General features: G+C 45.5%; 1 protein-coding gene across 3 annotated transcripts; it reads right to left on the bottom strand.

Moving 5' to 3' along the window:
* Positions 1-33,264: 33,264 nt before the first annotated feature.
* On the bottom strand, positions 33,265-140,990 carry LOC138299207 (butyrophilin subfamily 1 member A1-like). Of its 3 annotated transcripts, XM_069237326.1 has the most exons (9): positions 140,854-140,984; positions 116,347-116,425; positions 114,508-114,669; positions 113,530-113,805; positions 97,862-97,990; positions 57,103-57,123; positions 54,415-54,435; positions 54,280-54,306; positions 33,265-34,997 (listed from the first exon to the last, which is right to left on the bottom strand). In XM_069237326.1, the coding sequence occupies exons 3-9, from the start codon at positions 114,572-114,574 to the stop codon at positions 34,471-34,473; spliced, it is 1,068 nt and encodes a 355-aa protein (XP_069093427.1). In that variant the 5' UTR covers positions 114,575-114,669; positions 116,347-116,425; positions 140,854-140,984; the 3' UTR covers positions 33,265-34,470. The 3 variants fall into 3 exon arrangements, with proteins under 3 accessions (XP_069093427.1, XP_069093426.1, XP_069093429.1); XM_069237325.1 differs by lacking the exon at positions 116,347-116,425 and having other exon boundaries at positions 140,854-140,990; XM_069237328.1 differs by lacking the exons at positions 116,347-116,425; positions 140,854-140,984 and adding an exon at positions 137,796-137,868 and having other exon boundaries at positions 34,337-34,997.
* Positions 140,991-144,179: the final 3,189 nt, after the last annotated feature.

Here is a 144,179-nt window from a genome sequence, read left to right as displayed (position 1 = left end):
AGCGTACACATCGTATCTGTGATTAAATTAAAAAAAAACTGGAATTAAAAAAAATGTTTATTCACTGGTAATTAACAGTCTTGTGACTCACAGGAAGGAGTGTTGCAATACTGTGTGAGCTTCCTGTACCAGACAATTGTATGTTGTAGTTGACGTTCTTGCTATTGTGAAGCAGTCCTAAGCTGATACTGTGTGTATGTTCTCGTAGTCTGTGTATTCCTAGTATGGCCCTCGTCGCCAAGCAGCGTAGTGGGAGAGGGTAGGGGGACCTCGGTCTCTGCACAGCAAATGCGACGAGGCTGTTCACATAAACAGAGCTCTTTGTGACTGAAAACACAAGCGCTCATGTTAAGTGCTCTGAACAAACAAAAAAGTCCAGAGAACATCTGCTAAATGGGAGTTGGGGGTGGATAGTAGTAATTGGTCCATGTTGTCGGGGGAGGGGTAAACACAGCAAGAGGCATAGTGCATGCATGCTATGAAAAATGGTGAGAAAGAATATAGGAGCGACAAAGGAGCCTACAAAGTTGGAAGCCTATGGGTGGCCTGAAGCCCACAAAGTAAATACAACATGTCTCTTCTGCCTACAGCTGACACGTAAAATAAGGGAAGAGTGAGCAAGATGCAGAGAAAGGAAAGAAGAGAGGAGAGGAATGGAGTGGAGAAAAAGAGGGAAAGGTGGTAACGGAGTAGAGATAGCAAGAGCCACTGCAAAGAGAGGTAGGAAGAGAAGGAGGAGAATGGTAAATAGGGGGTGTTACAGGAAATGTAGAAAATGCACATGAAAATGTAACGCAACAGACACTGGCAGAAAGTGCTATGCAGATGTATGTAATAAAAGAAAATTGCAGGCTGTAATCGAATACTGACCGGAATAAGGTGAAGCACTTGAGGACACATTCAAATAAATAATCTGAAATGACTGTAGTTAAAAGCAGACTCATGTTTAGCAACCCTGTAAGGTATTTACAAATCTAGGCACACAGGCTCATTGGCACGTATTTTGTGTTTCCAAATAGATTGTGGCTTAATTAGAGAATGAGTGAGAGCAATCTAATCAGTTTAGACTACACAGATGTCTTAGGGTTACAATGATGAGGCCCAGATAGTATTTACTACAAATATGCATGTATTCTAATTTGAAGAATAGTCAGTTTGTTGAGCATTGTTAAAGCCACAAGTGAAAAATGTGTAGAAGTTTAGTTTAGAGTTAAAGGGTTACGGGGTCACAGATGGTCAAATGTTTTTTTCTGTTTCAGTCTATGACTGGCCAGTCAATTATTTACTGTTTTGTCATAAAGCATTGTGTGATTCTGTATATAAGGCTGTCTGTGCTACAGCAACTTGAGACCGTCTGCCTGTCTGCCTATGTGCGAAGGGTCAGTCTCCCTGTTACAGTAATAGACTGCCTTTCCATTGCCAAAGAGGAGTTTGTCTGTCTTTTCATTTCAAGTTTTGATATCCTGCAACAGTTGGTGAGCCAGAATAAGTAGGTCCTATTCTTGTTTTCACCTGACACCAGAGGACCACCTACCCCTGCCGCATAGATTATTGCTCATCTTTGACGGGATAAGCAGAAGCCGTTGTTTCTGAAGTACTGCCTGTGCACAGGGGCTGAGAAAGATTCTGGGGACTACTATATTTTAAGGTGAGGGCAAATGCACACTAATATTCCATGCTTTTTGTCTACTATCTGACTTATTTCCCTTGGCAATGATAAACATAAATAAGGTTATTTATGAAAGTGTCTCTTTTGACATGGTCTCTCACACTTTTTTGCCTAGCTTCTGGTGTAATGTCAACAGAAAGTGTACTGGGTCCCTGCTAAACAGGTCACCAGTGCCAGAACTCCCTCTGCCAATTTGGGAAAACAATTGTGCAATTATAGAAACCTTTAGATGCCATTGTAAGTCTCTAGTAAATAGTACACATGGGGCCATACAGGGAGTGCAGAATTATTAGGCAAAGGAGTATTTTGACCACATCATCCTCTTTATGCATGTTGTCTTACTCCAAGCTGTATAGGCTCGAAAGCCTACTACCAATTAACCATATTAGGTGATGTGCATCTCTGTAATGAGAAGGGGTGTGGTCTAATGACATCAACACCCTATATCAGGTGTGCATAATTATTAGGCAACTTCCTTTCCTTTGGCAAAATGGGTCAAAAGAAGGACTTGACAGGCTCAGAAAAGTCAAAAATAGTGAGATATCTTGCAGAGGGATGCAGCACTCTTAAAATTGCAAAGCTTCTGAAGCGTGATCATCGAACAATCAAGCGTTTCATTCAAAATAGTCAACAGGGTCGCAAGAAGCGTGTGGAAAAACCAAGGCGCAAAATAACTGCCCATGAACTGAGAAAAGTCAAGCGTGCAGCTGCCACGATGCCACTTGCCACCAGTTTGGCCATATTTCAGAGCTGCAACATCACTGGAGTGCCCAAAAGCACAAGGTGTGCAATACTCAGAGACATGGCCAAGGTAAGAAAGGCTGAAAGACGACCACCACTGAACAAGACACACAAGCTGAAACATCAAGACTGGGCCAAGAAATATCTCAAGACTGATTTTTCTAAGGTTTTATGGACTGATGAAATGAGAGTGAGTCTTGATGGGCCAGATGGATGGGCCCGTGGCTGGATTGGTAAAGGGCAGAGAGCTCCAGTCCGACTCAGACGCCAGCAAGGTGGAGGTGGAGTACTGGTTTGGGCTGGTATCATCAAAGATGAGCTTGTGGGGCCTTTTCGGGTTGAGGATGGAGTCAAGCTCAACTCCCAGTCCTACTGCCAGTTCCTGGAAGACACCTTCTTCAAGCAGTGGTACAGGAAGAAGTCTGCATCCTTCAAGAAAAACATGGTTTTCATGCAGGACAATGCTCCATCACACGCGTCCAAGTACTCCACAGCTTGGCTGGCAAGAAAGGGTATAAAAGAAGGAAATCTAATGACATGGCCTCCTTGTTCACCTGATCTGAACCCCATTGAGAACCTGTGGTCCATCATCAAATGTGAGATTTACAAGGAGGGAAAACAGTACACCTCTCTGAACAGTGTCTGGGAGGCTGTGGTTGCTGCTGCACGCAATGTTGATGGTGAACAGATCAAAACACTGACAGAATCCATGGATGGCAGGCTTTTGAGTGTCCTTGCAAAGAAAGGTGGCTATATTGGTCACTGATTTGTTTTTGTTTTGTTTTTGAATGTCAGAAATGTATATTTGTGAATGTTGAGATGTTATATTGGTTTCACTGGTAATAATAAATAATTGAAATGGGTATATATTTTTTTTTGTTAAGTTGCCTAATAATTATGCACAGTAATAGTCACCTGCACACACAGATATCCCCCTAACATAGCTAAAACTAAAAACAAACTAAAAACTACTTCCAAAAATATTCAGCTTTGATATTAATGAGTTTTTTGGGTTCATTGAGAACATGGTTGTTGTTCAATAATAAAATTAATCCTCAAAAATACAACTTGCCTAATAATTCTGCACTCCCTGTATGTACGAACACTTTTTCCCATAGACACAGAATGGGTAAAAACCTTTGCTACATCTGGCCCTTGGTACCTAGAGCACAAGGTAGTAAAGCACAGATTGTGCCACCCTCAGGGACCCTCTCACCTAAGTGCACCCAGTGCTTCCTTTGCAGACTGCGTGTCTTGATGCAGACCCAAAACTAAAACCTGCTATGGCACACAGCCTGTGTGCCCTGTCCAGTTGCACTGCATGTAATGTATGTAAGTCACTCCTCTGGCAGGCCTTCCAGCCCTAAAGGCAGGGTTCATTATATTACATGTGAGGGCATACCTGCATGAGCAGATATGTCCCTGCTATGTCTCTGTTGATTCTCAGACATAGTAAGTGAACAGTGAAGCCATTTGAAGTACATGTGCTGAACACTGGTCATTACGAGTGCCCCAGCTACATGATGGGTTCACTGAAGATAGAGATTTTTGGTATCAAACATCTCGTATTAATAAACCCTCACTGAATCCAGTGATGGATTTATTAATACATGCACTCGGAGGGCACCTTAGAGGTGCCTGCTATAAAACCTAGGAACTCCTAGCTTGGGCACTGACTGATCAAAACCAGTGCAGCCACAATAGACAAAGTTCCTGCCCCCTGAGGTGAAAGCCAGAGCTCTTGAAGGCTCAGAACAAATGTCTGTTCTGGGCAGAGATGTGACCTCCTCTGCCAGGCAGGATGCCCATTCCAGGGCGGGGAGCTTCAAAGGCCTTGCCACCTTTGAAATGTGACCGAAGCCATTCCAAATGGTGGAGGAGGTCAACCCCTAGTTCCAGACTGTGCTTTTGGTGGCAGAACTGGTGGGAAATTAAGTAAATTAGCAGGAGTGCTCACTTCTTGCCAGTATCACCCCTAAGGTGGATGACTTGAAGCAGACACTACTTTTAAAATTCCTTCATCTTCCCTGGAAGGAATTAGGTCAATAGGGTAAGGACTATGCCACTTCTCAAAAGGAAATGGTCATAGAAAGGGTGTAATCACCCTAAAGGTGAGAGGCCTATTTGCTACCAACTGGAATTTCCTGTAGCGCCTCTAAATTAGGTACTTAGGTGGCCCCCCTGAGTCTTTCAACCTAAGAAGAACCAGACTTGTCACGGGCAGAGAAGACTGAAGACACCTACTGACTTGGCTCCAGTCCTGCTGGCCTGTCTGCAGCCTTCAAAGAAACCTGCACTCAAACGACGGCCGTCCTGCAGCCCAGCAACCTCAAAAGCCTTGGGAGGGCTGCTTGTCTGCCTTCGAAAAAGACCAAGAACTCCTGTGGACAGTGGACCTGTCCAGAAGAAACCATCTTTAAAGAAAAAGGAAGCCTGCCTGAGGAACCGCTAAACCCAACGCTAGAAGTGACCACTGCACCCGACACCCCTGGCTGGAGTCCAAGTGGCCCATCTGTCTAGCGAAGGTCCCCTGGTGCTTCCGACCAGGAGTCCATCATGCACTGACCCCCTCCCCAGTGATGCCTGCGGCCTAAATCTGAGGGATCCCCCTGACTGCGACATGCCTGGTGAGCTGATTCCGACGTCTAAAGACATCCCTGCACCCAGAGCACCTAGGCCTTAGGGAGCTGAACCAACGGTGTCCCTACCCCCCCTGGCATCTTAATTTACCTGTGTACTGTGGGTTGACCTCTCCTGTCCAGTGTCTGCGGCCCGTTTCTTAAAGCCATCTCCTACATTGAAATACACTGGGCGCCCCGAACTTTGGCACTCTGCACTTGGCCACCCCTGCGCCGCTGAGTGTGTACATTTGGTGCTATCTTGTGCCCCCGTACTGGACTCAATGCCAGGAGATTGACCTCTGACCCGGCTTTCCTTACCTATCAGCAGCGCTGCAGCGGATACCCAGTCTCCATTGGAAAGCATTGGCCACCCGACACTGTGTTGGCACGGTGAACCTGCTGCTGAGGGTGTAACTTTGGTGCTGACATGTGCCCCCCCCCGACGTGCTCACTTTAACCCCAGGAGACCAACCTCTGTCACTGTTAGTACTTACTCTGTCATTGGGCACCAACCTCAACTTTAACCTCTGCTCCCAGCTGCTTCTGTGCTGCTGTGGGGGCACCTTGGGTATCAATCTGAACCTTGCCCGGTGCTAGCCTGAGTCCCTGAAGACTGTGACCGTAGGTCGTGTACTTACCTGTGAAACTGCATCTTTGTTCCCCTCCATAGGTTAACACTAAACCTAAATTGCAATGTTGATTTTTTTTTAAAGTATTTTTAATTTGAAAACTGCTTACCTTACAACAAAGTTCTTTGGTTCAAAGCATCTATAAAAGCAACTGTTATTTTTCTAAATTGATCTAGTATTTATTCTTTGTGTGTGTCTCATTTATTGCCTGTGTGAGTACAACAAATGCTTAACACGACTCCTCGATAAGCCTAGCTGCTTGCCCACACTATCACAAATAGAGCTCTAGATCTACCTATTTCGTCCTCTGAACATCTCTGGGGATACATTGGTCTCTCTGCACAGTATACTTCATTTTAGTACACTATATAGGGAGCCAGTGTCCTACAGATTATAAGACCTATAAGGATATTGCATGCAAGATTATGTATATGTGTGGCATAATATCAGGAAAGGCACTACATAACTGGTTCGCTTGGTTCGTAGCCACGAGCTAGAAGTGGTTATTGTGGGTAATTTGAAATTCAGAGGGAGCCAAATATGATTTTTGTTGACACAGAGGAACAGCTGAAAAGCTGATGTCGTTAAACTCCACATAAGACCTAAACATTCAAATTACTGTGGACATAATGTCTGGAAGTCATTCTGTGGTCTAAGAGACGCACGGTTTGAAAAGGTTAACTCCTCTAAGTGTGGAGAAAAGTGCCCAGGGGTGACCAGTTCCATTTACAGTTTAGAGCAGAATATTGTTAATTAATTCAGCGCCTCATAACGGGTTAACTTGTTATTCCTAATGACGAGTTAGACGTTGTGAATTTGGGTAATTCGAAATTGGGGGTTGCCAATGCATGTCTAATGATTTGACATAGGACAGCTGGAAGGCTGATGTTTTTAAAATGTGCCTCTAAGTACAACCTGGACACTTCAATTACTGCCCTGGATCTAATATGTAGAAATCATTCTATGGTCTAAGAGAAGCATAGTTTGAAAAGATGATCTCCTCTAGGCGCAGAGGGAACTGCTAGGGTTTGCCGGTTGTATGTCCCATTTGAATTTGGAAAAAAAAATGGTGATTCATTCTCGGGAAATAGATGATATGGTCATACTGATTTGCTGATGATGAGTGCATGTGTGTATGAATGAAGTGGCCACTGTATGATGTTAACGTGTAATGTTCTTTTAATGTGTATTGTATAAATTTACAAAGACAAAAATTGTTAAATTGTCCTGCTTTCAAAACATTTGTGTTAAAAGTTAAGTGGTGTAAATTTTGAAGGTCAAATTTAGACATACTGGGAATACGAGTAATTATGAAGGCTCCCTTAGCACATAATCAGAAGGTTTTTTTCCAGTAATAAGAGAAAATGACCATATTGCTCAGAATGGTTTAAAGCCGTCCAAAAACATAAGTATCCTTGGCCAAAGGAAGGGACATTCAATAATAAAATAAGTGAGTATATTGTTACATACCTTAGGAGTAAATATGAAGGAACCAAATGACAAAAAAGAGAAACTGTTTTAGCCTTGTGGCAAGTATTTTGTGAAAAATCTAAGGACCCCTTAAACAATAATAACCCATCTGTTTCCCCACCCCCATACGATTCTAAGAGTACCTCTCCCAAGGCACCCAGTATTTACCCAGTGGTGCAGCTACAAGAAGCAGCAGTAAGATTTAAGAACCCAGAAATTGAGACTCCTTCACAATCCCCAAAAGCTACCTCTAATGTTGCTCCACAAATGCCAAGCCAAAATATGTGAGCAGCAAGCAAAGATAAGTGAATCTCAGTTTTCAGAACAATTAGAAGCACAGTTCACCCTACGTTTAGACCCAGCCTTTATCAAGGTGGACAGAAGCGAAGAACAAAATCCAGGGGATAGTGATGACCAGTCACACGATTCATCAGCAACATCACATTTGTTGCAGAGGAGATTCCCAACAGGAGGGGCAGTTAGGGAACAAATGTCTACCTCTCAGTGAAGCAATGCAGATGACATTAGATACAGTGACTGTGGACAGAGTTGCTAGTATGGCACAACAGCCAAAAAGACAAAAAATGCAGGACTAAAAGTAGTCTATCACCTTGGCAGAAGGAGAAGGGGAACTTAATTGTTTCACCAGAGAGTGTTTAAGAGTGGTTATCGCAAAGTGAGAGTAGGGGAGATGCAAGAAAACTGAGGGACAAAGGATATTACGATAACTTTTCAGGACAAATTCAGGGATATTTTGGGAAGTAACAAATAGGGTAGAGACTATACATAAGTGTGCGGATAGTATGGGTGAACTGCTTGGATCCCCATAAGTTAAGCACTCTAACCATGATAATTGGTATTCAAGAAGAACCCCTTATTGATCTGGATCATACAAAGAGTGCAATGCGATTATCTGATTGTGTTAATATTAGAGGGAAAAGTTTTCCAGAGTCAGGAAAGCTCAAGCGACTGCAGTAATGTAAATAAAAAGTCTGATTAGTTTTCTTATAGGAGAAACAGACTTTGTTTTTCAAAAGGCTGGAGTGAGAAATGTTGCCCTCACTGAAACTAGATATGATGGGTGTCCATTTATTTAAGTTAGTAAGAACAGCAATTTGACATCAGTTGAGGAAGATATATCTTGATAGGCCATTTAAAGGATCTCAAAGCAGCCAAATGAGGATCCTGCTCATTTCCGTAATAGGATGAAAGAGAAATGGATCCAAGAAGTAGGCCAGGGTTGGAAAGTAACAGGGGGAAACGCTGTATTATCTTGTAACGTGGTGGAAAAAGGGTTACCCTCTGCTGTGCAGGATAGCCTAGACAATATAGTGGATACAATGGCAAATAATCAATTTTTTGTAAAAAGATAAAGGTGAAAGAAACAGGAAGTGACAAAGCAGCAGCCAAATTAGTACAGCAGAAGTTGGCTAAAAATGTCCCAGTAGCCACAGGTGTTCAGAGGTGCTGGTAAGGGAGAGGTGGTGTTGATGGTCATGAACGTTGTGCAGTGTTGCTCCTGGTGTTGGAAAGAGGGCGGTGGTAATAGTGGCAATGACAGTGACATAGTGATAAAGTTGGTGGGGGCAAGCCGAACACCTAATGGCTATCTTTGGGGATGATACAAAATTCCCTACAAGCCAATGGCTGAAGGGACAGATCCAGACTCTGCGCTGTCCTGTTGACTAAAATGTGAATTACACTGCTTAGATTAGAGACTGACCAAAGTATGAAGTACTGATAAGAATATGATGTATTCATTTTTGATATTACAAATAAGTTGGCTGGTGGTAATGGTCTGGAAGAGATAAACACTGAATGGTTGCTGTTGGGTTGATCCTGTTTTGCAACAACCTTAGCTATGCTGTCCACGCTTCCAGCCATGTTCTGCACACCTTTAATCACATATTGTCGACTGACCTATACCTGGACTGTCTTTAAACCAACTCTTGTTTTATTGAACCTTTTATATGGATGTGACTTTTGATCAGTGCTTGGTAGGACATTCCTAAATTTGAGTAAGTGGGAGGGTTATAATATCTCTATGCTTCAGGAAAAAGTGGAGACTGCTTCCAAGGATCACGTGTGCCCACCTGCCATTCATTCCTTACCACCTTTCTTCTCCTATTTTCCAATCTTCTTCCCAACTATCCCCAGCAGTGTGACCCAATTAAAAGGGTAACATCGCCACCTTTTCACCCAAGTCCCCACTCATCTATATAGATATGCTTACCAGAATGTGACCTTACAACCCAGATGTATTCAGCTAGCCCAGCTCTTCCATTCTTTAACGCGTTATGTCATCATAGATGATATGTGCATGCCTAATGTGTCATAGATTCAACGAATAACCCCTGGGGCATGAAGTTGTTGGATTTCCCCACCCACAACACCAGTCACAACTTTCATCTGTTCTTCTCTCCCTAGCTGAACCTGAGCATCCGAGACTACCACCATCCTTACTGGTCTTACAATACTTTGATCAACTTTGCATTCAAAGGGGATTTAGCCCTAAAGGTATAATTGCCAACTTCCTCTGCAAACTCTCATGGTCTGAAAAGTCAACAAATCAGTTAGCTGCCTGCCCTGTGCGTTAGCAGAGAAGGTTCTCCTTACAAACGGCTCTCATCTGACCTCTCAAAAATGATAAAAACAGCATATAACGTTGTCATTTGCAACCTAATGGAAAGTAGTTTCAACCAAATAGTTTACAATCTCTGGGATTTTTTTTGTGATTAAGCTAGGACATACAGAAGATGCTCAGAAAATGTACACTCCCTAAGATCATGTACAGTGCTGCACTGATGACTGTGGTTACAAGCAGGCCATTTTTTAAGCAAAGAAATCTAAATTCCAAGCACTGGCTGATCACTCTGATATATTTCTGGAAGAATGATTCTTGATTTTTTTCAAGAGCAAAGGTTAATTGTGAGTCTGTGCTAAACGTTCAGAAAGAGAGTCCCTTATTTGGACTAAATGAAAGTAAAATGCATAGGCTATCAGATGAACATACTCTTTCATAGGGGTTTGCGTCTATAGAAGCTCATGCATTTTAACTTTAGCACATTTTATTTTCTGTTAGTCAAAATCGAGGTATCACAGACTGATTTATTTTAAGTTCATGGGTATGCTATAAGAAAGGCAAGGTTGTGCATACTACAGCTGCTTAATCTCTGGCTCAGTTAAGACCCGACAAAATTGCTTGCTTTGTGTCAACTTACTTATTGATGCAGTCTGACTTACACATAGATATGGTCCTCTGCACCTTGATGCTAGGCAAGCTCCCAACAGTATCCATTAGCAAGCCAGTCGCAATGACGCTGATGACATTGTTAAGCTTAACCACTGATCTTTGCAATGTCAGTATCAATTGGACACTTCCCTCGGTTATGCAGCTCATCAAAGTATTTGATTCTTCATTTCTTCCAGTAATATGCCTGTCCTAGGACCTCAGATCATGAACTCATCATCCTGCTATTAAATTAAATCCTGGTATTGTAGTTTTGGCAAACAACCTGGTGATCTTCAGTCTCCTATTCTGGGGTAAGATGGGATTTAGCACCAGCCAAATATCATTCAGGCTTTCTCCTTCACTACAGCACTGATCCATCTTCCTAAAATTCTACGTAAAATTCCTCCTCAACCTCCATAAGATGTCTGCCTCATGGAAAAGACTTCGGCTGTGGCTTTGACGACTCCTGAGAAACCAAAAACTTTTTCGTAGCGGGCCCCTTTCTCTCGCATAATGCAAAACACAGATTGGTACTGTCTTCTCCCTATATATGTGCGTGTACTTAACACACGCCTTTGGTTGTCATATGTGTGCTGAGGATGTTAAGCTAGCTTTCAAGATCTATAAATTGTAAGATTTGGTATCAAGAATTACCTCCTGTATATCCAACAGCAAATGCATAGTAATTAGTTGTACCTAAATACCTCAAAGTCAGGGGTCCTGCTCCTAGTTAATGGAGCCAATCTTACTAACATTTGATTGGTTGATCTCTGATTTTCGCTGCTAACTCCCTTTTCCTACAGGCCAGCCTATCCTACTGAAAGTAGCCGAGAGGCAATGTGGGCAAAACTGCTGATATACAAATTAACTGTTCAATGGGTGACTGTGATTGTAAAGGGAGGGATCTTGAACCCCGGATGTTGCTTCTTAAGCTCATGCCTGCTCCAAAATAAATCTTACATTGAAGGGTATTAACTCCTTTGAGCTCCAACAAAACTCTGACTTGTATCTCTCCTTTCATAGTTTTCAAATAACTACTCTAACAAAAAGAATATGCAAGAACTTTCTGTGATACCAGATGCTTCTTAACCCTTTCGCTGCTAAGCCTTCCCCCAACCATTCCCCACCCCACCCCACCCCACACCACCCCACATGCTAAGCCTTTTTTTAATGTTTGGGGTAGTTCGTGCTTAGGCCTCCATAACTTTATGTACACATAAGGTATTGGCCCTACAGTCGCGACTTTTTCGGCCAACATCCTGGGGATTGTAAAGGTGCCCAGGGTTTGTGGATTACTCTGGAGGGGACTAACAAAATACACGAAATATAGCAAAAACATTAGCTTTTTTTTTTTTTTTTAAAGGGAAAATGTGATCCAGATATGTGTATGTTTTCCCTTAAAAATGGCATCCACAAATGGTTTGCTGTACTAAAGTCACCATCTTCCTAGCCTTCAAGACCATGCAGAGTTGAATCAAAAAACCTAATTGTGCAGCAGAGATTTGCCATTTTTCAAAGAGGTAGCCTATTTTCCCCTATTTCTATTTGTTGTGCTCTGAATCTACTTCCAGAAAAGTAGACAAAATTCTGAATTCAGCAATGGGTTATAGATTTCTCAAGATTTTCCCAAGAAAAAAACTGTTGGAGAAAAATAAATATTGAAAATGACTAGGAAAAAACAAGCATTTATGACATTTTCATCTGTAACTTTTTGTCACGATGACAGATTGACAAAAGCAATATACCATTATGTCCGCTAGACCCTTCTGGCTGCAGGGATATATAGGTTTTGTAGGCTCTCCAAGAACCCAAGCTACCTAGAGCAAACAACTGAGCTGTACCACACAAAGGCTTTTCATTGAGTACAGAGCATAGACCAATTCTTGAAGCGAAATAGGCAGATTGAAAAATGGGCATCAAGGAAACGTATGTATTTCTGAATTGAGTGCAAGAAATAGGGTTTAGGAGCAGTGTTTTTCCCTATATCTCAGAATTTGTGGGTACCCATACTAGTGTATGATTTGGAGAGTATTATTCAAAATGTTTGTAGGAGGCTGGCTCAGTTTATGGTGTCCACCTATGGTGTGGCACCCTATGCTAAGTCCAGGCAACCCTTAGTGATAGTGAATAGGTTACAAGCCTGCAGACACAGTTTGCATCGGCTCCCATGGGTGGCACAATACACGTGAGGGATTTTCCACTGCATTTTTATTGTGATTCTTAATTTTTTTTAAGTGTTCGGTTCGTTTTTCACTTTTTTCGGAAGTGAGGGTTTTTCTGTAGCCTCACTTCCGTTTGAACTTTTAGCAGGCTAGACGTCCGGAGTCTCTGTGTTGCTATGAGACCCGGTGCCATTTATGCCTGTGCTGAAGCAGCCGCACAGCGGGCCACTAAAAGCAAGCCAGACTGCGCCCGTCCACGCCCATACGGGGCCAGATGCCAGGAATTTTGTCCAACCCATTAAAGTGGGCACCCTATCCCTGTTGTTTTTAAGAACTTTTGAAGGCAGGGGCTGCGGCCATCGCATGTCCCCTGATTGTACATCTTGCGCCTCATCTCGGCTTTGTAGCTGGGAGTTACACCCCCTTTTAACCCTGCAGGAAGCTAGAGCTCAGCCGGATTGTCCTCACATTGCTGCGAAATCAACTAGGAATGTGAAGGGCGCTATTAGCGACTACTTCCACTTTGCTCTAATTTATGCCCGCTCTCTTCCTAAACATAAAATAGAAATTAGAGAGATGATCGAAACCTTTAACCTCGACTGTCTATTTCTAACAGAAACCTGGGGTAAACCCAAATCTGAGCCTGATTTCATAGAAGCCACGCCCTCAGGCTACTCTTATTTTAGGGCAGATAGATCCTCTAAAAGAGGAGGTGGATTGGCGATCATCTGTAGCTCCACACTCACATGTATGTGGAAGAATATTTTATCCACATCATGTGAAGTCATGAATTTTAAATTCCTCGCAAATAATGTAACACTTTTGGATGGTCTTTTGATCTATCGCCCCCCTGGCTCTTGTTCAAGTTTTGTTCAAACCTGGACTGAACTGATTGAGCCTCTGGTTATCTTCCCCCAAAGCAATTATATTGGGGGACTTTAACATTCATTTTGATAAAACGAATAATCCCATTGTTAAGGAATTCCTGGACCGTATGTCGACTTTCGATTGGACCCTCAATGTTACTACTGCCACTCACATAGCGGGACACCTATTGGATGGGGTTTTTCCCACACGAAAGCTCAATTGGAGCTTACCAATATCCCGCAGAGTTGGACAGACCACAACCTATTGATTTTTATTGTCACCCATGATCCCGTATCCCAACTCCCAGTGCCCAATAGTAAAACTGCCAGATCATGGAAACAGGTCAAGCCAACAGAACTGATTCCTATCTTGGAAGAAGAATGGAACAGGGCCAACGAGCGGCCCTTGTCCTTATTAGAGAGCTTCAACTCAGGGATTGTAAGTGCTATGAAGCCCCCCCAAACGGCTGACAAATCACAAAATCAATAAACCGAGGCAACCTTGGTTCACCAAGGAGCTCAAACTTCTCCAGAGAAGATGCCGCCAACAGGAGCTATATTGGAAGCTCAATCTCTCCCTTGCAGAAAAAGATAAAGTGAAGTTGGCACTTAAAACCTACAAAATTGCATGCGTGAAAGCTAAATCTGATTTCTATTCTACGAAAATTAAGGAAGATGCAAATGCACCCCGTGAGCTCTTTAAAGTAGTTAAGGCTCTGTCCTCCTCTCCCATTTTATCTGAATTGGAAAACTCTCAAGATTTCTGCAATCAGGTGGCCACTTATTTCCGCTACAAAATTTTAAATATCCACTCCAACTTTATCTCCTATCGAGATACTAATAATCAACCTGCCCTGTTTGACGATGACCAGATTACTTATTCTGATGCAGTAATTTACACCAGCAATTTGACTCTGCCCCACTTTTCAATTCCCACGCAAAATTATATTCAAAAGATAATTGTGGAAACTAAGTCAGGCTCTCCTTTAGACCCATGCCCCCCGACTATTTTGCAATTCGCTCCTGAATTTTTTCTCATGCAATAGCCCCCATCCTACAAAAAGTCCTATTGTCCGGAATATATCCTACTGCCTGGAAGGAGACTATGGTGATGCCATTGAAGAAGAAGGCTAATGGTGACCATTCAGACAACTTGTGCCTAATCGCCCTCCTTCCCTTTTTGGCTAAAATATGCGAAAAGCACCTGAATAAGGAGCTAATGGCTTTCTTAAGAACAAAGTGAGTATTAGATCCCTCACAACATGGCTTCCAAAAATCTCACAGCAATGAGTCTGCTCTGATCACATCCTCAGGCGTCATACGTAAGATGGTGGACAGTGGAAAAGGGGCCATTTTGATCTTACTTGATCTCTCAGCAGCCTTTGACACCATCTCACCCCAAATTTTACTAACTTGATTATTCCAGGCAGGCATTAGAGACCAAGCATTAGCTCTGCTGGAATCATTTCTGATGGATAGATGGACGACAGTCAGTTGTGGTGATTTTAAATCACCTGCCTACCTTCTTCCGTGCAGGGTTCCTCAGGGCTCTTCTTTGAGTCCTAGCTTGTTTAATGTTTATATGTCTCCCCTGGCCAACCTCACACAATCTTTTGGATTTCTGCCAACGTCCTATGCTGATGACACTCAGCTTATTATACCTGTGGACAAGAATTGGGAAGAGACAGCTGATCGCTGCAATAACTGCATGTTAGCCATTAATAATTGGATGGGCAACAACTGGTTGAAATTAAATGGGGCTAAAACCAAAATTATCTGTTTTGGATCTGGGATAGAGCGATGGAATGCACGCTGGTGGCCCCGCTGAGTGTGGAGCTCTCCCTACTCCCATTACCTCCAGCAGAAACTTAGGGGTCATCTTCGATGATCATTTATCTTTTAAAGTTCAAGTTAACCAGACTGTTGCAACATGCTTATGGATACCAAAAATGCTGAGGAAACTTTTCCCCTATCTGAAACAAGAGTTGAAAGTTACAGTCACTCTGGCTTTGATCACGTCCAGGCTTCATTACTGATAATGCCTTTTTATCTAATCTGGACAGTGTCTCGATGAAAAAACTCCAACTGATCCAGAATATGCCCGCAAAATCCATCCTAAATCTCCCACGCTCTGCCTCGGCCACTGGTAGCATTAAATATCTACATTGTCTCCCAGTGGCTCAACGGGTGACTTTCAAAATATTGTGCTTGACTCACTAAGCACTACATCGTACTGGCCCCCACCATTTGGTCACTAATCTCTGTTGGTACAGCCCCAGGAGAAATTTAAGATCCCGTGAAGCTTTTCGCATTCAGGCCCCAGGTACTCAGAAAGCTAAGTGGAGGGATAAAGCCTTCACTGCGGCCACTGCTAGACACTGGAATGCTCTCCCTATTAATATCAGAAAGGAATCTAATTACTTGAGCTTTTGAAAACTGATCAAAACTCATCTCTTCCCTCGTTAATTTATGTCTTTTTCACCCTGACTTCTTTTTCTATTTTTTCTCTCCTAGCATCGCGCCTCTGCTCCCCTTTCCTTCACATTTCGACTAGCGCTTCGATGCTCATTCTGAGCCGGAATGCGCTCTATAAATCGCACCTACATACAAACATGCTGCAGCCTAAGGGGGACACCTGGTGTACCAATGCCCTGAGTACCCAAGTACCATATACTAGGGACTTACATAGGGGCACCAGTACGCCAATTGTGGGTGTAAAAAGTTTACCAGCACAGTCCCTGGGGTCCTGGTTAGTAGGATCCTAATGAACTACACTGACATCAGCGACAAAGTGGGGGTAAATAAGCTAGAAAAATGGCACGTTCCTACATAATCCCTGCCCAAACGAAATCTAATGAGCCTAACCTTGCCCAGTTGAGTCTTCATTATCTAAGTGGAAATATCTGGAGAGTCCATCTGCATTGGCATGGTTACTCCCAGGTCTATGTATCATTGAAAAGTCCATCCCCTGTAGAGAAATGGACCACCTAAAAAATGTGGGGTTCTCACCTTTCATCTGTTTAAGCCAGGGAAAGGGCTTGTGGTCTGTCTGAACAATGAAGTGAGTACCAAAACAGGTATGGCCTAAACTTCATCAAGGCCCAGACCACAGCAAAGGCCTCCTCTCAATGGCTAACCAAAGATTTTCTCTAGAGGTCAGCCTCCTGCTGATAAAAGCCATAGGTTGATCCTGGCACTCTTCATTTAGTTGTGATAGCACTGATCCTATTCATACTTCAGAAACATCAGTCTGGACAATGAATTGTTTAGAAAGGTCTGGGCTTTTGAGAACTGGAGCTGAGTACATGGTCTTTTTCAGGGTATCAAATGCCTCTTCACAGCTAACTGTCCACTGTACTTTTTTAGGCATCTTCTTCGAAATGAGATCATTCAAGGGGGCTACAATGGAGCCATACCCTTTTACAAATCTCTTGTAGTACCCAGTCAGGTCCAGAAAAGCCCTGACCCGGGTCTGGGTAGTTGGAGCAACCCAATCCATGATGGTTTGGATTTTCCTCTGTAGGGGTTGAACGTGTCCTACCACTTTACTCTGCCCTATCTGGCATTTTGTAGCCTTGATAGTGAGGCCTACCTTTTTCAAGGCCTCTAGTACACTCCTGAGATGGACCAGGTGATCCTGCCAGGTGAAGCTAAAGACAGCAATATAATCTAGACATGCTGCACTAAAGTCTTCCACACCTGCCAGAACTTGATTCATCAACCTCTGGAATGTGACAGGTGCATTTTTCAGGCCAAAGGGCATCACTTGGAAGTTATATAGCCCACCAGAAGCGGAAACTGCTGTTTTAGGCTTGGCAGCATCAGTTATTCTGGTCTGCCAATAGCCTGCTGTCAGGTCAAATCTGCTGAGGTACCTGGCTGGCCGGATGGGCTCGAGCGAGTATTGGGCAATCTGGACAGAGCTCGCCCTCGAGGCATTGATACGGTGGCCTCCACGGTCCGGGCTTTGCACCATCTATGCATGTGGTGGCGGCTGGAGATGAGGTGATGTTTCAGGACTCGCGGCTGCGGAGCTTCCTACGGGACTTAGATTTGATAACCCTCGATGATTGGCTTGTTGATGACAGATTGATGTCCCCGGAGGAGATCCTGGGGGATAGACCGGCCACTGCTCTCCACCGGTTTTACGTGTTGCGGATATGCGCTATGCTGCGTGCTCGCTACCTCTGCTTGCCCGCGACCCTGACTTCTTGCCGCACGTTGGAAGTGTTGTGGAGTGTGCGGTCGCCTGAAAGGCTTATCACTAAGCTGTATAGCAATACACAGGGGCAGGGAGAGGGGGCGGGGCTGTCTGTAAGGATGAAATGGGCGGAAGATGTGGGTGAGAACATTGCAGAAGATGTTTGGAGGATGTGCTGTACGCATATGAAGGAGTTGTCACCAAACTATAGATTGCGCCTTATACATTTTAAGTTCTTGCACCATCTGTATTATACCCCTAGAAGTTTATGTGCTATGGGGCTGCGAGCGGATGATGTCTGTGTAAGATGCCGGGCCCCTGCTGCTGATTTTATGCACTTGGCGTGGACCTGTCTGGCAGTATGTGCCTATTGGGGGAGGGTCTTTCGTGTACTTTCTGAAATGATTGGGCTGGAGATTCCTCTGTCTCCCTTGATGGCGCTGCTGGGAGGGGTGAATGAAGTGCAGACTACAGTGCGGCGTCTGGTTGGCATGATGTTATTGTTAGCCAAGCGCAGGGTGGCAATCTGTTGGGGCCGGGCCCAATCTCCCCAGATTGGCTGCGAGATGCCGCGTTTTGCCAGGAACAATTAACAAATTACTGGGAGTGGACTCCGGTTGGCTCCAGGCCACGGGACATCTGGGCACCTCTTCGATCCTATCTTGAATCTGCGTCTGTCTGAAGAACCTGTTGAGGATGGGTATGTTGATGTGATGAGTGCTGTTCCCTCTACAATGGGATAAGGTTGTATAGAACGGTTGCTGAGAGTGATGCTTGTTCCTTCTGGCCTTCTCTCTCCCTTTATTTTTGAGGTTTCTGTTTCCCTTTTTTCCGCCAAATATGTTTGGTCCTGTCCTTGGACTCAATGACCTGTTAGGTCCTTCCGGCAGGGGCATACTACTATATGGACTTTCGGCAACGTTTCTGGGTTCCCTCTGCTTGATCTACAAGAGTTACTGAGACGTGGGACATGACAAACGTTTGGCGAGCCGAGGATAGATTAAAAGTAACTGACTGATTTATTATTGTAAGGGCCAAGGTGGCATTTCATATTTTTGTTGTATGTTGTTTACATAAAATTATAAATAAATATATTTAAAAAAAAGTTTGCATCTCTGTCGGATGCAACCTCCTTAGGAAAGCCCACCCTGGAAAATATTCCCAGGAGGGCTTTGGCCACTGAAGGAGCTGTAGGGGATCTAACACCAAAGAGTTTTGTCGCTCCTGTGTCACCTCCCAAGCCAGTGGCAAGACAGGTGGCACTACAAAGGACCCCTTAATTCCACTTCCAGTGGTCTGGGTACCCTTTAAGGGGGTATGGATTGACATTGTTGGTCCTCTTGACCCTCTACAGTATCTGGGAACAGATTTATTCTGGTGGTGGTGGACCATGCCTCTAGGTACTCAGAGGCCATGCCCCCTTAGATCCCCTACAGCTCCTGTGGCCACCTTGGCTGTCTGGCCTCCTAGTATGAGAAAATACATGCAGTACCCTGTAGTGAATGCTAGTTTGTTTTACCGGGGTAACAGGAGTTAGCTTAGCCATAGGCTTGTAAACTCATGCCCCTGTCACCCAGTGACTTTTAACCTACTTAGCTTGCTCTGTCTTAGTCCATTTAATTATTTATTTCTGTTAAGATGGCGGCCTTGTTCATAGTTAGTCCACTTGTTATGGGTTCTATTATCAGTGTCACTGCGCCAAGGCGTCAAGATCAAGCACGAAAGACAAACATACAGTAGGCATTCACACTTAGGGATTTTCCCTCTCTATACTTTCGAAGGATTGTTGATATTAATTGCCGTCCCAAGCATGCCTGTTATCTATTGTTATGAATAACACTTATGTCAGGGGACCTTGTAGATCTGTATAAATACAACACACTTTTAGACAGATAATCAGAGGGATTCCGACCAGAGGGCATCGCCACCATCGCTGATACCGATGCTGCAGTCATCTTGACGCTGACCCAGTCTTCGTGTCCCTGCGGAGTCTGAGATAGAGACCTCATTCCAAGGTAACAAGGGTTGGGGGCTCCTCTCATGGACACAGCTTTGGCAGATTAGGTTTAACGAACCCAGCTCTCCTTTTTTAGGTAGGAGGTTAGACCTACTCTCCTTAGGGTATTAGGGCGTATTCCATTTTCTACATATATATATATATATATTCCTTTCATATATTGCATAATGGTGGGGGTCTTTATAACAATGACTCTCCTCTTCACAATACTGTTGTTTGGTATATTCATTATCCTAATCATTGCAGTTCATGCAACTTATCGCAAATTGCAGTTATGTTGAATAAAACTATTTTAACTTTACTGCATCTGTGTTTTTGCCTTTGTTTGTATGAGGCATAATAAATCTGTGAGAAAAGGGTAATTTCCGTTTAACCACGACAACCCTGAGAGATCTTACTTTGAGTCCATGCGTAAGCGACTGCTACAAATCACCTTTTACTATTGTGTTTCTGGTGAGGTACTGCTAGTAAGCCGGTAAGGTTTGGACAACAGTTACAACTAGTTGTAGGAAGAGACTTTGGGGGTCATTCTGACCCTGGCGGTCTTCGACCGCCAGGGCCACGGATGACTGAAGCACCGCCAACAGGCTGGCGGTGCTTCATTGCCCATTCCGACCGCATACAGCCGCGGTCGGAAAACCGGGTTCAGCGGTTTCCTGCCGGATTAGCCCCGGCTGGGCGAATCCTGGGGATTCCGACCCCCTTCTCGCCAGCCTGTTTCTGGCGGTTTTCACCGCCAGAAACAGGATGGCAGGAACGGGTGTCCTGGGGCCCCTGAGGGCCCCTGCACTGCCCATGCCACTGGCATGGGCAGTGCAGGGGCCCCCTAACAGGGCCCCATGAAGCTTTTCACTGTCTGCTTAGCAGACAGTGAAAAGCGCGACGGGTGCAACTGCACCCGTCGCACAACTGCAACACCGCCGGCTCCATTCGGAGCCGGCTTCAGTGTTGCAGGGCTCTTTACCGCTGGGCTGGCGGGTGCTCTCTTGGCGGGCGCCCGCCGGCCCAGCGGGAAAGTCTGAATGGCCCCAGCGGTCTTTCGACCGTGGAGCGGCCATCTGGCGGTTCCAGCCAGGCGGGCTTGGAATGACCCCCTTAGTCACCTACATACGAAAGTACTGTCATCCTGAGACCAGCAGTCTTGCTCAGAGCAAGAGTCCAAACTACAACATGGCGCCCAACGTGAACTGCATGTATTTTCTCATACTAGGAGGCCAGACAGCCAAGGTGGCAAGGTCAGTGCCACCCTATGATACTAAGACAGCCTCAGTGGTCTCTCTGACTAGACCAGAGTCCACTGCACTCCCCAAGGTGAACCCAGCTACACCCTTGGTTGAAGTACTACCAGTGCTATTGGGTGGTAGTACTCTTGGTGCTTTTCTTAGGGCAAGTGCTGTCACCTGGCCCTATGCCCCTTTTCCCTACAAAGGAAGCACCAAGGTTTCTTTTTGGAGGAGGAGGAAGAGGATTTGAACCCACCCCCAGAAGAATTTTGTGGGCCTGATGGAGACGTTCTTCTTTTCAGTAGACTTTCCCCCATCATTCTCCTGGGTTTTAGAAGAACCCTTCTTTTTTTGGTCACCTTCACTGTGAGTTTTCTTACCCTAGTGTGAACCCACTTGTCTGCCTTCTTTCCCAATTCTTGGGGAGATGTCAGATTTGAGTCCACCAGGTACTAATGCAGCTTTTCAGACACACAGTTGTTAAGGATGTGTTCTCTCATAATAAGATTGTACAGCCTTTCATAGTCATGCACACTACTACTATGTAACCAGCCTTCCAGAGCCTTAACTGGACAGTCCACAAAATCTACCCAGTCTTGGGAAGACTGTCAAAGTTTCTCTGAACTTAATCCTATACTCCTCTGCTGTAATCGCAAACCCACCACTCAGAGCCTCTTTCAGGGCCTGATAGTCATCTGCATCTTACTTTCTCCTGGTCACAACTGTGGTTCTTCCTTGGTATGCAAAGGAGAGACACAGGATAGCTGCCCACTGCCTCTGAGGGAACCTCTGCACTTTGCAGGCCCTCTCTAAAGCAGTGATCCACTTATGGGTGTCATCCCCAGACTTGTAAGGACTATCCTGTTGACATTCCTGGAATCAAAGGTTTTTTCCCTGACCCTGGGCTTTCTTATGCTGCCACCATGGGGTTCTAATCCCAAATTCATTCTTTCTCTTTCCATCTCTAGGGCCTCTCTCTCTAGAGCCAGATGCTGCTGTTTCAACTTTAGTTTGGTGTGCTCAAGTCTCAGCACACTGAACCAGCTATCTCTGGATCCCTCATCTGAACTAGAATGGATGGTGCCAACAGCAGATGCTGAGGCAAGTGAAACTGAGGATGAGGCAGGTACACTCCTCCTGGGTACTCTTTTTTTTTTACCAAGCCTGGGGAGTAAAAGTGTTCCTGCTACTACGAGCCCCTCCCCTTGTGCTACCAACACAGTTCCCTGCAAGTTCAAGGGTTTCCCCAGAATCCTCTTTGTCTTCTCCAGTGAGGTCAGAGGAAGTCCCTGGTACCTCCTTTTCCAACACTGGGGGTTCAGCCTCTTCATCTAATTCCCTCTCCTTATCAGAATTCTGTAGGTCTTCCTGAATAAGTAGATTCAAGGAAATAGTTTTGTTAGGGTTACTACCTGTCTCAAGTTTCCTGGCTGTATACAGGGTCCTAAGTTCCTTGAACCTAAGACCTCCATACCTAGACTCCGGAGTCTAGTCAGCTCCCTCAACTGAAGACATGGTGTTAGGGTAGTGTATATGATGCACCTACCTACTCTAAGGGGCATATTTATACTCTGTTTGCACCGAATTTGCGTCAAAATGTTTGAGGCAAATTCGGCACAAACCTAACATCATATTTATACTTTGACGCCCGACCCTGCGAACGTCAAAATTCAGCAGTGTGCGTCATTTTCTGGATGCGTGAAACCGCCTTGCGTTAATGACATGCAAGGTAGGGGTTCCCGTCCAAAAAATGGGTTTAAGGCATGTGCGCCTTATTTATACTCCCGTGTCATTTTGACGCACAGGATGGGGCGAGCCTTAAAAAATTAGGCCAGCCTGATTTGCGTTGTTTTTTAACGTGTGGGTGAGGGCAGGCATTAAGGGACCTGCAGGCTCATTTCCATGGTCTCTGACCATGGAAGCAGTCCACAGGTGCCCTTCCCTGCCCCCAGGGACACCCCCTGCCACCCTCGCCCACCCCTGGAGGACACCCTTGGATGGGGGGGGGCCCATCCCAGGTAAGTAGAGGTAAGTATTTTTTTTTAAGTGGCATAGGAGGGCCTAACTTGGGCCCCCCTACATGCAACTGTGCCCAATGATCATGCCCAGGGGACACAAGTCCCCTGGGCATGGCCATTAGGCAGGGGGGCATGCCTCCTGTCTGTCCTAAGACAGGAGTCATTTCAATGGGGGTTGTGTGTCAAAAAATGGTGCAAGTCCGATTAGAGCCATGATTTTTGACTCTAACCTGACTTGCACCATTTTATGACGCACAACCCCCATTCTTCCCTACACCTGCGCTGCCTGGTTAGTCATTTTGTTTTACTCTAACCAGGCCGCAGCGCCGGCTAACATCAATCCATAAATAAGGCACCTGCCTGGTGTGTTGGAATGGCATTAGCCGGCGGTACATTGCGCCAAAAAGTATAAATATGGGCCAATATGTCTAAAGGTTTACAAAGCTTGGAGAAAGGGCTATAATAGACCCCTGACTACTCAGGAAGAAGTTTAGGATTTCCTGCAGTTACTAGTGTGGTATGTAACCAATAGTTAGTAGTGAGCTTTCTTATGGAAAGTCACTGCTGACCAAGTGATAAAGCAATGCAAGTGTTTTATCCCATTGCTGCACCACTAATGTAGGAGGCTGGCTCAGGTTATGGTGTACACCTATGGTGCAGCACCCTATACTGAGTCCAGGAAACCCTTAGTTATAGTGAAGAGGTGTCCAGATAGCAAAAGCTCTCAAGGGGTAGCTAGGGCAAGCAGCTGAAGTTTATCCAAGAGGAATGTAAAAATACAACAGAAGTCAGACAGTAACTAAAATAAATGATACTTTAATACAGCACTACTACTAGACTAGCATTGGTATTTCTCCCTTTGGAGATATCTACACACAATAACCATCAGGAATAGCATAAAAATCCAGAGGGCCAAAACATATACTAAAAAGTGGAAGGTGAAATAGTGTCACCCAACCAACGTAAGTGAGGTAGTTGGCTGGGGGCAGATAGAAACACCAGAGGAAAGTACAGTAAGTGTCCCCAGCAACCAGGCGCAAGGTAGTTAGCCACCCTGTTGTCCTATAGGCTAGCATAGAGAGCAGTGGTTTGAGTTTGTGGGATTCAGGACCCTTCCCAGTGGACCCCGAGAAAAACCAGCAAACAAGAGAAAGGTTGGAGAGTGCCCCCACCCCAGGATACCCAGAAGACAGATTACCTATGTAGCAAAGTACCCTCTCTTTCTTGGCATGGTTACCCCCATTTTTCTGACTGCTGTCGGTGTGTTTGAATGTGTTCACTTGGATCCTGCTAACCAGGACCCCATTGATTATGCTCTATCCCTTGTAACTTGGTAACTTTCATCCCACATTTGGCATACTGGTACCCCCATGTAAGTCCCTAGTATATGGTGCATAGGTACCCAGGGCATTGGGGTACCAGGGGATCCCTATGGGCTGCAGCATGTATTATGCCACCCATAGGGAGCCCATGCAAAGTCTTCTGCAGGCCTGCCATTGCATCCTGCATATCACTACCAGGTCACTGTAAGGGTGGGGTGCAAGTACCTGTGTGTGAGGACACCCCTGCACTAGCATAAGTGCCCCACGAATTCCAGCTCCATTTTCCTGGACTTCGTGAGTGCGGGGATGCAATTTTATGCGTGTACTGGACATAGGTCACTACCTATGTCCAGCTCCATAATGGTAACACCGAACCCAGGCATGTTTGGTATCAAACATGTCAGAATCATACCCCAATACTGTTGTAAGCATTGGAAGTATGATTCCATGCACTATGGGGCCTCTTTAGAGGAACCCCTGCATTGCTACCACCAGTTTTATAGGGTTTTCCAGTCAGCCCAAGCTGCTGCTACCCTTTAGACAGGTTTCTGCCCTCCTGCTTGATCTGATCAACACCCTCTCCCTTTAGAAATAAGTGTGACCGGCTTGGGAGAAGTAGCGTCCCCAAGACACTGGTATGCTTTTGAAGGGCACATTTGGTGCCCTTCATGCATAAATCAGTCCACATTGGTTCAGGGACCCCCAGTCCCTGCTCTGGTGCGAAACTGGACAATGGAAAGGGGAGTACCACTCCCGTGTCCATCACCAACCCAGGGGTGGTGCCCAGAGCACCTCCAGAGGGTCCCTGGGTTCTGCTATCTTGAATCCAAGGTTGGCAGGGACCTCTGGGAGCATCGGAGTGGCCAGGCCAGGCAGGTGACGTCAAAGCCCCCTCTACGAAGAGGACTCTTCTAGCAACATTGTTTCCATGGCTCCCTCCAGCTTCTGCAACATTTCCCAGGCTGTGCATCCTCTGAGGGCAGCAAGTCCTCAGTCTACAAGAGAAGGAGGAAGGAATCTCCCTTGGAGTGAAGGAGTCACTCCCCTGCATCTGCAGGCACTTCAATGACGACAGGCTACGTGGATCTCTCATCCTGAGCTGCGTGGATCCTGCATCATGGGTTGTGGTCAAAAGTAGTTCTCTTGGTCCTCTCTGCCAGCTGACCAACTTGGGTGGAGGTAAGCCCTTGCCTTCCCACACAGGGCAGTAGCCCCAAGCACCAAGTCTCTTGAAGCTGCCAAGCTTTTTTGCATCTCCTCCAAGGGATCTTCAGGCTCCGTATAGCTCCAGCCCCCAGCACTCCTTCCTGTGATGCACAGCCCTCTGCGTGGTTCTCCTGTCGCGTGGGATCCCTTTTTGTAGTGCTGGGTGGGCTCCTTCTGCAACTTCTGTGTCCCCATCCTGTGGGACTCCTGTGGGTGCTGCCTTTGCTCATGTGGGCTCTCTGTCACTGAGGGTGCCCCCTGACTCTCCCCTCCTGGGCCATGCTGCTCCCCAGTAGTTCCACTTTTCCACTATCCGCATACTTGCCTTTGCTAAGGCTTGTTGGTGGAATTCATGCACCGACACCCATCTGCAATCCTCATTGCAGCGTGGGACATCTTCTGCATCCCACAGGAACTCTTCTCTGGCTCCAGCGCTGCAGTGCTGGCCTGATCTTCATCATGGTCAACCAACTCCTGCAAGGGCAGCTAAGTGGGTAGTAGCTCCTACTCCTCCTGGACTCCACAGAGACTCTTGCACTTGGTCCCCTCTCTCCACAGGTCTTCCCCTCCAGGAATCGACTGCTGGTTTCTTGCAGTCCTGTCTGGGTGTCTTTTCTTTCGTTTTGGGTGCTTTGGGGAAATTCCAGTGATTTGCTCCTGCTTTCCTGGTCACTGCAGGGTACTGCGTTACTTACCTCTGTGGTTTTCTAGTACTCCCTTCTACATAGTACTTACGTAGGTGAGGGTCCTGTGTTCGCATCCATTTTTTAGTATATTGTTGGGGCTCCCCCTAGGGTCACTATTGATTATCTACATTTGCACTGTTTTCTAACCTTTTCTATACCCATTACTGTTTGCTAGTGTATACAATTAGTGTATTACTTACCTCCTACTGGAGGGTTGCCCTTCTAGTACTTTGTGGTATAGTGTGACCAAAAATAAAGTAACTTTATCTGTGTACAACTGAGTGTTTTTTTTCATGTGTGTAAGTGCTGTGTGACTATAGTGGTTTTGCATGAGCTTTGCATGTCTCCTAGATAGGCCTTGGCTGCTCATCCACAGCTACGTCTAGAGAGCCTGGCTTCTAGACGCGCCTACACTTCACTAAGAGGGGATACCTGGACCTGGTATAAGGTGTAAGTACCCATCCCAGATGTGGAGGACCTGCAAATGAAGGGGACAGAGTCCAGCACATTTGGAGGTGCCCAGGTGGTGCAGGTGGCATTGCCCACCCTCCTGAAGATGAAGTTCCTGCAAGTCTGTGGAAGTCCAACTGCGAGGTCCAGGAGCTGCAGAAGGTCCCAGGAGTCACCTACGAGCTGTCCCTCTATGGCAGCCAGATTGCAGGAGGGTCAGTGACCAGCCAGGTCTCCAACAAGCACTAGCAAATGCAAGCAGAAGCTGAAGAAGTGTTTGCAAAGGTCTGTGGACCAGCAAGGTCCAGGAGACTCTGCCCTTGAGGGGGAATCAGGGCTGGCCCTCAGCACACAGGAAGGCCATCAGAAGTCAATGGAGCACCCACAAGTGACCCACAGGCGATGGACAAAGAGTCGCAAGGACGGTAAAACAAAAGTCCCCGCCGAAGGAGCTGCAGGACTGGAGCTGATCTTTGGATTGTAGAGTGATGGAGGCAGGGACTTCTTGGTGCCTGAAGATCTCCTGGAGGAAGAGTCAAAATCCTTGTTAAGTGCAACAGTTGCGGTGCACAGGGATTCCAGTCCAGTGGCAGAAGCGGGGTCCCACAGTCTCCCTAGTTGGTTAGAAGAAAAGCAGGACCCAAAGGAGGCCACAAACTTGCCAACTATGAAGCAGAGTCTTCAGATGTCTGTGGGACATCAGACCTCACCAGCAGATCAACGTTGTCTTGAGGTGCCTGCGGATGCAGGGGAGTGACTCCTTCACTCCAAGGGAGATGCCTTCCTGCTGCAAACAGAGCATTTGTGACCCTGAAGGATGCGCAGCCTTGGATGTTGCAGAATTCTTGCAGGATCCGGAGAAACAATGTTGCAATGGGAGCCTTCCCACCAAAAGCAGACATGTTTTGATTCCAAAAGCAGACCAGCAGCTATTTCAGAGGCAAGGAGCAGACGATATCTTACACAGAGTTCCATGGAGGATTTTGCTCAACAAATATGAGGACCCACCTACTGCAGAGCCCTCAAATAACGCTAAAAGGGGATCAGTCACTCTCTGCAGTGACCAACCTATAAGAGGGGGACAAGGACGCCCTCTACCTGGCCTAACCAGTCAGATGCTCCCAGGGTCCTCTGTACATCTTATTTCCAAGATGGTAGGATAAAATGGGCACCTGCCAGAGTGCTGTGCACCTCCCTAGGGGAGAGGCTAGACAGGGGTGGTCACTCTCCTGTCCTTTGTGTAGTTTCGTGCCAGAGTGGGAACCGGGGGTTCCTGAACTGGTGCAAACCGGATTATGCAAGGAAGGCACCAAATGTGCTCTTCAAAGCAGTCTGGTGGCACTCAGAGGCCACCTCACCCCAACCCCTAGACACCTAATACACAGGGAGAGGTGGTCACACCAAGCCCTTGCAGAAAATCCTTTGTTCTGCTTCTCTTGCCTGAACCTGGCTCACCAGCAGGAGGGCAAAAAAGTGTTGGGGGTCAGCAGCAGCGTGGGTCAGCAGCTAGACCCCGCAAGACTGCAAAGGCAGAATTTGGGGATCCTCTAAGGAACCCCAAAAGCACATGGTATCATACAACTAACACTGAAAGCGGTGTAGCTGCATGATTCCAACATGTTTGATACCAAACATGCCTAGGTTCAGAGAAGCCATTATGTATTTGGACAACTTGTGTTTACCAATTTCTATTACATACCTTAAAATGGCTTCCCCGCACATACAAAGTCCAGGAATTGGCCTCGGGTACGTAGGGGGACCCAGCTCATGCAGGGGTATCCTCAAACTTAATACATGCACCATGCCCTTGGGTTTAAGGGCCTACCAGAGAGGTGACTTATAGAATCTAAGTGCAATGATCAGGTTTGATGGTGAAAGGGTGCATGCCCCATTTCACGCAGGCTGCAATGGCAGGCCTGCAGTCACAGTTTCTGTCTGCTCACGTGGGTGGCACAATACATGCTGCAGTCCATGGGGGGGGAGAGGGGGGGAGGATGGGGCCCTGGTGTACCAATGCCCTGGGTACCTAAGTAGGGATTTACATGGTGGCCCCAGTATACAATTGTGAGGGTAAAATGTTTACCAGAAACCACATTTAGAGGAGTGAGCACAGTCACTGGGGTCCTGGTTAGCAGTATCCCAGTAAACTACAGTCAAAACACACTGACAGGCAAAAAGTGGTGGAGTAACCCTACTAGAAAGATAGTACTTTCCTACAATGTAGTCTTTCCTATACACTGGCTTACATTTGAATGGCACAAATGCAGAAAACAAATGGTCCACTATTCTATGCTCCTTCAAGTCTCCCAATAAAAATGGTATCTCACTTGTGTGGGTAGGCCTAGTGCCCACAACAGGAAACAGCTCAAAACGCAACATGGATGCAGCAAATTGTCCACCCAAAATTGACCCTTTTTCAGATGTTGGTAGCTCTAGATTTTGGACCTTAGCTCAGCCGGCACCTAGAGAAACCTAGCCAACCAGTAGTTTTGAAAGCTAGACACTGAGGGGAATCCAGGATGGTGTGACTTGTGTGGATCCCATTAGGTTTTCTTACCCACAACGACCTGAAAACCTCAAACTTCTCCTGAAATCATGCATTTCCCTTACATTTATGTGATGGAAACTTATGGGATCTGCAGGAATCCACAAAATTCCTACCACTCGGCATTGCCCTACCTGCGCCAATAAAAATGCTGCCCCACTTGTATGACTGGGCCTAGTGCTGCAAAAGCAATGGATCGAACAAAGGACAATGAGAACGCTTTCACCGTCCGAGTCTTCTTAACTTAGAAAGTGGAACATTTTCTACCCTTCTACCTTGCTGTGGTAGACTCTCTCTGATCATCAACTGCATCATTTAGGAACCCTTGGCTCACTCTGACCACCCATTTTTCCACATCACCTAGCTTACAACTTAACTACTTCTATATAACATCAGTCAAAGGAGATAATGATCCCTCAAGTAGTGAGGTTTCAGCCTGCTGGAAGGGACCTTCTTTTATGCTGCTATTCTTTCTATCACATGGATTCAGTATGACAAGTAAATTTGGTAATCAGTTCACTGAAAGGACCATCATATCTCCTGTCTATGGACTCCACAGCAATGGAGCTCAAGTTAATTTTCAAAAGTTTTATTCAGGTCCCGCAGTCATCATTACTCTTAAGCTTTATTCAAACAAGCAGGAGGAGCTTATCTTATTTGCTGTACAATCCAGTGGTGCAGTTTAGGGACTGGTCCCTGAACAATGATATTATCTCCGTTTTATCTAATCCACAGGAGAAGAGAAATCTGAAAGCAGCCTTTCTTAGCAGATCCCATGATACTACACACATGAGGAAGATCAGTGCAAAATCATCTGCTGGCTGTTTTCAAGACCTTCAACAAAAAAATCTCTGCTGACTGTTAGAGACCTTGAACCATCCGGAATACACTTTTTGCCATAGAAAACAATACTTTGTGCTAGGAGTACTCATCCTTTGTGAGTGCCAAAATAGTATTGGGAGATACTCTTCTGAACTGCTTGAAGGAGTTTATTTAAGCCTCCTTCCCATGTTCATTGGACTCTTAACAAAAGATCCCTTGTGCAGGTGGTAATTCATCCCTTTCTTCCTTGGGAGAACTTTAGAGTGTGTTTCCTGAAAAACAGCTTGCTGGCATTTGGGTATACCAGACAAATAAGATTGGAAACGAATAGAGGTTTTATGTGTGACGTTAGATGAGACACGCCCACCTCGCTGACATCGCCCCCTGTGCATCTGTGATTGCTGAACCACCCCCCACCTGACGAGACCCGAAATTATTACAAGAGTACATATCGTTCCACGCCGGAGGACGCTGGAGGGTCTGCTCGCGCACCACGTGTACTGTACTCTCCCCCTCCTCCCTCCCTCCTCCTCTCCACCCGCGCGCACACTCATTCAGATTTCTCCCGACCTCAACTCCTCTCTTTTTTCTCTATATTTTTAGTTTTTCTCACTCTCTTTGTTTTCTGCCATATGTTATAAGCCATATAGTGACCGCTGAGTATATAATGTTTCCAAACTTCTTGCCTAAATAAACAAATGGTATTGGTATCGTTAACATGCAAATTTAACAGGGAACAATGTTGTAATATGGAAATAATTGAGAACTTTGGTAAACTCGCATATATAACTGTAACTTTCTTTTTTGTCACTGTCGATATAATACAATAAATACAGTTAAAAAAAAGAAATAATAATAATTACAACACTGTGGGTAAATGGCAGATAACCTCTGACTCTCTTTCAAATGCACATCGAAACAAAGCCATTTTAGGGGCAGATTTACAAACGAGTTGTGTCGCCCTTGCTCCACACAAGGGGGCACAAATGCAACACAACTACTAAGGAAGATTTATCAAGCCACGTATGGCCACCTTGTGTGGCCCTGCGTGGCTTGGTAAATCTAGAGTAATACAATGTAGATGATTCCGAAGAACAGAGGAATGGATTACTATACCAACAGATTTGGAGTAACCTATATATGTCCACAACTACATTTATACACCCACACTCAGTAACACACATCTATATAATCAACATCAAATTACTACACAGCCAACCTGTACCCACAAGCAACACTATGCACCAACACACCGACCATCTTCCAACCAAACACTTAACAGTGCATGTCTATACATTATCGTATACACTTACAACATAATTAAATATTTGTTCAAACACATCACATTGCAAGCTTACTCAATTAGGAGGTGGCAGACCCCATTGTGCCACACAGCCACAAATGTACACCACCCCACAGGGATGACATTTGGAATTCCCTCAGTTGATGTCACAAGTGATGTGAACTCACAAGCAGTGCATAATGAGGGTGCAAATTCTGATCATTTTACTAAACCATAACTGGCAAATTAGTGTTTTTTTATTGTTTTTTTATCATAAAAGCACATTAACGGTGGTTTCTTAAGTCGACTTCAAAGGTTTTTTAAAAATATACATTATGGTGTTATGGACGAAGATATTGCTAATTTCGCTTTGACATTTGTTTTTTTCAGTGACTTCTTTATCATAGTCAACTCAGAAATATTTTTGCACCTCAACTAATGTTAAAATCGGTTCACTGTTGTGCACCACTTTGGCTGTGACTAGTAGGGAATAAGTGTGATCCCCATAAACAACATTGGTAGATAACTTAACCGCTACATGACATGTGGAGATAGGAAGCAGGTGTTACTGCATATAATGGTTTATGGTAAGTCCCAGTTTCCTAAATGCACCCTGGAATGTGTATGCAGAACCTGTCTCAAACCTACTAACACAGCTAAACATCACTGTTTAACTGCTCACATAGTGGTAGACCGCAATGCCTCGCACCAATGTCAGCTGGCGGCATTCGGCTGTGCACAGGGGAGGGTGGGGTGCAGACCGTGGGTGCCTGCCAGTTCCTACAACGCTGCCTTTTGTCTAACAGTCACAGTGAACAGCTATTGATTGTCTGCATTGGGCAAGTGACAAACTCTTCAGTTGTACACTGCATGATAGGAAGCAAGGCTTGGACTGCCCCTCTGCAGCCTGGCCCCGCACCTCTGTGAAAGTTGCCCCTGGTGGTGGTGTACAAGTTGGCCACTACTAGACTTTCTATAGTCTGGTTCCTTGAGTGTGTGAATCTTGCACCTTGTGGTGCTGTACTGGCCGGGCATTATTAGTACCTCTGTGGCAACCTCAGCCACACAAGCCCGGTGGGATTTAGCAGATTTCTCTTCCTTTTTGTAATCCGCGTGAATAAACCTGGATTGCTGGAGCGTTTTACTAGGCCCTGCTAGTCAAGGCACTGAAACCATGGATCCTGTGACAAAATTAAATTTTTCCTTTTTTTTTTTTAATATCTTTTAACATAAGCTACAAACTGTGCTCATCCTGCCTCCGTCTGTGCCCTTTCATTTTTTCCCCTCAAAGGTACAGCAGCCTTAAATAATAATTTCTCAAAACCTACTGAACAATATTAAAAGCACGAATCCTTATTAAAGGTCTACCTTTGTGCTAAATTTGCTGTAGTTCGCTTCAGCCGCTTTTTATTGTATTGAAAATAACCATGAATGATCAAAAATGGGTGAACTTCTTTTTGGAAAGTTTCCGCCAGAAGTGTAGTACAAGATGGCTGAAAAAATTGAAACTGCAACATTTGAAATGATTGATGGAGGAAGAGATATTTGAGAGTCCCTCTTTCCTAATTTGATGTTTTAATGTGCTAATTATTTAAGAATTTACCATGGCAATGGTATAAATGGTTCACAAAAAATTATACTCTACGCATTACCAAGTTTTGGGACTATTTTAAATATTTTTAGCGGTTTATTTTTCAAATGCATCCCACACATTTCAGCTTCTTCGTACTTCCTTCAGGCTGTTTCCACTTAATGAGTGCAAAGGTCCACATAGCTTGGAAGAATGAAAAACTGACCACACGATGGTAAACACAATACTTTAGCATTTTCAGTAACATTCAGCATTTTATAATAAAAGGGAATAATCTCTAATCAAAGCCGCTGGAAATACGTGGTAATGAAGGACCAAATTAAGCAGTAGGGAAAGACAGATTGTGCAGCCCGAAAAAGCAAATTGTACGGTGAAAGGCAAATTATGCACCACAGTCTGTAATAAAAAGTCAAAATAAGGAGATAATATTAACACATAATGCAAGCTGTTTCCAATTTGTACATAACTACGAGGATTTCCTAAGAAATAAAAACTACATTAATTCAGCAGATCCATTTAAAACTTTATTAAACAAAAAAGAAGCCTTTTACCCTGCTTGAAAGCACAGAAACTCCATATTTTGACACTTTTCTCCATTTCTCCCTGAGTTACAAACTGTGTAAAACCTAGTGTTGCATTCGACAGAAAAATACACTTCTTGTAATAAGATCATGTATGAAGTGCATCAATGATATTTAAAAAAATATATATTTGCAAATCAGAGAACAGGTGGTAGATTAAGAGACAGGTCCTGTAAATGCTATCTAAACAAACATGTTGCGGCTGTACAATGCTGTTTTTCAGCTGGCTCGGCCGAAATAAGGTATCTTTCATACAAGAGAAGGTAATGGCATTTGCATTTGTATCGATTACACACACATTTACGTGCTTGGTATCACAGCTTCAACTCGCTACCCCCTGGCGACGATGCTGGAGGGATGGGAAGAACCTGTGTCTGGCCAGAATCACAAAGCGAAAGTAACTTGGACTTTGGTTCTCAAAAGTCTATGCTTTTTGTGTGAGCTGCCAAGATGGGTGTTGAATGTATTGAAAAGGGAAGTAGTCCACTATCAGTAAACATAAGCACGTGCTTTAAAACCTGCAAGAGTTGCAGGATTCGAGGTGTACTGCTGGAGAACCTATATCCATATATTTTCAGTGGACAACATTGCAGGCATAAGCGAAAATGCACTAGCTATCTTTTTTCCAAGGCAAAAATAAGTCTTCTGTGTAAAAAAAAAAAAAAACACACACAAAAAAAAAAAAAAACAGTTTACAACAAAAAGGATTCCCTCCTGTCATGGTCAGAAGCAAACAAAAACTGACCTTTTTCAGGATGGGCCGGGGTTGTAGTCAAGTTGCTGATGAACCACAAATGTGTGAGTCTTTGGATGTTCCTAAACGCATAGGCATTCCCAACCTATAACAGTCAACTGGCTTCCATGACCCTGAACTTCTACACATGAAAACCTTTGTGTAACTAAATCTATTTCAAAGGGCAAGATCAACTTTTCAGAATTAGAAAAATAGGTTTTGTACACGTAAATAAGTCTATTTCCATGAGTAATTCAGATCCTTAAACACAAATAGCTTCGATTCCCTGGAGCAGGTCGAACTATTTCAGCTTTAGCTTGGCCCCAGCATCAATTAGCACAATGCAAAGAAAAAATATATTTGATACAGATTCCAAGAAACATAAGGGCATGTGCCATCTTCATCAGTCCCATTCTGGCACTGTGCAGATTTCCAAAGCTCCTCCGTTTTCCCCTTCACTGTAGTCACCTGGATTTAGGAACGGCTTGATTGTCTTGGTGAACTTGCTAGAGAGACTACATAGCTTAGCTTTGCTATCAACACTGTAGAATGAGACTGTCTTTTCCGCATAATCAACAAAGACCCCCACCTTGGTCAGAGTCCCACCCACCGTCAACTGGGTATTTTTCTCCAAAGAGATGCTTTTATATTTATTATTATACAAAGACAATCCCAAGTGACTCGTAATAATGTCATTTTCATCTTCCTCAAGGACCCCTAAACTCCAACCCGTCTTGTCATTCAATTTTACTTCCCAGTAGTGTTTACCACTCGTGAACTCCTCACTTCCTAACACCACCATAGTTCGGTCAAAAACCTCTGGGTTGTTGGGTGTTTGCACTGTGTCACCAGGACGAGGCTGCACGCTCTTACGGTCATCCGACACAGCGAGGCGGGCAGAAGCAGTGTTGGGATCCAAAATGACATCATCTGGAGAAAGAGAGATCATTAAGAGTTCAGCCCAGAGATGCAGTGATGTCATTCATCATCAGTAAAGGAGAACACACTGTTAAAATAACTTATAATAGACATGAAGGCCTATCTGACCCTCCGCAGCAAGAGCAGCTACACATAGGACTAATCCTAGAGTGGTGCAGGCCGAACATATCGCATGGAAACTGGGCAAAGACACACAGAAGTCATTTTCAATAACTAAGATCGCGATCAATTACAAAGTAACAGTTACAAAACTTTGTGAAGAGGAATTTAATTTAGACTAGTTCAAGCAGCGAAGTAGAAACTGAACAAACAGGTTGATATGAACAGGTAAGTTTGTAATGTGCTCTTTACGGGAAGCCATCTTTCTCACCAACTACCTACAAATGGTCTCAAGAAAACACTTTGGAGCGCATTTGACTTAATGGAGTAGGTTTTTCAATGATATGTGCTGTATCTGATTTATTCAACAGCTTATTGCTTGCGCATTTTGACAGCAGGCACTGACTCGTGAGAGTTGAATAGTTCAACATGCACAAACTACTGCCACTGAGCAAGGGTTTCCCTAACAAAGAAGGGGCAAATTCTATCTTGCAGATACGATGAGGCTTTCCTCGTATGACTTTTATATATATATATATCATACAGTAACCTAGGCTTTTACAGCTTGCCCACATAATTTTGATTACACTATTATACCATTTGTAGTCTTCGATGGAGTAGAATACTTATCCAATAATCGTTTTGTACGTAAAATGTCCACTACAAACTTTGTCACTAAAACCATTATTTTCACTGCCTTATTAAACAAGCATTTACAATGCAACGGGTCTCGCGTTTGCTCATGTCAGAGCTGATTGCGCTGTAAACTCCTAACCCGACTTTTCACCTATCGGGCAAAAGTGCATTTATGCACATAACCCGAAAAAGTGAAATTAACTATGTAAAGCGCTCGACTTCTGCCAAGCGAGATCGCGCTCGTAAATTAGAGAAAAAGAAGTCCACGAGCCCGAAGGAAAACAGCGAGCCTCGCATGTTTTCTGTACTTGGTCGCTGCGCTCGAGGAGGGCTAGCCACCGGAAAAGGCATGACGTATGCGTGCCTTCGACTAATGAAAGCAAGCAGATTTTATTAGGCAAGCCCACAAACCAATAAAAAAAACACTGACGTGAAGTTGACAGGGCTCCGAGCCCTTTTCTAAATACTAAAGCGTCTCTCTGCGATACGCATGTGCGAGCGCATGCAACGCAGGCTCGACCCTAAAAAGGGAATGGCATTTGATATGTTGTATTTTTCAGTTTTGATGGATCCTAGTCTGAGGTGGGCTGTAGTGGGCAAGCACAGAGGAGAAGGGCAAAACGCAAGTGCCTAACTCTGGCCTATGTGCAACAGCATAAGTGCTTGGCCTGGAGATCTAAAGGTATGGGCATCAGATGTTTGGGTTTTCTCAAGAAGTTTAGTTGGTTGTTGCTGAATTCAATGACCTTCGTGGACAAGTTACTTACCTTCGGTAACGCCTTATCTGGTAGAGACAATATCTAGTTTGCAGACTCCTTACCGCATAATTTTCCCCAAGCGTCAGATGAGAGCCAGAGATTTTTCTCGAGCAGTACCCCTGCGTGCCATTAGGTGGCGTTGATTGGCTCTGCGTCCATTGGTGGTGGACATGACATTGCAGGTCCTATATAGGCACCACCCTAGCGTGCTTAAATCTTTTTCTTTTCAGAACTTTCCACGTCAGAAGCCCAGAGTCATGAAGAACACTGACCACCGATGCGTCAAAACTAAGGCCATGTAAGGGAAGTCCCTGTCCCTTGAAATCATTTTGCAGAGCAGGGAGGATGGGTGCATCTGTAAGGAATCTGCAACTAGATATTGTCTCTATCAGATAAGGCATTACCAAAGGTAAGTAACTTGTCCATCTGATTGAGACATCTAGTTGCATGTTCCTTACCTTAGAATAGGTACCTAAGCCAATACCATCCCCAGAGGTGTGTCTGTGAACCAAGATCAGACCAGAAAGTCCTGCAGGAATTAATAGGCAAAGCGCCAGTCCCTACAGACCTGACTGTCCAGGCAGCAGTGTTTGGTAAACGTGTGCAGGGATGCCCATGCTGCCGCCTGACAAATATCCAGGACTGAAACTCAGTCTGCTAACGTAGTGCTTGCAGCTTTAGCTCTGGTAGAATAAGCATGCAAGTCCTCAGCGGGTTGCTTCTTAACCTATGCGTAGCACATTTTAATGCAAAGTACAACCCATCTGGAGATGGTTCGCTTTTGCACTGCCCAATCTTTCTTTGCACCTATATAACCAACAAACAGTTGATCATCCACCCAGAACTCTTTGGTATGATCAAGGTAGAAGGCCAACAGTCTTTTTAGGTCCAAGCAGTGGGAGTGTCTTCTCTTCCTTAGAAGGATGTGGGGATTCGTAAAAAGAAAGTAGGCAAGGTGATGGATTGGCCAACATGGAAGGATGTAACCACTTTCGGAAGAAAGGAGGTCCGTGTGCGAAGCATCACTTTGTCAGGATAGATGGAAAGGTGGGGTGACTTAGAGGACAATGCCTGCAGCTCACTCAACCTGCGGGCAGATGTAATGGAAACAAGAAAGGCTGTTTTCAAAGTCAGAAGCCTTAAATGACAATTGTGGAGAAGCTCGAAAGGAACACACATCAGGAATGTCTGAACCAAAATACAAATCCCTTAGGAGCATAATGAATGGGGAAGGCCAATCATATGAGTAGGGCCTTTAAGGAATCTATTTACAATAGGAGATTTAAACAAAGAAGGCTGATCAAGCAGCCGTAAGAAAGCAGAGATTGCAGGCAAATAACCTTTGAGAGTTCCCAAAGTAGAGCCCTGCTGGGCCAACAAAAGTATATACAATAGAACCTCAGAAGGAAGTGGTTTAATGAGGTCAACAGACTTGTCTGTGCACCATGCCACAAATTTCTTCCAACAACAGGAGTATACCATTTTGGTGGAGGGATGCCTGGCTACCAAGAAAATGTTACAGGCTTCAGGCGGAAGGTCAAAAGCTGTCAAATGCCACGGCTCAATCTCCACGCAAGAAGGCGGAGACTGGACAGGTTCTGGTAGAGAACCCTCCCTTGCTGCTGCAACCAAAGAGCCTCCCTGACGGGCAGTCTGATCTGAGGATTAATGGCCTTGCTCCATAGCTCAGGATACCAGACTCTTCATGCCCAGTCCGGAGCCACAAGGATTACTTGGGCCCAGTCATTCTTGATAACTCTGGCCAGAAGTGGTATGGGCAGAAAGGCTTACAGAAGGCCTGTATGGGCAGAAAGGCGTACAGGAGGCTCCACTCGAGACGGAAAGCTTGGCCAAGTGAGTGTCAACTTGGAAACTCCAATGAGCAAAACTGCGGAGATTACGCTTTCTGTGTGGAGGCAAACAGATCTAACCAAGGCTTCCCACTGCTGAAAGAGACCTTGCGCCACCTCCGGATGGAGACGCTATACATGATCGACTAAGCACTGATGGCAGAGTTCGTCCGCTCTGGCTTTCAGAGAGCCCACCAGATGTTGAATCACCAGGGAAATGCCCTGATGTTCCAGCCATGTCCAGAGGCACAGAGCCTCTTGACAAAGAGTCCATGACCTGAACCCGCCCCGCTTGTTGCACTACCGCATGGTGGTGGTGTCTGTGAACACCTGCACTACTTTCCCTTTGAGAGAGGGAAGAAATGCTTTCAATGCCAGTCTGATCACCCGAAGCTCCAACAGGTTGATGTGGAGTCTGGACTCCACCAGAGACCAGATGTCTCCAATCTCTGCCTCTCCCAGATGGCCTCCCCATCCCAGGAGTGACACATCTGTCACTACTGTCAGATCTGGTTGGGGAAGGGCGAGGGATCTGCCTCTGACCCCAATTGCAGTTTGTTAGCCACCACTGCAAATCCCATGCATTCCCTCTGCGATCTGGATCAAGTCGGAGAGATTCCCCTAATGGTATACCCACAGGACCTTCAGGTCACACTGCAAAGCCCGCATATGCCATCTGGCATGTGTCACTAGCAGGATGCCAGGAGGCCCAGCAGCCTCAGTCATTCTCAGTGAAATCCAGGATAGAGGCCAAAACATTGTCTGGGAAAGTATCCAGACCACTGTCTTCGCCCAGGTCATCCCCCAGCCCGTATGATCTTGAAGCTGGTATTCTAAAGGGTCCAGCGACCCCTCCTATTCTTTACCGTACCCCAACCCAAAATAAGGGTCAGTATCCGACATAGCGGGCAAGGCCCCTGCCGAAGTGTCAGTCGCAATGAGAATGGGGGTCGATGCCACACGGGGGGCACGGCGTTGTCTACGTCGGAACTGGCATCGGGAAAGATCAGGGTGGTATGACTGACACCAATTCAAATCCAGGAAAGGATCCAGGTGTGCACCCTGAAGATGAGGCCAAAACCGCCAGGGCAGAAACTGAGGGCGGTGGGCCTTCCGACTTTGTGGAGCCTTAGGGTGCTCCAGCGAGTTAAGACTGCCCAAAAATGAGGTGCATGGCCTCATAACACTCTTGAGTTAGACGGGGGCTGCAATGGCTCCTTGAAACTCAGTCAGGCACGGAGCCGACCCAGACGAAGGCTCTGAGGATGGAGGCCTAGAGCAAACGAGGCTCCCTTTCCCTCGTCTCATTGGCTAATGGACAGGGTGAATTTCAAGAACATTTGTCGTTCTTTGACTTCTTGTGCCACAACTTACCCAAGCACCCCAAGGGCTTGGAGTGGAACAACGAAAGAAGGGGAGGGGAGGAGGGTGTCTAATCCAAAGACCGTCCTCTTGACCAAGATCGGGACCTACGCAGAGATAAAAGCAGGGCTGCAAGGAGCTTTATTAGGGATCACTTCCTCAAAGCCTTTTGATTCATGGCCTCACACTCAGAGCACAACTTTGGGTCATGCTTCAGACACCACAAGCACATGATGTGTGGATCCGTCATGGATATCGCCCAATGACTGGACCTGCAGGGCTTGAACCGGGTCTTAAAGCAGAGACATCCTCCTCGCACCAGGAGTGTGGACACTCAAAAACCTTCAACAAAAGTTCGAAGAAGACCAGTCAGAAAGTGACTGAGGGGTGGCTCTTCTTCGGATGAGTGCTGGCTGGTGCGGAAAGAAAAGAACTGACATCAGCATGCCTGGGTGGCGCCTATATAGGACCTTCGTTGTCATATCTGGCGTTATTCAGTGCCACTTAATGGCTCGCAGGGGTACTGCTCAAGAAAAATCTCGGCATCCAGGCTGACGCCTTGGGGAAATTGTAAGGTAAGGAATCTGCAACTAGATGCCTCTAGCAGATTATAGATTAAAGAGACAAGTGGTCCCCAAGGGGGAAGTGTAGCTCTTGATTTCCATGGCAATAGCTTGTTGGGGGACCCTTATAAAAATGAGAATTATTTAAACATATAACTCTGGTGGTCTTGAGACTGCCAGGGTCGCGGTGGTGGTTGGACCGCCACCAATGTGGCGATCCAACGACCACATTACGACAGTGGCAGTAGCACCACAGTTGGACCACCAGCACCGCCAGTTTTCCTCCACAGGAAGGACAGGTGGTGCTGGCGGTCCTAATCCGAAGATTACGTGTCCCTTCTCCACTGGCGGTTACTTGGCGGTAGCACTGCCATGTAACTGCTGGCGGAGACGGGATCCAGAGGGGCCCCTGCACTGCCCATGCACTTGGCATGGGCAGTGCAGGTCCCCCCCATCAGCCAGCCCTGTTGCAATGTTCAATGTCTTTGCAGACAGCAAACATTGGTGGGTCACCCTACGCACTACAGCACTGCCGCAGACTCTATCATGAGCTGGCGCCTATTTTGTAGGCTGTTTCCCGCTGGCCCAATGGGGACGGCTTTTTCCGTCTGGCGAAGTTGTAATTGACCCCTTATTGTAATTTATCATTATCTTTAACAATCAATTTTAAAAATACTTAGCAGTTAATATTGCAGAAGGTGCTCCTATGTGGTGACAGCACAGTGCAAAGTGACAAGGTGAGTAAAAGTGCACTGGTGCTATTTACAAAACATATACATGTGACTGAAAGGGATGGTATGATATTTTTTTTAGGGATACTCGCGCCTTGAGAATCCTGATCCACATTCAAAATTAAAAACCAGTCCACAGTAGAAATGTTGTTGTAGTTTCGACCCAAATATCAGGTTAATCAGAACAGGGTCATCATAGGGACAGCAAATTTCAAGGAAACACCAAAGGATATTACATTAATCTTCCTATCTCCTCATGAATATTTCAAGATTACGTAAGATTCCAGTCAATATTTCAAGCAAACAAAATCAAGGGAACCAGGATCACTATTATGCTGAGTTCCTGACATGCCAAATTCAAACTAAAGCTCCTGGGTTATTACCCCATTTTCTAATCTATCAGATTATACATCTGCATAGTGATAAATATAATTTGGCAAGGGGATGTGTGAGAATGAAAATGTCACTTACCCAGTGTACATCTGTTCGTGGCATCAGTCGCAGTAGATTCGCATGTTCTGCAATAGCTCGCCATCTGGTGTTGGGCCGGAGTGTTACAAGTTGTTTTTCTTCGAAGAAGTCTTTCGAGTCACGGGACCGAGTGACTCCTCCTTTTGTCTCCATTGCGCATGGGCGTCGACTCCATCTTCGATTGTTTTTCCCCGCAGAGGGTGAGGTAGGAGTTGAATTGTAGTAATAGTGCCCATGCAATGGAGTGACTAAGTATGCACCTATTTAAGGTTGAGATGATACATATATAAATAATTGAAGGTAACTTCCAAACTGCTACAGGCTCCCGGGGAGGCGGGTGGGCACATGCGAATCTACTGCGACTGATGCCACGAACAGATGTACACTGGGTAAGTGACATTTTCAGTTCGATGGCATCTGTCGCTGTAGATACGCATGTTCTGCATAGACTAATAAGCAGTTATTTCCCCAAAAGCGGTGGATCAGCCTGTAGGAGTGGAAGTAGTCTGAAATAATGTCCTTAATACGGCTTGACCTACTGTGGCTTGTTGTGCGGATAACACGTCTACACAGTAGTGCTTGGTGAATGTGTGAGGCGTAGACCATGTGGCTGCCTTACATATTTCTTGCATTGGGATGTTTCCTAGAAAGGCCATGGTAGCACCTTTCTTTCTGGTTGAGTGTGCCCTTGGTGTAATGGGCAGCTGTCGTTTAGCTTTAAGGTAGCAGATTTGGATGCATTTAACTATCCATCTGGCTATACCTTGTTTTGAAATTGGGTTTCCTGCATGAGGTTTTTGAAATGCAATAAAGAGTTGTTTAGTCTTTCTGATGTTTTTTGTTCTGTCAATGTAATACATCAATGCTCTTTTGACATCTAATGTATGTAGTGCCCTTTCAGCTACGGTATCTGGCTGTGGAAAGAACACTGGAAGTTCCACTGTTTGATTTAGATGGAACGGTGAAATAACCTTTGGCAAAAATTTAGGATTGGTCCTTAGGACGACTTTATTTTTGTGTAGTTGTATAAAAGGTTCCTGTATAGTAAACGCCTGAATCTCGCTTACTCTTCTCAGGGAAGTAATGGCGATGAGAAATGCCACCTTCCAGGTTAGGAACTGTATGTCGCAGGAGTGCATGGGTTCAAAAGGTGGACCCATAAGTCTAGTTAGGACAACATTTAGGTTCCATGAAGGAACAGGTAGTGTTCTTGGTGGTATAATTCTCCTAAGGCCCTCCATGAATGCTTTAATGACTGGTATTTTATATAGGGAAGTTGAATAGGTAGTCTGCAGGTATGCAGATATTGCTGCAAGGTGAATCTTAATGGAAGAGAAAGCTAGGTTAGATTTTTGTAAGTGAAGCAAGTAACCCACTACATGTTCTGGAGTTGTGTGTAATGGTTGTATTTGATTAATATGGCAGTAGCAAACAAACCTCTTCCATTTACTTGCATAGCAGTGCCTGGTGGATGGCCTTCTTGCTTGTTTTATGACTTCCATACATTCTTGGGTAAGTTGTAAGTGCCCGAATTCTAGGATTTCAGGAGCCAGATTGCTAGATTCAGCGATGCTGGATCTGGGTGTCTGATCTTTTGGTTGTGCTGTGTCAACAGATCTGGCCTGTTGGGCAATTTGATGCAGGGTACCACTGAGAGGTCTAGCAGCGTTGTGTACCAGGGTTGCCTTGCCCAAGTTGGTGCTATCAATATGAGTTTGAGTTTGCTTTGACTGAGTTTGTTTACCAGGAAAGGAAGGAGAGGGAGAGGAGGAAAAGCGTAAGCAAATATCCCTGACCAGTTCATCCATAGGGCATTGCCTTGGGATTGTTTGTGTGGGTATCTGGATGCGAAGTTTTGGCATTTTGCGTTCTCCCTTGTCGCAAACAAGTCTATCTGAGGTGTTCCCCAGAGTTTGAAATAAGTGTTCAGAATTTGGGGGTGAATTTCCCATTCGTGGACCTGTTGGTGATCTCGAGAGAGATTGTCTGCGAGTTGATTTTGTATCCCTGGTATAAACTGTGCAATTAGGCGAATTTGGTTGTGAATTGCCCAATGCCAAATTTTTTGTGCTAGCAGGCTTAACTGCGTGGAGTGCGTCCCCCCCTGCTTGTTTAGATAATACATTGTTGTCATGTTGTCTGTTTTGACGAGAATGTATTTGTGAACTATTATTGGTTGGAAAGCTTTTAGTGCTTGAAAAACTGCTAGAAGTTCTAGGTGATTGATATGCAGTTTTGTTTGATGTACGTTCCATTGTCCTTGTATGCTGTGTTGATCGAGGTGTGCTCCCCACCCTGTCATGGAAGCATCTGTTGTTATTACGTATCGTGGCACTGGGTCTTGGAAAGGCCGCCCCTTGTTTAAATTTATGTTGTTCCACCACAGAAGCGAGAGGTAAGTTTGGCGGTCTATTAACACCAGATCTAGAAGGTGACCCTGTGCTTGAGACCACTGTGATGCTAGGCATTGTTGTAAGGGCCTCATGTGCAGTCTTGCGTTTGGGACAATGGCTATGCATGATGACATCATGCCTAGGAGTTGTAATACCATCTTTGCCTGTATCTTTTGTGTTGGATACATGCGTTGTATGATGGTGTTGAAATTTTGAATTCTTTGTGGACTTGGAGTGGCTACTCCTTTTGACGTGTCTATTATGGCTCCCAGGTATTGTTGTACCTTGCGTGGCAGAATTTTGGATTTTGTGAAATTGACGGTGAACCCTAGTTTGAAGAGGGTTTGTATGATATGATTTGTGTGATTTGAGCACTCTATTAACGAATGGGCCTTGATTAGCCAGTCGTCTAGATATGGGAACACATGTATTTGCTGCCTTCTTATGTGTGCTGCGACTACCGCTAGACATTTGGTAAAGACTCTTGGTGCGGTTGTTAATCCGAAAGGCAGTACCTTGAATTGGTAATGTATTCCTTTGAATACAAACCTTAGGTATTTCCTGTGCGATGGGTGTATCGGTATATGGAAATAAGCATCCTTGAGGTCTAAAGTTGCCATGTAGTCGTGCAGTTTTAGTAATGGCAATACTTCTTGTAGTGTGACCATGTGGAAGTGGTCTGATTTGATGAAAGTGTTCACTACTCTGAGGTCTAGGATTGGTCTCAGTGTTTTGTCCTTCTTTGGTATCAGAAAGTACAGTGAGTAAACTCCTGTGTTTATTTGTGTGTTTGGCACTAATTCGATTGCATTCTTTTGCAATAGTGCCTGCACTTCTATCTCCAGGAGATTGGAATGGTGTGTTGTTAAATTTTGTGCTTTTGGTGGTATGTCTGGAGGGAATTGTAGAAATTCTATGCAATAACCATGTTGGATAATTGCTAGAACCCAAGTGTCTGTAGTGATTTCCTCCCATGCATTGTAATAATGACCTATTCTTCCCCCCACTGGTGTTGTGTGGAGGGGGTGAGTGACCTGTGAGTCACTGTTTAGTAGTAGGGGCTTTGGGGCTTTGAAATCTTCCTCTATTTCTAGGGAATTGCCCTCCTCTATATTGTCCCCGAAAACCTCCTCTATACTGTCCCTGGTAACTGGACGGTGTGGCTTGTGAGGCGCTGGCTTGTGTGCTTTGACCTCGAAACCCCCCTCGAAAGGGCGTTTTACGGAATGTGCTGTAATTCCCTCTGCTCTGCGGGGAGTAGAGTGCGCCCATGGCTTTGGCAGTGTCCGTATCTTTTTTGAGTTTCTCAATCGCTGTGTCCACTTCTGGACCGAACAGTTCTTTTTCATTAAAAGGCATATTGAGAACTGCTTGTTGAATCTCTGGTTTAAATCCAGACGTTCGGAGCCATGCATGCCTTCTGATAGTTACGGATGTATTAATTGTCCGTGCAGCTGTATCTGCAGCGTCCATGGAGGAGCGGATCTGGTTGTTGGAAATGGTCTGTCCCTCCTCAACCACTTGTTTTGCCCTATTTTGTAAGTCCTTGGGCAGATGATCAATGAGATGTTGCATCTCGTCCCAGTGGGCTCTGTCATAGCGCGCAAGTAGTGCCTGTGAGTTCGCGATGCGCCACTGGTTTGCAGCTTGTGCTGCGACTCTTTTACCAGCTGCATCGAACTTGCGGCTTTCTTTATCTGGGGGTGGTGCATCTCCAGATGTGTGAGAGTTGGCCCTTTTCCTAGCTGCTCCTACAACGACAGAGTCTGGTGGCATCTGTGTAGTGATGAAAGCCGGGTCTGTAGGAGGCGCCTTATACTTTTTTTCCACCCTTGGTGTGATTGCCCTACTTTTGACCGGCTCCTTAAAGATGTCTTTTGCGTGCCGGAGCATACCAGGGAGCATAGGCAGGCTTTGGTAGGAGCTGTGGGTGGAGGAGAGTGTGTTAAATAAGAAATCATCCTCGACCTGTTCTGAGTGGAGGCTTACGTTGTGAAATTGTGCTGCTCTAGCCACCACTTGAGAATACGCGGTGCTGTCTTCTGGTGGAGATGGCTTTGTAGGGTATGCCTCCGGACTGTTATCTGACACTGGGGCGTCGTATAGGTCCCATGCGTCCTGATCTTGGTCACCCTGGCTCATGGTGGTGTGAGCTGGGGAGTGTGATGGAGTTTGTGCTGGTGAGACGTTAATCACAGGCGGAGGAGAGGGTGGTGGGGTAACTCTTTTCACCACTTTTGGTTGTGGTGTTTGTTCCGTTTGGAACTCCAACCTTCTCTTTCTCCTAATGGGGGGAAGGGTGCTTATTTTTCCTGTCCCCTGCTGTATGAAGATACGCTTTTGCGTATGGTCCACATCAGTTGCTTGCAGCTCTTCCTCAAACCTATGCTTCTGCATTTGGGAGGTTAGCGAGTGCTCTTCTGTATAAGAGCCTGAAGCTGGGTCGCTTGCAGTTTGTTTCGGCATCGAAACCCTGTCTGCGTGTTTTTTCGGCTCCGAGGTGACTCTTTTCTTTTTCGGGGCCGAAACCTCTCGGCGTCGATCTGTTTCGGTGCCGCTGTCTCGGCGTCGAGCCGTGTCGGCACCGGCATCTCGGTGTCGAGGCTTGTCTCCAGCACTTTCTCGGTCCTGAGAAGGCTGCGTGCCGGTGTCTCGACCGGAGTCGGACGATCTCGGCACTGTGTGGGCCTTTTTCGGTGCCGACGGGCGGTCACCGAATTTATGGGTGGAGCCATGGCCTGGTGGCAGTGGCGTCCCCTGGGCCTTGTAAATGTTCTTCTGAGTGGATTTCGACGTCTTACTCACGGTTTGTGTATCGTCGAATCCTTCGGAGTCTGAGTCTTGGATCGAGAAGGTACCTTCTTCTTCCTGTTCCTCGAACTCCCGTTGGGCTGTCGGTGCGGACGCCATCTGAAGTCTTCTGGCTCGACGGTCTCGGAGTGTTTTTCGGGACCGGAACGCACGACAGGCCTCGCAGGTGTCTTCGCTGTGCTCAGGTGACAGGCACAGGTTGCAGACCAAGTGTTGGTCTGTGTAAGGGTACTTATTGTGGCATTTGGGGCAGAAACGGAACGGGGTCCGTTCCATCGGCGTTCTTCAGCACGCGGTCGGGCCGACTAGGCCCCGACGGAGGATCGAAAAACTACCCCTAAGGGCACCGGAGCTCTTCGATCTTCGATGCGGTGTGGAATCTAAGTACGCCGATCCCGAACGCAACAATACCGACGAAAATCTTCCGAAATTAGCTAATTTTCCGTTCCGAAACTCGGAGCGACAGGAACACGTCCGAACCCGATGGCGGAAAAAAAACAATCGAAGATGGAGTCGACGCCCATGCGCAATGGAGACAAAAGGAGGAGTCACTCGGTCCCGTGACTCGAAAGACTTCTTCGAAGAAAAACAACTTGTAACACTCCGGCCCAACACCAGATGGCGAGCTATTGCAGAACATGCGTATCTACAGCGACAGATGCCATCGAACATTGGGTTATGATTTGAGAAGGGTGGGATTCCCACCCATGTAATAAACACAATACTTTCAGGGTGAATCACAAAAGGCACTAAATAAACCTGTGCTTAACTGTCCAGTAGCTAAGCACGGGCAATGTGTAAATTATTTATGAAACACTCACAAGAAAATCCCATGCCAATTTAGAAAAATAAATAATTTAAGACCCAACTGACAAAAATCTCATCAGCAATACCGGAGATATTATTTTTTTAAGATTTCAGTGACAATAGCGCCAAAAGTACGAAGCACCAACGGTGAGAAAGTCGCATGTTCAGGCTGACCGCGATGGGCCTCTAGCCAGACACATGGATCATGTGAGTCCCAATAAACATGAGTAACATAAATCCTGGTTATGTAGTGATGCAGCGTTTTACGTTAAGAGATGCGCTGCAATGTCCTGGGGTGGAGCTGTGTCATGTAGTGGTGGTTCTAGGGACCTGAAAGGCTGTGATGCAAGATCCTGCATCATTGTCAATGATTTGGTCAACAAGGGTCTTGCAATGCAAAGTCCTGGGTCAAAGATGCGTTGCACACCAGCCTGTTCCGAAGACGTTGCAGGCCTGCAGTGCAGAGTCCTGTGTCATTTTCAGGGATCCTGTCAACAAGGTGCCTGCGATGCAGATGCCTGTGTCAATGATGCGCTGCGCAGTGGCGGTTCCGATGGGCTGCAATGCAGTGTCCTGCGTCACGTGCATCACACAGCTGTCCCAATGCTGAGGTTTGCAAGGCCATACCTTGTGCTGCGTCGATTCTGCTGGGACCACTAATGGGCTGGCAAAGCACCTTCAGGACTACTTACAAATGTCCAGGACTGAGGTGGCACCATATGGGAAGGAGGACTCACAGAATTCTGGTGCTGGGTAGAAAGGCATTGGAGCCTCATATTTGACTAACAGGTTTCAGTGGACCATTCTTGTGCTCCTGGGTTCAAGACACAGTTCCAGTCCTCACTTAGGCAGCAGGGCAGCACATCGGCAGTCCTTCCTGCAGCACAGCAGTCCTCCTTCTGAGTTATGTCACAGATCTAGTTATGTAATGAAAAGTGGTGTCTGAGGATCCAATTTTTATATATGGTGCCCACTTTGAAGGAAGTAGGAGAAGTTTCTAAAGATTTCCCTTTGAAGTCCTTGAAGTTTCCAGCTTCTCCTGGACTGGCCCCAAGCTAGCTGCATAAACAAGGCAGTGGTGAGATGTCATTTGTGTGAAGGAAGGGGCACATCCTATTCACTTGCAATTGGGGCTGTGCCAAGCACTGCCTCCCCCTCACCTGCCAGTTGATGGCACATCCAGGCACACCTAATCTATCTATTGCGTGGCTGTGTGGGAGCAATGAACAAAGTGCAACTATCAACTATACCCTGTCATGTGACCCAGGAACAGGCTGCAGACACCAAACAGGGCAGAAAATGCCATCTTTCTAAAATGGGCATTTTCAAAATGATAACTTAAAATCCAACTTTAACATTAAAGAGGAAATTCATTACAATTTCTAAGACACCAAAACATGATATTCCGATTTGCTCCCAATACAAAGTTATCACTTATTAAATGTTATCCTATGAGAGAAGTAGGCCACACAAAAGTGAAGGACAAATTTGAGTTTTTCACTACTAGGACATGTAAAACTTAAAAGTACATGTCCAACTTTTTAAATCCTCTACATACTCCCCAGATGCCAAACCTCCACAACCCTGCCTGGCCCGCCGGTGCGGTCGCACTGCCGCGGCCGGCGGTGAGCACCTCCAACCTGACGGCAGGCCTCAGCCTGCCATCCGGATTATGAGGCTGAAAACCGCCAGACTTTCCGTGTCAGTCACCCCGCCACGAAAATCCTGGCGGTCACGCATCCGGTGACAGGAATCTCCATTCCTGTCGCAGGCACACACATACACACGTTCCCACCCATGCACACACTCCCCCACCTGTCCACACACTCACAAGCATCCCCACCCCTTCACGCACGCATTCACACACACCCATGCAGCATACGCATACATGCCCCCAGACACCCCACTCACTCACATTCATCCACACAGACACCCCCATACACACATTCACTCTCACACATGCATGCATTCACCACCCCTATCCCCCCACTGCAGACATGCACCCACAGACACAGGCACCCTCCTTTGCCCCTCCCTTTTGGATGCCCGCTCACCTTTTCCATCGAGGAGGATGTTCGGGAGGGGATGGGTCCTGACGGTCCTGGCCAAGCGGGCGGAGTTCTGCTGCCATGGCAGTGCTGTTGATGCACCCACCTCTGCACTGCCGACCACCAGCACAAGTGCTGGTGACTTTCACCTACAAATATGGCAGATGGCTGCCAGCACTCGTAGTAAGACGGTCTGCAGACCGCCAGCACTGGCGGTCTAGTAGCAGGTTTGGCTTAGGCAGTCACAGAAATTGACCGCCAAAGTCAAAATCAAGGCCTAAATCTGCTAGTTTAATGAAACAAGGCAGATCTTGGGTCCGGATTGCTTGGCTCAGTTGAATGTATGGAGGAAAATCTAAGAAAATTGCTCTACTCCATCGTGTTTGATTGGCCTGCAAATGAGAGGAAGGATCGAGCTTTTCTCGGCCAAAGTCTAGGTTGATGCAGAGAAGGGCAGACTTGATTGTTTTTGTGTTTGTTACCATAAATGCTTAAGGTATGTGATACGTATTCTGAGAATGATGCAGAAACCATCTGCCCTTTGCTTCTCCAAAGACCAGTAGGCGGAAAGGAAATCTTTAGGAATACTACAAAAGAAGCAGAGACAGACTTCTACTCCCATCCTGGAAAGTTGTAAGGCAGCTAGAAAGAAAAAAACATCTTCTGTACTAAGATCAGACATTTCCTATCCCTTATCAACATGGCTAACAACCACCCTACCCAGCTTTTTCAATTAGTCCTAGCTATTAATAATCTTTCAGATTCAAAGATCATTTTGATCATTTTGCTAAATTAGAAGTATCCATTGAACAACTGCTGCCTAAAATGCCACGCTTTTCAGACTAGGCCGCAATATGGAAACTGCCTTGCTACAGGACTTTGAAATAATCTGTGTTTTTGGCAACCCTGTAGCCCTTGTTCTTCCTCGACTTATCTGGTGCATTTGATATAGTGAATTCCCTGACGCTCACTGAAACCATTAAGGAACGGATGGGCATAGATGGAATGGTCCTGCAGTGTGTCAACATTGCCTCTTGTCTCACAAATGCATAACTGAGGGTGTTCTTTAGGGCTCTGCCTGGTCACTACTCTTTTTCAACTTGTATACTGAACTCTACAGGAATCATACTAAAGAACTAAGGCCCATATTTATACTCCTTTTGCTCCGAATTTGCATCATTTGTTTGACAGAAATTCGGTGCTATCTTAACTCCATAGTTATATTTTGACGTTAGTCACGTCTAACCTCAAAATATAGGAGTTTGCACCATTTTTTGGATGAGTGAACATACCTTGTGTCAATGAGATGCAAGGTAGGCGTTCCCATCCAAAAAATGGTGCTAGCCTCATAGCCCCATATTTATCCCTCGGTGCACAAATGACGCACGGGTGGGAGGGGGGGCTAAATAATGGTGCTAAGCTTGCTTAGCACCATTATTTAAAGCCTGGTTCAGACACCCATGGCTAAACATCATGGAATGGGTCCACAGGTGCCCTCCCCAAACCCCAGGAACACCCCCACCCCACCAGAGGGACACCAGAGGATGGGGCCCCCCATCCCAGGTAGCCCAGGTAAGTATTTTTTAAATATTTTGCTTTTGTCATTCGGGGCCCCCTGCATGGCACAGGGTGCAATGTCTATGCCCAGGGGACACTTGTCCCCTGATCTGGCCATTGGGGTGGTCAGCATGACTCCTGTCTTTCCTAAGACAGGAGTCATGTTTTTGGTGGATATGCGCCAGAAAATGGCGCTAGTCTGGTTAGAGGCATTTATTTACATATTAGTCACAAAACTGTAAAACCATTAAACACTTATTGAAATTAATAAATTAAACTTAAAATATAATATAACAAAATACATAATTTAATATTTAATAAACAATTACAAATTGTTATTACAATTAAATTAATCATAATTTACTTTACTTCCCACTCTATTCCACTACAAACCCAACAGCCCACTACTAATTATAAATTCCTAATAAATTAAAAAATACACATTTAAAATTACAAACTGTATTAAAAATGATTAACAATCCCACCAACACTAACAGTTAAAATTAACATACAAGTATATATTACATTAATAAAAAAAAACACATTAATAAAACCTACAGTAAACAATAATACAATAGTTTTAAAAACCACCATATTAAAAAAAATAAAACAGTCTTACCTTAGTTATTCTGTTCCTCAATACTTTTGACACAATATTTATGTCCCACAATATTTTTCTTCCGAATTTGTGTCATTCATCACTCCTTATTCACTGATCTCTCTCATCTCACTCAACCTTTGGAACCAGTTTAAGACTGAATGACTGCCCAGGACTGTAAACTCAATCGATCAATTAGAAAAATCTCCTCATCACATCTCCCCAGTCTAAACTTTTAGTTCAATCTTGGATTTACTCAATTAAGGTCCTTGACTGTAAACATAATTTTTTACTGTGCTATATCCATGGTTATCATTCTCTACAGAAGACATTAATCAATACTATACAACTACCTGAACAAGGTTTGACGACTTGTCAAATTGCTGGTGCTGATAAGCATTGACTACTGCACCTCTCTCATGACTAGAAATCCCAACACATACATTATTTCCCCCCCAATCCTCTTTGAAAGCAGTAGATGGTGCAGCTCGCTTCTCTTTGGAGCCAAAAACATGCCTATGTTTCACCTATACTAGTAACTCAATTGGTTCCCTGTTGTAGCTAGAGCGGTTTGCAAAAAAGGACACATCACTCAAGGCAATACACACATCCACCCCACAATATCTAACATTAAAGGTGGCAGACTCAGATACTCATGCAGAGTTGATGAACTACTTCTCAAACCCCTGACATCAAAAAGGAACACACAATGACTCAATCTTTTGCGGTGAGTGCTAAAGGAATCTTCAGCTGCCTGCCCCTGGGTCTACACTAACTGTCCTCACTGTCTATATTCAAGATGGAAGTCGAAATTATTCTCTTTCAAAGATACTTTTATTCTACTCATTCTCATGTGATCACTTACATGATCAATCTTATTGTCAATACTCTACTTTGGCTTTTATTCCTTACTCCAACCTGCATTATCTATGCTGCCCAGTTATCTTTAACTTCTCATTATTTTCCACACCACAATGTCCTATCTTACTGTAACATTGTTCACCCTAACTTTCCTAGGACCACTGAGGCTTTCCTGTCGATCAATGGGGTGCGCCAGGCTTTCACCCTACTTCTGATCTTCCCTTTCTCTCAAACGTTACAATGCTAACTTACACCATTTTCAATTTTCAACATCTCAGTGCTTTTGAGAAATAATCTCACCCTTTCTTTCTGTGGTTGGTTCACTCTCTTACCCTCTGAATTGTTTGTATCATTATCTTTGGTTGGTGCATTTGTTTTCATGTAATATGGGGCCAGATGTAGCAAATTTGGAAATTGCGACTCGACATGGGGTCGCAGAGACCCACCTCATTAATATTAATGAGGTGGGTCGCAAATTGCGGCCCCATACCGACTATGGGCACTCGCAAACATGGAGGCCTGCTGTAGTCAGCAGACCTCCATGTTCGTGACTGCTTTTAAATAAAGCAGTTTTTTTTTTTTTTTTTAAGTGTAGCCCGTTTTCCTTAAAGGAAAACGAGCTGCACTTAAAAAAAAAAACAGAAACCTTTAGTTTCAGTATTTTTTCAGGGCAGGCAGTGGTCCCTTGGACCACTGCCTGCCCTGAAAAAATTGTTTTGGGTCCATTCACAAAGTGGAAGGGGTCCCATGGGACCCCTTCCAATTTGCGAGTGGGTTACCATCCACTTGAAGTGGATGGTAACTGCGACACCATTTGCGACCGCATATGCGGTCGCAAATGGTATTGCATGCCACTCCGAATCGCAAATAGGAAGGGAACACCCCTTCCTATTTGCGATTCTGAAATGCATATTGCGAGTCGGTCCCGACTCGCAATATGCATTTCTGCATGGCAAAGAGGCATTTGTGCCTCGTAAACTGCGATTTTCGCAGTTTGCGACGCACAAATCATTTGCTACATCTGTCCCTAAATCATTTGCTTATGAGTTCCTATGTACAGCTCCTGTGACTAGTACTCATGTGAAGCATTTGCGTAAGGTCTATACTTTATAAAATTAAATAAAATATAAAGACATGGTGTAGTTTAGAGTCAGATTTCTTCAGCAAAGGACCTCTCCTAGTCTGAGGAAAAGGCTCTTCAGATGAGACTGAAGGAAGTTACACTGATGGCGCTTACACTGGGAATCTACAACTGTTGCTCATTTATTCAGTGATTGCTGAAAATGGTAAAACCTATTTTTCTGTAGCAGTCCTACCATACTAAATACTTAACTGGCCCATAAACAGAAATTGTTTGTTTGTTCAGTACTGTGTATCCCACACTCATTACTGAGACACCTTGCAAGACAGGTAAATACTTTCAGTGGAGTCTGCATATGCTATGAACATCTAACATGCTGTTTTCCCTATCCTAAACCTACACTTGAAATCTTCTAATGTTAACTCTCATGCTAGAGTTGCTCAATCAGATGTCTGCCTTGGCTGGTAAAAATATACTTCTATTCATCAGTATATTTGAGATGACGTGACAAATACAGATAATAGGTAGGACTTATTAACTAATGTAGTGTGAGATGTCAACCAGCATATTGGAAAATTATTCAAAAGATTAGTAATTTAAGAAGCAATAATCGGATTTTGGAAATTAATAAACTTATACTCCAGTACCATCATAGGTGCGGCTCCGTCTCCACTCTGAAAACAAATATAGAAATGTCTGAGACATGCGAAACCATATAACTGAGCATCAAATTTAAACTAAAGTATGTCTCTTTAAATGTGACTTAACAGACAAAGACTTACCGAGTTCATCCTTAAGGTTCCCTAAAAACAGAAAATAAACAGTAAGAAATATTTAATACTCATTTTAACTGAGCTGGGGCTGGTATTGAGTATGCATGCTAGCCTTTTCATATTTTTATTGTTAAAAAATACATCTGCTATGTTTGCACTTGACCAGGTTTTAGAACCAGCCTTTAACGCTACAGCAAATAGCTCATATCCACATCAGTGAAAAGGTTAAAAAACAAAGTAGAGAAGCCTAATCTGATTATGTAAACGTAGTTTTAATTGATGGTTATCTATCGAAAGTCAACAAAATCCTGTCTTTAAAATAAACTAAAGAACATTTACACTGGAGATTACATTTAAGCCAAAGAGAAGGTAAATACCAATTTGTAAGAGTATGTTTTTTAGTTGCATTGTACTTCTATCTGTAGTCAACTTTAATGAACTTCAATGAACTTTTGTAATTAGTCTACAAGCAAAGGCAACACTAGTTTTAATGATTCAAATTGCATAACGTGTGGCATAGCTTAATGAATAGGCATTGGGAATAAAATAAGATAATGAGCCAGTAGTAACCATAAGGTATAAATAAATGCATGACTTGAAGACGATTGCTTTGATTTACTTTGAAGAACTTTCTTTTGCAATATTGCCATAAATGTGATTTTTAATGTCCATCTGTTTCTTAACATATTTTATGCTCTGTATGGATATTTTACTGTCAAGTGAAAACATAAATAATGCTGGTAACTGATAGTTTATAACCAAATTATAGACAAAGACGATGAATAAGTAGTCAAAATAATAGTTTTGGGGATTATAATTTTGAGTAATGAAAAAGTAAAGCCAATTATCTGTGTAAATGTACTTTTTCACTGTTAACAATTTAGACATTAAGGGGGTGATTTCGCCGGGGCCAGGGTCGGCGGGAGCACCGCCGACAGGCCGGCGGTGCCCCGCAGGGCATTCTGACCGCGGCGGTAAAGCCGCGGTCAGACCGGCAACACTGGCGGTCTCCTGCCAGTGTACCGCTGCCCTGTTGAATCCTCCAAGGCGGCGCAGCTAGCTGCGCCGCCGAGGGGATTCCGACCCCCCCTACCGCCATCCAGTTCCCGGCGGTCCGCCCGCCGGGAACCGGATGGCGGTAGGGGGGTCGCGGGGCCCCTGGGGGCCCCTGCAGTGCCCATGCCACTGGCATGGGCACTGCAGGGGCCCCCGTAAGAGGGCCCCTACAAGTATTTCACTGTCTGCTTGGCAGACAGTGAAATACGCGACGGGTGCAAATGCACCCGTCGCACCTTCCCACTCCGCCGGCTCGATTACGAGCCGGCATCCTCGTGGGAAGGTCGTTTTCCCCAGGGGAAAACTTGAAATACCCGCTGCGGTCTTTTGACCGCGGCGCGGTATTTTGGGGGCGGAATTCTGGCGGGCGGGCTCTGCCGCCCGCCAGAATCAGAATCACCCCCTAAGGCCCTTAGTACGGGTCTGGCAGTCCTAGGACTACCAGACTTGTGGTGGCTGTCAGACTGCCACCAATGCGCTGGTGCAGCCTCCACATTACGACCGTGGCGAAAGCACCATGGCCGGACCACTGGCACCGCCACATTTGCGCCAGCCTAGTGGTGCCGGCGGTCTTAATCCACAATGGCAGCACTGCTAGATGCTCTGACCTGGGGACATTGACCCCCATGTCTGTCAGCTTTTGCATGGCGGTTCCACTGCCATGCAAAGACTGGCAGAAACGGGGTGCCAGGGGCCCCTGCACTGCCCAGAGGCAGTACAGGGGCCTCCATGAACAGCCTCATTGTGCTTTTTACTGCCTGATTTACAGGGAGCGAAAAAAGCACGATGGGTGCCATTGCACCTGAAGCCCCGCAACATTGCCACTTTCAATGTTGTGGCTAGTTTCCCAGTGGGCAGAAATGCTGATTCAGCCCGCTGGCCCAGCGGGAAACTCATAATATGGCCAGTGGGCAGAATACAGGACTGACGGTCTTCTGGACGCTCGAGTTTGGTGGGTGGCAAACTTGCAATGAGGCCTAAAGTTATAGGTTGAGCTGTTTTAAAGTTTAGAGTTAGACTGCAAGTAGTAGTTAGGGGGCATGTTAGAGTCATCTTTATGGTTAGGAATGAGACTGGGGTGAGTGAGTTAGGATTAGGGGTGTGTTAAGGTGAGGGTGATAGTGATATCATTCATTTTCGTAGTTGTTACAGTGGCTTCTTTATACTTATAACAATATAATATAAAAAGTATTCTGAGCCATCATGTAAAACTCCTAACCACTTAATAAATGTGTTTTGCTTTGCCAAATTCTAATTGGTTTGATGTGTCAGATTTGTTCTCAGAGGCATCTCTGGTAATGTCGTATGTGGTTAAGTACCACAGTGAGTCTTGTAACAGTGATTTGCGTTGACACTCCTGGTTCTGCCCAAGACGTATCAAGAGCCGACTCAGAATATGGGCCTAAAACTATCATCTTATGGGCTCAGTTAAATGAATATCATCAACAGTAACAACTGTTATTTGATGCTTTACTGAGCTATATAGCAGTGAAAACAAGAAACTGAAACACATGACCAACAACAGTCTTTAATGTTTAGTTATGGTCGCTACTAAAGGGTGGTTTTACTCCGGATATACATGGCTGGCCAATGCAGCTCAGCTTCATAACATTCAGCTATTTCAAAAACAGTATAACTTACGTATTTTTTCTTTGAGCGCATCTGTAAAGAGAAAGGAAACATTTTATTGCCCAGTTGCCACACATTGGATTCTATTCTTTTTGAGTTATATTTGGTCCATAATTACTGAACATTTGGAAAAATGCTTAACATATAACTGTTCATTTTATAATTTAGCAGTTGATTGGATTTTAATGGAGTGGTGATCATTAAAGGGCGTTTTTTCTGGCAATTCTGCATTCTATAAAAACTAAAAATAAATAAAACACATAATTAGATTATCCATATATAATATATATGGAAAATGTCACCTACCCAGTGTACATCTGTTAGTGACATGTAGTGCTGCAGATTCACATGCTATGCATAGCTCTTCCGACACCTAATGTTGGGCTTGGAGGGTTACAAGTTGTTTTTCTTTGAAGAAGTATTTTCGGAGTCACGGGATCGAGTAACTCCTCCTCTCGGTTACAGTACGCATGGGCATCGACTCCATTGTTAGATCGTTTTCCCGCAAAGGGGGAAGGAAGGAGTGATAGAGTATAAGAATATAAAGAGATGTCCCTACAAGTGTAAATGTATCTACATATGTACATATGATAAACTTAAACGACTACAGGCTTCCGGGGAGGAGGGAAAGGTGCATGTGAATCTGCAGCAGTACATGCCACGAACAGATGTACACTGGGTAAGTGACATTTTCCGTTTGATGGCATGTGTAGCTGTAGGTACACATGCTATGCATAAACTACAAAGCAGTTAGTCCTCCCAAAAAATAGCAGTGGCTAGCCTGTGGGAGTTGAAGTTGTTTGAAATAGTGTTCTTAAAACAGCTTGGCCTACAGTGGCCTGTTACTGTGAGAAAACATCAACACAATAATGTTTAGTAAAGGTATGAGGAGTAGACCATGTGGCAGCTTTGCATATATCAGTCATTGGTATGTTTCCTAAAAATGCCACCATTGACGCACCTTTCTTTCTAGAATGTGCTCTAGGACTGATCAAAAGTTGTCTTTTTGACTTGATGTAGCATGTCTGTATGCATCTAACAATCCATCTTATAAGCCTTGTTTAAATATAGGATTGCCTTTATGTGGTTGTTGAAAAGTTTTGTTTTCCTAAAGTATTTAGGGGGTCATTACGACCTTGGCGGGCGGCTACCGGCGCCCGCCAGGCGGTAACCGCTGTGCGGGCGCATCACGTGGCCCCCATTATGACATTCCCGCTGGGCCGGCGGGCGCAAACCAAGTTTGCGCCAGCCGGCCCAGCGGGAATGAGGCCGCAACATAGGAGCTGGCTCCTAATGGAGCCGGCGGTGTTGCGGCTGTGCGACGGGTGCAGTTGCACCCGTCGCGCTTTTCACTGTCTGCTATGCAGACAGTGAAAAGCTGGCCGGGGCTCTGTTAGGGGGCCCCTGCACTGCCCATGCCAGTGGCATGGGCAGTGCAGGGGCCCCCAGGACACCCCTTACCGCCAGCCTCTTCCTGGCGGTGCAAACCGCCAGAAACAGGCTGGCGGTAGGGGGGGGGGTCATAATCCCCAGGGCAGCGCTGCCCTGGCGGATTATCACCGCTGGGGCTAAAACGGCGGGAAACCGCCGGTCCTGGCGGTGCGACCGCGGCGCTACCGCTGCGGTCGTAATAAGGGCCTCCGTACCGCCAGACTGTTGGCGGTACGGACGTCACATTAACCCTGGTGGTCTCTGACCGCCAGGGTCGTAATGACCACCTCAGTTCTATCTATATAGTACATAAAAGCTCTTTTGAGATCTAGAGTATGAAGTGCTCTTTTCGCAACTGAGTCTGGCTGTGGAAAGAAGACTGGCAAATCCACTGTTTGGTTGATACTACCTTTGATAGAAATTTTGGATTTGTCCTAAGTACGATTTTATGTTTGTGTACTTGGAAAAAAGGTTCCTCAATAGTGAAGGCTTGTATTTCACTAACTCTTCTTAATGAAGTAACAGCTACAAGGAAGACAACCTTCCATGTTAAAAACTGAATTTGACAAGAGTGCATGGGTTCAGAAGGTGGGCCCATGAGTCTGGTAAGTACGATATTTAGATTCCAAGAAGGAACAGGTGGTGTCCTAGGTGGAATAATGCGTTTTAATCCTTCCATGAAAGCTTTAATAACAGGGACTCTAAATAGAGAAGTATGTTGAATATTTTGTAAATATGCTGATATTGCAGTAAGGTTTATTTTGATGGATGAGAAAGCTAAATTTGATTTTTGTAAATGAAGTAGGAAGCATACAATATCTTGTATAGATGTAGTAAGTGGATCAGTATTTTTAGATTGACAGTAGTAAACAAATCTTTTCCATTTGTTAGCATAACATTGCCTGGTAGTAGGTGTACATGCCTGTTTAAGCACTTCCATACATTCTGATGAAAGTTTTAGGTAACCAAATTCTATGACTTCAGGAGCAAAATCAGTAAATTGAGAGCATTGGAGTTTGGGTGCCTGATTTGACCTTTGTTCTGTGACAACAAATCTAGTCTGTTTGGAAGTTTGGAATGAGGTACTACAGACAGGTCTAAGAGTGTTGTGTACCAGTGTTGGCGTGCCAATTTTGGGGCTATGAGTATCATGGTAAGAGATGTTTGATGTAGTTTGCTGACCAGAAAGGGAAGGAGTGGGAGAGGGGGAAAAGCGTAAGCAAATATCCCTGACCAGTTGATCCATAGAGCATTGCCCTTGGATAAAGGATGTGGGTGTCTGGATGCAAAGTTTTGGCATTTTGTGTTTTCGCTTGTTGCGAATAGGTCTATTTCTGGGGTTCCACACTTTTGAAAGTACTTTTGAAGTACTTGGGTGTGAATCTCCCATTCGTGAGTTTGTTGGTGATTTCTGCTTAGGAGATCCGCTAACTGATTGTGTATTCCTGGAATGTATTCTGCTAATAGATGAATGTGATCGAGACTTGTCCATTTCCATATTGTTTGGGCTAGTAGAGACAGTTGAGATGAATGTGTCCCGCCCTGTTTTTTGAGGTAATACATGGTCGTCATGTTCCCTGTTTTTATCAGAACATTCTTGTTTTTGAGAAGGGGCTGAACCGCTTTTAGGGCAAGAAACACTGCCAATAACTCTAGGTGGTTTATGTGAAGTTGTTTCTGTTTGGGATCCCATTTCCCTTGAATGGTATGGTTGTTGAGATGAGCTAACCAACCTATCATTGATGCGTCTGTTGTTATCATGGTCTGAGATACAGGGTCTTGAAGTAAGATTAAATTGCTGAGATTCCACCATTGAAGGGACGTGTGCGTATGGTGGTCCATCAATACTAGATCTTGAAGTTGACTGTGTGCCTGAGACCATTGTTGTGAGAAGCATTGTTGTAAAGGCCTCATGTTTAGTCTTGCATGTGGAACTATGGCTATGTAAGGTGCCACCATCCCTAGAATGTTCATGATAAATCTTACAGTGTATTGTTGTTTTGGTTGGATATGTGGGATGAGATTTTGGAAAGCTTGTATTCTTTGTGTATTTGGATAAGCTAGGGCTTTTTGAGTATTTAGAATAGCACCTAGGTAAGGTTGTACGTATGCTGGTTGAAGGTGTGACTTCTGATAATTTAGAGTGAACCCTAGTGTATGCAGTGTTTCTATTACATATTGAGTGTGTTGTTGGCGTTGTATAAAACTGCTTGATTTTATTAGCCAATCTACATATGGAAATACGTGAATGTGTTGTCTTCTTAAGTAGGCTGCTACTGCTGCTAGACATTTTGTGAACACTCTTGGAGCAGTTGTTATGACGAATGGCAAAACTTTGAACTGGTAATGTTTTCCTGCTATGACGAACCTGAGGTATTTTCTGTGAGCTGGATGGATGGGTGCATGGAAATACACATATTTGAGGTCTAAAGCAGTCATGTAATCTTGTTTTTGTAGTAGTGGAATGACATCCTGCAAAGTTACCATGTGAAAATGTTATGACAGGATGTATAGATTGAGAAGTCTGAGGTCTAGGATAGGCCTTAGAGTGCCATCTTCTTTGGGAATGAGGAAGTATAGTGAGTATACACCTGTTCCTTGTTGAGAATGTGGGACCAATTCTATTGCTTGTTTTAGTAGTAGAGATTGTACTTCCTGTTGTAACAGAACATTGTGTTCTGGGGACAATATGTGGTAACGTAGTGGAATGTTTGGAGGGGTGGAGATTAACTCTAGGCAATAGCCATTGAGGATAATTGATAACACCCAATTGTCTGTGGTGATGTTTTGCCAATGAGAGTGGAAGTGTTGTAGTCTCCCTCCCACAGGAGATGTGTGTGGTAGAGAGGTGGGAAAGAACTCACTGTTTGGATGGTGTAGTGGCTTGCTTTGATGCTTGGAATTTGCCTCTGTTTCTGATATATTGTTCTCTATAAGACCCTCTAAAGCCCCCTCTTTGATATTGTGTCTGTTGTCCCTGCTTTGACTGGGAAATAGAAGATTCAGAGGATTGTGGCTTAAATCCTCCTCTGAACTGGGGCCTGCGAAAGGAGCCTCTATATGGTGTGGTATATAATGCTTCCATTGCTTTTGCATTATCTGAGTCCTTTCTCAGTTTCTCTGTGGTGGTATCCACCTCAGGCCCAAATAAATGTTTTTTTTATCAAAAGGCATGTTAAGTACTGCCTGTTGAATTTCTGGTTTAAAACCAGAAGGGCGTAACCATGCATGCTTTTGTATTGTAATGGCTGTATTTACACTCCTAGTGGCTGTATCAGCAGCATCAAGGTCAGACCTTATCGGATTATTACTTATAGCCTGTCCTTCCTCTACAACCTGCTGTGCTCTTTTTTGATGATCTTTTGGGAGGTGCTATATGAATTCTTGCATCTCATCCCAGTGGGCTCTATCATATCTGGCAAGGAGTGCTTGCGAATTTGCAATTCGCCATTGATTAGCCGCTTGCGTGGGTACTCTCTTGCCAGCAGCATCAAATTTACTACTCTCCTTATCAGGTGGAGGAGCATCTCCTGATGATTGGCTGTTAGCTTTTTTCCTAGCCGCATTCACCACTACCGAGTCTGGAGGAATTTGATGTGTGATGTAGTCTGGATCTGTAGGAGCAGGTTTATATTTTGTTGTCAATTCTAGGAGTAATTACTCTAGCTTTGACGGGCTCACTAAAATGTGGTCAGCATGTTTGACTATTCCCGGCAACATTGGGAGAAACTGGTACCTAGAATGAGTGGAAGACAGAGTGTTGAATAAAAAATCTTCTAGGGGTTCAGAGTGCATAATCACCCCATGGTATGCAGCTGCCCTAGAAACTACCCGAGTGTAGGCAGTAGTGTCCTCTGGTGGAGAAGGCTTGGAGGGGTATAGATCAGGATCATTGTCTGGAATGGGATCAGGGTCATAGAGATCCCAAGGATCCACTGTATCTCCATGCGAGTATAGTGAGTGTGTTGGAGAAGGCAATGGTGGTGGACTATTGTGAGGAGGTGAAAAAGAAAGCTGTGGAGAGTGAGGAGGAGAAGTAGGGAGAGGTGCTGGCTTCTTTTGTTTTTGAACCTTTGCTTGAGCAGAGTCTAATTCCTCTTGAAAGGCCAGCTTGGTTTTAATCTTTAACGGAGGTGTAGTCAAAATTCTGCCAGTCTCTTTATGTATATGGATTCTAGATTGTCTTTCATCCATAATGTCCAATATTGGCTGAATCTCAGTGCCCTCATGATCAGGATTGTAAGATTCTTCCATCGACTTTGAGATTTGTTTAAGTTTAATTGAAAGTTGTTGTTACCTCTGTGTGTGAGGCTTTTTTCGGTTCCAAAGTCTGAATTTTTTTTTGGTCCCGAAAATGAAGTCAGCTGTTTCGGCTCTGAAGCAGGATGTTGAATCTTCGACTCCGAGGAGTGAGGATGCTTACTGGAGTCCGAGGTGGAACTTCTGACCGATTTGCTCAACTCCGAAGTAGACAGAGCAGTGGCCTTTTTCGTCGCCGAACCCGAGGGTCAGTCACTTACAGTCTTTTCTCGGGCCGACCCATGGCCTTCCGGCAGTGGTGTACCCAAGGCCTTTTGTAGTTTTTCATGTATGGGAGTAGAGGCAGATGTACTCACATGCTGGCCAGCTGTGATGGGTCTATCTTCTTCTGATTCCTGCTCGGAATCAGTATCTCGAATGGAGACTGCTGCCTGCGCCTGCTCTTCTTCCGTGACATCGAGATGCTCTGTGCTTTTAGACGCCAATCTTCGGGCTCTACGATCTCTTAAAGTCTTCTTCGGACGAAACGATAGACAGGCCTCGCAATCTTCTTCTCAATGGTCAGCAGAAAGGCACAAATTACAAACCAGATGTTGGTCTGTATATGGGTACTTCGTGTGGCACCGAGGGCAGATTCGAAATGGAGTCCGATCCATCAGGCTTCCACGCGGTAGGCCCGAATAGTCCCGAGTCGGGTGCACGCGCCCCAAAGGGTGAAATTTAGAAATTTAGATTCCAAGGGTACTACTACTGGTACGATGCTAGATGGAAACGCGATCGAATAAAATACCGATGATTAAATAGTTTTTTTAAGGTTTTCCGATTCGAAATCTCGGAGCGAGAGGAAACACGCCCGAACCCGACAGCGGACCGAACCCGACAGCGGAAAGAAAACAATCTAACAATGGAGTCGATGCCCATGTGCACTGTAACCGAGAGGAGGAATCACTAGATCCTGTGACTCCGAAAAGACTTCTTCAAAGAAAAACAACTTGTAACACTCCAAGCCCAACACTAGATGTCGGAAGAGCTATGCACAGCATGTGTATCTGAGGCTACACATGCCATCGAACAAATAGAAATATATGGAAAATGTCACTTACCCAGTGTACATCTGTTCGTGGCATGAGACGCTGCAGATTCACATGCTGTGCATTATCCTGCCATCTAGTGTTGGGCTCGGAATGTTACAAGTTGTTTTTCTTCGAAGAAGTCTTTTCGAGTCACGAGCCCGAGGGACTCCTCCCTTTCGGCTCCATTGCGCATGGGCGTCGGCTCCATCTTAGATTGTTTTCCCCGCAGAGGGTGAGGTAGGAGGTGTGTATATAGTAAAGGTGCCCATGCAATGGAGTGAGTATGTATGTACATAATGTGTATAAAAATAGTATATATTTACAAATTTACAAGTTTGATCAACTTATAACGGCTACAGGCTCCCGGGGAGGTGGGAGGGCGCATGTGAATCTGCAGCGTCTCATGCCACGAACAGATGTACACTGGGTAAGTGACATTTTCCTTTCGATGACATGTGTAGCTGCAGATACACATGCTGTGCATAGACTAGTAAGCAGTTATCTCCCCAAAAGCGGTGGCTTAGCCTGTAGGAGTTGAAGTTGTCTGAAATAAAGTTTGTAATACTGCATGTCCGACTGTGGCTTGTTGTGTTGTTAACACATCTACACAGTAATGTTTTGTGAATGTATGAGGCGTAGACCATGTGGCTGCCTTACATATTTCAGTCATTGGTATGTTTCTGAGAAAGGCCATTGTGGCGCCTTTCTTCCTAGTGGAGTGCACCTTTGGTGTAATAGGCAGTTCTCTTTTTGCTTTTATATAGCAGGTCTGAATACATTTAACTATCCATCTGGCAATGCCTTGTTTGGATACTGGATTCCCTGTATGAGGTTTTTGGAATGCAACGAACAATTGTTTTGTTTTGCGAATTTGTGTCGTTCTATCTATGTAGTACATTAGTGCCCTTTTAATGTCTAATGTATGTAATGCTCTCTCAGCTACCGAATCTGGTTCTAGAAAGAATACTGGGAGTTCCACTGTTTGATTTAAGTGGAACGATGATATGACTTTAGGTAAGAATTTAGGATTTGTTCGTAGAACTACTTTATGCTTATGTATCTGAATAAAGGGTTCTTGTATAGTAAATGCTTGTTTTTCGCTTATTCTTCTGAGAGATGTGATAGCTATCAGAAAAGCTACTTTCCATGTTAAGTACTGTATGTCACATGAGTGCATGGGTTCAAAGGGTGGACCCATAAGTCGTGTTAAGACAATGTTGAGATTCCACGAAGGAACTGGTGGTGTTCGTGGTGGGATAATTCTTTTCAGACCTTCCATGAATGCCTTTATGACTGGGACCCTGAATAATGAAGTTGAGTGCGTAATTTGCAGATAAGCTGAAATTGCGGTGAGATGTATTTTAATAGATGAAAAAGCTAACTTTGACTTTTGTAAGTGCAGTAGGTAGCTGACGACGTCTTTAGCAGATGCGTGTAATGGTTGAATTTGATTACTATGGCAGTAATAAACAAATCTTTTCCACTTATTTGCATAGCAATGTCTTGTGGTTGGTTTCCTAGCTTGTTTTATGACCTCCATACATTCCTGTGTAAGGTCTAGGTGCCCGAATTCTAAGACTTCAGGAGCCAAATTGCTAGATTCAGCGATGCTGGATTTGGGTGTCTGATCTGTTGTTTGTGTTGAGTTAACAGATCTGGTCTGTTTGGTAGCTTGATATGGGGCACTACTGAGAGGTCTAGTAGTGTTGTGTACCAAGGTTGTCTTGCCCAAGTTGGTGCTATTAGTATGAGTTTGAGTTTGTTTTGACTCAATTTGTTTACTAGATATGGAAGTAGTGGGAGAGGGGGAAAAGCGTATGCAAATATCCCTGACCAACTCATCCATAACTCATTGCCCTGAGAGTGAGCCTGTGGGTACCTGGATGTGAAGTTTTGGCATTTTGCGTTTACTTTTGTTGCAAATAGGTCTATTTGCGGTGTTCCCCACCTTTGGAAGTAAGTTTTTAGTATTTGGGGATGAATTTCCCATTCGTGGATCTGTTGGTGATCCTGAGAGAGATTGTCTGCTAACTGGTTTTGAATTCCAGGTATGAACTGCGCTATTAGGTGAATGTGGTTGTGCATCGCCCAATGCCATATTTTCCGTGCCAGGAGACACAACTGTGTTGAGTGTGTTCCTCCCTGTTTGTTCAGATAATACATCGTTGTCATGTTGTCAGTTTTGACAAGAATGTGTTTGTGGTTTATTATCTTTCAGCGCTAGAAATACTGCTAGTAGTTCTAAGTGATTTATGTGAAACTGTCTCTGCTGAGTGTCCCATTGTCCTTGGATGCGGTGTTGGTTGAGGTGTGCGCCCCACCCTATCATGGAGGCATCCGTTGTTATTACGTATTGAGGCACTGGGTCTTGAAAAGGCCGCCCTTTGTTTAAATTTATAGTGTTCCACCATTGAAGCGAGGTGTATGTTTGGCGGTCTATCAACACTAGATCTTGAAGTTTACCCTGTGCCTGTGACCATTGTGATGCTAGGCACTGTTGTAAGGGCCGCATGTGCAATCTTGCGTTTGGGACAATGGCTATGCATGAGGACATCATGCCTAGTAGTTTCATTAGTAATTTTACCTGTATCTTTTGTTTTGGGTGCATGGCTTGTATTACGTTTTGAAATGCCTGTACCCTTTGTGGACTTGGAGTGGCAATCCCTTTTGGTGTGTTGATTGTTGCTCCTATGTATTGTTGTATTTGACACGGTTGTAGGTGTGACTTGTTGTAGTTGAGTGAGAAACCTAGTTTGTGAAGGGTTTCTATGACATACTTTGTGTGTTGTGAACACCGTTGTTGCGTATTGGTTTTGATTAACCAATCGTCTAGGTACGGGAACACATGTATTTGCTGTCTTCTGATATGAACAGCCACTACTGCCAGGCATTTTGTAAAAACTCTTGGCGCTGTTGTTATCCCGAATGGCAACACTTTGAACTGGTAATGTACTCCTTGGAATACTAACCTTAAGTACTTTCTGTGGGAAGGATGTATAGGTATATAAAAATATGCATCCTTTAGGTCTAGTGTTGTCATGTAGTCTTGTTGTTTGAACAGTGGTATCACGTCTTGCAGTGTCACCATGTGAAAGTGATCTGATTTGATGTAGATGTTTAGTGTTCTGAGATCTAATATAGGTCTTTGAGTTTTGTCTTTTTTGGGTATGAGAAAGTACAGTGAGTAAACTCCTGTTCTTCTTTGATGAATTGGTACTATCTCTATAGAATCTTTTTGCAACAACGCTTGGACCTCCAGTTGTAATAGTTCCATGTGTTGTTTGGACATGTTGTGTGTTTTCGGTGGGACATTTGGAGGGAATTGTAGAAATTCTATGCAATTACCTTGCTGGATAATGGCTAGGACCCACGAGTCTGTTGTTATTTCTTCCCAGTGTTTGTAGAACTTGGTTAGTCTCCCCCCCACTGGTGTTATGTGTTGGGGATTTGTGACGTTGAAGTCACTGTTTATTTTGTGGAGTTTTGTGACTCTGGAACTTCCCTCTGCTCTTTGGGAACTGTCCCCCTCTATATTGTCCCCAAAAACTTCCCTGTTGATATTGTGATATTGACTCTGATAAGTGGGCCTTGTTTGTGAGGTTGAGGGTTCTGTGCTCTGTCCCAGAAACCCCCCTCTAAACTGTGTTTTCCGAAAAGTGCCTCTGCTCTGTGGGGAGTAGAGTGCGCCCATGGCTTTGGCCGTATCTGTGTCTTTTTTTAGTTTTTTGGATAGCAGTGTCCACCTCCGGCCCAAACAATTGCTGTCCGTTAAATGGCATATTCAGCACGGCTTGTTGTATTTCCGGCTTGAATCCTGATGTACGCAGCCATGCGTGTCTCCGTATGGTCACTGCTGTATTTACAGTCCTAGCAGCTGTGTCCGCTGCATCCATTGCTGACCGTATCTGATTGTTTGAGATACTCTGTCCTTCCTCCACCACTTGTTGTGCTCTCTTTTGGAACTCTTTGGGCAGGTGTTCTATGAAATGTTGCATTTCGTCCCAATGAGCCCTATCATATCTAGCCAGCAAGGCCTGTGAGTTGGCAATGCGCCATTGGTTGGCTGCTTGTGCCGCAACCCTTTTCCCCGCAGCGTCGAATTTGCGACTCTCCTTGTCTGGAGGTGGTGCGTCTCCTGAAGTGTGTGAGTTCGCTCTCTTGCGAGCTGCCCCTACTACCACTGAGTCTGGTGTTAATTGCTGCGTGATGTACACAGGGTCTGTTGGTGGCGGTTTGTACTTCTTCTTCACCCTTGGAGTAATGGCCATGCCCTTCACAGGCTCCTGAAACACTTGTTTGGAGTGTTTCAGCATTCCAGGTAGCATAGGGAGACTCTGGTACTGGCTATGTGTGGACGATAGTGTGTTAAATAAAAAGTCGTCCTCGATAGGTTCTGCATGCAGAGTGACATTATAAAACGCCGCTGCTCTTTACACCACCTGTGTGTAGGCTGTACTGTCCTCAGGTGGTGACGGTCTAGCTGGATAACAGTCTGGGCTGTTATCTGATACCGGCGCATCATAAAGATCCCATGCGTCGGGATCATCTTGACTCATTCCAGTATGAGTTGGGGACTGCATCATTGGTGGAGTGGTTACTGGTGATGGTTGTGGTGAGCGTTGTGGAGATGGTGGCGGGGTTACTTGTTTTGCCACCTTTGCCTGTGGCTGCTTGTCTTTCTCTTGGAAGGCAAGTTTTCTTTTCATTCGAATTGGTGGAAGAGTACTGATCTTCCCTGTGTCTTTTTGAATGTGGAGCCTTCTTTGAGTGTAATCTGGCTCTATTGTCTCTAGTTCTTGTCCGAATCTGTGTCCTTGCATTTGTGAGGACAGGCCCTGTTCCTCTGTGTAGGAACTTGATTTCGGTTTGGAAACTTTTTCGGCTCCGACGACACTTTTTTGAGCTTCGGCGTACTGATCTCTCGATGCCGACTCGTTTCGGTGCCGCCCTCTCGGTGCCGAGATTGCTCTGACCCGGTGTCTCGGGTCGAGTCTGCTCTGTGCCGGTATCTCGACCGGAGTTGGATGACTTCGACACATGCGTGCCCTTTTTCGGTGCCGATGGTCGGTCACCTATTTTTCGGGTTAAGCCATGGCCTGCCGGCGGTGGCGTCCCCTGGGCTTTAGTGGTTTTTCCGTGAGTTTTGTGTATGAACGTCTTACTCACGGTTTCTGGCGTCTGTTCGGGATCAACCTCATCCGAGTCCGAATCCTCGATGGAGAAGGTTTCTTCTTCCACCTCCAAGTGTCTTTGTCCTGTCGGCGCCGACGCCATTTGTAGTCTTCTTGCTCTTCGGTCTCTTAACGTCTTCCTCGACCGAAACGCTCGACAGGCTTCACAGGTATCCTCTTTGTGTTCTGGAGACAAACACAAATTACAGACCAGATGCTGATCTGTAGAAGGATACTTGTTGTGACATTCGGGGCAGAATCGGAATGGGGTCCGTTCCATTAGCCTTGAAGACGCACGTGGTCAGGCCGACCAGGCCCAGCCGGGGAATCGAAAACCCCAAAGGGCCACCGGAGCTCTTCAAAATTCGGTGTCGATCTGTTCTAACTAACCCGATACCGAACGCAAACAATACCGTCAAATTTTCTGAGATTTTAACTAACTTTCCGAACCGAAACCCGGAGCGAAAAGGAACACGTCCGAATCCGATGGCGGAAAGAAAACAATCTAAGATGGAGTCAACGCCCATGCGCAATGGAGCCGAAAGGGGAGGAGTCCCTCGATCTCGTGACTCGAAAAATACTTCTTCGAAGAAAAACAACTTGTAACACTCCAAGCCCAACACTACATGGCGGGATGTGCACAGCATGTGTATCTGCAGCTACACATGCCATTGAATATATATTTATATACACATAAACACACACACACACACACACAACAATGTATACCACAATGTATACCTCACGTAACTGCTTTGGTTCTCTTATCTACGGTGGTGTTTCTCACCTTTGTTGGTTGCAAACATGGGTGACTTTTCTTGTGAGCACTTTGTTTATCCTGCATGTTTTTTTACCAACTACAAAGTTCCCAACCACCCTGTTTTTCTATAGATCTGGAGCATTATCCTTTAGTCTCTCCTTTCCTTTGGAACCAACATCTTTTCTGGTTTATGGAAGCAGTATGGATTCTATTCCTTCTGCCCCTGGCTTTTATCATTTCTACTCTCTTTCTTTACTACTCTCCTTCATAGTCTTCAACAAACTGTCCTTTCACGTTCAACAAGAGTATCTCAATTTCTTTACTCGTTCTGTTCTCTGATGCACCACTATAAACCAAATCAGATTTCTATTCTTGCAGCCTTGAAAAAGTCCCTTGGACGAAACACGTGTTGGCTTAATTCTGGATAATTCAGATTCAGGATCAATGTTGGAATGTTTTATTGACACAAGGAATTAAAGTCTAAACATTTGTGAAAACAACCTGTTTTGAACTCCGGACTTTCTTTTCACTATAGGAATATACTACTCGGACTGCTTTCAGGAGTGCCCTGGTATTTTGTTCTAATAAATTACCTTTCTAGCACAGTTCAAAGGAAGTTCCTTTGTTCTTGTTTTTTGATCTAGTGCATAAAATACCCTTGGTGGTTGGGTATCATTACCAGGTTCAGCACCAATGAGAAGCCTAGGACACTTTGGACTTACTAATCAGCCATTATTTCTTGTACAGATGTGCGAATATTAGGCAATAACCACTGCTGTTCCTTTTACACACAAACAATATCTAAGTGACATTAAAAGCTATAAAGCTTATAGGACAATCCTGTTTCCCAATACAAAAGCACCAGAAATGTAATACATTTCTATAACTACTTTAGGGCTGATTCCTAGTAATCTAAATTGACTGCATGTCAACTTCTTCATCCTTTTTCTCCTACTTTCCCAAACTTCTGACAGGAATGTTGTTGAAATATGCAGCCTCAAGGAAATGATTGTTGGTTGGGAAGGCTAAACCTGTTCCTGACGTTGAATTCAATAAGCATCAATTGATATACTCTCAGAGATAAGGCCCTTTGTGACAGGTAAGTGTGCACATTGTGCAATCTAGTGCCCCCCGCCCCCACAAATATTCTTTTGAAGGGGCCATCCAGTGATTGACATCACAATGTGTCCCAAAACCCAAGCAGAAATCTTCAAACAGAGGAACATTCGGGAATGCTTTGGGTTGGTCATTGTTAGTAATGCAGAGCGGGGTAAAAAGATAATAGATTTTCTATGGATCACACCTTTAAATACTCCATGTTTTCTGAAGCACTTTTCTGAAGCACTTAATTGCATATAATCCTACTACGCTTCCCTCAGCCCTCATAGGAGTCTGGCGCCCGCTAACACTGCACCCAAAACTCTCAGTGTGTTTGTCAGGGCCATTTATTGACCCAACATCCTATGAAAAGACAGAAGGCAAAGTACAGAAGTACTTTCCAATGGTTGTAAATTAACAGATGCTGGTTAACCATCAGAAATCAATAAATACACAAAGAAATGTAACTTTTGTATACATTTGATGGCGACCACAATTCACTTCTGTTCATACCAATAGGCATTGTCAAAATGAAATGAACTGTACAATCTGCACTTTAGAACTATTGTTTAGTTTTTATATGTAAAACTATATTATCCATAAATGTCTATGTACAATGTCTTAAACAGCAATTGTTCCCAAGTATTTCACCCTAGGTCACAAGTTATAGTTACTTGAAATAACAGCTGAACTTCTATGGTTTTGTACGTTTAAACTGTGAACCTAGCTATAACGTCCCTGTAACCTTCGTTTTTTAAGTGAATGTCTGTTTTTTTAATTCTATTTCCTTACTATAACTTCCCTGTAACCTTTGATTTTTTTTTTTCCAGTGAATAATCAAACCCCCGCAAGCGCAGTTTTCTAATCAATAATTGTATTGCATATGTTGCCGTGATAATATCAACAATGCTATAGAAGGTGTCATCAATGATGTGAAGTAATTAACTGTGCATAGCGAAGATGTGAGTTATAGTTACCTTAGGGCGCGAGTTAAAACTACTTGAGTTAACCAGAACTATAACTGCTGAATTTCTATGGTTTTGTTTAAGTAAATTCAGAACCTAACTATAACATTCCTGTAACCCTTGGTTTTTTCAAGGAATTTGTATGTTTTAAAAAAAAATATAAACAGAGCAGCGCACAGCCTATGACCAGGCCTGGCGGCCCTCCCTTCTGCATTCACCCAAACCCATACTGTGCATGGCCTTCAGGCGTATTCACCCCGAGGTTTGATGCAGAACAAAAACAAAATGCCAGTTTTTTGCCCACAAGGGGTCCCTAACGAACCATTCTATGGGGGTTATTACAACTTTGGAGGAGGTGTTAATCCGTCCCAAAAGTGACGGATATACCACCAGCCGTATAACGAGTTCCATAGGATATAATGGACTCGTAATACACCTGGTGGTATATCTGTCACTTTACCGTCACTTTTGGGATGGATTAACACCTCCTCCAAAGTTGTAATAACCCCCTATGTGTCCTATGGGGTCAGGATATCCTTACCCCTTATGTGTTGTTGTACTCTTCTTTTCCCAACCCCAGCCAATGCAACAATCAAAATGGTGGCTGCAATTTTTCTGTCAGGTTGCAGCCAGCCAATCAGTGCCTTGCTTTTCCCCTCAGATCTGTGTCTGCATCTGGATCTGCGTCCCTCTACATCTATATTTTTTTTAATTCTAATAACTCAGAAACTACTGAACAAATTCACAAAAAGCATGCTTTCTGGACCGAGAGCTAGCTTTCTGCCACATTTGGGCCCATATTTATACTTTTTTAGTGCCACATTTGCGCCTCTTTTTGACGCAAAAGCGGTGCAAACTTACAAAATACAATTGTATTTTGTAAGCTTGCGCCGCTTTTGCGTAAAAAAATTACGCAAATGCGGCGTAAAAAAGTATAAATATGGGCCTTGCTGTAATTCCGTCCAGCGGTTCGGGTTGTAGTTCTGTTCAAAATGGCTATGGAAATTTGTGTTTTAGAACCCCCCCCACTTGATGAATCATCCCGAAACTTTAAACACAGCAGCTGAAGCGTCTGAAGTATACGTTTTGAACATTTCATGAAGATTCGTCAAGCGGTGCCACTAGGTAAAATAAATGTATGGAAAATGTCACTTACCCAGTGTACATCTGTTCGTGGCATGAGACGCTGCAGATTCACATGCTGTGCATATCCCGCCATCTAGTGTTGGGCTCGGAGTGTTACAAGTTGTTTTTCTTCTAAAAGTCTTTTCGAGTCACGAGATCGAGGGACTCCTCCCATTTCGGCTCCATTGCGCATGGGCGTCGACTCCATCTTAGATTGTTTTCCCCGCTGAGGGTGAGGTAGGAGTTGTGTATATAGTAATAGTGCCCGTGCAATGGAGTAAGTATGTATGTACATAATGTGACTAAAAGTATTATATTTACAAATGTACAAGTTTAATTTTAATCAACTTATAACGGCTACAGGCTCCCGGGGAGGTGGGAGGGTGCATGTGAATCTGCAGCGTCTCATGCCACGAACAGATGTACACTGGGTAAGTGACATTTTCCGTTCGATGGCATGTGTAGCTGCAGATACACATGCTGTGCATAGACTAGTAAGCAGTTATCTTCCCAAAAGCGGTGGTTTAGCCTGTAGGAGTTGAAGTTGTTTGAAATAATGTTCTTAGTACTGCTTGTCCTACTGTGGCTTGTTGTGTTGTTAACACATCTACGCAGTAATATTTAGTGAATGTATGAGGCGTAGACCATGTGGCTGCCTTACAGATTTCTGTCATTGGTATATTTCCTAGAAAGGCCATTGTGGTGTCTTTCTTTCTAGTGGAGTGTGCCTTCGGTGTAATAGGCAGTTCTCTCTTAGCTTTAACATAACAGATTTGAATACATTTAACTATCCATCTGGCAATGACTTGTTTGGATATTGGATTTCTTGTATGAGGTTTTTGGTAAGCTACAAACAATTGTTTTGTCTTGCGAAACTGTTTGGTTCTATCAATGTAGTACGTTAGAGCTCTTTTTATGTCTAATGTATGTAATGCTCTTTCAGCTAGAGTCTGGTTGTGGAAAAAACACTGGGAGTTCCACAGTTTGGTTTAAGTGGAACGGTGATATAACTTTTGGCAAAAATTTGGGATTTGTGCGTAGAACCACTTTATGTTTGTGTATTTGTATAAAGGGTTCTTGTATGGTAAAGGCTTGTATTTCACTCACTCTTCTGAGGGATGCGATAGCTATTAGAAAGGCTACTTTCCAAGTTAAGTATTGCATTTCACAAGAGTGCATGGGTTCGAATGGTAGACCCATGAGTCGCGTTAATACAATATTGAGGTTCCACGAAGGAACTGGTGGTGTTCTTGGTGGAATGATCCTTTTTAGACCCTCCATAAATGCTTTTATGACTGGGATTCTAAATAGTGAAGATGAATGTGTAATTTGCAGATATGCTGAAATTGCTGTGAGATGTATTTTAATGGACCAGAAGGCTAAGTTAGATTTTTGTAAGTGTAGTAAGTAGATTACAATGTCTTTTGCGGACGCGTGTAATGGTTGAATTTGATTATTTTGACAGTAATAAACAAATCGTTTCCATTTATTTGCGTAGCAATGTCTTGTAGTAGGTTTTCTAGCCTGTTTGATGACCTCCATACATTCTTGTGTAAGGTCTAGGTGTCCGAATTCTAAGACTTCAGGAGCTAGATCGCTAGATTGAGCGATGCTGGATTCGGGTGTCTGATCTGCTGTTTGTGTTGGGTTAACAGATCTGGTCTGTTTGGTAGTTTGATATGAAGCACTACTGACAGGTCTAGTAATGTTGTGTACCAAGGTTGTCGTGCCCAAGTTGGTGCTATTAGTATTAGTTTGAGTTTGTTTTGACTCAGTTTGTTTACAAGATACGGAAGGAGTGGGAGAGGGGGAAAAGCGTAAGCAAATATCCCTGACCAACTCATCCATAACACATTGCCTTTGGAGTGAGGCTGTGGGTACCTGGATGCGAAGTTTTGGCATGTTGTTGTTGCGAATAGGTCTATTTGCGGTGTTCCCCACTTTTGGAAGTAGGTTTGCAGTATCTGTGGATGAATCTCCCATTCGTGGATCTGTTGGTGATCTCGACTGAGATTGTCGGCCAATTGGTTTTGAATTCCTGGGATGTCTTGCGGTAGTAGGCGAATGTGATTGTGAATCGCCCAATGCCAAATCTTCTGTGCTAAGAGACACAGTTGTGATGACTGTGTGCCTCCCTGTTTGTTTAAGTAATACATTGTTGTCATGTTGTCCGTTTTGACAAGAATGTGTTTGTGGTTTATTCGCGGTTGAAATGCTTTTAACGCAATAAACACTGCTAGTAGTTCTAGCTGATTTATGTGAAGTTGTTTCTGCTGAATGTCCCATTGCCCCTGGATGCTGTGTTGGTTGAGATGTGCTCCCCACCCTACCATGGAAGCATCTGTTGTGATTACGTATTGAGGCATTGGGTCTTGGAAAGGCCGCCCTTGGTTGAAATTTACAGGATTCCACCATTGAAGCGAGGTGTGTGTTTGGCGGTCTCTCAACACTAGATCTTGAAGTTGACCCTGTGCTTGTGTCCATTGTGTTGCTAGGCACTGCTGTAAGGGCCGCATGTGTAATCTTGCGTTTGGGACAATGGCTATGAATGAGGACATCATGCCTAGTAGTTTCATTACTAGTTTTACCTGATACTTTTGGTTTGGGTGCATGCTTTGTATTACGTTTTGGAATGAAAATGTCACTTACCCAGTGTACATCTGTTCGTGGCATCAGTCGCAGTAGATTCGCATGTTTTGCAATAGCTCGCCATCTGGTGTTGGGCCGGAGTGTTACAAGTTGTTTTTCTTCGAAGAAGTCTTTCGAGTCACGGGACCGAGTGACTCCTCCTTTTGTCTCCATTGCGCATGGGCGTCGACTCCATCTTCGATTGTTTTTCCCCGCAGAGGGTGAGGTAGGAGTTGAATTGTAGTAATAGTGCCCATGCAATGGAGTGACTAAGTATGCACCTATTTAAGGTTGAGATGATACATATATAATTAGTTGAAGGTAACTTCCAAACTGCTACAGGCTCCCGGGGAGGCGGGTGGGCACATGCGAATCTACTGCGACTGATGCCACGAACAGATGTACACTGGGTAAGTGACATTTTCAGTTCGATGGCATCTGTCGCTGTAGATACGCATGTTTTGCATAGACTAGTAAGCAGTTATCTCCCCAAAAGCGGTGGATTAGCCTGTAGGAGTGGAAGTAGTCTGAAATAATGTTCTTAATACGGCTTGACCTACTGTGGCTTGTTGTGCGGATAACACGTCTACACAGTAGTGCTTGGTGAATGTGTGAGGCGTAGACCATGTGGCTGCATTACATATTTCTTGCATTGGGATGTTTCCTAGAAAGGCCATGGTAGCACCTTTCTTTCTGGTTGAGTGTGCCCTTGGTGTAATGGGCAGCTGTCGTTTAGCTTTAAGGTAGCAGATTTGGATGCATTTAACTATCCATCTGGCTATACCTTGTTTTGATATTGGGTTTCCTGCATGAGGTTTTTGAAATGCAATAAATAGTTGTTTAGTCTTTCTGATGTTTTTTGTTCTGTCAATGTAATACATTAATGCTCTTTTGACATCTAATGTATGTAGTGCCCTTTCAGCTACGGTATCTGGTTGTGGAAAGAACACTGGAAGTTCCACTGTTTGATTTAGATGGAACGGTGAAATAACCTTTGGCAAAAATTTAGGATTGGTCCTTAGGACGACCTTATTCTTGTGTAGTTGTATAAAAGGTTCCTGTATTGTAAACGCCTGAATCTCGCTTACTCTTCTTAGGGAAGTAATGGCGATGAGAAATGCCACCTTCCAGGTTAGGAACTGTATTTCGCAAGAGTGCATGGGTTCAAAAGGTGGACCCATAAGTCTAGTTAGGACAACATTTAGGTTCCATGAAGGAACAGGTGGTGTTCTTGGTGGTATAATTCTCCTAAGGCCCTCCATGAATGCTTTAATGACTGGTATCTTATATAGGGAAGTTGAATAGGTAGTCTGCAGGTATGCAGATATTGCTGCAAGGTGTATTTTAATGGAAGAGAAAGCCAGGTTAGATTTTTGTAAGTGAAGCAAGTAACCCACTACATGTTCTGGAGTTGTGTGTAATGGTTGTATTTGATTAATATGGCAGTAGCAAACAAACCTCTTCCATTTACTTGCATAGCAGTGCCTGGTGGATGGCCTTCTGGCTTGTTTTATGACTTCCATACATTCTTGGGTAAGTTGTAAGTGCCCGAATTCTAGGATTTCAGGAGCCAGATTGCTAGATTCAGCGATGCTGGATCTGGGTGTCTCATCTTTTGGTTGTGCTGTGTCAACAGATCTGGCCTGTTGGGCAATTTGATGCAGGGTACTACTGATAGGTCTAGCAGCGTTGTGTACCAGGGTTGCCTTGCCCAAGTTGGTGCTATTAATATGAGTTTGAGTTTGTTTTGACTGAGTTTGTTTACCAGGTAAGGAAGGAGAGGGAGAGGAGGAAAAGCGTAAGCAAATATCCCTGACCAGTTCATCCATAGGGCATTGCCTTGGGACTGTTTGTGTGGGTATCTGGATGCGAAGTTTTGGCATTTTGCGTTCTCCTTTGTCGCAAACAAGTCTATCTGAGGTGTTCCCCAGAGTTTGAAATAAGTGTTCAGAATTTGGGGGTGAATTTCCCATTCGTGGACCTGTTGGTGATCTCGAGAGAGATTGTCTGCGAGTTGATTTTGGATCCCTGGTATAAATTGTGCTATTAGGCGAATTTGGTTGTGAATTGCCCAACGCCAAATCTTTTGTGCTAGCAGGCTTAACTGCGTGGAGTGCGTCCCCCCTTGCTTGTTTAGATAATACATTGTTGTCATGTTGTCTGTTTTGACGAGAATGTATTTGCGAACTATTATTGGTTGGAAAGCTTTTAGTGCTTGAAAAACTGCTAGAAGTTCTAGGTGATTTATATGCAGTTTTGTTTGATGTACGTTCCATTGTCCTTGTATGCTGTGCTGATCGAGGTGTGCTCCCCACCCTGTCATGGAAGCATCTGTTGTTATTACGTATTGTGGCACTGGGTCTTGGAAAGGCCGCCCTTTGTTTAAATTTATGTTGTTCCACCACAGAAGCGAGAGGTAAGTTTGGTGGTCTATTAACACCAGATCTAGAAGGTGACCCTGTGCTTGTGACCATTGTGATGCTAGGCACTGTTGTAAGGGCCTCATGTGCAGTCTTGCGTTTGGGACAATTGCTATGCATGAAGACATCATGCCTAGGAGTTGTAGTACCATCTTTGATTGTATCCTTTGTGTTGGATACATGCATTGTATGATGGTGTTGAAATTTTGAATTCTTTGTGGACTTGGAGTGGCTACTCCTTTTGATGTGTCTATTATGGCTCCCAGGTATTGTTGTTCCTTGCGCGGCAGAATTTTGGATTTTGTGAAATTGACGGTGAACCCTAGTTTGAAGAGGGTTTGTATGATATGATTTGTGTGATTTGAGCACTCTATTAACGAATGGGCCTTGATTAGCCAGTCGTCTAGATATGGGAACACATGTATTTGCTGCCTTCTTATGTGTGCAGCGACTACCGCTAGACATTTGGTAAAGACTCTTGGTGCGGTTGTTAATCCGAAAGGCAGTACCTTGAATTGGTAATGTATTCCCTTGAATACAAACCTTAGGTATTTCCTGTGCGATGGGTGTATTGGTATATGGAAATAAGCATCCTTGAGGTCTAAAGTTGCCATGTAGTCGTGTAGTTTTAGCAATGGCAATACTTCTTGTAGTGTGACCATGTGAAAGTGGTCTGATTTGATGAAAGTGTTCACTACTCTGAGGTCTAGGATTGGTCTCAGCGTTTTGTCCTTCTTTGGTATCAGAAAGTACAGTGAGTAAACTCCTGTGTTTATTTGTGTGTTTGGCACTAATTCGATTGCATTCTTTTGCAATAGTGCCTGCACTTCTATCTCCAGGAGATTGGAATGGTGTGTTGTCAAATTTTGTGCTTTTGGTGGTATGTTTGGAGGGAATTGTAGAAATTCTATGCAATAACCATGTTGGATAATTGCTAGAACCCAAGTGTCTGTAGTGATTTCCTCCCATGCTTTGTAATAATGACTTATTCTTCCCCCCACTGGTGTTGTGTGGAGGGGGTGAGTGACATGTGAGTCACTGTTTAGTAGTAGGGGTTTTGGGGCTCTGAAATCTTCCTCTATTCCTAGGGAATTGCCCTCCTCTATATTGTCCCCGAAAACCTCCTCTATACTGTCCCTGGTAACTGGACGGTGTTGCTTGTGAGGTGCTGGCTTGTGTGCTCTGACCCCGAAACCCCCCTCGAAAGGGTGTTTTACGGAATGTGCTGTAATTCCCTCTGCTCTGCGGGGAGTAGAGTGCGCCCATGGCTTTGGCAGTGTCCGTATCTTTTTTGAGTTTCTCAATCGCTGTGTCCACTTCTGGACCGAACAGTTCTTTTTCGTTAAAAGGCATATTGAGAACTGCTTGTTGAATCTCTGGTTTAAATCCAGACGTTCGGAGCCATGCATGCCTTCTGATAGTTACAGATGTATTAATTGTCCGTGCAGCTGTATCTGCAGCGTCCATGGAGGAGCGGATCTGGTTGTTGGAAATGGTCTGTCCCTCCTCAACCACTTGTTTTGCCCTATTTTTTAAGTCCTTGGGCAGATGTTCAATGAGATGTTGCATCTCGTCCCAGTGGGCTCTGTCATAGCGCGCAAGTAGTGCCTGGGAGTTCGCGATGCGCCACTGGTTTGCAGCTTGTACTGCGACTCTCTTACCAGCTGCATCGAACTTGCGGCTTTCTTTATCTGGGGGTGGTGCATCTCCAGATGTGTGGGAGTTGGCCCTTTTCCTAGCTGCTCCTACAACGACAGAGTCTGGTGGCAGCTGTGTAGTGATGAAAACCGGGTCTGTAGGAGGCGCCTTATACTTTTTTTCCACCCTTGGTGTGATTGCCCTACTTTTGACCGGCTCCTTAAAGATTTCTTTTGCGTGCCGGAGCATACCAGGGAGCATAGGCAGGCTTTGGTATGAGCTGTGGGTGGAGGAGAGTGTGTTGAATAAAAAATCATCCTCGACCTGTTCTGAGTGGAGGCTTACGTTGTGAAATTGTGCTGCTCTAGCCACCACTTGAGAATACGCGGTGCTGTCCTCTGGTGGAGATGGCTTCGTAGGGTATGCCTCCGGACTGTTATCTGACACTGGGGCGTCGTATAGGTCCCATGCGTCTTGATCTTGGTCACCCTGGCTTATGGTGGTGTGAGCTGGGGAGTGTGATGGAGTTTGTGCTGGTGAGACGTTTATCACGGGCGGAGGAGAGGGTGGTGGGGTAACTCTTTTCACCACTTTTGGTTGTGGTGTCTGTTCAGTTTGGAACTCCAACCTTCTCTTTCTTCTAATGGGGGGAAGGGTGCTTATTTTTCCTGTCCCCTGCTGTATGAAAATACGCTTTTGCGTATGGTCTACATCAGTTGATTGTAGCTCTTCCTCAAACCTATGCTTTTGCATTTGGGAGGTTAGCGAGTGCTCTTCTGTATAAGAGCCTGAAGCTGGGTCGCTTGCAGTTTGTTTCGGCACCGAAACCCTGTCTGCGTGTTTTTTCGGCTCCAAGGTGACTTTTTTCTTTTTCGGGGCCGAAACCTCTCGGCGTCGATCTTCTTCGGTGCCGCTGTCTCGGCGTCGAGCCGTGTCCACACCGGCATCTCGGTGTCGAGGCTCGTCTCCAGCACTTTCTCGGTCCCGAGAAGGCTGCGTGCCGGTGTCTCGACCGGAGTCGGACGATCTCGGCACTGTTTGGGCCTTTTTCGGTGCCGACGGTCGGTCACCGAATTTATGGGTGGAGCCATGGCCTGATGGCAGTGGCGTCCCCTGGGCCTTGTAAATCTTCCTCTGTGTGGTTTTCGACGTCTTACTCACGGTTTGTGTATCGTCGAATCCTTCGGAGTCCGATTCTTGGATCGAGAAGGTACCTTCCTCTTCTTGTTCCTCGAACTCTCGGTGGGTTGTCGGCGCGGACGCCATCTGAAGTCTTCTGGCTCGACGGTCTCGGAGTGTTTTTCGGGACCGGAACGCACGACAGGCCTCGCAGGTGTCTTCACTGTGCTCAGGTGACAGGCACAGGTTACAGACCAAGTGTTGGTCTGTATAGGGGTATTTATTGTGGCATTTGGGGCAGAAACGGAACGGGGTCCGTTCCATCGGCGTTCTTCAGCACGCGGTCGGGCCGACCAGGCCCCGACGGGGGATCGAAAAACTACCCCGAAGGGCACCGGAGCTCTTTGATCTTCGATGCGGTGTTGAATCTAACTACGCCGATCCCGAACGCAACAATACCGACGAAAATCTTCCGAAATTAGCTATCTTTCCGTTCCGAAACTCGGAGCGACAGGAACACGTCCGAACCCGATGGCGGAAAAAAAACAATCGAAGATGGAGTCGACGCCCATGCGCAATGGAGACAAAAGGAGGAGTCACTCGGTCCCGTGACTCGAAAGACTTCTTCGAAGAAAAACAACTTGTAACACTCCGGCCCAACACCAGATGGCGAGCTATTGCAAAACATGCGTATCTACAGCGACAGATGCCATCGAACTGCTTGTACCCTTTGTGGACTTGGAGTGGCAATCCCTTTTTTGTGTTGATTGTTGCTCCTAAGTATTGTTGTATTTGACACGGCTGTAAGTGTGATTTTTGGTAGTTTAGTGAGAACCCTAGTTTGTAAAGGGCTTCTATGACGTTTTTTGTGTGTTGAAGGCACTGTTTCTGGGTGTTGGTTTTGATTAACCAATCGTCTAGATACGGGAATACGTGTATGTGCTGTCTTCTGATATGTGCTGCTACTACTGCAAGGCATTTTGTAAATACCCTTGGTGCTGTTGTTATTCCGAATGGTAACACTTTGAACTGGTAATGTACTCCTTGGATTACAAACCTTAAGTATTTCCTGTGTGAAGGATGTATGGGTATATGGAAGTACGCATCTTTGAGATCTAATGTCGTCATGTAGTCTTGTTGTTTGAGCAAGGGGATTACGTCTTGAAGTGTCACCATGTGAAAGTGATCTGATTTGATGTAAAGATTTAGGGGGTCATTACAACATTGGCGGTATAAGGCGCTTACCACCGTGCAGAAGACCGCCAATACACCGCGCCGGCAGACCGCCACAGCTATTATGACACACATTACAGAATCCGCCGAAATTCAGACACCCACACCAAAGGTCAGCGATAAACTGGCGGAACCAAATCCTCCACCTCCACGCAAACAGAAACACGCCCATGCCATTACGACCCACGAATCCACGCGGCGGTCTTTCAACCGCGGTATTCCATTGGCGGTACACACTGCTGCGCTCAAAATACACACACATCTCCAAAACACCGCCTCATTGGACAATTCAAAATACACACACCTGATACACATACACACACCACTCCCACACACCCAACACTATATAAAACACACACCCACATCACCCACAAACCCCTACGACCAGAAATTCAGAAAGAAGGCTCCGAAGCCGGATGTTTCGGGATCAAAACCTTTTCCACCGTCTTTTTCGGCTCCGAAGCCACTTTTTTGTGTTTCGGTGTTCCAATCTCTCGGTGCCGAGTCATCTCGGTGCCGGTATCTCGATGTCGAGATTGTTCTGACCTGGTGTCTCGGGCCGAGTCTTTTCTGTGCCGGTATCTGGACCGGAGTCGGATGACTTCAACACAAGTGTGCCCTTTTTCGGTGCCGATGGACGGTCACCGATTTTTTAGGTTAAGCCATGGCCTGCCGGCGGTGGCGTCCCCTGGGCTCTGATGATTTTAAAGTGAGTTTTGGCCGGGGCTGTTTTACTCACGGTTTTCGGCGTCTGTTCTGTTTCGGCCTCGTACGAGTCCGAGTCAGCAATGGAGAAGGTTTCTTCTTCCTCGATGTCGTGGTGTCCTGACGGCGCCAACGCCATTTGAAGTCTTCTCGCTCTCCGGTCCCTCAGTGTTTTCCTCGATCAAAACGCTCGACAGGCCTCACAGGTATCCTCTTTGTGTTCGGGAGACAAACACAAATTACAGACCAAATGTTGATCTGTGTAAGGATACTTGTTGTGGCATTCGGGGCAGAAGCGGAATGGGGTCCGTTCCATTAGTCTTGTAGACGCAAGTGGTTGGGCCGACCAGGTCCCGCCGGGGAATCGAAACCCGAAGGGCCACCAGAGCTCTTCAAAATTCGGTGTCGATCTGTGATAACTAACCCGATACCGAACGCAAACAATACAGTCGTTTTTTTTCGGATATCTAACTAACTTTCCGAACCGAAACACGGAGCACAGAGGAACACGTCCGAACCCGATGGCGGAAAGAAAACAATCTAAGACGGAGTCGACGCCCATGCGCAATGGAGCCGAAATGGGAGGAGTCCCTCGATCTCGTGACTCGAAAAGACTTCTTCGAAGAAAAACAACTTGTAACACTCCGAGCCCAACACTAGATGGCGGGATATGCACAGCATGTGTATCTGCAGCTACACATGCCATCGAACATATAAATATATCTCACTTCTTTAAAGTTTTTCTTCATCGCAGATAGCCGCACCAGGACACTGCAGGGTCAATCTGACGACTTATTTAGTAAACAGTGCGCCAACCACATCAGGACGCCAATGAGTTTTGGCTGATTGTCTTCTACTGGACAGTCCTCAACTTCATGATCCCCATGTTATAAACACATAGTCCCGCTTCTCTTTTGCCACCTCTCGCACTGCAACCTCTATGTTGCCATACCTGCTCTAACCCTCCTTAATGGGCGCCATCTTGGAGGAGTACAGATATTATTAGATTACATTTTCATCAACATAAATCCGTCAGCATTATCCACATGCCATTGCATGATTATTTAAGACGTTAGAATTTCCTGCTTAATGCAGGCACATCTTTCACCAATATTACAAGAAAATTAGTCTTTTCTGTGGCAATACCAAAATGTTCTGTTATCCCAAAATGTCAAGTTCCTCAACTTTCTATATCACTGCCATCATCTAAGCTTGCTACACATCAATTGATAAAGGGATTTGTGCAATATAACTTACGTTAAACAAAATTGTAATTAAAACACATAATTCATCTCCATTGCACTGAAAGATGAGCACCTCAACAATACTGTCTCTCATACCCCCATCATCATTTAACCTAGTAAGATGCCATGTTGGGAGCAAAAGTGGTCATAAATACATCCTATGTGGATGCAGTCAACCTGTATTAAATTCTTTTAGATATCATAGATCACTGAACACCACGTTGCTACACTATTCCATCAGCGCACCAATTTTCATCTCGGGGTATCTAAAGTGCAAACCATATTTCACAAAATAATAATTGATATTTCTTTAATACAGTACATATAAGCAAAGCAAGCAAATCATGCCACAGAACATCAGTCCTCTTCAGCTTAAAAAAATATCTCTGAGGTCTCTTAGTGACCTGTTGCTACTGATAAAGACTGCCCTGTGCTCTAGATACTATCTATGAAACCGATGGTACAAGACCATCAAATCTTGGATATGGCATCCCTAGCAAGATTAAAGGGAGAGGCTAATAGACGAAAAGGGATAGATCAAAATATGAAAACCTTTAAAGATAAACATAGCAACTAATAAGAGTTACTCATCAGACCATAAATCACATCACCTAGTGCAAAATATGCCCTCTTACTAAAAATGCTCAAATAACTCAGCAACATTCTATTGATTGTAAGATATCAAAATGTAATGCAACAGCGTCTCATTGCAGCACAATCCCATACTTCAGAGACTCCACTGTTATATCTAAAGTGCTCAAGTGACTTAATAGCACACAGTCCTATAGCAATGATTTATCTAAATATGATCATGCATCTTTGAATCAAGATTATGTCCCCATGTTCTCTCAGTTCCCAATGGAAGTATTAACCTGGACTCAGGTCTTCTTAATTCCAGTACATGGTGCTCCCTCCTTGGATCCACTTTTATGTGTCTGATGACATAAAAAGTCAAGCTCTTGCAGTCACCACCATGAACTTCCAAAAAATGTTTAGCCATCAGATAGGTTCTATCCCGACTCTTGATGGCTCTAAAGAGTTGCAAAAAGCGGACCTTGAACTTGTGAATCGTACTTCCAACATATCTTTTATGGCATCCACATTAAAGATCATACACCACAAAGTCAGTTTCACAGATGATTCTTTTTGATATTGGACAAGATCTCCACTCAAATGTTTCATCCGACTGTCTATCGGAACCATAGGCGCATGCTCTGCAATAGCCACAACACAAAAATCCCAGACTCTTTTTAGACAAACATGTTGATTTGCCATTCTCCGCAAATGTACTCCTGGTAAGAATTTTTCCCAGTGATCACGCTCTACGGTAAGTGATCTGGGGGGTGCGAACCAATTCTGGTATTAATGAGTTTGTCCTGTTGTAGAAAATGCCAACTGCAGGTTAGAATAATTCTAACTGCTTTAAGCTCGACTGTATTCCAGAAAGAATCTGATAGGAGATAATTCAATAGGTTTCTGTTCTTTGGTGCTATTTCACCATGTAACAGATCCTCTCTCGTTTTGGTTCTAGCCCTCATATGTGCATCATGGGGAACTTTCTGGGGGTATCCTCTCTCGAGAACCTTGCTCATCATCAGAGACTTCCTTTTCAAATGCCATTTCATTTGAGCAAATCCTGAGAGCAAATTACTATAAGGGATGCTCAATTTCAGAGTTCTAGGATGTCCACTATTGCCATTACAGAGAGTTATAAGCTGTGGGTTTATGGAAAATGTGAGTTTCCCATTTTCCATCTTTTTCTTCTAATAGGACATCTAGAAACTCAATCCTGGTTTTGCTCCACGTCGCTTTAAGTTGAATTTTCAAGTTGTTTTCAACTGCTTTATGTATTCTCGTAATTGAGACTCTTTATCCATCCCATTTAAGGAACACATCATCAATAAAGCACACCCATAGCACCACTTTTTCCATAAACTGATTGAACCTATCAGACCACACCAGCTCCTTTGTCTAACAGTCCATACAGAGGTTGGCGTAGGCCAGCCAAATGAAGCCCCCACAGCAGTTCCTTCCTTTTGAAGGTAGTATTTGTTGTTAAACAAAAAGATGTTAAGCGTGAAGCAGAATTGTAACAGACATGAGCATCTCGGTGCGCTGTATAAATTCAATACACAGGAGTCTCAAAAAATATTTACAGGCCTGTGTGCCAAATGCATGCTTGTTGGATGTATATAAAGAGGTAACGTCCATGGTGACCATGATGCAGCTACTCAACAAGGGAATATTATTTATTTTACATAAAGTCTGTAGTGCCTTATAAATAGGAGGGGTGTTTGGTGACATAAGGACACAAAAATAGATCTAAAAATCTTGATGTGTTTTCCTTGAGGGAGTCTATCATGCTAACAATGGGTCTTCCAGGGTGATATAGTTTGTCCTTATGAAACTTTGGTAAGAAATAAATACATGGAATTCTAGGATGGTCCATTTTAAATATGCAGATTCTTCAAACTCCAAAAACACTTGGTCAAGCCATTCTTTCAGCATGTCATAATATCTCTCTTGATGGACATTGATCGGATTCGCTCTTAACTTCTCACAATGGCCTCGATTTTGCAGATGTTTATGGGCTTCTTTGATGTACTGTGTAGTATCCATAATGACAATGTTTCCGCCCTTATCAGAGATATTAATAATGCTAGACCAATTGTCTTTGAGAGCATTAATTTCTAACCAGTCCCTGACAGTGAAGTTACCCTTCACCTAGATTCTAGATGTAGTATGTGATTTATTAATATCCCGCACCACTAATTCATGCAAGATGTTGACCAGATTTCCACTGGGCAACTGAGGATTAAATCTACGGTAAGGTTTGAAATGACGAGCACTGGATATATCAGTGGAGAAACCCACAGACTTAAGTTACCTAATAGTCATATCTTCCTTCTCCATTTGGGATGACCTAATTTGTATTTCAAATGCACCTAACACACTGACGGCCAATAGTTCAGGCATATCCCCAATAGAGAATCCAGAGTGTCTGATGTCACTCGCTCTGTGCATCTCCCTGTGGTGTGGAGCTTGGATGGGATACTATTTACAAAGCTAAAGTTTACTCACAAATTTGTATATTTCAATACAAATCTTAACAAAATCCCGATAGGTGGTGGGACAAAAACGGAAACCAAAATTGAGAATTCTTTCTTGATTACTCGTCAGTGTCACTTTTCAGATGTTCTTTCTTCCAGTGCAGACTGTAGACACGTCGCCCTCAGTGGATGCACAGCCAGTGGAAATGTTGCAATTGCTGGCAGGAGCCCTGGAAACAATGTTGCAGAAGAGTTCTTGTAGGTAGATTGTTGGGTCCTGGAGGGTCCAGTCGCAGTTGTGGAGGCCAGAAGTCGAAGTGAAGGTTGCAGAGGAATCCTGCTGGGATCTTGCAAGCCGATTCTGAGGACCCACCCAAGAGAGAGACCCTAAATAGTCCTGAAAGAGGGATTGGTCACCTAGCCAGGTAAACGCCTATTAGGGGCTCTGACGTCATCGGCCTGGCCGGGCCACTCAGATGCTCCCAGAGTTCCCTGCCAAACTTGGAAACAAGATGGCAGAACCCAAGGACCTTCAGGAGGAGCTCTGAGCACCACCCCTGGGGCAGTGATGGACAGGGGAGTAGTCACTCCCCTTTCCATTGTCCAGCTTCGTGCCAGATCAGGGGGTCCCTGAACCGGTGTGGACTGGTATATGCACAGAGGGCACCAGATGTGCCCTTCAAAGCATACCAGTGGCTTGGGGAGGCTACCCCTCCCAAGCCAGTCACACCTATTTCCAAAGGGAGAGGGTGTTACCTCCCTCTCCCAAAGGAAATCCTATGTTCAGCCTTCCTGGGCTTGATCAGATCAAGCAGCAGGAGGGCAGAAACCTCTCTGAGGGGTGGCAGCAGCTTGGGCTGCTCGGAAAACCCTGTAAGACTGGTGGTAGCAACGCTGGTGGTCCTCTAAGGAGCCCCCAGTGTGCATGGAATCATATTTCCAATACTTGCAACACTGTTGGGGTATGATTCCAACATGTTTGATACCAAACATGCCCAGGTTTGGAGTTACCATTATGTAGCTGGACATAGGTAGTGACCTATGTTGAGTACACGCGTAAAATGGTGTCCCTGCACTCAAAAAGTCCAGGAAAATGGATCTGGAGTTTGCAGGGGCACCTCTGCTAGTGCAGGGGTGCCCTCACACACAGGTACCAGCATACTCCCCTCTGGGCTGAGAGGGCCAACCATAGGGGTGACTTATAGTGACTTGGTGCAGTGACCTGTATGAAAACGGGTGCATATAATGGCAGGCCTACAGACCCCTTTGCCTGGGCTCCCTATGGGTAGCAGAAATAATAACTTTTGCAGTCCATATGGATCCCCTGGTACCCCAATGCCCTGGGTACCATATAATAAGGACTTACACAGGGGGACCAGTATGCCAAATATGGGAATAAAATGTTACAGTTACCAAAATTTACAGGAGAGACCATAGCCACTGGGGTCCAGTTTAGCAGGATCCCAGTGGACACAGTCAAACACACTGACAACAGGCAGAAAATGGGGGTAACCATGCGAAAAAAGAGGGCACTTTCCTACAAGTTGGCTGAACCTCAGTGCTGTTGGAGAGTTGCTGGGACCCTCAGAAGGTGAGTTATCGACCCAGGAAGGATTGGCCTGCGACTGTAAAAACAGATGACTCGTAGTCCAGTGGCAACTGGACTTTGGCCAGACCGAAGAGGACTTCAAACCTACAACCAGGACCCCCTCACCCACCATCTTTGTGGACTGCGGAATCCCTGCAAGAAGACCGCCCTTGACTGCGTCACATCCACAGCATCTTCAGCATCCTTCATCCCATGCATCAGGGCCACTGCACAGGAATTCCTTGCACTGTGGATTCCTGGAACTGCTGGAGGACTGCTTCTTCTGTGAAGATAACTGCTCTTGAGGACCTTGCTGGTAACCCCGACTAGCTCCCTGATGTAGTTTGTTGTCCAAAGTACTTCTAACCAACTGCATTGACACCTAACTTTTCTTTGAAAAGTTGTTTTTTTGTGGCCAGTTCATTGACTTTACCAAGGCTTGTTCGTTGTTAAGTGAAATTGCTTTGATTGACATTGCTTGTAAAATCAATTTCTCTGGAACCCTCCGGTGGATCTTTTTCTTTCTAATGTCTAAATTCTTGTAAAAATACAGCCTATGTTTATAAATTAGTGTCAGATGTCTTGAGTGTGGTGTGCAGGAGTCTTATTTCCACATCCCTGTCCTGCAGGCTTACAGATAGTAACTGCTGTTCACACTGGGTCAGGAGCATTTCGAGTTTGCAGTGCTCCATTTTGGCCGCACCGATGCCCCTCTGGTGTTCACAAATTTGTTGTCAGTGGTCTGAGCACATCTTTGGAGGTTGGTGTTCCAGTCTTATCCTACCACTAGCTGTTGAAGGTGGGCTCACCCTAGCGAGTCCACCTCCAGATGACAGCAAATATGCTAACATTGTTAGGGTTCACTACCAATGTGAAGGAGTCTTATCTGACTTCTTCCTAAATTCTCCCATTCATCAGAGCCACCCTGGATGTGGTGTAGTTTCATGTCTTCCCACCGGAGCTGATAGTCTAGAACATTCAAGCCATGAACTTGATGCTTGAGGCTGTGGCTTGTATCTCAGTGACGATGACTCAAAGGCAGCTGAGACTCTTGACCTCCTACATTTTACTGACTGAGCATTCCAGATGCCACAATGGCACATGCAGACTCTGCAGTGGGATCTGAAGTTGGAGTAGGCAAAGCACCAAGGGAACCTTTCAGATTCCATCCAGGTTTCGGAGGGGACTGCAAAAGATCTGCAGTACTGGCTGCTCAGCTCTGATTGGGCAGCAGTAAATGGAGCTGGGACTCCTGTAGCCTTCCCACCAATGCCTCTCCTGGCTTGAGTTCTGAAAAAGATCAGGAATGGAGAGGCCCAAGCCATTCTAGCAGCCCCGGGCTGGCCCAGGAGAGTGTGGTACCCAGAAGGCTTGGATATGAGCATCTGTCATCCTATCAAGTAGCTGCTTCAGGAGGATCTACTGTTTCAGTAGCTGGGCAGGATCTTGCACCTGGGCCTGCGTAACATGCACTTCCATGTGTGGATATTGAACTGCAGCAGTTGATTCCATTTGATCTCTGCTCAAAGGTTGTTGACCTTATTTTGGAAGCTAGATGCCCTGCCACCAAGTCAGTGTGTGCCAGGTGCTGCAACAAACTTGTGGCTTGGTGCGGCACCCACTCGATAGACCCATTAAAGGCCAAAGTGTCTGAATTATTGTTGTTTGTTTTGTCTTTGGCCCCAGCAAGGACATACAGTTGGCACTTTTAAAGGTTTCTGGTTGGCTTTCATGTAAGCTATATCAGCCATGTTTTTCAAATCACCTGTGGTCGCGTGACTTTTTAAAGGTTTGCAACACATGTTGCTGCCAAAGCCCTTCGTGATGGAACAGTGGTACTTTAATTTGGTCCTTACCTTCCTAATGTGTACCCTTTTGAGCCAATACACATTTGTCCACTGCGACGTTTGATTCTAAAGACGACCTTCTTGACCATGGTAGCTTGCCATGTGAGTGTACTTGAGTCTCTCTCACTACAGCTGCCTTACATGTCATTTTTTCCAGACAAATTGATGTTGAGGGCTCAAGTTGCATTCCTGCTGAAAGTAGTGACATTTTTTCATACTAAACAGGCTAGCAACCTTTCTGCATTCTTTGCCACGCCTCATCTCTCGAAAGAGGAGGAGAGACTATTGGGGTCATTACGACCACAGCAGATGGCGTTAATATGGAGGCAGGTGATTCTGGCTATCGTAACCTTCCGTGGCGGCTGACACCAGTGATATATCCAACAACAGATGGCGAAAACTGTTTCACTGAGGCCCATGACAGGATGAAGCGTGTCATCGAGAGGACCTTTGGACTGCTAAAGGCCAGATTTCGGTGTCTACACGTCTCAGGAGGTGCCGTGCTCTACAGACCACTGAAGGTGTGCCAGATCGCTGTTGCCTGCTACATGCTACACAATCTGGCTGAGACGCCACATACCATTACTGGATATTGAGGAGGTGGCAGCTGGACCTGTGGTTTATGATGGTGACATAGACATTGATGGTGAGGTAGATGATGAAGATGCAGCTGACTCTAGGGCAGAGCTGATCAACAATATTTCCAATGATCTACAGGTATGTGACAAGTATCTTGTATGTGAACTATACTCCTGTCTGCCTTATGACATAGCTCATCCTGGCGTGTGTCATCAGTGAAGGTGTTAAGTGCAGCTCTCCCTGTGTGTGTGTTTGTGACAATGACATATTACCCATCAGGGATGGTATCACTGTTCATATGTCAGTGCTATGTATAGTGTGCTGTTGGCTGCCATCACATCTGCATGGATATGGCCATAATGTATGGTCCCAGTAATACAGTGTAAACTGCTAAGGGACTGGCAACCAGGTTGTGTCAGCAGTATTGTAACTGGTCTTCACTGTACACAATGGACAGATATGGAAGGTAACTAATATTGACAGTGGAACTCTGCTTTAGTTGGGTACCGTGAAGTGTGAGGGATGGACCACTGGGAATGGGTGTTTTAACAATGTTCATCTGCTACGGTGAATTGTGTTCACGTACCACTTGGGTATTCGCACTAGGGAGGACGACAATGTACTGCATATGTGTTGGCTGCACATGCCTCCCCTTTCTGTCCACCTTACATACTTTTGCTGGTCAAAGGTTTAAGTAAGCTGACATATTGTACAGCAGTAAATTCATACAAGTTACAATAAATACAGGAAAGCAGTAGCTGTGCTCAATAGTGTTTATTGTTATTTACAAGTGCAATGGGTGATGAGTGGAGTCATGGTGGTTGAAACCATCAGAGCAGTTGGCCCAGCTGTTGGTAGTACAGGTCCAGTATCCAAGGACCATTGGAATATGGAGAGATGACAGTGGACAGTTAACAGGGTGTGTCAGTGGCACACAAGGGAGAATGTTCAGGAGAGTCGCACTTCCTGGCAGTGGTCTTGGCATCAGCTCCTGCAGGGTGTCTATATGGATGACCTCGTTTCTGTGGGGTGTTGGGGGGGGGGGGGGGGGAGTTCTTCAGCTACAGAGGGAGGGTTGCTAGTGGCCTGTGGGTCTTCTGGCAGGGCATCCATTCTACTTGCTGAGGCAGATGGTATGTGGATAGTGGAAGGGGCCTGCTGGTGGGAGGAGGACGCACACTGGATGGATGAGAGTTCCTTTAGCAATGGTGGCCATGACTCGAATTGAGAACGGAGCACACTTTGAATAGTTAAATTAAGTTAGACTTCTAGTTGTATCCATGGAATCTTCAATTCTACTGGAAAGTTCCATAAATAGACATAGTAAAGTCAAACAATATATAGCATAGGTGTATGATGGTTCCAAGACTGTACTATTACAATTACACTTTTAATACAAGGAATACCAATATATCATACATATATACAAAAAGAAAATTGTAGAAATAAAACATATATGTCAAGAAAATATCAAATTAAAAACATAAATACCACACATTTAACACAAATCCTCTAATCCTGTCAAAAGCAAATATTCTTCAGAAACTACAGCGTCAATGCACCATGCTCCAGTTAGTCCATAGAACAAGTATGCAATGTTCAATTCGTTGACTTGTAGCAGTGAAAGTTCTTATCATCCAATATAGAAGATTGGTTTGCAGATTTCCGATCAGATTCAGCCGACACGTGTTTCGTCCTGTAAGGGACTTTATCAAGGCTTGTCTTCCTGTACTTTCTATGAGCTTTTCAGGCTATGGTTAGCCAATTGAATACAAAGTCACTGCAAAACTGTGCTTTTTTGACACCAATAGAAACGTTCACAGATCCGATCTATGACTCTCAAGGGTTTTCCAAAAATCCAAACACTATTTAATTGTGCGAAGTCTCTGCAAAAGCATTCTTCACCTCTTTTACGAGCTCTTCTGCCACAGTAGGCAATAGACTTTCCATTTTGTAAAATCTTTGCAGCCTCGATTAACCCAGTGTGAAGAGCGCTTGCTAGTCCTCGGTTTCTTTCCTATACGAGGTGGCAGATATGCGGTTTGAGGACAGTGCAGAAATCACGTCAGGTGTCCTGGGTATAAGCAACACTAGCAACTCACGGACTGTTCAGACCTATATGTCTCCTGTTTCCAAGGACCATGGGAATATGGAGAGATGACAGTGGACAGTTAACAGGGTGTGTCAGTGGCACACAAGGGAGAATGTTCAGGAGAGTCTCACTTCCTGGCAGTGGTCTTGGCATCAGCTCCTGCAGGGTGTCTATATGGACGACCTTGTTTCTGGAGAGGTTGGGGGGGGAGGGTGAGTTCTTCAGCTACAGAGGGAGGGTTGCTAGTGGCCTGTGGGTCTTCTGGCAGGGCCTCCATTCTACTTGCTGAGGCAGATGGTATGTGGATAGTGGAAGGGGCCTGCTGGTGGGAGGAGGACGCACGCTGGATGGATGAGAGTTCCTTTAGCAATGGTGGTCATAGTGGCACTGAGAGCTTGCCCCTGCTGCATGGCCTCCTGCATGGCCTTCCCTCTGCAGCTTCTGGTTCTCCTGCAAGTTGTGGAGTATATGGCCCATCTTGTCCTGGGATTCCTGGTATGCTCCCAGGACTTGGGAAATGGCCTCCTGGCCAGACCTTTCCCTTGTGTGTCACATAACTTGGCCCACAGGTGCCCTCCCACTGGCCCTAGCCCCCTGTGCCTCTGCCTCTGCCCTTGGCACAGTGCGGCCACTTCCAGCTACACCAGGTCCATCATTGTCTTCGGTGTGAGGGATAGACTCAGGTCCCTGTACTGTGGATCACACTGCTGTTTGAACAGTCCTTGGGACACAGGTTTGGGGCCGAGGGGTTGCCTGTGTTGTTGTTACCACAGGGGTGGGGGTACAGATGTGGGCAGGGTGAGGCTGGTGGAATGACCAGATGTACCACATGGGCCAGGTAAGTCGTCAATGTCCAGACATCCAAACCTGTAGTCCTCACTGGGGCCTTGATCCTGGGAGGGCTATCTGTTTCTGGCATCCTCTACATGGTGGCAGTGGCAGGGGCACCTGTGGATGGAGAGGGGCAGAGTTAAATTGTGGAGGTGTACTTGTATCATTGTATGATGCATGCAGTGGCTTGACTTGCTCCCCGTGATGACAATGACAGATGCGGTACTGCAAACATTGTTAGTGGGTGATAGATTGTGGAATTGATACCATGGTCCATGGAGGGTTGTGGATTGTGGATAGCATAGCTGACATTGTCATGTAGTGTTACGCGTCGAAGCATCCAGTTATTGTAGCTGTTGTGATGGTTTTAGGTGCAGGTGTTCCACTGTGAAGTGGGACTGGCAGCTTCTCATGTGTAGGTAGTCATGCATTGTGGGAGTTGTAGTGTTTGCCATTGTGAATGCTATCCGTGAAATCGGGGTGGAGTGTGTGGGGATGGTAGAAGTGGGGTGGTGTGGCATGCAGGGGAGGGGCACTGGGTGATTGGGTGGGGTGTGGAAGTGTGAGGGGGGTTGCATTAGGGAGTGATAGGGTGGTGGGGACACATGCTGGCAGAAGAGTGTTAGTGACTTACCAGACTCCAGTCATTCAATGATTCCATTCAGGCCCTCTAGATGCACTATGTCCAAGACCTTCTCCTCCCACGATGGGAACTCTGGGGGAGGAGGTGGGGGCTCACTGCCAGTCTTGTAGATGGCAATGTTGTGTCGTGATGCCATGGAACGCGCCTTCCCACTTAGGTCGTTCCACCTCTTCCTGATATCCTCCCCTGTGCATGGATGGTTGCCCACTGAACTGATCCTGTTGACGATCTTCCTCTATAACTCAATTTTCCTGGCAATGGAAGTACGCTGGACCTGTGCTCTGAACAGTTGTGGCTCTACCCTGACAATTTCATGGACCATGACCCTCAACTCTTCTGTGAATCATGGGTTATTTGAGGGGACATGTTGGTAGTGAAGTGGCTGGGGGGGGGGGGGGGGTTGTTGTGCGCAAGGGTGATGTGTTTGATGCTTGATGCGGTGTGTGGGGTGTTTTGATTGGTGTGGTGGTGGGTTGTGGTGTTTGTTTGCAGTTTTGCTGTGTGTGACGTGTGTGTGCAAATGCGGTATATGTGACATCTATTGGTAATGGCAGTATCTCCAGGTCTGTGTAAATCGTTCCTTTTGCAAAGGATTATGGGATGTGTGTGGAGGTTTTTTTTTTGCAGTTGTGTGTGTGTCTGATATCTTTATGTGTCTCAGGTGTTCATACTGTCAAATGTGGCTTTGGGTTCTTCTGGAGATTAATTTTTGAGCGTGTCGGGTCACACCACCAATGGTTTATCGCCGTGGAAGGACCCATGTACTGATTTGTGGGTCATTATTTGGAGGGCGGTATGTTGTCGGCGTGGCGGTGCTGATGGTGGGACCGCCTCTCTCCAGTCCTGGGCCGGCGTGGCGATGTCTGATTTTTGATTGGTTTTGCACAGACTTCTGTCTGTGACTTGTAATACGACGGTCGTGAGACCGCCAACACAGGCAGTCTTTTGGAGGCTGCCACCACGGTGGTGTTCTGAACAGACCACCAAAGTTAATGGTAATGAGGGCCTCTGTCACTTCTGTTTTTTCAGGTGCCCAGCAACATTCCCAAATACAAGTCTGAGAATCCACGAAGCAGGTAGCAACTCCAGCACCTTCACAGGAGATTTGAGATGCTCTACAAATCCCTTGACTGATTGAATACAAAGGAGAAATACAACAGAATCTGGAAAAGTACTCAGCTGTGACCTTGGAAACCCAAACTCTCTGGTGAGCTTGTGACAGAGGTCTACAATTCAGTTGTGAGCAGATACTCACACAATACTGTTTTTGCTCTGCATTATGGGACGTGTGCTCCTGGACCGCAAATAAGTGTCAAGGGGTGTGACACTGCCCCCACCTGTGATGTCTAAGCATTAGACTCTAATGTTAGAATCTGCACGGGGCAAGAGGCAAGGGTGTGACCCTTCCCTCACCCCCTCAGGACAGTACCAATGCTACCTTTCACAATTAATTTGATTTACACAATGCCTTAATGCTACTCAGTTCACAGGGGGCCCTGCTTAACAACTGCTTATGTGGACAATGAGCATAAACTAAGCGAAGACACACAATGTGATGACGTGCATTATGGCACTTCTGGCAAAGACCTCAGGGCCAGCTCCCCCGTTTGTAAAACCATACATTGTGATTCACATGTTATTTCGTACATAGAACTTAACCTAAAAATATGGTTTGTTTAGACACTCTCAATTTGATCATACCTGGCATGCAGAAGTTATATGACCTGGCCAGGATCACACATAGAGGAAGTGGGGAAGCCCGAATAATTCTGCATCGTCCTCTGTAGACAACTCTTTTACCTTCAAAGATACTTGCCTCTTTCTGTTTGTGGCTGTGTGGCATCAGACTGTGCTCCACACACACTTCTACCAGACTGCGGCAACTGCGCCACACTGACAAGCTCTAGTGGTGGTGTGTGTTCAACATCTTACCTATCATCCTAACATTTTGTCTGTACCGAATACCACATTCAACGTGGCCAGGCTTTTAGTAGGTGACATTGTTCTGCACTTGTGTTTACCATATTGAAGGGTACACCATGTCAGAATGGGATCTGGTAGCCTCTTCCAGCGCCTCGAGACAGGTGAACTCTCTGGAAAGTGCTGTGCAATGGCATGTGCTTTGATCTTCCTATGCAGTGTGCACCTCCACCTAATATGAGTGCAATAATCAATAACTCTGGTAAGTTGTTGTCCTTGTAGTGCATCCACAACGCTTATCTGCACAGTCCATCGACCGATTCAAACCACAGAGACTATGCCGAGCCGGACAGGTAGGAAGTGCCAGACATGCAGTCAGCAGGGAGAGCTCTTGTGTTGCATCCACAACGCTTGTCTGCACATTCCGAACAAGATCATCAGCAACGAGACAGACATCAGAGACTGGGATGGACATGCAGAATGTACCACACGTGCAGTTAGAGGGGGGGCATGCTATTTAAACAGGGCCAGGGTTGGGGCAGGCCCCCTCCATGATTGAACATAAGGGAGGATGAAGGGGAAAACAAACCACAATGTAAGAAGGAGGGGTAATGAAAACACAAGAGCAGGAGGAGGGTGGAGAGGACAGGTGGACTAAGAAAACCACGGAGAGTGGGGGGGGATACAAACGGCGGAGTGGGAAAGCAACACAAGGGAGACAACAGCAATAGTGGAAGGATGGAGGGGTGAGAAAGAGGGACTGCAGAGACATGTACTCTATAAGGTTGAATGTCCAAATTAAAAAAAAAAAAAAAAAAAAAAAGTACCATCCAGTGGAAGGTCACTGGCCCCAGCAAACTGAACTTGGTCTATGTTCCACTGCAGAGATACACGGCAAAGCCCCAGCAGGAATCTGAGGCAAGGAGGAGGCTCTGACCAATCAGAAGCATGGAAACAAGAGTAACTTCAGAGCCAACCAATGGTAAGTAAAAGGTAAGCAATAGACGGGCTCTATGCCAGTTTGAAGAGTTTCTTTTTTTTTTTACCAGAGATTTTGCAACAACAACAAAAAAACAAAAAAAAACAACCTAAGCTAAATAATTTTCAGCAGCAAATGCATATATTGCACTAGTAGGTTAGTGCAAATTTAGTGCTACATCGCCTGCCACTTGTGCAAATCTTAACAATCCCACTCCAGCATTACAAGTTGACAAGCAGACATGTTGTGCTTAAAAAAAAAAATGTTCACCTAGTTTTGTTGCTCCATCCCTCTACACATCAGCAGCACAGTTCATTTATGAAAATGAATTCATTACCTGGTTGCCGGATCATGCCTATTTGATCAACCTACCTATGGACGCTTTCTGCTGTTTGAAGAGAAAGACAGCCAGCATTGTCAAGCAGATCAACATGAGTGCAAAGGCTAACCCGATGAGAGGACAGGAAATGCTGCAGCGTGAGACTCTATGGAAAAAGGTTTCTGAAAAAAAAAAAAAAACAACAAAAAAAAACACTATGAGAACATTGGCTGAAATTGATATTAGTTAGACAAAATGAACAACTAATGTCTAGCAGACACAATTATCTATGTTAAAAGCCTAATGTAAGCAGACTTCTATTTCACTGAATCTACTGTTCCTTAATAGCCATATTAGTAATATATAGGCTAAATTACCACCTGCTGCATATTTAAAGGATACTGGAAGTTACTGAGGATTTCCATGATCATATAGAGGAACAAGTCTGAAGGCAGAGTTATTTTGCAAGGTCACAGAACTCAAAGGTTACTAGCACTATCCTTTTAACATATGGCATAGGGCATTTTATTCCTTATAACACGTGGCCATACTATCACATTTCCCACAAATCACCTAAATCCTTGGTGTCTTGCTCTTTCATGTGAAAGGGATAGTATGTTTGCAGATATGAAGAATAAAAAGACTGTAGACTAGAGTTATATCTTGGTGGTAAGAATACTCTGTCACATCGGAAATGGAGTATCTTATTAGGAAGATAATGGTGCGCCTGCCCACGTTATATGCAGACGGATAACCGGTTTGACCATGTTGACGGAGCAGTACGTCAAACTTTTAAAAGCATTGACAGGAACTGCTGTGAAAGCGCTCTCTTGGGTGAAATCAAATATACCTAAAGGCATTTAGGGTTTTGTTGTAAAAATATATAATCAGTTTTACGGTAAGTTTGATTTTAAAAAAATTATTTTGCTAAGAATCTTCAGAAACCTGGAGTGACTCCATCTTTCCTGTAATGAACTACAGTGTGAAAAACATATAAATAGTGACAGAAATGCATCTTTTATGCTGTTCATTTCAGAAAGGCATATCTGAAGGATGAAAAGCCAGTTCTTCCTTTCCATTACTTATGCTGTGACCTGCCTTTCACCTTGAACTTGGCTGCAGGCTCTGACAGCAGACATTATGAAGTCAGAACACAAATGTAATAACTTATCACAGTTGAGCAGCTATGTAATTTTCTTGTTACAAATGACCAGAAAGGTCATGACACAACTCTAATAAGTAAATGTATGATAGGTTTTTATAAAGGGATTGCAGATTTCCAATATTAATATAGGGAACAATGAACAAATTACTCACAGAGACAAATAGCACAGATTATCACAGTTAAATCTGAACAAATCTTAATAGGAGTAAATACAGCATACCTAACTCAGATTTTCTAATGTAAACAGCCAGCAAAATTGGAAGTAAAAAATAAACTGTTCAGCATTTTATATAGGGTGCAAAAAAGGCGTATTGTGAGTAGTGCTTTTGGAGAACATATTAAGACAAGGGCATTTCAACAAGTTCAAAAACCATAAACCCTGTTGAGGAAAGGCTAAAAGAAAGTGCATAGTGCTTAATCGGAAATGTGTAAGGTTAGATCTATACTATGGGTTGTGTATTAAAAGCAAATACGGTTCTGCTATTGGGGTAGTAATATCAACATAACACTACTATCTCAACGAACCAGGTGGGAGGTGGACCTTAAGATCCTTATAGATGACAAAAGCTGGACGACCTTTCCAGATTGGGTGCCCAAAATCTCTAGAAACGCCAGATTTAAACTAATACATTTTTACAAATTGCACAGGGCATACATCACGCCTGGACATGCCAATACATGTTTCAGCTTGACTGACACGAAATGCCAAAGATGTGGACTGATAGAGGCTGACTTTTTCCATATGATATGGGCCTGCCTGACATACTGGACGGGAGTCAAAGACACACTAGCAAGGGTAGTGGATAAGGCTATTTCGTATGACCCTGCCTATTGAGCAACTTCCCACACACTGGTAAGATGAAAAACAACGAGCAAGTTCCAAGACCTAGGGTTCCTCCTGGCCCAGAGAGAAATATCTAGAAATTGGAAATCGGTGGGTTGACCTAAACTGACTCCTTGGAGGAGGGAGCTGGAGAGATGAGCTGGCTATGAGGGGGGAGTGTTACTTTGAGAAGCCCGCCAAGGTCGACGCCCCTTCGACATGGCCAGGGTATGGGAAGAACTGGTGGAGTACCTGAAACATCCTGATACCCCATTGTCAGGAGCTCGTCCAGCAACACCAGATGATCAAAAACACAAGAAACTGGCCACTAAAATAGCACTAAGAAACAGGTACCCCGCTTACACTTGTGATATATTTTCGCACAGAAAAGGGAACAAGCCATGATTCCTTAGACGATACTAAAAGAGCCACTCACATCACCCTGAGAGTGCAATGGGGGGGGAGGTAGAGGAAGGAGTTGGTTGGATGCCATTGTTGCGCTAATGAGAACTATATTATACTATCTATTTGGGTTCTGGAGTTGGACTCTCGATAACAATGCTGGTTGTAATATACAAAAAACAATAAAAACTGTTTAAAAAAATGTTACTGGGGTAGTAATCAAGGGGGTGTACATACCAATTTTCTGCATTGGATTCTGGATTGAGCCTCTATCAAGCTCTCATTTGTACAATGATTAAAAAAATATTTTCTAATTCGCAGTTTAGAGCTAGAATCAACTGATTCATGGTTGAGAAAGAGTTAGGTATACCCAGATTCAAGAAAACCTTTTCTACATCAATAAGCCAAGAGATCTTAGACATTTAATTCAGGGCTATATAGTATTTAAGAATCACTACAGAAAAACCTGCCTCTGACGTGTACCAGAACATAACTCATAGCATCAGAGGGGCAATTCCTATGGTATCCATCAAATGATTCACCCCTACCTCAGTGTGACAGATATTCACTACAGTGCCCTGAGGGAAGGACAAGAGCCTACATAAGACGCAATTTTCTACCCATTGTGGGACTTCCGAGTTAGGATCCTTCAGACTCCCACCCAGTCCCACAAGTATGCACTTGCTCTTATATAACTGCCACATCTTTCATACGTTTGTGGCCTAAATTTGATGCAAAAAGAGGGAATTGCTTCAACCGCTCTAGAGAAATGCTACAATCTTAATTTAGCAAGTGGCACAGTGTAGATCGGAATTGAAGGCATTACCCAAAAAGTTAAAGGATTTTACTCTGGTCACAGGAATGGCCACAGGCCCCCCAATGAATTGTGATTTAGTATTTTTTGAACCACAGATTACAATGAATGACTTGGTAAGATTGACTTTTAGGTTCAAACCAGTCATAAATACAGTAAATACATCACAATGTGGAGGCCATTTGAAGTTCTCGCAATGAACACTGCATCATCTGCATATAGGGGTGTTGGTATGAACGTCATGTACGAGGTAGCTTTCCAAACCATTTATATGAAACAAAAACAAAAAGAAGCTAAAATGCATCCCTATCGTGTGCCCGATTGGAGCTAATTGAGGGAGTATCCTCCCCATATGACCCATAAAGTATCTTTACGGAGGTATTCTGATGCAAGCATCTTAGAAAGTGACCAGTGCCGCTTCCACTCCCAGATTTCCCATCTTTGACCATAGCTTACAGTGGGCAATATCAATGCTTTTGGTAGGGTGGACAGATATGTCATTTGTGGCACTGGACAACCCTTGATTCCCATGAGTTAACAAAGCTGGAAGGGTGTAAGCAATCTTGGAAGAATATACAGCTTGCAGACATTCAGTACGCTACATGGCGTCAAGGGGAACATAGATGTTTCTAGATTCAAGATTATACCCAGAGTGAGTGCTGTTCCCCCCCAGAGGAACATACAACAGGGGATGAAATTACTGGCTCCAGAGTGGCCTATAAAATTAACCGAGAGTGTCAGCCTGTATTCTTCCAGAAAATGTAGTCAGGTAGTTCAGATGCTGTTTTAACCAATGTCATCCTTCTACATACTCATTGATTGATTAGATTCATAGCCAGCCCAGGCAACCCTTCTCACTGTAATCATTTCCCTGATCAAGTCATTGTACCACCCAGTGATTTTCCCTAGCCAATGTACTGCTTTGTGTTTTAAATCCATCTTATCGGGGGCTAAATAGGAACTGCCTCTAGTACTATAACGCAGGGAGTGCACTCAGGGAACCCTAGCAAATGAACACCTCCACTAACGTGGGTTAATCTCTCACTTCTATTGCGTGAATGACATGGAGGGGTGGCATCATTCTGGGGAGGGCTTGCTGTGTTTAGGGGCTGTTTTTGAGAGTTAGAAGCAACACAGAAGTTGCTTATAGGGGCTATTTAGGAGTTAAAACACCTATGGCACCACTCAGAGTTTCTGCCCCTCAGTAATCTGTCTGACTGCTAGCTCCTCTAGCAGCTAGGCCGACTATCATATTTGGTACAGGAGGGGGTTTTGGGGGGAGGGGCAGCCAATCACTGGGAGGTCTCTCCCCCCCCCACCCCCGTGGTCTGGGAAAAGGGAGCAGTCCACAACTGTCATGGGATATGTTGGGCTACATTTGGGCTACTTGTAGCCCTGGGTATATAAGCGGGCATTTTTTAGGTAGCGCCACCATTTTGTTGGTGACACGGTGGCTGGGGGGTTAGTGCAGGTCCTTTGGTATTTAGTTAGGCCTCTGTGTCGAGCATTGCATGGTGTGGTGGTTTCACCTGGTGTCTAGCGGCGGTGCTCCGTGCACGTCGGCGTAGGAGAAGATTGGCCAGGTGATGCTTCTGATGACCGAAGCAGGCAGGCTTGACTTTTTTGAAAGAATGCACCATGGTAAGTGGCAGACCTTCACGTCAGAGGTGGGGGCGGCAGCTGTATTTGCTTGCTCACCCCCTCGGAAGAGCCCAGAGGGTTGTGGGTGGGACCACTCCAGAGTCAGGAAAAAAGCCACAGCAGGCTACGGGGAAGCCAATAGCTGCCATCACCACCACGAGGGGCGGCGGTGGCGCCAAAGGTCCATCACCTGCACGCCGAAAGAGCAGGGCCATACAAGGCCTCGCATCCTGCGGGCCTCGGCGCACAACGACAGGAGGTGGATGCGTTGCTGCAGGAGAGGGGCGTAGGTGGGTTGAACAGGGCAGAGAAGGGGTGGGGGGGGGGGGGGGGGGGAGGCAGAGCACCCAGTAACTTGTGCTCGGCTGCCAGGAAGGGCCGGGGGAGCCTGCTCAGGAAAATAAATGGGGTCACCAGGAGGGGAGGTGGGAGGACGTGGGGTGGCGAGGGGGGACAGAATCTATCAAGGGCAAAGGGGAGAAGGCAGCTGGGTGGGGGGGCAAGGGGATGGGGCATGTTCAGAAGAGGTGCACCAGGGAGGTACGGGGCCACCCCCCCCCATAGTCGTGGGGAGGCCCAGGCAGGCACAGGCCCACAAGAGTGGCTAGCTGCACAGTGAGTTGGGGGAATCAGGAGTGGAGAGGATCAAAAAAAGGGGGTGGGGGGAGGGGGAGATGCAGGAGAGTCCCTGGAACCAGCATGGGCGCAGTTGCTCCTTGAGTGGAGCAACAAGGGTGAGGAAGGAGAGGCGGACATAGGTGGCAGGTATGAGGCAGCCATGAGCGAGCCGCGCATGGTCGGTAATCCCTCCTAAGAGGGTATATGGCAAGCGGAGCCAGGTGGCAGGGTCTTACGCAGGAGTAGAGGCAATGAGGGGAGAGTGCAGAGTTTGGGGGGGAGCGGCCAGGGGGGTGGCAGAGTTTTCATCGACCTGGAAGATGATTTTGCAGGGCAGGACGTCGTTTGGGAAGTAGGGTCAGAAGGGAGGTCCCCCAGCACTTCGGACCTGTGTTATCGTTTGAAGTAGGATTTTACCCAGGAGGTGGTGGACCCGGGAGACCTTGTGACGGCTCGAGGCTCCATGAGGAAGTCAAGGCGGGGCCCCGGGAAGCTAGCCAGATGTAGTCAGACTGGATGATCCACACGCAAGGGGAGAACCTCATGGAAGTCTCTACACTGCCGTGAGATGATCAGGACAATGCACCCGACAGCACCACAGCTTTGGAGAGGTGATGTCTGGTGGGAAGAACGGCAAAGAGGGCATGTTACGGCCCCTCAGCAGCGACCGCATGAGTTCCTACATGTTCACAGAAAAGGTATTAGAGGCATGCAGGTCACTGGCAGGGACCTCCTTTTGGTACGGGGAGGAAGAGCAGTGAATGTTGGATTACGATGAGGAGAGTATGCAGCAGGGAGAGAGTAGGGAGGAAGAAGAGGAACAAAGGAAGGTAACACATTGGTGGCAGAAAGAGCAGGGGTAAAGGAAGGGGGGAAATCTCACCAGACTGTTCATAAGTCATTTCAGGTGGTGGAGAGGCCTGGCGGATTACAGGATGCACCGCAGAAGACAGGGACGGCGAAGCAGAAGGCCCCGGAACGGCCACCGACCTTAGCTGCAGGTGAGTGTGCTTTATGGTGGTGCAATATGATCTTGGTGGCGGTGGAGGCCAAGGAACATGTGAGCAGCGGGGGAGGCACGCCTAAGGAAAAGGATATACGTAAAAGATACTGGTGTGAGTAGGGAAGGGGGGTACACCCGGGATACAGACTTGCTGTAAGGACAATGTGTAAAGAGGAAAGACAGCAGGTGGGGCTAACGAAGCAAGAAGGGATAGCCAGGGAGAGGGAGTGTCAGACAAGAAACAGGGGGGGGATAATGGGCCACATGAGTCCACAGTGGATGCAAAGGCAGAGCTGCTACAGAGCAAAAAGTTGAAGCAGAATGAGCTGCTGTATGTGGAAATGGCCAAGCCCTTGGGGGAGCATTCAATGCTAGCCACCAAAGAAAATATATGGAAGGGGGAGTACGTTGAAATGATGAAGCTCCTGCATAGAGAGTTAAGGTCTAAAGTGGGCTCAAAGGAAAAGGAATACGAGTTGGTGAAGAGGCCAAAAGTGCCAGTCACAATCGAGAATTTTACGGCATCATTCCTCATATTTGCGAGCGTGTATTGCCCAAAGTACCCAGAGAGGTCTGTGGCACTTTTCAAGTATATGGACATTATACAGAAGGCGCAGATTAATTATGGCAAGTATGCATGGGTACAATACGGAGAGGAATTTAGGGCGCGCAAGGCACTGGACCCGGATATGCAGTGGGGGAAATGGACTCTGACCTGTGGCAGCACACCATGGGGCCCACCAAATTTGGTTAAACGATCTTTACGTCCAGCGGGCTTCCCACGGAGGGGTGGGGTCAGCAGGCAAAGGACAGTTGGTTGGGCACGGCGCAAGACCCAGCCAGATTGGAACATGCTGGGACTTCAGCAAGGGGCCCTGCAGCAGGGAATACTGTAAGTTTAAGCACAAGTGTTCCAAATGTAGGGGTAGACATGGACTGGTTAATTGTTACAGGAGCACAACGCGGGGTGGGGCGGGGCAGGGACCTAAGGTCAGATGAGGCCAAGTTGAGGGGGTGAGGGGTGCAGCAAAACAACTGGCAGCCAAGTTTTAGGGGGGGCAGGTGTACACACAGCACTGGTGGGAAAGGCTCCTACAGCTTTTGGCTGGCCCAGTACAAGCGCAGGGAAGATGCAAAGCTGCTTCTGGAGGGGTTAACTGTGGGTTTCACACTGGGATACAAAGGGCCAAGGCAGCAACTATGGCAGACAATCTGAAATCGGTAGGGGCGCACAAGCAAGTGATACAGGACAAACTGGTGAAAGAAGTGAGGGAAGGTTGCATGGCAAGCCCTTTTACGGATTCGCCGGTGCAGAACATGATAGTCTCACCCACTGGTGTGGTGGCGAAAAAGGAAGAGGGTCAATTTTGCCTCATACAGTACCTCTCTTGGCCGGAAGAAAATGTTATTAATAAACTTTATTCCTGAGGAGCGGGTAAGTGTGACTTACGCCTCAGTGGATGTGGCGATGGCACTAGTAGAAGTAGTTGGACAGGGGGCACTGATGATGAAAAGTGACATAAAGTCCGTTTTTTGTTTGCAGCCGGTACACCCTGAACATTTTGAGCTCTTAGGTTTGCAATTCAAGGGCCACTGGTACGTGGATAAAGCACTTCCAATGGACTGCTCCATATCGTGCACTCTCTTCAAATGCTTTAGCACATTCTTGCGATGGGTTTTTCACCAAACAGGCAGGGCACAACTCTGTAACTCACTTTCTTGATGATTTCTTCCTGGTGGGCGCACAGCAATCGGGGCAATGTTGTACAGATTCCAGGTCATCATGGGGGAATTGGGTGTCCCTCTGGCCCCCGAGAAGACGGTGGGGCCGAGCACAGTGCTGACATTTTTTTGGTGTGGAGATTAATTCTCAGATGACAATGGTGCATTCACCACAGGATAAGAAGGAGCGAATGGTGGGGTTGCTGCAGATCATTTTGGGGAGACAGAAGGTTACTGTCTAAGAAATGCAGGTGCTATTAGGCCACCTTAACGTTGCTTGTCGGGTGGTGCTTGCAGGTCGCACTTTCTGTAGTCCACCTGGGCCTGTCGCTGTAAGGGAGGATGCTGCCGCACGATCATAGTCGCTTATCGGTAGGTGCAAAAGAAGATGTGCGCATGTGGTGGATCTTCTTCAAGGAGTTCAATGGTATACCATTGCAGGCTTGGCAGGACCTGGACTGGGACGCTCAGATATTCTCTGGCGGGGCAGGCAGAAACGGTTTTGGCATCTATTGGCAGGGCAAGTGGTGTGCGGAGAAATGTTCCCCCGAGAGGAAGCAAGATAGTAGGAGTATCACCTTTCTGGAGCTGTTTCCCATAGTGGTTGCGATGTAGGTCTGGGGTGACCAGTTGGCACATAAAAAAGTGGTTGACAACTTGGCAGCAGTATCGGTACTCAACAACCAGTCAGTCAGGGACCCCCAAGTGCTACAGTTTTTGTGTTTGACTGCATGAAACATGACATAGTGTTCAGAACAAGATATATTCCGGGTGTAGAGAATGACATCGCAGATGCCTTGTCTTGTTCGCAGTGGAAGAGGTTCCATGGACTGGCCACGGACGTGGAACCTTACAGGACTCCGATGCCACTGCAGCTATGGAGAGTAGGAGACAGAAGTTCCTGCAGTTGGTGGTGAACTCGATGGCAGTGTCCACGCGGGAGATGTAAGCACAGGCGTCGCAGGAATTTTTACAGCAGGGAGCACAGAAGCGTCAAGAAGAATGGGAAAGGGTAGAAGACATTGTACAATTTATCCTGGGTCTCATAGAGAGAGGACAGTCAAGGGCGACGATTGCAGGCAAGCTGGCAGAAATTGCCTTCCTGGGCAAGATGCTGTGGTGGTATGCCCAGTCAGCAGCGGAACTGGGTAGAAGGATGCTGGAGGGGAGCACTAGGCTAGGAAGGAGGGCGGGCCAGGACAGGCAAGAAGGCAGATAACGGTAGACCTGTTGAGACAGATTATCAGCTCCCTCCCGGCGATATGCAGTGGCAGGGATGAAGCCAACCTCTTTAGCACGCTAATGTGTTGGATGTTCTTTGGGGCCTTTAGAATATCAGAGCTCCTGGGTAGAAGGCAAAGGGGGAGAACTAGAGTGGGTGGCGACACATATGAGCGGGGATGGCGTAGAGATTTGGATCCATGGTTCCAAGACGGATCAAAGGAGGAGAGGAAAGTGGGTGCATTTGAAGGTGTACTCATCCCTGGCACTCCGCCCACTCCGATGGGCCTGGGCTTTACGCGCACAGGGTGCAGATCTATCGGGCAAGGTTTTCAAGCACATGGACGGGAGGCCGGCCACCGCATTTCAGTTATTGTCCATCCTTTGCAAGAGTCTGAGGAGGGTTGATGTAGACCCAGCATTGTTTGGGACACACTCATTTAGAATAGGTATGGCCATGGAAGCAGGCAGGCAGGGTTGGGGCAGGGAGGACATCATGCGCGTAGGTAGGTGGAAGTTAGGCTGTTGCCAGTGTTATGTGCGTGAGGGGCAGTAGATTGTACAGGGGGTAGTTGCTGAGTTATTATTTGTGTTTTCCATGTTTGGTGTAGGGACCAGAATCCAACAGCCTGTCAATTTGGTTGGTGGGACATTCCTTTGTGAAATGGGCACAAAGACAAGCTTGGAGAAGCAGCCAGGGGCAGAATCTGGGTTTGGATTTAAAATTGTTTAGGGTGCACTGGGAGGAAAGAGGGGGAATGCGTTGAAGAGATTTGTTGCCTTGCCTAAATAGGATGCATGGGTAGGGGTTACTGCTCAGACACATTGTTATTGCAACTGGGAGAGAACGACTTGGTAGGTGAAAAAGGGCTGCAGGTGATCAATACAATGAAAAAGGAATTGTATAGGAAAGTGCCCTCTTTCTTGGCATGGTTGCCCCTATTTTCTGCCTGTTTGTGTGTGTGTGTGTGTGTGAGACTGTGTTCACTGGGATCCTGCTAACCAGGACCCCAGTGACCATTCTCCCTCCTCTAAATTGTACATTTCCATTCCACATTTGGCATACTAGTACCCCATGTAAGTTCCTAGTATATGATACATAGGTACCCAGGGCATTGGGGCACCAGAGAATCCCTATTAGTTGCAGCATGTATCATGCAATGTGTTCTGAAGGCCTGCCATTGCAGCCTGCATGAAAGTGTGCATGCACCCTTTCACTACCAGGTCACTGTAAGTCATTCCTATGGCAGGCCCTCCTTGCCCAGAAGGCAGGGTGCAAGTCCCCGTGTGTGAGGGCACCCCTGCACTAGCAGAGGTGTCCCCACGAACTCCAGATCCATTTTCCTTGACTTCGTGAGTACGGGTATTCCATTTTAGGCATGTACTGGACATAGGTCACTACCTATGTCCAGCTACATAATGGTAACTCCAAACCTAGGCATGTTTGGTATCAAACATGTAGGAATCATACTGCAATACTTTTACAAGTATTCGTTGTATGATTCCATGCACTCTGGAGGCTCCTTAGAGGACCCCCAACACTGCTACAACCAGTCTTCCAGGGTTTTCCAGGTAGCCCCAGCTGCTGCCACCCCTCAGACAGGTTTCTGCCCTCCTGCTGCTTGATCTGCTCAAGCACAAGAAGGCAGAACAAAGGATTTCCTTTGGGAGAGGGGTGTTACACCCTCTCCCTTTGGAAGTAGGTATGACTGGCTTGGGAGGGGTAGCCTCTCCAAGCCACTGGTTTTTCTTTGAAGGGCACATTTGGTGCCCTCCGTGCATAAACCAGTCCATAGCAGTTCAGAGACCCCTAGTTCATGCTCTGGTGCGAAACCGGAAAATGGAAAGGGGAATAACTACTCCCCTGTCCATCATCACCCCAGGAGTGGTGCCCAGAGCTCCTCCAGAAGGACCCTGGGTTCTGCCATCTTGATTCTAAGATGGGCAGGGAACTCTGGGAGCATCTGAGTGACCTGGCCAGGCAGGTGACGTCCGATCCCCCTCCTGATAGGTGCTTACCTGGTTAGGTGATCAGTCCCTCTTTCAGGGCTATTTAGGGTCTTCCTCTGGGGTGGGTCCTCAGATTCAGCTTGCAAGATTCCAGCAGGACTCCTCTGCAACCTCTACTTCGACTTCTGGCCACCGGAACCACGACTGGACCCTTCAGGAACCTCCAAGCTGCAGATCGACGAGGAAGACTCTTCTGCAACATTGTTTCCAGAGTTCCTGCCAGCTTTGCAACAGTTCCCTTGCAGTGCATCATCAGAAGACTGCAACTCTTCAGCCTGCACAAGGAGAAGGAGGAATCTCCCTTGGAGTTAAGGAGTCACTCCCTGCAACCGCAGGCACCTACAACAAGCGACGACCGGCTGAGTGGATCCTGGATCACGGGTGATGGTCTGGAGTAGTCCACTTGGTCCTCCCTGCCAAGCCTTTGCCTTCTAATGCAGGACAGTAACCCCCCCCGTGCACCGCATCTCTTGCCGCTGCCACGGCTTGTTTGCGTCTCCTCCAAGGGATCTTAAGACGTTGTGCAGCTCCAGTCCCCAGCACTCCTGCAAATCCCAGCCTCCAGCGTGGTTCTCCTGTGGCGTGGGATCCTCTGCTGTTGTGCTGCGTGGGCTCCTTCGTGCACCATTTGTGTCAGCATCCTGTGGAACTCCTGTGGGTGCTGCCTCTGCTCCTGTGGACTCTCTGCGACGCTGAGGGTTCCCTGTGACTCCCCCTCCTGGGCTGAGTCCTCCTGGGCCATTCTGGTCCCTGGCAGCACCTCTTTTCCTCCAACCGCGAAGTTGCCTTTGCCAAGGCTTGTTCGTGGAATTCCTGCACCAACACCCATCTGCAATCTTCCTTCCAGCTGCATCCAACAGGAACTCTTCTCCGGCTTCTGGGCTGCAGTGCTGACCTGTTCTGTACGGTTGACCAACTCCTGCATCTTCAGTGTGCTGGGTAGGGGCTCCTACACCCATTGGACTCTGTTGTGCCTTCTGGTCTTGGTCGCCTCTCTTCACAGGTCTCCTTTCTTCAGGAATCCACTGCTGGTTTTCTTGCAGCCTTCTCTGGGTGTCTTCTTTTTCTTCTTTTCTTCCTTTTGGGCGGTTAAGTCGAAAATCCATTGTTTTACTCCTGCATTCCTGGTCGCTGGGGCGGGGGGGGGGGAGGTGCTGTGTTACTTTCCCCTGTGGTTTTCTAATACCCCGAGCTCCCCTCTACACAGTTTACTTACCTAGGCAGGGATACCTTGTTCGCATTCAATTTTTTCTAACCTTTTCTATGCCTATTTATGATTGCTAATGTTTAGTGTATTACTTGCCTACTAAGGGTGGGTTACCTGTTTAGTATTTTGTGGTGATTTGTGCCAAAAATAAAGCATCTTTATTTTTGTGCAACTGACTGTTTTCTTTCATGTGTGTAAGCGCTGTGTGACTACAGTGGTATTACATGAGCTTTGAATGTCTCCTAGATAAGCCTTGGCTGCTCATCCATAGCTACCTCTAGAGAGCCTGGCTTCTACACACTGCCTACTCTTCACTAAGAGGGGATTCCTGGACTTCGTATAAGGTGTAAGTACCATAGGTACCCACCACACACAAGGCCAGCTTCCTACAACCTGCAGGAAATTCAGAGACAGTGGGTTGGCTGCCATATTATTTGGACAGCATTTGTTCCATGGAGAGTCTGGTGGGGTGCACAGCAGCCGGGGGCTATTAAGAGGACAAGGAGGAACATTTATAAAGAAATTGAGGTTTTTTATGTGAGCAGAGGTATCTCAGTTCAGGTATCTCAGTTCTGGAACATGTGGATCTGCCCTTTGAGAAGACTGAGTTTTTTTAGGGGAGATGGGGTACACTTGTCATTCAAGGGTATGGAGCGCTGTATGGAGCTCTATCTTCTACAGATGAGGGAACAGTTGAAGCAGCTACAGGACATCACCTGAGGGAAGAGGGCCAAAAAAAAATCACAGGCCTTTTTCTGGGTGACGGGGGCATGGCAAGTTGCCATGGTGTACAGAAATGTACGGTTGTTCAAGCTGGCAGTCCAGGTTTATAGGGAGTGGGTAGACAACAGCATGCATGGATGAGCCAGGAAGTTAAATGTTGGTCAAGAAGTTATATTAGTTACAGTCGCAGGGTTATGAGGAAAGAGAGAGCAGTTTAAGGATAGGGGGCAGTTTAAATTGTTAAGGAAATACCGGATTACAAGGTCAGGGATGAAGGCAGGGGGAGGAGGCCTTTTGCCTTACAAAACTAAGGCCAAGGCTTTTGATGTAAGTGCACCTGTTTTCCATAACCTTTTTCACACACATATGCCTATGTCTGTGGTTGGTAATGTTCCCTTCATCCCCAAGTCTCTGTTGGCGCAGATTAAATGGGTGAATTATTGGAGGGACGCTGCACCACACTGATTCTTTCCTCAACTAGGTCAGTTTCAGTGTGGATTGTTCCCATAACAGTTGTCAAGTAGTTCGTAATTAAGAAGGTAGAAGTTGCTGCAAAAACTTTGTCTTGTTTAGCCAGATTTGCTTTTCTTTTGCTCAAACTGGAAATACGAAAATATAAAAAAGTACTGGCCTACCTTGACAAAATTCTGGCACATATCCTAAAAGCCAAACAACCCAGATCAGGTCCCATGGGCAAGAGGGGCAGCCCAGCTTTTTGCAGGCTCTGACGGGCACAGACGGGCTCGCTCTTCACCTGGATGAGTCCCACGCTGCAAGCACCCCGACATGCTCTTAAGCACAGCGTGATGGTAACCTGCCCCTCCAGGCACAGGAGAAACTGGAAGATGTAGTCCAGGGCCCAAACAGAAGATAAGTGCATCTTGCAGGCTCCCTGGAATGCTCTTAAGCACTTCATGATAGTCTCCGCCCCTTCAAGCACAGGGGAAGCTGGAAGGTGTAGTCCAGGGCACAAACAGATGATTAGTTTCCCACGTTGCGGGCTCCCTGAAGTGCTCTTACGCACATCATGATGGCCCCCGGCCCTTCAGGCGCAGGGGAAGCTGGAAGCTGCAGTCCAGGGCACAAACAGAAGATTAGTGCGCCCCCAGTCTCACAGCTTCCACTATTCAAGATACTCTGTTCCCCTCACTGAAACTCACTATGCTACAACTACAAATATTTTGCATTTCCCACTTTCTAAGACAAAAACCAGTCTCTCACTAACACTTAGATTAATGCTTGACTTTTCTTCCTACTTTGAACATCAAGCACCACCGTGGCATTTAATATAGTTTTCACTGCTGCCTGTCTCTCTTCCCCACCTATCCACATCATAAATTCACCAGGTGTACTCACCATGCTTCGACTATTATAGTTTTTGAACCTTGTGACTGCTGTAACATCTCCAGGATTGGACAGGCTTGGCTTACACCTTTCCTATCCTAACTCAGCTTCTACCATGATCCTATTATTGACATTTTTACCAGTATCCATCGCCGGTTAGAGTACCGACTAACTCCTCATCACTGCTGTCACGTCTGCCTAATTATCCATGACATCTCTAGCTCTATAACATCTCCCCATTTACCAGTTTCTTAACTCCTACCTAAGAGCTCTACTACTGATGTCTTTAGCACTCCATTTACCTGAGGTGTCACCACTAGCTAATTCAATGAGGCTTGTTTTATCAACATCAAGAAGATGAGCAGCAGAGTTAGACCTGCTGGACCCAGAGCCCGTTCCTTGGAAGTTACACACAGATTCTGCAGCTGGCATATTACGTCAGAGGGCAATTTCAGCAACTCCAGAAGAAATGAAATGTAGGTGATCTGTACAAACACTTGTGACAGCAGCGTAAAATTCCACAATGTGATATTATGATGTGCAATAAGCATAGAAACACTAACAAATCATGTTACAGCCTTGTGTGGTTAATCATCTCTTCAGAAATGTCTCAAAGTGGTGGTTCAGTATCAACATGCTAGGAAAGGTATATTTTTGTAGTGTTAGTAAAGATAATTTGGACCCGATTAACAAAGCTTTGTTGTGTCTTACTCCTGTCGCAGATGAAAGTTACTTCTGAATGACTAAGCTTAATTCAAAAAGCATTTTCTATGAGAAGTTGTGTTGTAGCCTCACTACTTTCAAACAGTTGGATCTGCAATTCAAAGAAAACATTTGTGATTCAGAAAACTTCTTGCATACTCATGTCTTACTCTTAGAAGTTCATAAGGCAGAACTACTCACAGAGGATTTTGTGAACTATGCACAATTTACACTGAAGACAGGAATAATACACAAGTACTCATAGGAAAAGCTTTGGGAGTTAGGACCTCCTTGTTCATGGCCTCTCCACTGTAGCCTACACTTACCTGCTATGTATAGCGTGGCCTCCCTGTCCTGGCTTCCATTGTGGGCTCGAAGCAGGCAGGATACTTTCTTGTTTGAGCTCACAATGAAGGAGGTTTCCACTTTCAACAGTCCATCTTCATCTGGGTTGATGTTCTCTGAGGCTGCTGATAGGTTCTTCCCACCATCGTCTTGCCACAGCAGTTCTGGTGCCAGATCCCATCTTTCTGATGTGCAAGTAATCTTTATGCCACTGTCCTGATATCCCTCTATGTGTATATGGGGGTCAGACCCGATATCTGGGAAAGACAAGGCAATCACATGAAACCAAGATACATTTCTGCCAAAGTTGTGTTGCTCGTAACAGAGATTACTTTAAGGATGACATCTTCCCACTTGTCTTTCTCATGTTGTAATAGAATGAACTGCTTCACAGGCCTGATGCCTCGTGCTTAGTTAAAACCTGATTAAAGAGTATTTTCACTCTGATGTGATTTCTAATATACATATAGGGGTGGATGCCTGCTGAGGTTAGTCTGGACTCATACAAAAAGAGAAAACACTCTACGATTTCATGTAGCATTCCAAAAGGAAAAGAAGGTCCAGGTGCAAACACAATGTAAAGCCACCCACTGGCCATCTCCAGCGTGTAAATGTAAGAGGATGGAGGCGAGTGCACCCAAGAACTGGGTGGAGAGCAGCCTTCTCTTGATGGGACAGTACTTTTAGGGCATTCCTCTGCTGTCATTTCCAAAGCTGTCAGTTCTTGCTTACCTGACTCAACCAATTAAGAATTCCCTGGAATCCCACCTGAATACACATACCACACGGTACACACTTTCACAAACTTATAACTTGGAACTCTAACTTAGTTGCATGTTTAATCGTATATAATGTAACTATTTGGTATACACTCTCTCAAGAGAGAAATATTCCTGGTCAAAACGTTACATCAAGACAATTGACAATACATTTGAAGCGGAATTAGACTGCAGCCTTACCTGAGCGAGAGGTTGAGATGCAGAGGAGAAGGATAACGAGGCACAGAGACCAGGGCCACACAGCCATTCTATCAAAAGAAGGTCCAGAGAGGATTCCACCCCTCTGTCGTTCCACGCGCTCAGCGAGGTTCTCTATGGACTCCAACAAATCCAAGCCTCACCCTAAATACAAGAAGAGGGGACTCATGTCAGGGACCTGATGCACATCTGTACAGACCAGAATCACACTTGTGGGTTTTCCTATTTGTCACCACAGGGTGTTAAAAGCAGATGTGCTCTGGGGGCAACACCTTCAGCTGCAGAGCCAAGAGATCTCGGACTGGCCTTGGCTTCCTTTTTGACCAAATTGGGCGATCAGGGGCAAATCACTTTACATTCTTGTGCCCCATTTCCATAATCTTGCACAATTTGTAGTACTTACTAACGTTGAACTGTGATACACTGGGTTTCCTTGTTTATTCTCCCCGAAGTGTGTTTTGCCGCCTCACTCCGTGTCCTCAGCAGATCATGCTCTTTCATTTGACAACCTCATGTGTTCTGGGAGTTTTAGTCTTACTGGGTTTCCACTGAAGCATTTGGACTAATTCGTCTAATAACAATAATTTGTACCAGAAAAGGCCATGATTGGGAACCTCGTGCTTTTTCGATATACAGCAAGGTGGCAATCCTGCCCCTGTGAAATCTGTATACCAGAAGAGATAGATTTTCACAACACCAGACCCAGGAGTGGATTAATGATCTTATTCACAGGACATTGCTCAGGCACAATCGTCTGCTTTCCTCTTAGCTGGTCAAAGATGCTTTAATGCCCCCAAGCAGCTTCTCACGTTTGGAAGGTCTTAGCTGAGTTTTAAGCTTTTCTCCGTCGTGTTTAATAGACAATATTTATTCAAATCATGAACAACAATTTCCATTCTTCGATTATGATTAAACACCGTAAAGCTGCATTCTGGGTTTTGTAGTTTTGGGCTAATATACCTGATAACTATTTGTGAAATGAAATCCCAGAACTGGACTCGAGTCTCTCATGACATGGAGTTTTTCAGAAACCTGTCTTTCCTTCAGCAAAAGTGCAGCCCCCCCCCCTACCACAAACATACACCTGGGACACATCCCAGGTCAGCTTCACAGAGAGCGAACTGCAGTCTTGGGATGATACCAAATTAACAGAAAAATTGCGGTATGCCATACAGAAGTTATAAAAATGGAAAGTATTATTAGAAAGCATTACAACAGCCCAGGTTATTAATGACACTGGCACCATCTACCCAGTATTAACAAATACAACAGTGACCATGCCCCTGACAGAGATACAGTATCATCAGGGAAAGATGACTCCACAATACCATCTTATGTCCATGTACCTTCGACTAGATCTGACTTAATGCTGTTCACTAAAGACCTTCCAAAATTGAGAGAGGAACCACACAGGTGGTAGACAGAACTAAATAGAATAGTTGCCATGGGAGGGTTACTATGGAGAGATCTGGACACTTTGTTCAACATAGTTGTCCCAAAAGACTTGTGAGAGGATTGCAAGAAAGTGGTGACCTGGACAACATACAAGCCACCGAGGAGTAAGGGAAGAGTACCTGAAGAAGAGGTAGAGAAGGCATGAAGCAGGGTGATGGAACATATAAAGTGAAAGGTACCAGGAGATAAGGTAGATAAGGTTGAAAATAATACATACAAAGCAGGGTTGAAACGAAAGTGTGGATAGTCATTGCAAGTCTACCAGCAGAGCAGTGGGATGAAAAACCCATTGGGTGAGGCAATGCCAACGTTTGTTACCACATTTGTATATGGGCTACTACAACCCATCCAGACACATCTACAGACCTCTTTTGTCTGTTGGCAGCAGGAGCCCATAGACATATTAGTGGCCGCAGCCAGATAATGCGCAGACTACCAAACGCACCTGCAGAAGACAGAAGAAAAGACAAAAAGGGAGAAAGTTAAGTTGATGATGGTGCAGGAGAAGTTCTACAGCGGTAGTCAGGGCAGAAGTAGAGGACGGGGAAGGGGACAATATGAGAGAGCATCCTCTGAACCACCTCCAAGCACAACATGTTTCCACTGTAACCAGCAAGGACACTGGAAGGCCGATTGCCCCCTCCTAAATAAGGGACCTAGTGGCAAAAGTCAACAGAGACAACAACAAAGCACACCGCCTCCCCCTTACACTGATAATGTATTTGATGCTGCTGCTGCTAATACTACACAGACCTGTCAGGATAGACCACAGGCCCCCCTGCCTACGCGGTGGCGGACCCTGGACTCATGAGGAGAATGGTTTCCCCCCACCCCCGGAAAAATACTTTTATGGGTGCATCACAAAGAAAGAGTGTCTGATGACCCCAGTAATATCAGTGGACCGGGACTGCCCATATGTGGACAGGACTGTGTTGAGCAAGACTGTCCCCTTTCTGGTAGATACAGGGGTGACAAGGTCAATGCTTAAGGCATCTGACATACTGGATGCACCACTATCAGGAACTTAAACAACAGCAGTGGGCATGACAGGACAACTGATTGACAAATATTCAACACAGCCCCTAAAGTTATTATTTATTTAGAGAGTTTTCTATAGCGCTGGCAAGACCCGAGGGTATCAGAGCGCTTTACCACAGTACATGTTATCAAACACATCCAAATTCAAATTCAAATTAATCTTTATTCGGATTTTACTCCATAAAAGATAAACAATCTCTTTAAAAATGATAATAGTATACAAAAAAATACTTCAAAAAAGAAAAAAAAAACACATTACTAATAAATAAATTAATAAAACCTTTGCTACCACAAATTGGGCAATTATTCATTCTCATAACAGAGGTTTTCTAAATACGACAGCTTTTTTCTTTGTTCTATGGCATATAGGGTACATTTTATCACTGCATCACATTTCTCATTAGTATCCAATTTACATAAATAATTAAAAGCTTCTCTACAATAAAATAATTTGTTAACGAATAAAGGTTTTAAAAAATGTTTCCTAATGTCAAGATAAAATTTACAAGATATAATAAAGTGCATTGTAGATTGTGCAAATCGTCCCACACAGGGGCACTTCGGTAGGCTTTTGCTCCAAATCCTCACCCTTGGGAAAGCTACTAAAAAGTGCAACATTCTAAAGTGCATTCGAGTCAAATAAAATCTATCCTGAGTGTTTGCAACTGTCAGTAAATAATTTGGCATTACCTTGTTAATTTCAGTCATATAAAGTGCTTCTGCTGATTTCCTACATTCTCTATTATCTCTATCACTATCCCTCCATGTCATTAGTTGGTTTTTCAATTCTTTCTTGCTAAATTGGAGGATAATACCTGGAGTGTCCAAATTTGGAGCTAGATTTATGTCTTTCAACAAATCTTTTAAATGCACGAACCATGGAATTCTATCCCGATATTCTAATGTAAGGCAATCTTTAATAATCTTTTGGGTAAATTGCGTCCCTTCTTTAGACCAGATGCCATGCCAAGCCAACAGCGCATTGGTATATATTAGATCTTGCACATAAGGGCAGCCCAGTTCCTTATGTACCATAAATGTGGAGGTGGTATTTGGCACTACAAGTAGTCTGCAAAAAAAAATTGTTCTCTAGCACTTGTAATGAATGGATCTCGGGCATTAAACCCCAAAGGGCAGATCGAAACTAATGCTCCTAGTTGATTTACTTTTGTAAATTTGCAACATTTCCCTAAGGGGTTTAGTACCAATTTTTTTTGAAAATCTAAAAACAGCCTCAGTTGTCCTAATGTACTTCATCTTGGTAATTTCTAGATGTTGTTTCCAATGACCCATATTAGAAAACTGTATACCCAGATATGTAAATCTATTCACCTCTTCACATTTATGGCCCTTAATAAAATAAGTTTTCTTCCTGGCCTTTCCCTGTCCACAAGTCATTACAACAGTTTTGCTCATATTCAACAACATATCTCTTTCCTCCATAAATTCCACAAAGCCCTCGATTAGCCGCTGCAACCCATTTGCAGTTCGTGACAGCAGTACTGCATCATCTGCATATAAAAGGACTGGGATAGGACATTTTCCTATTTTAGGGGTATCAATTTCTATATTTTTTAGGTGGGCATCTACTTCATTTACATAAAAGGGAAAATAGAAGGGGTGGCAAAACACAACCTTGATGTATTCCTCTCCCTATCCTAAAACCTGGGGTACACTCACCGTTTCTTCCATATCTCACCCGCGCTGTCAAGTGGTTACATAATTGCGCCAAGAAGCTAATTATATCTAAGGGCGCACCCATATCTGTTAAGACTTTCCACAGCTTTGCATGATTCACCAAATCAAAAGCGCTGCTAAGATCTGCAAAACAAAGGAACACATGACCCTTCCTTGCTATTGTATATTTGCTTATTATTAAGTTAAGGTTTATACATTGTTCCAGAGTACCAACCCCAGGTCTAAATCCCAATTGAGCCTCTGTGAGTATATGATTGTTGGTTGCCCATAACTCTAGTCTTTCTAGGAGTACTCTTCCCAGCAATTTAACAGAGGTATCTAAAAGGGAAATAGGTTGATAGCATTTGGGGTCACCTCTATCTCCCTTTTTACAAATAGGAACAATTATACTTTCAGTCCATGATGTTAAAATATATCCCTTTGTCACACTCAAAAAAACGTGGGTCAAAATAGGGCACCATAGATCGACGTGTGTCAAATAGGCATCTACTGCCACCCCGTCGGGGCCCGGTGCCTTCCCTTTCAAGCATCTTCCCATAGAAGATTTCACTTCCCCTAAACTAACTGGTTTCAAGAAGGGTGGCTTGATCTCAATTATCCCAGTATTCGATAAATGAATCGTCAGATTATCTGGGTTAAAAACTGAGCCAAAATTAGAAAGCCATTCCAATGATGGAACGTGTACAGTTATTTTGAGTACATCACTATTTTTTAGGAATGGTTGGTTAATTGTATTCCAAAATAGAGTACTATCTCTTAGTGTCGTTGCTTGCTCAAGATTAACCCATGCCCTGACTCTCAGTTGTACCTTCATGGTCTTTAGTACATGTTTGTAGCTAGAGCGTTTAATAATTACTTCTTCCCTATTTCTTGGTCGAGCCTGCAGGGCTTGTTTTAATTCCTGGCTTGCTAGTGAACAATTATGATCAAACCACCCCACTTTTTCTCTCTTTTTATTCCCAGATGTTCTCACTAGACTTCCTGCGATGGCGTTTCTAAGCTGGTTAAAAGATCCTAAAATCTCGTATGGACTTTGATTATATTCTGTACATGTGAAAATGTCTTGACTGTGTTGTGTCACAACTTTTATCACCACATCTATTTCATTTACCCCAGTCCATTTAATTACAATTCCATTTTCCCTTCTTATTCCTATATTCGTTGCTAATCGTTCACCTATGTTAAAGGGTTTAGCTAATCTCATAGTAAGTAACAAGGGGTGATGATTACTATAGATAGTTGGCTCAATCTTCAGGGATTCAACCATGTCTATATTACTCTTAGAAATTAATATATGGTCGATTAATGAAAAATGTCCTCTTCCTATAAACGTTGGAAGCTTCGTTCCTTTAAGCCCATCCTGTTCCGTCAATTCTAAATCATATCTAGATATTATTTCATTCAGTACAGTTCCATAATTATGATGCAAAAAGTGGGTTTGGGCGCTTCCCCCATCGTCTGTAAATCCACATGCCTTTCCTATAGAATTCTGGCATGTCCCGATATTAAAATCTCCAGCCCATATTATTATAAAACTAGAAGTTATATAATTTATAAAGATCTGTAGATCATCCTGGAGGGTCGATGCCACTCCTCTATTGGTGTCATCAAATTTAGTATTATAATAGTTATTAATACAATTCCTAAATTTCCATTTATCTGAAAATATAGAAACTGATAGTAAGGGGAATCAAGGGAGGATTTCACCAATATATACGGTACCAATGTTGAAATTAGTATTGCTAATCCTCCCTTTGCCCTACCACTAGCTGAGGCAGAAGCTGGTGTGGAGAATATGGCATATCCTTCAATAAAAAAGGATCCCGTATGCCACGTCTCTTGTAGGCAGATTATATGTGATGAACTTATTATGGTCTGCCATTCCTTCTCAATCATTTTTGTTTTTACTCCAGCTATATTCCACGACATGAGTATAATTGAGTCTCCTGCTAGGGACCTCCCATCTGACTCAACATCACCATTACAGCTTAAAGATTTTAATTTGGGCACTACAGTAATAGATTGTATTTTGTCAGGTAGCAAGATCCCTTTTCTACTCATGTCCTCCTGCTGTCCGTCCAAATTCTCCATGTTAGTCAAGGGGGCGAATCGATTGGAACACTCTAGTTTATTATGCCTATCTAAATTACTGGGTATATTCCTTGTAGCCTCTATGTCTTTTGTACCTGAGATATTCATCATTCTATAGAAATATCCTAGAGGAACAGCCATAATCTCCCTTCTCAAATTTTTACAAGTTCGATGTCTTATATCCAAGTCCACTAGTAGTTGACCCACAAAACGAGGATTACGGAAATTGACCACAATGCAATCTCCCTCTTCTTCCTCCAAATATCCCACTCAATCAACTCTCCTTGCATATAAAATTTAGCAAAATAGTATATCTGGTGTACATATATTCTCTGACATCCAGTGTACTACTTTGTTACGTAAATCTGGCCAGGTCTCAACGATGTTTGGTCCCAATTTGGGAACATTTTTAAGAATGATTGTGTATGGAGTAGCATCTGGCGGTAGTTGTAATACCTCTTTCACAGATCTATTTCTAATGGAGGACTGGCATCTATGATTTCTATCCGATTGCTCCATTTGATTAGTCATAGGTACTTTAGACTGGGGAATTTCTTCCTGTATGGGGTACCAGCATTCCATACTTCTTTTATTAGGATCTGCTTTCCCTGTCATTGCACTGTTCCTTATATCTACAGCCGCTTGACTCTCATTTGATATAGTATCACTACCAAGGGACAACATTTTCACTTTAGTTACTGAATTAACACTTACTTCTATCTTAGTTATGCATTCTTTTATCTCCTTGAATTCTAACAATACTTTTGACTCTATATGGTCTCACTTGCCATGCAATTTCTTGAGAAGAGTTTCCATACGTTTTTGTAAGGGACCATCGTTACCTGATGGTAGTACTACTGAATGACCCCCATGCATTTCATTAATTATTTTGCTGCCCTTAGGGGACTGTGGAGGTGGTAACATAACCTTATATTTGGTGATCTGACTACTTCTTTTTTTCTTGGATGGTGGAGGAATTTGGTCATCTGTACTGTTCGATGGATCGATTTCTTCTATTGTCTCTGTATGTAGTGAAGGACCTAAGGAAAATCTAGGATCCACCCCGGTAAATTTTTCCTTTGGGGATTTTAATTCAGTAATTAAACCTACAGCCTCAGTACTCACTTCAGTGATAGCCTCATGTAAGACATTTTTTGTTGCCACTAAACGTACTTCAACATTAATAATTTCTTCATTACTTTTCCCCATTGCATCTGTCAGATAATTGGTAATCATATTAGTGCTTCTCAGGGTTTTTGTGTTGATACCCTTCCCCATTTGATTTTGCTTTCTTTTCCCCATTATAAATATGGGGTTACTATATTAGATACTCTTTGCTAGTCACGGCAAAGTTTATGCAAATTTCTAAACCAGATATCAACAGGGTATCAATCAAATCAAAAAACATTTATAAAGTGTGCTACACAACCAGTGAGGGTCTCAAGGTGCTAGGGGAAGGGGGTTACTGCTGCTCGAAGAGCCAGGTTTTGAGCTGCCTCCGGAATGCAGGGTGGTCCTGGGTGGTCCTGAGGTTGGCGGGGAGGGAGTTCCATGTTTTGGCTGCCAGGTAGGAGAAGGATTTCCCACCTGCCGTGGTGCGGCGGATGCGAGGGACAGCGGCGAGTGCGAGGTTGGCGGAGCGAAGTTGACGGGTGGGCGTGTAGAAACTGAGGCGACGGTTGAGGTATTTGGGTCCCTTGTTGTGGAGGGCTTTGTGTGCGTGGGTGAGGAGTCGGAAGGTGATCCTTTTGTTGACGGGAAGCCAGTGCAGGTGTCTCAGGTGGGCAGAGATGTGGCTGTTGCGGGGTATGTCGAGGATGAGGCGAGCGGAGGCGTTTTGTATTCGCTGAAGCCGTTTCTGGAGGTTAGCGGTGGTTCCTGCGTATAGGGTGTTTCCGTAGTCCAGGCGGCTTGTGACGAGGGCGTAGGTCACAGTTTTTCTGGTGTCGGCAGGGATCCAGCGGAAGATCTTTCCGAGCATGCGGAGATTGAGGAAGCAGGAAGATGATACGGCGTTGACTTGTTTGGTCATGGTGAGAAGTGGGTCCAGGATGAATCCGAGGTTGCGTGCGTGGTCTGACGGGGTTGGTGCGGTGCCCAGCCTCCTCCGGGCTCTGACGGGCCCGCTCTTGGCCTGGTTTTCACCCGGGCGCCACCCGCGCGCGTCCCGCGAGGCGGGAGCGCTACAATGTTTTTAAAGAGGGCTCCTGCCCTGTGAGTGGCCCAGCAGCAGTGGCGATGATAGCGCGTCCCGCGAGGCGGGAGCGCTACAATGTTTTTAAAGAGGGCTCCTGCCCTGTGAGTAGCCCAGCAGCAGCGGCAATGATTAGCGCGTCCCGCGAGGCGGGAGCGCTACAATGTTTTTAAAGAGGGCTCCTGCCCTGTGAGTGGCCCAGCAGCAGCGCGAGGATTAGCACGTCCATTATATACAGGTATAGTTTCACATAAGCATGCAAGTTGGAGTGAAGGCAGGAGTGGGGTGGAGGGGGATGGGACTTAGGGTGATGGGTGACTCTCTAGCTGAGATGTTGGTTGAGGAGGAGTTCCCTCTACTGGTTCTTGAAGATCTGGAGGGAGGGGTTTGACCTTATGTGTACTGGGATGGAGTTCCAGATTTTAGGGGCGTTGCTTGTAAAGGAGCATGACCGGGTTTTTTCTTTATGGGCTTTGGGTGGGATGAGGAGAAAGGTGTTTGAGCTTCTTAGTATTCTTGTCTGTCCTGCCTTAATGAGTTTAGCAGCGAGGTATGCTGGTTTCCCAATGTGCAGGGCTTTGTGAGTTAGACAGGCAGTTCTAAAGTTGCAGCGAGCTGCGATTGGGAGCCATTTTACTCCTTTCAGGGCAGGGGAAATGTGGTCATATTTTTTAATTCCTGTAACCATTCTGGCCGCTGCATGGAGAGTGGATCTCATGGGTGCAAGCTGGACTTTAGCCGTGCCGGTGAGGATGGCGTTCCCGTAATCTAATCTGGAAAGCACCAGTGCTTGCGTGGCATTTTTTAGGTCATCTGGCGGTAGGAATGGCTTGATTTTGTTCAGCAGTTTCAGGCTGTAGAAAGCATTCTTCGCGTTATTCTTCATATGGTCCTGCATAGTCAAATTGGTGTCTGGAGTGATTCCTAGGGACTTGACAAGAGTTTGCTGGGGTAAGATTGCATTTGAGAGCGTCTATGGATTTAGCCATTCTTTCATCTGGGGAAGCTGCTTTGTCTTTCGATATGAGAAGAATTTCAGTCTTATCTTGGTTGAGTTTTAGGTGGTTGTAGGATAGCCAAAGTTGTACTTCTTTGAGAGGGCATTTAATCGGTGTACATCCTCTATTGAGGATATTTCCATATGAAGTTGGGTGTCATCTGCGTACAGATGGAAGGGCATGTTGGCTCGGTTAAGAATGGCATTAAGGGTATCCATGTAGATGTTGAAGATGGACAAGAGGACAGAGCCTTGCGGAACACCTCTGGTGATCGTAGTTGTGTCAGAGGTCATGTTACTTATTTTTATTTGTTGAGAGCGGTTCTGTAGAGAGGATGAGAACCAGCGTAGGACCACTCCTTCCACAACAATTCTTTTTTGGAGGGAGTCCAGTAGAAGCTTGTGTAGGAGAATGAGCAAGCAGCATCGGTCAGAATCAAGAGAATTGTGAAGGTAATCTACTGTTTAGAATAGCTCTTTCTGTGCTGCATCCTTTTCTAAATCCAGATTGAAGAGGGTTCAGATGGTTGTTGTTGTCTATCTGTTGGTTTAGCTGAGAGAGAACACACCTCTCTAGAGTTTTGGCGAGGAAGGGTAGATTGGAGACTGGTCTGAAATTGTTGAGGTCGTTCGGGTCTGCTACAGTTTTTTTTTTTTAGCACTGGCATGACTTGGCCGAGTTTGAGGCAGTCTGGTATCATGCGGGTCTGCAGGGAGCTGTTAATGATCTTGGTCCAGATGGGGTAAAGAGTCTGGTTTAGTTTTTTTGACAGGGAGGCTGAGAGGGGGTCTGCCAGGTGAGAGGATGGTTTGGATGTGGCCAATAATGCAGAGATGTCTGCCTCCAAGAGCGAGTTGAAGGTCTTCCAGCTTCGGGGAGTTGCCGTAGGTTCTTGGATAAGATGATATCTGTTGTTTATTTTTGGAGAGATAGATTGTAGGGAGTCCGTGGAAAGTGAACGGTGTTTATTATTATCCTTACTGGGAGGAAGAATCTCTGTGGTTGGCAGATTGTCAGTCTCTAGGGAGAGTTCAATCCTTGAGATTTTTTCGTTGAAGAAGTTAGCAAAGGTGTAAGTTAGTAGTTAGCCCCATTTCTGTAGATCACCAATTTATTTTCAGCAGATACTGTCCTATTAATCTCATGGGAAGGGAACTGCTATGCAAGTTGCAGTGCACCATCAGCTGCTCACCTGAAGGGGTATTCCTAGAAAGCAGGGAAAAATGAACTATTATTACAGGCATTCATGAGGTATGGCCCCCAGGGGACAGAACAGGGAATTCTCCCAAAGCTGCAGGACTTTGTTCCTAGTGAGGTCTGGGCACGAGAAGCAAATGATGTGGGACGGGTACTGGACTACCCCTGTTGAAGGTAAAATTACATCCCAGTGCACCGCTGCCACGAGTTCCACAATACAAAATTTCAAAGGAGGGCATAGCTCCAGTAACACAAGACCTACTGCGGCAAGGGGTACTGAGGGAAATACAGGACAACCCCTGCAATTCTACAACACAGGCGATCATCATAGTGCACAGACTTGTAGTATGTCATTTTGTACTTAAGACTCAATGGCCCTGACACATCTTTCTTGTGTGAGTTAGACCTATTGGCATTGTCATTTCATAACTGGACTTTTCTTGCAAGATAAATTGGTCAACCCTGCCTCATCATTTCATCTTTTCCTGTGATATAATTCCACAGGCCCAGCCTTTAACTAAAGCACTTCCATTTACCTTCTTCCTCTTATCTTAAAACATATACAATTATCATATAAACCTTTATAATAAACTTTTGCCATTAGAGTGTAATGCTCAAAACACCATAACAAAATCATCATTTGGGATGGATTGGCGGGTGAAAGGAAAGAGGGAGTCAGGAGTAAAAATGTAGAGGACAAGTGGCATAGTAATGGTGTCACATACTCTGGAGTAAGAAAGGAACATGGTAGACCTCAATTTCAGTAGAAAAATACAGCATTAATTAGGGTTGAGTGAGGTCCATAGGTCTCTGGGCCCCGGTGCCACTCACCTGTTACTCCATTGATAACTAAGCCTCAGGAGAGTGGCTGGGGCAGAAAAAGAGAAGCAAAGGGAATACAACAGACAAAAGGAAGAAAGAGAAGGGGTCGCAAAGAAAACAAGGAAAGAAAGTACAAGAAAATTAAAACACAACTAAGAGAAGAAATAGAGCAGACGTGTGAAACCAAAAAAAAAGGGACGGAAGCTAGCAAACAATAGATAGAGGACAAAATAATGAAAGAAGTGTGAAAAGAAAGAGAAAAATGAACATTAGAGAAAAAAATAGAGATGGTGAGAGAAACCAGCAGTGAAAGAACCAGCGCATGTACTTACTGACATATTTCCTACAGACACAGAATGGGAAAACCACTTTGAGTCTGACAAGTAACTTGTGGCTTCCACATACAGATGGGAAAAAGAGGGATTTAAAGTAAAACGTGATTTTACAGATAAAGATAAGAAAAACACCAGAGAAAGGAAGGAAGGAAGAAAGATCTACAAAAAAAATCTAAAAAAATAAAATAAAAAAGTGAAAGGACGCACACTGAGTCAAAGAAAAGAGCAAAGAAAATAGGCAAAGAAAAAAATTAAGGTAAGAGAAAAAAAATGTAAAAGAATGAACGCTTGAAGAAAAAAAGAGAGGAACGAAACAAGGAAAGGAATAACCATGTTTTGCGAGTTTGAAAGAGGAGGTAACAAGAGGAATAGGGAAATAAAAAATAAAAGGAGGAGGGGTAAAACTAAACAGTTGAAAGAGCGAAACTGTTAACATGTGGATTTTAAGAGCTGGAAAGAGAAATGTAGGGGAGAAAGACAATTTTGAAAGTAAACAGAGTATAGGAAAGAATGGAGTGAGATAAGGGAAACAGACCCTCCCAAATAAAGATGGTAGCTAAGAATAGATTTAATTGGGTCCCCCATGCCCTCAAACAGAAGTCAGTGTGGAACACCAGGGGGCACTGGAGAACAGCAGGAGGCACATTAGCGAGTTGTATGTGAAAAATAATACAGCAATATTGGGGTGCTTCAGATCAGGATTGGGGTATGGATAGAGCTGTGTCCCGGCCCAGTGCTGGAATAACAAAAAGGCAGATGGTGAGGAATGAGAAACTGAGCGCTGTGTAATTCCTGGCATTGGAATAATGGGGCACTGCAGGTTAGGGTTGAGGTGCACTGACTGAGTTGTATGTGGGCTGCAGTCCTAGAATGGTAACGGGCACCCAAGGTCAAAAGTGAGGTATGTTAATGGAGCTATGTGTGGAACCAGGTATTGGTGTGCCAGTGTTGCTGAGTGTTAGCCTGGAGGTGCCCTGGTGAAGCTGCAAGTGGCGCCAGCATGGGAGTGGAATTGCCTCTGAACCACAGAAGTGAGGAATCCAGAATGGCGGATGTGAGCCTTAGTACTGAGAAGAAATTTGCACTGAATGTTAGAATTGATGGATTCTGGTGGAGCTATGGTGGTTCCCATTAACAGTGGCGCTGGATGCTGAGGTGTACTGGCTGACCTGTGTTTTGCTCTTTTAGGTCCAGTATTGGCTTGGCAGCGGGACTGAATATTAGACTTGAGCTGCTGTAATGGAATTATTTATGAGCAGGGTCCCAGTATAGGAAAGGAAGTGACCTCACCGGGGCAGAACTCAGATGCACTGATGGAGGTGTGCCCGAGGTCCCAGTACTGAAGCAGCAAAGTGTACTGACTGCAAGTACGAGGTGCTCTGGCAGACAGCGCGTGTGAGGTTCCTGGCAGTGGCACGGCTGAGGGCTTGGAGCGTGGGAACTACTGTGCACTGATGGAGCCTCGCCGGAGGCCCCAGGATTGAAGAGGCTCAGTGTACTGACTGAAAGAACTGAGGTGCTCAGACAGATAGCGTGTGTGGGGTTCCTGGCACTGGCACGGCTGAGGGCTTGGAGTCTGTGAGCTGTGGTGCATCGATGGAGCTGCACCTGAGGTCCCAGTACTGGAGCAGAAGAGGGTACTGACTGCAAGAACTGAGGTGCTCTGGCAGACAATGTGTGTGGGGTTCTTGGCACTGGCACGACTGAGGGCTTGGAGTGTGTGAACTGAGGTGCACTGATTGAGCTGCAAGTGTGATCCTAGTAAGGATCAGAAGTGTGAACTATCTCTGAGAATTGTGGAGCCCTGGTACAGCTGGGTGCCTAGGGCATAAGCAATTACAAGTGATCTGCGGCCCTTGCTCTCAGCACACAGACATGCACACTTGGTAAAGAAAATCCAAGCCAAGGAACGGCGGGAGCCAGGCAGCTGAGAGAGGGTGCAGAGAGCCCACAAAGACCAAGGGGGTCATTCTGACCCTGGCGGTAATTACCGCCATGGCGGAGGTCGGCGGTAGCACCGCCAACAGGCTGGCGGTGCACCGCTGGGCATTCTGACCGCGGCGGTTCAGCTGCGGCCAGAAACGGAAAGTCGGCGGTGTCCCGCCGACTTTCCGCTGCCCTTGAGAATCCTCCATGGCGGCGGAGCCAATGTTTTGCTCCTATTTAAAATCATTGCATCACACTTCTGAAATAGAAAAATAGTGAATTTGTAATTCCTGATATATTCTGAAATATTTGTACTATTTATTTACAAGCTATTTAATATGTGTTAGAAACAAAAAAACGACATCCCACAGCCTTTTGTTTCACAAAGATTTTCAGAAAGATCACTTTACACATTTGTCTAACTGTAGTAAGAGGAAAAAGTTAAACATAATTTTTCAGGAAAAGAAAAGCAGCACTTAGTAAAAAGGCAAACTGACATTTGACCTCTGTTCTTGAACAGAGAGCAAACGTGTTTACATAAAACAAGATTTAAAGGCATCTTTATTGCTCATTGATTTTCTGAATTAACAGAATACCTGTTCCTTCTCAGCTCAGGTTCACTCACCAGAGGGTACAAGTAGGTCCTAAAAAAATAGCTCGACCTGATAAAATCTATCTCGCCATAGCAAGTGGGCCAGTAGATTTTTCGAGGCCTGTCTTTATTTGTGAAACCCTCCAGTGGATCTTTTTCATTAATTAAAAAAATACGAGCTATGTTTTATAAATTGGTGTTTGATTTCTTGAGAGTCATATTTCCATTTTCTTCAATGTTTTGGTGCTCTTGTTCATTTATTTATGTAAGCTTGCTTCCCATTTCCTCATAACTAGGAAGGCTATTAGCCTGGTTTTGAAGCGGGAAAGGCCAATATCTTCTATTATGGCACTGGTGAACGAGAGAGGTAAAACAGTTGCGACCCAGGCTGCACTGAACTGTTTTATATAAACGGCCTGAGAGTGCCAAGGCCCTCATGGGCATTGACACTCCCACAATTTAGGAGTGGGCAAAGTGAAACATCTGGAAAGGGACCTAACTAAAGAAGACCTCATGGAAGGTATTAAGGGCATGCCTGGGAATAAAAACGCCGAGCAACGATGGCCTACTATTGTAATGTTACCAGTTATAAGCGGAACTGCCCTTCTCCAAGAAACTACTGGAAGTCTTTAGAGAAGCTAAAGAACTAAGGGAACTCATGAGGTTCATAGATGAAGCACTTATAGTAACGTTTATCAGGATGGATCCTAGGAAGACTGCTTCCTATTGCTCATTGTCCATGATCAAGGTGGATGTTACGGTGTTGCCCTAACTATTAGCCAACAGATTGCAGGGAGTGATCAGAGCCTTAGTGCATCAGGATCAATGTGGTTTCATCCCAGCCAGAAGCCTCCCTCATAAACCTTTTACAGACTTACCAACTGCATCCACTCAGTCATACTGCGCTGTACTGGTGGCTACTGTTTGCTTTAACAATGGAGCCACGAGCCATTCATTTGTGTCAGGTCTTGGTCAGTGAGGCATTTGGGGGAGTAATGGAGAGCATGTAATCTCGTTATATGCCGACAATGTGTTGTGTACCTGCAGCAGCCAGAAACATCTGCGCTACGGTTGTTGGCTGAGTTGAGAAAGTTCTGGCTTGCATGTGAACTTTGAGAAGTCAATGGTGTTTCCCCTAGAGGCATTGGGGCGACAATCCAAGATGGGACTACGGTTGGCCCTGGACCGGTTCTGATACTTAGGGATACGGATGGCACATACAGCTGAAAAGCAGTATTACAATATGGGTAGGTGTAGGAAAGTACCATCTTGCGTGGCATGTTACCCACATATTTCACTGTATATATGTTGTTTTAGTGTATGTGTCACTGGGACCCTGACAGCCAGGGCCCCAGTGCTCAGAAGTGTGCCCTGTATGTGTTCCCTGTGTGATGGCTAACTGTCTCACTGAGGCTCTGCTAATCAGAACCTCAGTGGTTATGCTTTCTCTGCTTTCCAAATTGTCACTAGCAGGCTAGTGACCAATTTCACCAATTCACATTGGCATACTGGAACACCCTTATAATTCCCTAGTATATGGTACTGAGGTACCCAGTGTATTGGGGTTCCAGGAGACCCCTTTGGGCTGCAGCATTTCTTTTGCCACCCATAGGGAGCTCAGACAAATCTTACACAGGACTGCCACTGCAGCCTGAGTGAAATAAGGTCCACGTTATTTCACAGCCATTTACCACTGCACATAAGTAACTTATAAGTCACCTATATGTCTAACCTTCACCTGGTGAAGGTTGGGTGCAAAGTTACTTAGTGTGTGGGCACCCTGGCACTAGCCAAGGTGCCCCCACATTGTTCAGGGCAAATTTCTCGGACTTTGTGAGTGCGGGGACACCATTTCACGCGTGCACTATACATAGGTCACTACCTATGTATAGCATCACAATGGTAACTCCGAACATGGCCATGTAACATGTCTAAGATCATGGCATTGGGGAGACAATTCCATGATCCCCCGGGTCTCTAGCACAGAACCTGGGTACTGCCAAACTGCCTTTCCTGGGGTTTCACTGCAGCTGCTGCTGCTGCCAACCCCTCAGACAGGTTTCTGCCCCCCTGGGGTCCAGGCAGCCCTGGCCCAGGAAGGCAGAACAAAGAATTTCCTCTGAGAGAGGGTGTCACACACTCTCCCTTTGGAAATAGGTGTGATGGCTGGGGAGGAGTAGCCTCCCCCAGCCTCTGGAAATGCTTTCATGGGCACAGATACTGCCCATCTCTGCGCAAGCCAGTCTACACTGGTTCAGGGATCCCCCGGCCCTGCTCTGGCACGAAACTGGACAAAGGAAAGGGGAGTGACCACTCCCCTGACCTGCACCTCCTAGGGGAGGTTCCCAGAGCTCTTCTAGTATGCCCCAGACCTCCGCCATCTTGGAAACAGAGGTGTTGCTGGCACACTGGACTGCTCTGAGTGGCCAGTGCCATCAGGTGACGTCAGAGACTCCTTCTGATAGGCTCTTACCTTTCTTACTAGCCTATCCTCCTTCCTAGGTAGCCAAACCTCCTTTTCTGGCTCTTTAGGGTCTCTGCTTTGGGGAATTCTTCAGATACCGAATGCAAGAGCTCACCAGAGTTCCTCTGCATCTCCCTCTTCACCTTCTGCCAAAGGATCGACTGCTGACTGCTCAGGACGCCTGCAAAACCGCAACAAAGTAGCAAAGACGACTACTGCAACCTTGTATCGCTTCATCCTGCCGGCTTTCTCACCTGTTTCCTGGTGGTGCATGCTCTGGGGGTAGCCTGCCTCCTTCTTGCACCAGGAGCTCTGAGGAAATCTCCCGTGGGTCGACGGAATCTTCCCCCTGCAACCGCAGGCAACAAAAGACTGCATCACCGGTCCTCTGGGTCCCCTCTCAGCACGACAAGCGTGGTCCCAGGAACTCAGCAACTCTGTCCAAGTGACTCCCACAGTCCAGTGACTCTTCAGTCCAAGTTTGGTGGAGTTAAGTCCTTGCCTTCCCACGCTAGACTGCATTGCTGGGTACCGCGTGATTTGCAGCTGCTCCGGCTCCTGTGCACTCTTCCAGGATTTCCTTCGTGCACAGCCACGCCTGGGACCCTGACACTCTAACCTGCAGTGCACAACCTTCTGAGTTGTCCTCCGGCGTCGTGGGACTCCCTTTTGTGACTTCGGGTGGACTCCGGTTCACTCCTCTTGTAAGTGCCTGTTCCGGTACTCCTGCGGGTGCTGCCTGCTTCTGTGAGGGCTCCGTGACTTGCTGGGCGCCCCCTCTGTCTCCTCATCCAAGTGGCGACATCCTGGTCCCTCCTGGGCCACAGTACCATCCAAAAACCGTAACCGCGACCCTTGCAGCTAGCAAGGCTTGTTTGCAGTCTTTCTGCGTGGGAACACCCCTGCAAGCTTCTTCACGACGTGAGACATCCATCCTCCAAAGGGGAAGTTCCTAGTCCTCTTCGTTCTTGCAAAACACTAAGCTTCTTCCATCCGGTGGCAGCTTCCTTGCACACTCAGCTGGCATTTTCTAGGCTCCTGCCCACTCTCGACACTGTCGCAACTCTTGGACTTGGTCCCCTTGTCTTACAGGTACTCAGGTCCGGAAATCCACTGTTGTTGCATTGCTGGTATTGGTTTTCCTTGCAGAATCCCCCTATCACGACTTCTGTGCTCTCTGGGGGTTGTAGGTGCACATTACACCTACCTTACAGGGTCTTGGGGTGGGCTATTTTTCTAACCCTCACTGTTTTCTTACAGTCCCAGCGACCCTCTACAAGCTCACATAGGTTTGGGGTCCATTCGTGGTTCGCATTCCACTTTTGGAGTATATGGTTTGTGTTGCCCCTATACCTATGTGCTCCTATTGCAATCTATTGTAACTTTACACTGCTTGCATTACTTCCTTTTGCTGTTACTGCATATTTTTGGTATTGTGTACATATATCTTGTGTATATTTGGCATCCTCATACTGAGGGTACTCACTGAGATACTTTTGGCATATTGTCATAAAAATAAAGTACCTTTATTTTTAGTATATCTGTGTATTGTGTTTTCTTATGATATTGTGCATATGACACCAGTGGTATAGTAGGAGCTTTGCATGTCTCCTAGTTCAGCCTAAGCTGCTCTGCTACAGCTACCTTCTATCAGCCTAAGCTGCTAGAAACACCTCTTCTACACAAATAAGGGATAACTGGACCTGGTACATAGTGTAAGTACCCCTTGGTACCCACTACAATCCAGGCCAGCCTCCTACAGTAGGGTGCTGGATGGTCTGCAGGCCTCCGTTACCTCCTGGAACTAACTGCTATTGTTAGTTAGGTCAGGACTGTGATTGCAAAAATGACAGTGCTACCCCTCTTCCTCTATGTTCTTCAAAATACTCAGTGCCCAATAGAGAGGGGCACATTTAAATGGCTCGACAGCTTGTTCATCGGCTCATTATGGGTGGGGAGGAGAAGTCAAGTTTGCTTGGTCATCCTGACTCTGTCTCCTTGAATTGGAGTTGTATTATCTAGCAGCCCAGACTCAGTCCAACCTCAGCATGCAGCTCAATGGTGTGCTCAAGGTAACAGCTAGGAAAAATGGCTTCTTGCGGAGTCCTGGAAGTACAAGACCCGCTGACAAGTTCAGTGGCCGGATGATGAAAGGCCAAGATATGCCCGTATTTGATTTGATGGGAGCTTGTCATTAAAAGTCATATGCAGACCAACTTTTCCTCTTTTATCCAACCAGCTACCATTTTGGTGGCCTGTATGTGTCTGTGGGGGCTTGGAAGGAGGGTGGGTGTACTACATTGGGAGACTTGTATCCAGGAGATGACTGTAGCCTGTTCTGGCATGCTCAGGGAAGCTTTGGGGTCGGTCTGGAGGAGTTTTTGCACACACACTCTCCTCCTGCTTGATATGGGATTCACCAGGTGTCTTCTATCCCGCCTAAATGAGACCTTAAAACTGGATAGATTTTGGGTAGAAATACCCACAAGATCAAATTTGGACAGAGACCTCTCAGAGCCACTAATGGAAAGACAATGGAAAAGAAGATGTGAAATGGAGGGCAAGGTGTCTGACAACGGTCATTACAAACCAGCTCATTACTGTGAGTTGCACCGTACATATCTGTCACCCATACGACTAAGTGAAATTTACCTGAGCAGATCGGATGGGCGCCCTCTTTTGTAGTATGAGGCGCTGACTTTCTGCATATAACCTGGAGCTGCGCCAATGTACTACCATGCTAGAGAAATGTATCTCAGTGGTCAGTAGAGGTGGCGGGTATTCAACTAAAGGGTACAACACTGTCTCTTGAGTATTACTCCATGTCCCCAAAACAGTAGGATGCAATGCAGGTTTGCGCTCTTGGGGTTAGTCCTGGTGAAGAGAATGGTGGCCATTCGATGGTTGTTGTTCTGTACTGGCATGGAGCAGGGATATGGCGGAGTGGGCCCTGGCAGGGGAGAGGTGCATGAGAGAAGTCTGAAGTGTTGATAAAGTGGAAGATGACTGTTTAATGGGGGAGATGTTGCAGCACCCCTGAGGATGCAGCACCTATTGTTAAGAACACATGTGGCTTGCCCATCAGGGCTGCCACACAGAGGGCTACATTTATGGCCTGGTTTGGGTTTCTCTAACACCACGCAACATGGTGCAAGAGAGACGCAAACCTTAAGTGAGATTTATGAAGCCATACAAGGCCCCCTTGCATGACCCTGCGTGGCATCATAAATCTTGAGGTACCCCTTCCTTCACAGAAACAACCCTGCATGCAACGCAGGCACCACAGTGCCAGGGTGCCTGCGTTGGTGCTAGGCAGCCAAAAGGGCGCTAGTGGAGGGGGAAAGGACAGGAATGCGCCGTACTGGATAAAAACAGTGTATTCCTGCCCTTTCCCTGTGAAGCAGAGCAGTGCAGCAAGATGACTTGCTGTGCTGCACCACAAAGCCCATAAATCTGGACCTTATTGCGCAGATGTGTTTGTCATCTGTGCATCGGGTCAGACATGATGCTACTGACAACATGATTAGCAATTTGTAAGGGCACACACTGTTCTGTGATACTGTTGCTCCTTTCCGATTCTTACATAGTCATAAAGGCCCACATTTATGGGCTTTTGAGGCACAGCAGCGCAGCAAGTCACCTTGTTGTACTGCCCTGCGACGAAAGGAAAGGGCAGGAAGGCAACTTATCTATGGTATATTGTGGATTTATTTCCTACTGCACTGGCACAGTTTTGGCAGCCTTTCGCCAACGCAGACACCCTTGCATCATGGTGCAAGCGTGCCTGTGTTGCATGCAGGATTGTTTTTATGCAGGAAGGTTCCCCTTCCTGCACAAAAACATTCTCAGGGCGCTTTTGCAAAATGCAGAACACATAGAAATAGAAAAAAACAAGGAGAAATAAAGATATTTTTCCTCACTGAGTCTCCCCTGGGAGGCGTAAGGTTTTGGTGCATCCCTCTTGTAAATCTGGGGATGCGTCAAAATCCATGGGTGTTGTGTGGGAACACCCACAGCAAAGACCATTGAATGTCTCTCTTGTCTAGACTAAGGCGACGCAGCGAGTTGTGCTCCCTTGCCTTACTCCATATTGATGAGGCAATTCAAAGCCACGCGAAGTGGCTTTGCATGGCCTCATAGATACGAGTTCAAGGTTTGTGCTGCGGTTGCATCATAAAAAGTGGCGCAACTGCAGCGTAAGAAGCTCATAAATATGCCTTGAAGTGTGGGTTGAGGGAGGGAGCAGGTGGTGGGCGATTTCTGTGGCACAAGGGGTGCCCCATATGCCACAAATGTATTGCAAGGTAAGCTATAAAAATGGCTGTTTCACTATGTATCATGAGTGGGCATCCCTCGTGTGTCCTGATTGTAATGATGGATAATTCTAAAATAAAAATAAAAAAGTGTGACACAAATGTTTGCCACTGAGATTAAGTAAGACATAGTCATACAAAAAAAGTCACAACCTGCACCCCCAATCAAAAGCAAGCCTAAGTAAACACAGGGCACCACAAGTCTAAACTTGGGCTAAGCAACGATGCATGCATTGCATTCAACCTACACAACAACTAACATTACAATACAGACAAACAACAGCAATAAACCTAGATACTCACAGAGCCTGACTCAGTGCAGGTTAATAAATTTCAACTATGCCTTTACAGCTTGGGGTCAAATAATGTAAATATTGTAATAAATTATATTATCACTATTTATAATTATAGACTTAATGATAATATTCCCTTTGTGAGATACTTAAGAAGAATTTTACGAGACAAAAAAAAAATATTTGGGGTTTTAGTCTTTTTTTTCCTTAGATTAGTAATGGCCCAGCAGCTTCCCCAAGAAAAATGTATTGCAAAACAAGCATTTACCAGCCAAAGGGTTGGCAGCCAATGTCAGGTCTACTGGCTTTGCCAGTGCTTCTTTAAGGCAGGTCTTTGCACTGCAGGTGCCCTGAGACAGAGGCTGTTTGCCATATAGCGCCAAGTGATTCGAAATCAATAACAGTAAAGTTGTCCCTCTTTACTCTATGGGTGATACACACACAAAGCGATTTTCATGTGTCAGTATGATTTACACCCACAAATGCCTGGGTATCTGAGTCCAGGGTACCAAAATCGTTTGCCCCACACAACACAATATTGTATAATATTGTGCATGAGTAAATCCTACTCAAGCCCTGGGCAGCAGGGGCTTCCAGGACGGATTTCTTTGGTAAATATAGGAAATTTGTGGGTTTTCTCAAACCCTCTCTTACCACTTCCTTGCACAGAAATGGTGTGGTATTTAAATGCTTTCATTCACTTCTTACGAAAGCAGTGTAGTGTCTTGCTGGACACGTTCTAGTGTTCCACCAGCCACTCGGCTGAGGACTGGCTTTACACACACACTCCACACCCATCTAACACAGGCGTCACCAGTCAGGTGACCCTGCCAATAAAAAGGGCTGGACACACGTGCCCGAAGGCAGTTAACAGATTACTACCACTGAGTCACATCATTTCAGTAGCATGAGGGCCTAGGGCCCCCAACACTACAATGGCAATGAGTGGGTCTTACCCCACGTGCATGCCACCTAGCGCTTAGCTGTTTCTTGTAGGAGGTAGAATATGCAGAGCATAAGGCGCACCTACTAAACAAAAGGGAAGCACCTCCCTGCCATGAGAAAAAAAAGGAGAAGAGACCGTCCATCAGCGACGGTCCAAAGCCACAGCCATGAGGCCCCACGACCAGCGTGACACAGGGGCAGTAAGAACTGAGAGTGGCCTGAGTCCTTGAGAGGTGAGGCAGGACCCTGAAAAGAAGCTTGGCACAGAGCGTCTCACTGCCAACCCTGAACAGAGCTGCACCAGTGGTGCCTATACGGCTGTGCGAGCTAACACCCAGCGCCTGCCCAGCAATCAAGGTACCCCTCACTTGTAGCGCCGGTGTCCGCAGGGAGAAGGACATACAGCGCGAAAAAGCTGCGAGGGCCCATCCCTCCCCCACAGCACTGCCAGGACGGCTGTGGTCACCGCTAACATGATGGTGCTAATGCGCACCGAAGCGCAAAGTGCCTCCGCCCGCCCCCTCCCCGTCTCAGCAATATGGCCCGCAGAATCAGGTAAAGCTGCCGAGACGAAGGATGCGCGATCGTGCTGTTGCGCACCGAAAGAAGAATAAAGTGCCCAGGACCGCCCCCCCGCCACCTTCCCAGCAATGATGCGAGACAGGCCTGGGATGTCCACAACACGGCCTACAGCATGGATGGAAGGCACAAAAGTGCTGCCACGCACCAAAAGAACCAAGGAAGTGCCTAAAGGGCTCCCGCCCTGCCTCCCCCCCAACCCTCCCCCCCCGAGCATCGTGCAATTTGTCTGCCTCTTCCCACAAGGCTGTTTTTTGTTTGGAAGAAAAAAAAAAAAAAGTAGAACAGAAGAAACAAAGAGAAGAAATAAATAAAGAAAACAGCAGTTACTTGCAGCTCCGGACACAAACAGAAGCCCCCACCAGCCTGACAAACTCCTCCCTGGCAGCATGGCTCCTCACCACCATCTGTTTGGACAAACGAGGCCCGATAGCAGGAAAGACTGTCTCTCAAGCTGAAATGAAGCACCCCAGTGGCATCTACTGGCCAAAGAAAGGTACTGCATCCTGTTTCTATTTTAAAGGGAAAGCAAGCATCGTTAAAGGCAGATTCATGGCAGCACCCCCAGAGAGTGACTGCGCAAGACCAGCAGCGCGCCCACGGGTAGAAACGGCACAGAAGACGGAGAGCGAAGTGTGCAACCACTGCACAGCGGAGAAGACTGCAGCTGTTCCAGCCAAGCTGCAACAGTAAGAAATAGACACAGGTGCCACGTGAGGCACGAGGAGAGCGTGCATGGACTGCGCAGCCCCTGGCGGCCATCAGTCGTCACTCCCGAAAAAACACCACATGCCCCAGCAGTGATGGACATCACCGTAAGATAGGAGAGGGACATGCCAGGCATCAGCAACAGATGCCCAGAAGGAAAAGAGACAATGTCAGAGGTGCACAGAGAGCTACGCCACCGAAGCTAGCAACACGGGCAGTAGCCCGAGAAGATGGACAGGGCCCCGTGAGTGTGACAGAACACCAGGGAGAAGAGGCCGTGCCAGCCGGCCTTACCACGACACAAGATGGCCACTGTTGGCCCATCACACAGCAGGTCGAGAGAAGCGACTAACCCTGCAAAGCACGCCCAGGTTCAAGCAGGACCTAGTGCCGCAACAGCGCTGCCTTGAGGCTTAAGCACAGCCCTCCAGTGAAGAGGAGGTGGGATAGGAAGTGACCCGCTGTCACTGCCCTGCAACGGGCCAGAGACTGATCAAGGAGTGTCCTCCCCCACACTGCCTCAAGTCGGAGTTGGCAGTAACTCGCAAGAGGAGAATCGCACACCCGAGTGGCACAATGCCACCACTGCAACATTGAGAAGATCTGTCAGAGAGCCTACAGCAGCCCAGAGATGGCCCACAGGCAGCCCAGCACAGTCCACGCAGGTGCTGTGGCAGTCCATTGAAGGGGCCTCAAGGAAGTTCCAGAGTGAAGAATCCACAAATGAGATGGTCTGGAAGCTGCTACACCAACAAAGTGTCAGGATGCGCCAAGGCTTCAGAGGAGGACTTTACACCATCATATATGTCTTCAGTCTTCGAAGGATTGGCCTTCATGAAGCCAGGATGTCTCAAGAAGTATACTTGGAGCGGACTCCATCAATTGTCTAGATGCACCCAATTCGAACAAAGTGAACTGTAAACACCACCAGCCTCGCCACGAGTGCCCATACGACTGAACCACAGTGCATGAGTAGACACTTAACCAACCATCTGACTGTCACAGAGTCCGGACTCCATCCACACAGTGTTCGTGCCCAGCCGTACCTGGTCAAATTATGGACTTATGCGGAGGTGTGTGGGTGCTCCCAGCTGCACCTGTCCACTGCAATACTGCAGTCTGCCTTTTCAAGGTTGAGAGACTGATGGTGGTGTTTTGTTATTGTGTTTTCTTTTACAAGTTGGACTTTGTTTTGTTCCTCAAAGTTTGGAAGAAATTTAGTGTCCTGCTGGACACGTTCTAGTGTTCCACCAGCCAGCCACTCGGCTGAGGGCTGACTTTACACACACACCCCACACCCATCCAACACAGGTGTCACCAGTCAGGAGACCCTGCTAATAAAAAGGGCCGGGCACACGTGCCCAAGGGCAATTAACAGAACACTACCACTGTGTCTGTGTCACATCATTTCAGTAGCATGAGGACCTAGGGCCCCCAACACTACAAGCAGGACTAGACCCAAAACTAAGGTGTAAAAAAAGAAGCAAACTTTTCTAAAATTAGTGTATTGTAAGAGTTTAAATATTTTCCACAATAATTTCCTGTGGATGGCTGGTGACGACGGAATTCACAAGGATTGCTGGAAGTAGACCTGGAAACTTGTGACTGGTACTGATTCCTAGGAATACTTCTGAAAATGTTTGTGGATTGGCAAAACTAGTAAATCTGCGACCACTCTGTGTTTGCAGCTTTAAGAATGTTTTTTTTCATTAGTGGGCACTAGGAATCTGACTGGACTGCTCATTGTGTGACTGCACCTAATACATAAATCTGTCCTCATCACCAGGTCACAGGATCTAATGCCACCAAGGCGGATCCTAATGTTTCAGCTTCAAAATAACTGATGTAACCTGCAGGCCGCAGATTAAAATCCACGTCCGTGGTTTAAAGCGACCGCTTCCGGGATGTTATAAAGCGCCCTAACACCCCGAGATTTATTGGCGTTAGTGCGTATTGTCCTGTAAAGGCATTTATGCTTTAAGAACATAAAATAAGGCGCAATAGAGAGAGGAAGGTTTTGCACCGAGTGGGCTTAGAAACAAATTAAACTGACTGCGGTAATTCAGTTGGGTGCCGAACAGCCTTTGCTCGATATAAAAGCATACTTTTGTTAGGTTAAAGTGAAAGTTAAGAACCAGACTCGGAGTCGGCTCAACCATCCTGTGATTCCGAGCAAATCACCGAATCTCCGCGCTTATAAAATAACGAACGTGACTTTATGTAATTTAACTGGTGCTCATGTAAAGCGCTTTAATACCTTCGGCTCGAGTTCGCGCTATTAAAAAAATGCAAAAAAAAACGCTATAGGGGTTTGTTTCAGGCTAAGCAGAATCACCGAAATTCAGGGAAAGTTGACCACGTCCATTAGGACGCGAACAGCTACTGCCGCCAAGAGCCAGTTATGAGAACTGCACCCAAATGTGGGGCGGGCAATCAGGCCACGTCTGCTTGTTTCCTGCCTGATAGTGTTAGCGATGCAGTCTTATCCTGCGCATACTGGCCTTGCAGCGCTATACAGCAACCGGCGCTACTGTTCTCCACGCTCAATAACACTCGTTCTATCGACAGAAAAATAATGATCCTGCCCGCTCGGGTCGCCAGCTGCAGGCGCATTAAACTGCCGATCTACCTTGCCAGCGCACACAGTTCTCGCGTGTCTGCAGGGTGAGAAGTTACTTACCAGGTGATGGGCCAGACATTTGGGGTGAGGTCAATACTGGAGGGGGGCAGCAGCAGTCACCTTCTCCTATCACCCGTTTCTGCCCATGGCACCTTCGGCTTCCTTCGGAAAAGAAAGCTGAACAGTGAAAGTGAAAGTACATGTCCAGCCTATAAAACAGGTTTGGCGAGAGGAGGGGAGCGGAGGGAGGAGTCAAAAGCGAGGCAGCCTGGGCTTGAGATATGCTTGTCGCAGGGAACGCCGTACCAAGTCTGCGCTGTTTCTTTTATGTTTAAAGGGTGGCGGACAGATATACCTCACGATATCTGGGAGTACAGGCAGGATTTCTAATTGCAAGCGCACTGTTACCTCCTAGGGGCATCCTGGCCCCTTGTCCCCTTGAACAATTGGCTTTTAGTGGTAGCCATGGCGAGCAGTCACAGGCTTCTCAGGGAGGTAGTGTGTGGGGTTACTGGTCTCAGAGCCCAACATTGACAGTTTCGCAGTAGCTAAATCAACCTCGTGCTTTGCTTGCTAGGAAGAAAGGTACTTTAATACACACTAGAACAGAACCCTATACAGAGTATAGGCAAAGCACAAGTTAATGTCCTAGAGGGGTGTTAGGTAGGGCTGCGGCTCTATTCTATTTATTTATTTAATGCGTTTTTATATAGCGCGGACTTTACCCGAAGGTGTCAGAGCGCTTCACAATAGGCAAAGTAAAGATACAAGAGGAGAAAAATTACAAGTGAGTCTGTTACAAAAACAGGCGTTACATTACAAGAGGCAATCGTGATAATTGTGCACGTATCAAGAGCAAAAAATAAACGAGGTAGCAAACGATACGTTATGAGAGGAAAAAGTGACGTGTGCAGGTTACAAGAGTAAATAAAGTACGAATAGAGGTAAAAAAAGTTGCAATCAATGGTAGACACTCAAAACACTAAAACAATAGTTACATTACATGAGGCAGTGGTGGCCGTTGTGCATGTATCAAAAGCAAACAAGATATAAGAGGTAGCAAATGATACGTTGAAAAGGAAAGGTGCAGTGTGCATGTTACAAACGAGTACAAGATACAGGTAGAGGTAAAATACTGCACTAAATGGCAGACACTCAAAACACAAAAACACCCTGGGAAGGCACTTCTATAGGCATGGAGAACAGAATATCCTATAATGGAAGGACTTCCTTCTGAAAACAGAGGGCTTGAATTAACTTTGGAAGTGTCTTTGAAGGAGGAGAGCTTTGAGGTCAGTTTTGAAGGCCTGGGAAGAGGTGGTGGTCCGAAGCTGAGGCGGAAGTGAGTTCCAGATTCTCACCGCGTTGCCTGAAAAGGATTGGGCCATCAATCTTTCCTTCTTGAAAATGGGAGGTTCAAGCAATAACTTTTCTGCATTACGTGATGTTCTGGAGCCCCCAGAGAGTTTCAGTTTATTCACCAGGTAGCGAGGGGAGGAGGAGTGCAAGGCTTTGTGGGTGATACATGCAGTTTTGTAGATAGATCTTGCCTCTATGGGAAGCCAACGGAGGGTGGATAAAATGGGTGTGATGTGGTCGCTTCTTTTGGCCCCATATATGAAACGAGCTGCTGAATGGAGAATAGACTTCAGGGGGGAAAGGTGGGATTTGGGAAGGCCAGTAAGAAGAGAGTTGCAGTAGTCCAATCTGGAGAGAACCAGCGCTTGGACCAGGGTTTTAAGGTCGTACTCCGGGAAGAAGCGACGAATCCCCCAAAGAAGGCGCAGTTGGTGTCGAGCAGACTTTGCAATGGAGTTAATGTGGGAGAGTAGATTAAGTTTTTTGTCGAGAATGACACCAAGGGATTTTGCGCTCTCGACAATGATGGGCTTATTGTTCATTAGATTGATCTGATCCATCCATGTTTGCACTGGGGGATGAGAAAGGGAGGAGGAAAGGAGGAGGAATTCTGTTTTGGAGGGATTCAGGATCAGTTGATGAGTTACCATCCAGTTTTGAATGGAGTCGAGGGTAGAGCTAAGGAAGGAGAGATCGTGATTGGAGGCCACCTTAAGGTAAATCTGAGTGTCATCCGCATACAGATGATAGTGGATCCCGGATTTACTCAGCAGATTTCCCAATGGTTCTAAATAGAGATTGAACAGTGTGGGTGCAAGTATGGAGCCTTGAGGAACACCTTGACTGACTGCTACAGGAGCTGAAAGACTGTTCGCTATTTTGATCATTTGGGATCTATCAGAGAGGAAGGAGGCAAACCATTTGAGCACAGTGCCCTCCATGCCCATTCTCTGTTGAAGAGTGTTAAGGAGAGTGTTGTGATTGACAGTGTCAAACGCTGCAGAAAGGTCAAGAAGAATTAGAAGACAAGACTCCCCTGAATCGAGTATCCGCAGCGCGTCATCAATCACTAGCAGCAGGGCTGTTTCAGTGCTGCGGTTTTGAATGAAGCCAGACTGGAAATTGTCAAGAAGATCATTTTCCTTGATATGGCGAGAGAGTTGTTTCGCTACACATTTTTCTGTGATTTTCGCAAGAAAGGGTAGGTTAGTGATGGGACGGTAGTTGTTAAGGTCGTTCGCATCAGCAGTGGTTTTTTTTAGCAGAGGCGTGACCTGCCCAGTTTTGAAGGACACAGGAAGGGAGCCTTGACTGAGGGAGAGGTTGACCAGAGTGGTCCAGTAGGAAAGAGAATTAGTATAGAAGTCAATGGCAGTGGCACTAGGGATGGGGTCAAGAGAATGGTTAGAGGTACATATCAGAACCCCCACCCTACCCAGGTAGTTCCCTCCCTCGCATGGGGTACGGTAGTAGCATGATTTTCTCTTGGGCACAGATCCACCTGCACCCCACTTTATGGGCAGGGCACCTGGAATTAAGCAGCAATCAAAAATGTTCTAACTTGCACAACGAGAATTTTCAATTCTATTAAGGACACGGGGCGAGGTTTATACTTTCACTTTCGCGATGTTACTTAGCAACCAAACAATCCGGAAGACTCAGCTTAAGGCAGGTTTGCCGTAATGTGTGTGGACACGATCTAACGCCGTTCGTGGTAAATGGTTTGATCCCCGGCGCCATGCTTATTTAAAAACAATCCGAGTAACAAGGATTATACATTAAAACACTAGAGGATGGCAGGCAGCAACTCCCCCCTTCTCCTATAGTTCAGAGATGATATTGTCCTTCTCCACTCCTGATGAGGCCCTAAATCAGAAGGCCGAAACGCATTGACTTCTTTTATTGCAAGTGTGTGGACTTGCTAAACAACGGATTATAATTCAAAGACATGAGATGCACTATATAACGCCTGTGTGAAAGAAATACACAGCGTTTTGATAGCTAAGTGCATGTAAAGCCCATAACCT

Source organism: Pleurodeles waltl, chromosome 6 (genome assembly GCF_031143425.1).
Source record: "Pleurodeles waltl isolate 20211129_DDA chromosome 6, aPleWal1.hap1.20221129, whole genome shotgun sequence".
In the NCBI taxonomy this organism is placed as follows: Eukaryota; Metazoa; Chordata; class Amphibia; order Caudata; family Salamandridae; genus Pleurodeles; species Pleurodeles waltl.
Note: the sequence above shows the minus strand (reverse complement) of the source record. Positions and strands in the feature narration are given on the sequence as shown.

What these genes read in the sequence shown, in the direction of transcription:
- LOC138299207 (XM_069237325.1), bottom strand. Translation starts at nt 114,574, where the DNA reads ATGGCTGTGTGGCCCTGGTCTCTGTGCCTCGTTATCCTTCTCCTCTGC. An exon ending in GGCCACGCTATACATAGCAG is followed by an intron (nt 97,991 to 113,529) that starts GTAAGTGTAGGC and finishes TTTTTTTTTCAG; the next exon opens with AAACCTTTTTCCATAGAGTC. An exon ending in ACAGCAGAAAGCGTCCATAG is followed by an intron (nt 57,124 to 97,861) that starts GTAGGTTGATCA and finishes TTCTCTTTACAG; the next exon opens with ATGCGCTCAAAGAAAAAATA.